At 42.0% G+C, this 128,599-nt stretch overlaps 1 long non-coding RNA gene and 1 pseudogene across 1 annotated transcript; one reads left to right on the forward strand and one right to left on the reverse strand.

Moving 5' to 3' along the window:
- Positions 1 to 20,874: 20,874 nt before the first annotated feature.
- Positions 20,875 to 115,716, reverse strand: LOC115279148. Its single transcript, XR_003903247.1, has 5 exons — positions 115,348 to 115,716; positions 112,777 to 112,897; positions 108,326 to 108,352; positions 23,945 to 24,022; positions 20,875 to 21,419 (listed from the first exon to the last, which is right to left on the reverse strand). It is a non-coding gene; the product is annotated as an uncharacterized LOC115279148 (long non-coding RNA).
- Positions 71,591 to 72,326, forward strand: LOC115279147 (annotated as a pseudogene).
- Positions 115,717 to 128,599: the final 12,883 nt, after the last annotated feature.

Consider the following 128,599-nt stretch of genomic DNA (forward strand, 5'->3'; position numbering starts at 1 on the left):
GCTGGCCGTTAGAATACTGGGATACCTCTGTGCTGGGCATTAGGATGCCTGGGTACCTCCATGCTGACTTTTAGGATGACAGGGGACCTCCATGCTCACTGTCAGGATGCCGGGGTACCTCTTGGCTGGCTGTTACAATACTGGGGTACTTCCGTGCTGGCTGTTAGAAACCTGGGGTATTTCTGTGCTGGTTGATATATGGCAACTGCCCCAAACCCCTGAGTGTTTCAGCCATGTTAAGCCCCAAAGACTCACGTATACACATAGTATGCTAAGTTGGGATGCCTGGCCCTCTAGGCCAGGTATGCCATGGAAACTCCATGGTTAACCTGGCCCATCAGCAGTGTCTCCTGAATGCTGTGCTATGGGCAGGGCCAACATCCATAACAGTTTTTAACATTTTGATTATTTCTGGTAACACCAGCATTTATCCCTGGGGATGCTAGACTTCCAAACTCAAGAGGAAACAAGACCAACAGGAGAGAGTCTAGAGGATGCCAAGGAAGAGACAGGGATGGATCTGGTAAAGCATCCTTAAAGCCAGTCTGGCCCACTGGGGGTTCTGTTTCAGTTCTCTGGGATGGGTGTCTGCAATAGGGTGAGAATAATAAGAACTAATACCTGTTAATCACTTAGCACATGGCTGGCACTGTTTGGGCACTTAACAAATGTCATTTTATCTTCTTGGGAAAGATCTTATTGTAGTATCTGATGAAGAAGGGTAATTGAAGAGAAAAATGCAGATGAAAAAAGGTACTATTATTCAGATAGAAAAAGAGACTAAATGAGTTGCCCAATATCACAGATTTAATAAGAATGGTGGCAAGATTCAAACCTGGGCTATTTCATTCCAGTGACCAGGCTATCAGCCCATTCACCATATTGTTTTCCAGGAGGAGGAATGTAAGGAAAAGAATGTCAGGCAAGTGAGTCATCTCAGAGACTTCTTTCCTGTGTCCAGCACCAAGGGTGCTTGCCCTAGACACGAGGATGGGTGCAGAGCAGTGGCCATCACAGGGAACTACACACCCAAGGAATTGGAACTTTAGCTATCTCTGACCAATCTGCCAATCTGATCCAGCATTAAGAAATACCCCTCACAACCATCTGGATGGGTTAAAATAGCCTTATATCATCAACTTTATAAAAGGCTCAGCAGAAAAAAAAAAAAAAGAGAGAGAGAGAGAGAAAGAAAGGAAGAACAGCAGAGACTGAGCTTGTCGACCAGGACAAGAAAACAGCAGGACACCACAGCCTGTGAAATGGGACAATTCAAAGGTACTTTTGGGTGTACAGAGTTAACCAGAATCATGGAATCATGTTGGGAAAACAGAACCACACTGTCACATTCACAGAGAAAATGAATACAGAGAATTAACTGAAAAGTCACAGGAAGACAAGTCAAAAAATGGGAATGATCATGCAATGAACACACGGCACCAGGTAGCTGCATTAGGGCTGACTGCAGGAGAGAAGCTGGGGTTCTCAGAAGCCAGAACCTCACAGAAGTGGGTGCAAGGAATGGGGACCAGACCCTCTGGGTGGGGGTACTACCTGGCTGCTTCTCTGTCCCTTTAGGAGCTCATGGGAATGGCCCTACAGAACTGAATTTCAGTCCTAAGAGGACAGAGGCTGCCAGGCTTCCTCTGAGGAGCACCTTGAAACTGCAAAAATGTAGAAAGAAGGGGGTGCGGGGCTATGGTCAAGACTGCACTGACAGGAATAGCAACAACAGAAAAAACAAGTCCCTACTCCCTTCTTCGCCTTCTGAAACGAACAGGCAGCTGGCAGCACAGGAGACACGGAGTTTGCCAACTATAAGCCCTAGCTAGCTTCACAAAGCAGAATATGGAACTGTGGATATGGAACCGAGAGTCGTAACTTAAAATTCAGCATATACTTAGCCACCCAAAAGTAGTCTGCCACGTGAGGCTGCCATTCTGAAAGCCAGTTTACCAGACAAAATGATAATATTGATGAGGGCTAACATTTATTGAATTCATGGTCTACATAAAGTGCTGTGCTATGCACATAACACAGAATAGTTAATCAAGCATTACTCTCCTAAGTGTAGATACTATCAAGATTCTCACTTTATGGACAAGAAAACTAAGGTCAGTAATGTTTTCAAGGTCACTCAGAATTCAAGCCTTTAATTCCTAGCCTATATACTTAACTAGAACTTAAGTCTATTGTGCACTTGGTAGGACTGGAAATTGGTGCAGTTACTATGGAAAACAGTATGGAAGTCCCTCAAAAAATTAAAAATAGAACTACGGTATCATCCAACAGTTCCACTTCTGGGAATATATGCGGAGGAAACAAAATTACTATGTCAAAGGGATACGTGTACCTTCATGTTCACAGCAGCATTATTTACAATAGCCAACATATGGAAATGACCTAAGTGTCCAATAATGAATGAACAGATAGAGAAGTTGTACGCGCGCACGCACACACACACACACACCAGATTATCATTCAACCATAAAACAGGAGGAAATCCTCCCATCTGCAAAAGCACATATGGACCCTGAGGGCATTGTACCAAGTGAAATAAGTCAGACAAAGAAAGACAAATACTGCATGATCTCACTTATAAGCCGAATCTTGGAAAAAACCTCAGACTCATAGAAAAAAGATCACACACATAGGTGGTCGCCAGAGACAGGAGAGGGGAATCGGATGAAGGTGGTCAAAGGCACAAACTGCCAGTTATAAGATAAATTAGTACTAGGAATGGAACATACAACATGGTGACCCCTGAACACTGCTTAATAGTATATGTGAGAGTTAATGAATTGAGTAAATCCTAAGAGTTTCCATCACAAAGAAACATTTTATTTCTCTTACTTTTCTGCTTAATCTACATGAGATGATGGATAATAACTAAACTCACTGTGGTAATCATTTCACAATATATGTAAGTCATATCATTATGCTGTATACCTTAGACTTACACAGTGCTGTGTGTCAATTAAATGTCAAGAAGACAGGAGGACAGAAAGCTTAGTTTAATTCACCTCTCCTAAGAAGTTTTTCCAAAGTACCATTGCTCAATAGATTTAATTTCTTCCTCTTCCATATTCCTCCATATCCCCATTCTATGTTACTGGTCCCTTGCTTGTTGAATTTAGTGGAATAAAGTCAGCACAGTCTTTGATTAAAAACCCAGGTCCTCTGGCTCTCTCTCAAGTGATGTATATGCAGACGCATTGAGTAGTATTTTTGAAGATCTTTATTTCCTAAAACTTCTTCCTTATCTCCATCTATACTCACTATATTAAGTAATCTGAACTCTATATGGTTTATGGGCAATGAACAAACATAATTAGTCTTGAAAATGTTTAAGAACCACCTGTGTCCCACACTGGGTATCAACAAAAGATGACCTTGGGTTCTCTAAACCCTTCTAATTGGGGTGCTCTCAGATAGACCTCAAGATGTGCCCAGTTATCTCAACCATAAAACAAGCAAAATATTTCAGATCAACTATATCTAAACCCCAGGAGGGAAATACTGTTTGACTTACTTTGCCATTTCTTTCTTTTACACACTGTCAATCACAGATTTTCCTGAGGTCATGACTAGGAGATTTGGGGGTAGGAGTGGCCAGCATCCGACCTGGCAATGGTGTACACAGTGGCTACCACACACGTGCTTGCTGGTGACCCAGCTCAGCCTGTGGTTTATTTCCTGTCCTCTGGACACCACAGGCACATGTCCAACATGCCAGGTGAACTGATCTCAGAACAAGCAGTAAAATTACCATGGGAAATCCAAGCTAATAGATCTCTACAATCCACGACCAATTTATTCAAGGTCACAGAGACCAATACATCATTTAGACAAGCCATTGACTTCCATGGACCTCAGTCTGACCTTCCGGAACACAACGCCACTATTATTGATTATTGTTATGGTGAAAACCTAAGATAATCTTGGAATGAAGATCAGAAACCTTGACTTCTAGGCCTGTATCCAAAACTACTCCATGACTGTGGGCAAGTCAAGTCCTATGTCTGAACTTTCCTAGGCAGAGAAATGAAATTCTCAGACCAGTTCTAATTATTTGTGTTTCTTTGATTCCAACACCATGGGTGATGTAAATACAAATGTGAATGCCTCCATTCTTAAGAACAAAGGCATCCTTCACTGCTTTTGACACTGATAATGATGGAATTGTGAAATCTCAGAGCCTAAAGGAATTCTTATTCAGACAGCGACATAATCTAGGTTCCTCAAGGAGAAGTGTTCAAACCCAAAGTCATACATGGAAGATTCCAGACTTCAAGTCAGCTCTTCGGGTACCAATCATGTGTTGTTTTCTCCACAATCACAGTTTCTTGGCACACACATCAGAGTCCAGTGATAATGCACTGTCATTCACCATTCCATTCTCATTTTTAAAAATGCTTGAAACTGTAGGGCAATAGGTGAGCAATATTCATTTATTCAACAAATATTTATTAAGGAATGAACTGAATTCTGCTTTTAATATCAACAGCCAAAATTATAGCCAGCGCTCAATCAAAATCTGTATTTGGGGCCCTGACCATCAGCTTAGCTCTCTGTCTTTGGTTGTATAATCATTTGCTTGCAAAAGTTTCAATTATAATAACCACAAGGAATGTGGGCCTTTTTGCTGCTGCCAGGTTAATGTCCTTGGTGATACTGGAATGGTAGTTAACTCATTCTATTTCCTTGAATCCTTGTCAAAATTCAACTCCAAAATTCTTTCAGAAACCTAAGCTAAGTAATGAGATCACATATTTAAAACTGATTTCCAACAGCAGAGTTAGCCTTATCCTTGGATGGAATCCCACCCCTTGTAGCAAGGATAGACCTGCTTAAGGAAGCAATTGCTCTGGGGAGGAAGAGCCCCACTTAGCAGGTGCTAGAAAAGTCTGAGGCACTACACAGAAATGCCTGTCCTAATTTACTTCCTTCTTCCCAAGTCAGTTATCTCTTATTCTTTTTCCAATTCCCAATTCAAAATCAATCATTCACAAAATGTTCTGAGTGTCTAATATGTGTCAAGCACTATTTCCAGTGAGAGGAACACTGTGGTGGGCCAAAGAGACTAGCTCCTGCTCCACGGATCTTTGTGTTCTGGTATCCCCTCTGGGAAGCCTTAGGATGCACCACCTCTCATTAAAGCCAAGTTCATTTCTCTGCCCTCAGATCTCCTGGGGCACTGTTACTCACTTTGGACAGTCTTTTTCATATTGTGTTTTCATTAAGTGTGCTGTGTCAGATTCCCCTTCAAAATGTGTATCATCTCAAGGACAGGTACTAGGATTAGTTTTTCTCTATACCCTAACATAAAATCTGTTCTGTAGTAAGAACTCCATCCTTGCCTTAAGTATCTAATTTATTATCTTGATTTCAACTCTCCCTGCTGTGATGAGACCGGCCTAAACCTCTGCCATCACCCCGTGCTTCTTCACCTGTCAAGAAGAGCACCATGAAGCAGACAACAAGCTAATAATAATTTTATCATCTTAGAAGCATCCAGTGCTTCACAGGTAATGGGGCCAATTCAAATTCATAATGTCATGCCATCTTCTTGGATCACAGAGGCAACTGTACAGAGAGAAACATATAAGACCCACTGGAGACAGGAAGCTACCCTTCCACCAAGGTCATAGCTAGGTAGGGTCATTTCTCCTCCCTCTCATTGGTTCTTAAAGTAGCTTGTTTGCTCAGAGGACAACAGCATCACATGGCCTACGCCTTCTTAGAAGGTAGAAGGTGAAAATATCACTGCTCTAGACACAGAAGCCAGCTGGGATTGGAGATGACCGCTGGCAGAGAGAAAGGTGGTGACCACTGGTGTCCAAAGTTCAGCAGAGGAGAGTGGAAAGCTTGACTAGCATGCACTACCCATTTCAGCCTCATGCTCCCACTTGGAAAAAGGAGAAGTTCAAAGATTGACGTTGAGAACACTTGGGACAGATGGGTTATCCATGAGATTTCAAAGTCAAAATTGCATCTCATAATATTGACATTATGGCTCACGAAAAACTCCTGATAGACTCTTGGTTATGTCATTAAGGTATATATTTTGTCCTTTTTTTCAGATCACTCTAGCAAGGCAGCTGAAGAGGTATTCTGGCCCCAAGGAACGGTTCATGAGTTTTGTAACGTGAAAATGACAATAAAAGACGGCAGAGATAGAGGTGCTAAATTCAAAACAACCCTGTAAGTCCAGTATTAACTGTCCCCATTTAAAATGAGGAAGAGTGAAAAGTGCAGGTGTTTGTATCTTGCCCAAGGGCACATGGCTGGTGAGAGACAAAGCCAGCAGACAGACCCAGGCCAACTAACATCAGATCTCACCCCCTTCTCCACCACATTCACCAATTTCAACAAATGTTTATTAAGCCAGGCGTTTGTGGAACTTTGAGCTGAAAAGAAAAAGAAAACCATGGCTATCCCTTCCTTCCTGAGGAGTTAATGCATCCTGGACATTAACTTACACCTCCCTAATAGATTAAACTCCCCAGGCATGGTCCTTCACAGACAAAAAAAGATTGATACGATACATCCAAAAAATAAAAAAGGCTTCAATTGGCTGTCAGAACTTTAATTAAAACACTTATAGATAAACTTCACTGCAGCAAATTGTCTGTGCCACTATTACTATAGCAAGATGGATGTTCCCTGGGAAAACAGACAGAGAACTCTCCCCCAGACTAATGTGTAATTTCATAGCCATTGATTTTTTTACTTTGAAAATTCTTCCTTGGCTCTTGGGAATTGGAACTCGTTCTGGGTGACCTGGCAGCAATGTTACTTTTTTCCCCCTTTTATGAAAGTGGAAGACTTATTTCCTAAGCCCATTCATATTTTCTCTTCATTGCTCTCAGTCAAACTGAGGTTGTACAGGATTGTTGAGGGCCACGGATGGAGTTTCTGAGGGCCAAGGTGGAGAGAAAGGGCATGAGAGCAGGGAAAAGGAAAATGTGCAGGAAAAAAAAAAACCCCGGAAAATGAATAATGAGGGAGAAAACTGGGAAAGGTGAGGTCAAATATTTTTGATAATATTGTTATAAACATCTGAAAATAGACTCATTTGAATTACAATTTCAAGTAAAATATTCTTACAAATTAATTGGAAAAGAATCATGTATCTAATTCAGTGAACACCACTACCTCAAGGTGATGGCTTGTGGGTGATTTTCTTGTTGAGAAAACCTGGTCCAGTCCAAGCCAGCATCACCTCTCAGCTGGGTTAGTATCCTATCTCATTATCTCGCCTCCATATTTCTTCCCTCACCCAGCAGCCAGAAGAGATCAGATCATGTCTCCACTTTGTGCAGACCCCTCTACCGTGGTTTCCTACCTACCTAGGACAGAAGCAAAGCCATTCAGCAATCTGCTTCTGTGACCACATCACCCGTCATCAGTCACTGGTGCCTTGCTCAAGCTGCCCCAGCCACCTGGTCACGCTGATGTCTCCTGGACATGCCATGCACACACACCACTCAGAGGTTTGGGTTTGCTACCCTGTCCCCCAGATCTTCACTAAGTTTATTCTTATTTCCTCTAGACCTCTGTTCAAATGCCCCTCCATCTGAAAGTCCTCTCCTAGTCTCCCTATCTAAAGTATCACTCACTCTTCATATCATTCTTCTGCCTTGTATTCATATCATTTTAGTAACACACACGTGTGTATAGATATATGTGTGTTGTGTGCTTGTATCTATATATACATGTTCTAGAGTTCTCTAGAGAAGCACAACTAATAGGATACATATGATAGTTGATGGATTAAATAGATAGGAGATGATTGGTAGACAGATAGATAGATAGATAGACAGACAGACAGATGATGGATGGATAGATAGACAGAAAGTGACTTTTAAGGAATTGGCTCACATGATTATGAGGGCTAACAAGTCCAAAATCCATTGAGGAGCAGCCATACGCTATACAAATCATGTAATGTTGACAATACAACCAAGAACAAACATGAAGAGAAATTAAAAAGCCACCCGCACCAACCCACCTCCCCACCCTCCCCACACACATACATACATATACATACATACACACACACACACACACACAAGCACCCCAGCCACACATAAGGTCTGGACTTCTATAGCACACCTCACTCAGGAAAAGCATCATTAAACCAGGGCTCTGAGCGTGCGCTGCTGAGCAGAAACTCCTGAGCTTGTTTTGCTACCTCTGTACCTAGAACTATAAACATTTCTTCCACTCTGCCTCCTAGCGAAGTCTTAACCTTATCATGTACTGGGTTTTTCTGAGCTACGATATTCTTGCCTGTAAATTACCATTCCTCCCTTTCAATGTTGTCCTAAGATTGAAATCAAATACTGCAGGTGCTTTACACATGGTCTTGCACATAGTAGAGGCTCTAAATTAATGGAGCCCCAATTGCACCAGGCCTCTCATGTCCCTGAGCACAGATGTGAGTGTGAGAGCAGCGAGAACTCTTCTCTCTCTCTGTTGGCTTCCTCACTTACACCACACCTCAGCTACATTCAGGATGTCACCAGTTAGGACTGAGAGACCCCACAGGTACCCCCAACTGTTCTTGAACAAGCCTGTGTCCACTGTGATCCACACCTCTGTGTCCTTTTACCCTTCGCAGATACCCTCATCTAGGCTGCTGAGCGTGGAACTAAGGAGCCCTCCCCATTGCACCCACTGCCAGTCCTGGACAGAGGGGTGACGTGCTGCTTTCAAATGCTCCTGGAACTGCTAGTGGTCAAGGCACTGGAGGAAAGCTGCACTGTACACCTGAGTTGATCACCAGGCTAAAAAACAAAAAAGGCTCTACCCCACTCTGTTCACATTTCCTACCTCTTACTAGCTGAGAGTTTCAGACAGGTTATTTCATGTCTCATTTTGCTAACTGCAAAATAAAGATGAAAACTACCCAACCCAGAGAGTAGGAATAAGTAAAAAAGGGTAAACACATGTCCTCAGCACACAGATGGTGCCCGATCTCTCTGGATAACCCTTGCCTTTCTTACCTTCTTGTCCAGGAATGAGAAATCTGCACATCGAGCAAAGACACTTCTATCTTATGGTCTCACAGGGTGCCTTAAGAGAGGAGTTCCTTCTGCTTCTTCCTGGGAGCTCCTACGGACTGAATGTGCCATCTCAAAATTCATATATTGAAGCTCTAATCCTCAGTGGGATCATAGCTGGAGGTAGAGTCCTCAGGAGAGGGATTAATGCCCTTATAAAAAGACACAAAGATCATCTGTCTCTCGGCCACATTAGGGGACAGTAAAGGCAAGAAGCAGCCATCTGTAAATCAAGAAGAATTCTTGCCAGAACCCAACCACACTAGTAGCCTGATCTCTGAGTAGCTTAATCTCCTCAGTCTATGGCACTCTGTCATGGTAGCCAGAGCTGACCAACACATACATACCACCTTTGTCCTTTAGTCCACAAAAAAGGAGGACAAGAAGAAGGAGGAGGAGGGAGGAAGGAGGGAGGAAGGGAAGGAAGGGAAGGAAGGGAAGGAAGGGAAGGAAGGGAAGGAAGGGAAGGAAGGAAGGAAGGAAGGAAGGAAGGAAGGAAGGAAGGAAGGAAGAGAAAGGGGACTCTAACATGCTAAAATGAACAAAACAAACAGCATGCTAATTGTTTTCAACCATCTGCACAATCAGCATGCCCAGAATTTCTGATTCTCAGTTCAGGATCAAGGATGTCTTTTACAAGATGAGCCTTCTTCCGACTCACTAGGACTAAAACCATCAAGCCAGAGCTAGGCTGCTTTTGAAGTAGTTATATGTTAAAGTAAAGCTGGACCCTACCACACACTCAGCCAGATGATTGAGCCCCTTGTCCAACTGTGAGTTCCACGGGTTGTTGAACAACCGTCTGTACATCGTAAACTCAGAGCTGAAACAGACTCAAAGGAGCCAGCCTAATGCACAGGGAAGGACAGACACCAGCCAGACAGACACCACTGAGACTTGGTGACATCAAAGAGCAACTGGATCATATCGATAGCACCAATAACGGTATTGTTACTGGTCAGGCGTGAGAAAATCCAAAGCAGAGTCAAGTCACATGGATAAAACATGAGCAGAAATAGAAGCTGTTGGCACAAACACTGACCTTGAAGTCCATGTCTTACCTCTTAGATAGAAGGGAGCAGACTAGAGAGAGAATTTAGGGGGTCTGGGAAAGTAATTACTTGCTTATTTGCATTCATCTCAAACTGAAATTTAGCATTTCTCTCAAGTTTAAATGTAAGCAACAAGTGACAGAACTATTAACAGTAACTACAACTGTCATCAATGGAAATCACAGGTATTTTCATATCCCATTGCAATTATTGCAAATATCATGAAATGCCATTTATATTCATTACCACTTCAAATTACGGTAGTTACTAAATTTCTGCTAGGTCTTATGATAAATTGTATTTAAATACAATTGTTATATTCTGAATTTTATAATGCATTATTGAATATGATACACATATACTATATTATTTCACATTTGTTATCATAACATATTATTTGAAACACTTAAAAGTATTATTTCAAAAGAGGTTCATAGGCTTCACCTGACTAGCAAAAAGATCCATAGGACAAAATAGTTTAGAACATCTGGAGTACAGAGGATGTTTACAGAAAGATCGCTGGGAAAAGACACATTGCTTAGGGGAAAACATGGAAAAACTGGGCAATAAAAGGCCAGACGTATGTCTGTTTGTAGGTAGCAAAAAATGAAAGGCTTCTGTGGGTTAGTATTATTAACGCTGTCCTCAAATTTCTTTTTAAATTCTTTTCATGTTTATTTATTTTTGAGAGAGAAACACTGAACTGGGGAGGGGCAGAGAGAGAGGGAGACACAGAATCTGAAGCAGGCTCCAGGCTCTAAGCAGTCAGCACAGAGCCCAATGTGGAGCTCGAACCCATGAACTGCGAGATCATGACATGAGCCAAAGTCAGACACTTGACTGACTGAGCCACCCAGGTACCCTTGTCTTCAAATTTTTAATAAGATTATGGTATAAAGATAATACAGAATGCTTTCTTGTTAAGCCCAAGCCTAGATAATACGGGCTTATTTGCTGTCCACTCAGCAATCTGCAGGTGATGCTTAGAATTTTAAATTTGCAAAAATTCTCCAGCTTCAGCCCATTTTATCTCCCAGGTGGTATCCAGGCTCCCAGTACCTCTTGTGTCTGTGACCAAACTAACTAAATTACTAGGGTCCTTTGATTCGATAAATTTCAATTAGGGTATTTGTGTTCCATAATTGCTTAATGTTTTAACTTCCTCCACAATCATTAGAATCTTAACCGAGGTCTTCAAGTGCCTTAAAGCAAGGGACAAAATCTCAAATGCTGGGGCGCCTGGGTGGCTCAGACTGTTAAGCCTCCAACTTCAGCTCAGGTCATGATCTCATGGTCTGTGAGTTCGAGCCCCGCATTGGGCTCTGTGCTGACAGCTTGGAGCCTGGAGCCTGATTCGGATTCTGTGTCTCCCTCTGTCTCTGCCCCTCCCCCACTCACTATGTCTGTCTCTCTCTCTCTCTCTCTCTCTCTCTCTCTCTCTCTCTCTCAAAAATAAACATAAAAAAAAATTTAAAATCTCAAATACTCTCATGGGCTAAGCAGATGATGTGAGTGTGTGTGGATGAAACCAACTGGCTTGGGACCCTCTGACACACTGCAGTGTACTCTGGGGTTCGCCAAAGTCCTTGCTCCGTTCTCCCCATTTTCTTCTGGACACTGAGTTTGTGTGTCGCTATACTGGAATGCTGAGCAGCATTTCTAGAACTTCCAGTCTTTCAGGAGAAACCAGAATCCTAGAATTCTATATAATATATCCTGTTTCTTAAATGCTGTGAGTCAGCCAGTTCCTGAGCTACCAACCTCTGGCTTAATACTGCATGATTGATGAGAACATTTTTTTTAACGTTTATTTATTTTTGAAAGAGTGCAAGTGGGGGAGGGGCAAGACAATCCAAAGCAGGCTCCAGGCTCCAAGCTGTCAGCACAGAGCCAGAGGCAGGGCTAGAACTCACAAACTATGAGATCATGACCTGAGCCCAAGTCAGACGCTTAACTGACTGAGGCACCCAGGTGCTCCCCGATGAGGACATTTCTAACATGAGGGCAGATTACTGTGATGGTGTCTTCCCCAGATCCCTGTTGGGCACAACATCTGAACCTCATCTGACAAAAAGTCTTTCATATGCGTGATCACATCCGCCCTTAAAGAACTGGAGCAGGGGTTAGAGGCTCCACGATACAGGTTCACCACAGAGGCTCAGAGAGGTTACCTTGTGAATCCAACATCACAGAGCTGGAGGGGAGCTGGGCTGGTCCACACGTTATGTTTTGGTTGGCCTTGCCACCCTGGCTTGCGCGGGTCCTAGAGGCCGACTCTCTCACTGGGATACATTTAAATAGCTTTAAACAGAAGCTTGGCAACATGCAATGTTGGCGACTTGTCCAATTGTTTCAACCGCCTCTAGTATTTTATGTTCTAATCAATTGGTTTCATGCTTTTTAAATGTTCATATATATCCTGGTGTGATCTGAAAGGCATCATGAAACAACTTTGATTTTTCCATTTGTTCAAAGATTTTAACAGGTTGATCACATCAGCAGTAAGCTATGGGTCCCTCTCCTCCTTCGCAGAAATATTACTGCAACTAGCTGGTCTCTCTGGAAATAGCCACTTGCTGCAGAGATAAATCTTAGGTTCGCTATGTAACCCCTGATGTGTTTCCCATTTTCCCACCAAATTCCACTGTCCAAATTTGGAGTCCCAACTTGACCACAAGCAGATACAATTTCACTTTGTGGGATTTTCCCAGCTTTTCCTTGCACTATGGCTACAAAGCCTGTAACACCAGCTGTGGCTGAGCCTGCCCTCCAAAAAAGGCAATTGTGCTCCTTGATGGAATCACGAAGCCCCATGTGGCTGCCAGCACGGCTCCTTGAACGGCCTTTTCAGGATTCTGGGGAAACTTCCAGCCCTTCCTCCCACTCTACCGCTTAACGATGTGGGCCCCTCAAACAGCTCAGAATCCATTAAAAGACCTAAGAAAGGAGGTTGGGAGGGTGGAACAATGCACACTCTTCCCCTGTTTTCTGGGACTCCATTTTTATTTTCTTTATCACTAAGACCCTACACTCTTTTCATTTATTTGTTTAAGCCATATGCCTTTATCATTTCCCAACCGTATCTCACGCATTAACGCTGGGGGTGGGAGAGGACGTGCTGCCGAAGACACGCTGCTGTTTCTGCAGACACATCAGACAACAAGGGAAGTATCCATGGGATCCTCATAACACCAGTCCACCGTCCTTCAGCCAAAGGGCTTGAGGCCAGAAGAGTTCCAGAAGTCAGAAATTCTCAGGCCTTAGAGGCATGATGGGGTGTGTGTGTGTCCCCTTACCAAATCTAACTGGTATAAAATTCAAAAATAGCCTCGTATCAGCTCATGTCAGACTTTTGCCCCCAAATTCATTTGGCACCAAACTTTAAATTTCAGAGCCTTTTGGGGTTAGGAATTGCAGGTCTAGGACCATGGGACTTGAGTGGTGGTCATTTACTGAGTGCCTACTATGTCCCACAAAACACACACGTCTGGTTCTTTTTTTTTTTTATGTCTTTATTTTATTTTGAGAGAGAAAGAGAGCGAGAGAGAGAGAGCACGAGCGAGCGAGCAGGGGCAGAGAGAGAGGGAGACACAGAATCCAAAGCAGGCTCCAGGCTCTGAGCTGTCAGCACAGAGCCCGACAAGAGGCTCGAACCCACGGACTGGGGAGATCATGACCTGAGCTGAAGTCGGCTGCTTAACTGACTGAGCCACCCATGTGCCCCTGTCTGGTTCGGTCTTAACCCCCAAACAGCCCTGCTTGGATTGTTACTGAACACCCTATCTGATAAAACGTTCACACAGACCACCTTAAATGAACCTGGTAACACTGCATCAGGAGGCTATTCTCTCTATTTTAAGTAAAGAAATCTGTGGTTCATGGAGATCAAGTGACTCTCATAAGCTTGTGCAACAAGTAAAAGGCCTGAGACCCTCATCCCACATACCAGAAGCTGTGCTGTTTCTATGATGCCCTTGCTGCCCTCTCCAAAGCCCACTCCTCAAGTTTCCGGAGAGGCCTGCACAGCATGAAGCTGGTAAGTCCTGCTCCACAAGCCTATTCCCAGTGACACACCCATCTTGATGGTCCTTGGTTTTCCCTCTGTGCCTCATTGCAAAAAGTTTTGGAATCTGACCTTTCTGGGGTTGAATTTCATTCCTGACAAACGCTTGGGCTTGAGCTTGGGAAAATCACTAACACTCTGTGAGAGTGTTTTCTCATTCTTAAAATGGAAAACAAAAAAAGTTCATAATTATTGGGAGTGACTCTGGGGATAAAATGAGTTAATTTGCCTAAGGTATCTGGAACATAGAAGGCTCGACAAAGGGTAGCATTACTATTGTAATTATTCTTGCTTTTGTTATCATCCCTATTGTGAAGTTATCACTTGAACACATCCTATGTCTTAGGTAGTATATAAAGTGAATTAGATGTGCTCATGGAGAGAATCTATTCTACTCTAAGCACCTAGCAAGCTAACAGTCTTTTATGCTGATCATATGATCCACAATAATGACTGACCCAAGATAGGTACCTGACCCATGAACCATCACCCATGAACCTATAGTCATCTATTAGTGGCTTCTGGCTTCTATGTTCTCTTGGTACAAAGCACTTGCCCAAAAGGGATAATGACGATTTATTGAACCCATCAGAAAGTCTTTTTAAAGAAAGCCTGTATGTGAAATGCCTCAAAGAAAGAGCAACTGGTCATGAGATCTAAAGCCAAAGTACAGACTAGACAGGAAGCAAAAGGTATTGGGCCACAAAGCAGGGGTCTGTAGGGGAGGAGAAGATAACTATAAGATGCTTAGGAGAAGTAACAAGTGCATCTGTAACACCGGGAGCATACACAGAGAGAAAGTATTGCCGCTGAGTTGCCAAAATGCCAGAGTAGGGACTTGAACCAGGACCCCCTGAACTCCAGAGTCCATGCTCTTATCTTCCACACTGGGAGCCACAGATCATTGTGTTTCCTGGGGCCAGTCAAGTCATAGAAATGAGGGGTAGGGGCCTGCGGAGGCCGGTGTCAAAGAGGAGAGCATGTAGCCCTTCCAAAAGGGGTAGCTGCTAATACACTTTAGACAAATGGTACAATGTGGGAACATGGGCCAGAGATGTCAGGTCTCCTGACTTTGCAAGAGAAGACATAAATCCAGATATCCTTGGGAATATTCCAGTGCTTTAGTGTTGAAAACTAATTCAAAATTTTAAGGGCCGTGCAGGCAAACACACAGACACACACAGACACACACACACACACACACACACACACACACACACTCTCTTTAGATTAGGTTTAGTCTCTAGGCCTTCAATTTGAGAACACTGCTTTATACTGCCAATTGTAAAGGAAGGAAGATTTTTAGTGCAATATCCAAACTCTCTTTTCTAAGCAATGGAGACAGGAAAGGAGAGCAAAGCACTATCATCCCAATGAGAAAGTATCCCAGAAACTGCCATTTAAAGGCAATTTCTAAAAACAGAATTCAAATGGAATCCCTCATTAAATGATCCAAAGCATTTTATAAATCCAAAGGAAAATCAGATGTATGTTTCTGGCCAAGGTACAGTAACAGGGACCAGATTTAGCCTCCCACCTGAAACCCCTAAAACACCAACATATATACAAAACAGCATTTTTGAGACGTTGAACTTATATAAGGCGATGAAGGACAGTGATCTGTAAGCGAACGCAAGTTAATGAGGCCAGCCCTGCAAGTGTCCTAAGTCACTGCCTGGAGTTTCCAGCCACGGCACAGGGAGGGGAAGACCCGGGGAGCCTGGTAGTCTCACTGAATCAAGACAATGAGGCTGAGAATGTGGGAAAACCAAAAGGGCAGGAGTTTGGCAAACAGAGGACAGGAGAAGAGAGAGCGGCATGGACCAAGAGCCCCAGTGACCTACATGCTCCCCGAATCTTCAGCTGGGTACTCACTCATCAGCACATGGGTGTGGGGAGAGGAATCATTCCCCACAGCTGACAGGGATCCAGGAACAATTCTTTTTCCCAGTAGCTAGAGTGGAAAATCTCATATTTCATGGAGTATTGGGTAAAATATTTGGAATAGCTTTGCCTCAGTAAGGGTGAAAAACAGCCCAAGAGAAAATGGTTCTGTATGTTGCGCAACTCAAAAGCAAAACCGAAAAAGATCAAATAATTTGTTACATTGTGACAAGTGTGTACACCTGTGAAAGCATCACCACAATCAAGAGCCGTGACCATCACCCCTGAAAGGTCCCGCATGCTGTTTCACAGAGCCTCTGTCCCCCACTCTGCACTCCCTGCGCCCCCTGCCCCAACCCCCAGGTAAACAGTGATGCGATTCCTCACTATAGATAGGTCTGCACTTCTCCAAACTTGGTAGATACAGACTCAACACTATGTCCCTGCTTCTGTTGCTCAGCGCAGTGATTTTGAGATGCACTTATGTTACTGCCTGTGCCAACTATTCATCCGTGTTCTGCTAGAAAGCGAAGGTCAGAGAGAGGCAAAGAGACTATGCGAGCAGCGACTCATTCAAAGGGATTGAAAATCTTATTTCCTCAAAACTGGAAATGAGAGTGGGTGGTGTTCAGAAAGCCAGGAAGCCACAAGGTTGAAGGGCACGGGACTGGAGCCACCCTCCAAGGAGCTAGGAGGGAAGAACGCGAATCAACAAGCATTTAGATATAATTCCGTGTTGCGCTGATCCAGACACACGGTCCTCTGTTACTCAGTCGGGGACCCAGTTGCAAGAAAATGTCACCTCCCATCTCTTGACTGTTACTTAATAACAACTAGAGAGATGGGATAAGGGAGAGGTTGCACAGAGATGGAGTGGAAGTATTTTAGCAGTGAGTATTAGAGGCATGAGACAGAATGACGGCATGCAAGATGCACACTGGCCATTCCTATTTTAAAGCATTCTCCAATTAGAGGCCTAAAAAAACCTCCGTTCAGTCCCTTGCCATCCTGACTCCATTATTTCCCCTATTTGGGGCAGGAACTTTGATAGTCTTCTCAATCTCTATCATTCTAGGAGACACATCTTGCTCTGCTGAGGAGTAAGCCACTTTGGTGTTCAGGTCTGTCTCTAACAGATGCTCCTTTATGCCACTTCACCTAGTCGTCCTGTTTCCTCACCTACTGCAGGACATTATGCACTGAATGTTTCTGCCCTTTCAAAATTCACTCCTTGGAGCATACCCCCCTTCATGATGGTCTTTGGAGGTGGAATCCACGGGAGGGAATTAGGTTTAGATGAAGTCATGGGGCGGGGGGGCCATAATGGAATGAGTGTCCTTATAAGAAAAGGAAGAGATGTCCAGGTGCTCTCTCCTGCTCACTCTCATCTTCCATGTGGCACTGGTTTCTTTCCTTCTCTCTCTGTCTATCTCTCTCTGTCTCTGAATCATGTGAGGGAACAGGAAGAATTCAACAGTTAGCAACCCAGAAAAGGGACTCACCAGGGACCATTTTTGCCAGCACCTTGATCATGAACTTCCCAGGCTCCTGAACTATGAAACTAAGTGTCCATTGTTGAAGCCCCCCCCCACCCTGTGTGTGGTGTTTTGTTACAGCAGTCTGACACATGGGCATGTTAACCTAGAAGATCTGAACATGGTAACAAATAAATACAACTATTATTACCCCAGCAGGTTACCCTATAGCAGACTTCCTATAAATCTGAGGACATAATAAAAATTTTTTAATTCAGGAATTCAATCAATTCACATTTCTAAATGAACAGTTATTTTCCATATTCACTTACTCTTCATATGTATGGATTCTGTTCAGTACAAAGTCATTAAGCACTTTGCAAGGAGAAGAAAAAATTGCTTTTGACCTTTGGGGAATGCAATTTAGGGTTTATTGTTTGGAAAGCCCCAGGTAAATAATGATTATATAGCAATAAATTGTGTAATTGCATTTAATCTGTGCCTGGAGGTGAGCAAGCACTACAAATCTGTACCTTCCGAACAGAAGACTGGCTCTGGGAGGCAGCAGGAAGCAGCGAGTATAAGGACAGCTTTCAGTGCAGCAAGCGTGGTCTCCAGAGTTCGAGACAGTGTGGAGACAACAGGTTTGCTCCAATTTCAATCACTGTCACGCAAGTGATGAGGAAGATCAGGACAAATTATCAGAGGTAGGGAAAACTGTCTAGGATAGACAGTCATAGGATTCTGAATGCTGCTATTTGGTTAAGAGAAGGAGAAGAGCTGGCTTCTCAAATGTGTGCCCATATCCAGCCAGTAGAATGGGTTGGGAAAAGCCACAGAGGAAGAGGAGTGAATTATTAGTGGAGGATCTATTCTGACCCAGTGGCAGGTGTGACCTTGAAGGAGGGATTGCCCTTTTCTGGGTTGGGGACAGGACTACACAGTGACTAAGATATGAGAATCAGAGTTGGCCTACCTGGCTTTTCATCCCAGGCCTGGCACATCCTCCCTCCTGGACCTTGAGTTTACCAGCTCTGAGTCTGTGTGTATTAGAGGGCCAGGCACATGACCCTCCTCATAGGGTTGTATGAAATCCAGGAAATGATACACACACAGAAGGCCCTATGTGGTCAATAATAACAATAAAACCCCATTTACATCAGAGGTCACATTTTTAACATAAATGTGCTTTTCAGAAAACGGAAACACAGTCTTTCCCCTCAACAATAATTTTTATGAAAACCTCCATGAAAATCTTTTCAAACTGACCATATGCCTCCCTGCATACTGAAACAGGGTAAGAAAAACAACATACTTGAAATAACATGAGGCTCTGACCCAGCTTTACTACTCAGTAGCTGGGGAACCCGTCAGCAAGTCACGGGATGTATGCGTGCAGCAATTTGCTGGCGTAATTTAAAAATGCACATGTCACCAGGCTGATGGACAAAATATATGTGCTAAGTGCTCACAAACTCACTCACCAAAAATGAATTTTTGTTTGGTTTTCTTGAGGTTTCAAGATCATCATCATGGGCACAGATTATTCTGCCACTAATATGATACAACTGTAAAAAGCACCAGTCACACAATGGCATCCTCTTGGGAACCAGACGTCCGTTGCAACTACACAGTGTTTTCCCTAAACTCATTGCTCAGGAAATATTTGTTAATATTTGAAATATTAGATAAATTAATCATGTGTTCTAATAATAGTGACTGTAGTGTCTTATAAAGAAAATGATGTGCTAGTAATGAAAAATGTAAGTCATGCCAAACATGCATAAAGAAATGTCTTAGTTCAGGCTACTATAAAAATAGCGCAAACTGGGTGGGTTAATCAACAGAACTTTACTTCTTACAGCTCTGGAGGCTGAAAGTCTGAGCTCAGGGTGCCAGGATGGTCAGGTTCTAAAGATGGCTCTCTTTCTGGTTCAGAGTGCTGTCTTCTCTTTGTGTCCTCACATGATAGTGACAGAGAGGGCTGACTCTCTTCCTTCTCACATAGGAACCCTAATCTCATTGCAGGGTGCTATGCATGACCTAATCACCTCACAAAGGTCCCCATCTCCAAATCCATTGACTGGCAGTTAGGATCTCAACATATGAATGCAGGAGAAGGTGGTAGAGACATACTCAGTGGAAGAAATGATTAAGGAAAAAATTACCCAACATCACATCACTTAGAAATAAGCATTACCAACACCTGATAGAAATCAACCCAGTCCTCAACCTACTATGCATTAGAAAGGGATAAAAGAAAAAAATAAAGATGACAGATGGCTCATGGATACACAGATATATTGAGAGAATGTTTAAAAAAACAACAACAACAGGTTCATAATATAAGTGCTACTGTTAGGACACAGGTCTGATTCAGGCTCCCCCTGTACTTAAACGCCACGGTGCCGGCTTCTCAGTATCACTGGCCAATGGAAGGGCGCACATTGCCCAGGGAAGGAGGGACAACTCCAGTGGCACCCAATCAGGAGAGGCCAGCTAACACCTTTGACTTTTCTAGGGGTGGGCCTAAAGATGGAGGCTATAAGGTAATCACCTATTGCTTAGTCACGCCCTACGTGAGGGTCCTGGGCCCACTCTGTGATTGGCCGATACTCTAAATGTTGTGATTGGCTCCCACTACTTCCAGTATAGATAGGGGGTAGGGAATGGATCGCTGTGCCTGTGTCGTCCTTTCCTGTAACGTCCCCTTCCTAAAAAAGCCCCTACACCGCCATGTTCGGGTTTCCTTCTCCACGTGCCAGTGGATTGGTGGAGTCTGTGAGCCCGAGCTTAAGCCTGTAATAAAGGCCTTTGCTTTTGCATACGTGACTCGGTCTCCCTGGTAGTCTCTGATTTCTTTTGGGGCGATATTGGAAACTTGGGCATAACACTATCCTGAATAAAAGTGTTATGTTTAATTTCATCTGAATCTAATTTAAAAAATGAACCTAAGGAAATATGGAAATAAACTCCTAAACTAAATATTTCTGATCTGGAAGGTTTGTTAATTCATGAGAGATTCCTCAAAAGCTAAAGAAATAAAAGATTACAAAATATACTTTAAGAAGCCCTTTGAAATCAAACATTCAACATTATGCTGTACTCTTGGTTTCACTGAGGATTAGCAGAATCACCTTGTTTCATACCCCCCACCCCACTTCCTTCCCACATTTTAGTAGCTACCCTACTATTTTTAACTCACCAGAGTTTGGAGAATTTGCATTTTATCCTAAAACCATTACATGATTTTAATTGTACATTATAGTGCATACAACAAGTATTGATTGAGCACCTACCATGTGCCAGGTGCTGTTCAAGGTGCCAAGTACATAGTGGTAAATAAGACTGAGTTCCTGCTCTCATGGAGCTCAGAGCAAGAGCCATATAATAAACAACATCGTGAATCTATCTGCATGCACACATAGAGGAAATATGTGGGTTGTGATAAATGTTACGAATAAAAAGAAAGTGGGTGAAGGAGGCGGAGAGGAGAGTGTCAGAGTGGGGCATGATATTTTACACAGTGTGGTCTAGTGATTTTAAGAACTTTGTAGAAAGCAGGAACAGTAAGTGCATAGCCAGCTTTTTATAGGAGTTTCTTGGTTCCTAGAATCTTTGGTTTGGTTCAATTTTCAAGAAGAAACTGACTCCTGATTCAATCTTTTCAAGAAGTACTCATTGGTGTTGTATTCTGGAGGCTCCCAGATGCCTGAGAAAGTCGGCCTCTTGCCTCATTACTTAGGAGGCAAACCAGCTGATGATGAACAACTGGCTCATCATTCTTTTCCTCAGAACCTGATTGACCCTACCTCACTCACCATCTTCTGGCACTGCCTGCTGCTGTGGTGACATCATCTCAGAGGACAAACAGCCCCTGGAGATAGAACAATTGGTAAAAAACTCTCACGTCATCACAGGTAAAAGGGAGTGTAGGTGGAAACAGGCAATAGCAACAGAAGGGCAAAGTGGGAGAGGTGCTACATGGCTTGGGACCAGTCTTGGGACTGGAGATGGGACAACATCTCTACGGCTTTGTCAACCTGGTGGCGTTGGACCAGGAGGATCTTGCTGGAAAACAAGACATCGGACCTCAATTCTCAGACTGTCCTTGTTCTAAAAGTCTCTTCCCCATAATGTATAGGGAATTTCTAAAATTAAAGGTTGTACAAAAGCTTCCTGGCCGTCAGGTCCTATGACCTTCAATAATTGCAGTGCTGGGCGGGTGGCCAGATCAATGGCTCCAACTCCAGAGACGATACAAGAAGAAATATGAGCAGGCCATGTTTGGGGCCAGTCTTTGGCAACAATGATTGTAACGGCAGCTCCAGGGTCCATTAAGCCAGTGAATTTTCTGCCATTTATGGTAAGAGTTAAGGAGGGCTTTACCTGAGTAATGAGTGTGGAGAATTGGGTTGACACATTAGTACTCCCAAATCCCTGAGAGCCACGGACTTGATTGCAAGAATTTAATTGAACATAAGGAAGTAAAACCAATTGTGCTATTTGGTCCCCTGGCAGAAAATGCCAATGAATACATGTGGTCATAACTACTATGAGTTCCCCAGTATAATCAGAGTCAATAATTCCAGGACTAACAACAATGCCTTTAGAATTAAGGCTACTGCGTCCTAAGATTAGCCCCATTGTTCCTTCTGGGATAGGGCCATAAATTCCTGTAGGAACCCACAAAGGAATGGGAGAGGGGACCAATCCTATGGCATGGGCTGTGGGTAAGTCCAGCCCAGCACTCCCATGAGTTACGTGAAGCAAGGAGCTAACGGTTCAAGGAGTTGTGTCTTTAGAGCTGGTTTTCATTGTTTGGGGAGACAGCCACTCCCCTTTGTCTCGTTTCCTGGGTGTGGTAAGGGATTACCCTTAATACCACTTTTTGTCTGACACTGGCTTTTCCTATGTTTTCCTTTTCTGCATTGCAGGGCAGAGCTCAGTGGGTGCTTGTTTAGGCCTAAGAGAAGAAGCCTGCGATTTTGGACAGTCTTTTCTAAAATGGCCAGTTTGTCCACAGTTATAGCGGCATCAGGAGCCTTATGATCTGCAGTTCTAATAGCTGTTAGGACACGAGCCTTATGATGTTCAGTGCCAACATTGCGACAAGCTCAAATGAAATCCATCAAGGAACCCGTGCCCTTGATGGGCAATAGTAAACATTGGCAATCTTCATTAGCATTTCATATGCTAAAATACACTTCATCTGTTGCCTGGCTTTTCCCCAATTACTTGCCTTTCAATAGCAGTTTCCAATCGTGCAATGAACTCAACATAGGGCTCTGGGGCCCCTTGCAACATTTTGACATAACTGCCGGGACTCCCCTGAAGGTGTAATTCTGTCCCAGGCTTCCAGGGCGATATCAGTTAGCATTATCCATAACTCTGGAGTCCCATTTCGGGCCTGGCCTTGTGGATCAATGAAACGACCCCGTCCAGTAATAAGATCAAATCCCCATTGGGCCCAATGTCCTCCCCGAGCATGGTCTCCTGAATCAACTGGAGAGCCACCGCAAAGTACCAAGATTGCCATTGTAAATACTCTGGGAGGGGGGCCAACCAAGTGCGGCAAAGCATCCGCCAATCATGAGGCACCAAGTTATTATCATGTTTAACATAAGCAGTTAGCCTTTGCTTAGAGTAAGGAAAGTGAGGACCATACATAGTAATAGCCTTTTCCAAAGAGGTCAAAGTTTCCCATTCCATTCCTGTATGACAGAATTCATCTATTGCAATACCACCTGGTTGCTGTACAGTGTGGCACAATGCAGGAAAAGCAAAAGTAGCACCCAGAGACTGAACCTTTGCAAACTGGTGAAGCAAACAAGAGCGCTGAGGAGGGGTTAGCACAGTCACTTTTAACTGCTCTGTTAGGGTTTCTACTTGGTGGTCCTCCAAAGAACTCTGACCATCGTCATCTATGCCCTGAACGTTCTTACTTTCAGTTTGCACTGGATCAGGAATTGGCGGTGGTAGTGCCATGGTGCTAGGGTGGCATGGCAGGGGCAAATTAGCTGACTTGCCTTTTTCCAGTACTGCATGAGACCGCTCCAAGATATCTTGGTGCTCTATAGAATTGCCTAATTCACATTCATGAAGAGAAGCCACCACAACATCAAAAGGAGATTTCCCCCTGCCGGAAAGGGGCCTAAAGCAGCTCTGATTAGGGCCCATACCAGCCAACAGTCATATGGAATGTTTTCCCCTTCCCACACCACATGTTACACACCCCCATGTTTCCTCATCTTGGGTCCCTTCATCAGGGAACCAAGGATTATGCTCATGGACCACAGAGATGCAGTCCTCCAAGCATGAACGAGCCACAGGCAGGCCAGGGAGAGCCACGTGCACCCTTACCGTGGGAATTCCCCATGCCAGGGGCTGTGTCTGACTTACCACCAACTGTTCTCGTTGCTCTGGGAGAGAGGCATTCCAGGTCCCTGTTCTGGCGCCACTTGTGGTAGGTTCTGGGTCCTGGAGAGATGACAAGCGAGATGCAATGATGCTTCCAAAGGCTGCCAGCAGCCAATGGAAACAGGGATGTTCCCAAATCCCAGGAATGTGACCACACTCCTTAATGGAAGCATGAATGGTCCCAGAGAGGCTGGGCACTGTGACCGCTGAACAGTCCCAGAAAGACAGGGCACTGTGAAAAGGGATGCTTCTCAATGAAAGCATGAACGGTCCCAGGGTGGCTGGGCACCATGGACGTCCCCAAAAGAGATGGAGATGGACCAAGAGCTGAGGGCTAATGGCAAACTTTATTAGGAACAGTATCTTATTTTATACCCTCCTTACAAGCATGGAGAGCCCAGTAAATGTTTAGTCAGCAGTAAATGTTTAACCAGAACAATAGAGACAGATACAGAGCAGGCAGAGCAAGAACAGCTTGCAACTGTGCGTGAGTGTATCTCTGGTGCTGCAGCTTCTTAACGCACTGGGCTGATGACCAGGAAGGCTCTGTCCTGCACGTCCTCCTGGGACTTCATCAAGTCCCCTGTTCCCAGGGTTCTGGGAGCAGAAGTCCGATAAAGATGTTTCAGACACAAGGACAATGCTGAGAACTGAGGCCTGAGGTCCTATTTCCCAACAGGATCTGAAGTCGGATCCCAGCTTTTAGAATCTCAGAAATGTAGGTTCCAATCCCATATCTGCCACTTGCTACCATGAGATAGTCACTTTACCTTTCTGAGACTCAGTTTACCAATCTGTACAGTGAAAATAATAATAATTACCTTGGCAAGATCTCTGTAAGGATGAGAGGCAAAGGATGTGAAGTCTCTGGGTAAGTGCCAAGTCCCTCAGTACATAATAAATAACAACAGCTACTGTGTCTATTATACACACTTGACGGCCCCACCAAGTTGTGAGGGCCAAATAATGTATATAAACACAAGAAAGGAGTGCGCTCATAACAGATGCTATCTGTATCTCTAATCTACCTCCATCTGTGCGTATATATTAGAAAAATATACATACAAGGTAACATATGCATATGAAAAGAAAGACATCAGCATACTTAGCAAGATTCCTGACAAAAGCTGCATTAAATGCTGATATACTGCCTAGAGAAGACATATATATTGCAGAGACTGTTTCTGCAAATGTCAATATAACCCATATTAAAGTTCTATCAAGGGGCTTAAATATTAATTTACTTTTATTTATGAAAAACTGCTTGCAAAGCAGTAACTCCAAAAAGGTGAGCTCCTTCCTGAAATCTAATACAGAATAGATGAATTCACATAGCTGGCAGAAGGGAAGCACCCAACTCAACTGATGAAAATAGCACTTAACCAACCTGGCGATCCATCAAAATCTGGTCCTACCACCAACACAGCCTTTGCTGTCCTATCAAAGTCATTACAGTTGTTTCATCCTGGACTATTTTGTCTTATCTTCTCTGTATTAATAAACCAAGTATCAGTTACGAAGAAGCAGGGCAGAAGGGACAGAATCTGAGAAGTTTACATCAAATTGACAAGTCCTTGGTCCCCAGTATCGATCTCCTCTATTTTCATTTCCTTTGCCTTCTAACTTTTTGGACTTTTTTGCTTTTTTTAATTGGTGAGAAGATTCTTGGCTCCTCAGAGCACACTTGAGTCTTCAATGATGTCAGAATGGCAACCTGAGGAAAAAGTACCCTCAATGGAATTAAACTGTTGGTTAAGTGGTTTATAACCACCTGGGCTTCTTGGAAACTAGTTTGGGTCACCAGTTAACATTCTAATAAAACTGTTGCATCGAAAATTCTAAGAGGACCTGGATCTTCAAGTTCAGGGTGACAGGAGCATATAACTAGAAATCTGATAGGCCAAGAGTGTTATGTCAAAAGGGTGAGGGGGAGAGAGACTGATGTCTCCCCAGAGCAGGAGATGTAGGTACACACACACTTTTGACCTGGAAGGACCACAAGGACCATCTAGACCGAGCTAAGCAACGGCCCTTGCACCTGAGAATACATACCCCAGGATCCCTTGAAGGGCTTGTTGAACACAGGCTGCTGGACCCCACCTCAGAGGTTCTGATTCAGGAGATCTAGGGAGGGGTATGAGCTGCTGCATTTCTAACAAGCTCACAAGGTAACACCCATACTGCCGGCAGGGGCACCGCCACGTGAGAACCCCTGTGCGAGGGCAACGGCCGTCAATCTTCACTACGTAGTAAAATCAGAGATTTTCAAAGTTCTGATACTCAAGTCACACTTCATGGCAGTTAAATCAGAATCCCTGTGGAGAGGACATGGCCAGTGTTCAGTCATTTTTTTAAGGTTTCCGCATGTTGCCAATTTTAACAAACCAATTTATGTTTCAGGTGGAAAACCAAGACTACTTTGTCGGTTGGCAAGACAAACTCTAGATCCCGAGTCTTGTCACCCACTGAGGGCTCTTTCTCCTTGCCTCAGAACACATCTCAGGAAATGTGGACGTACAAAGCGATGGAGTAAGGCAACAAGTTTTACCTGTATTACCACGCCTGTTAACAAGCATCGCAATCCACAAGTATTAGTTCTCAAGTGCTGCATAAAAAGTTCCAAATTTTAGTGGCTTAAAACAACAAATAGTTATTGCCTCACAGTTTTTGTGGATCAGAAATCATGACCAGGCTGCAGGATGAATTCTTCCCTGGATAATGCATGTGAAGGGAAAGAAGGGACCCAGGGAGAAAGAAGGGAGACAGCAATAAAAACAGAAAGCCAGGAACAAAGTTTATTGTCCAAATTTCCTCGAGTATAAAGGAAAAGGTCTGAAAATCGTAAGGAAATTGAGGGAGGGAGGCACATGAGTTTTACTGAAAACAAAAGAAGCTAATAGATTATCTGATAAACAAGAGGGTAACTGTGCTCCCCGTGTTAAAGAGATCAGGATAAATATGCAAATATATAATCTCATCCAGATGTCTAGACTGGCTATTGAATAAATAGAATAAATAGAAATCAAACCTTAAATCTTGAAGAAATTTATATTCCATCTAAAGATTTTATTTTTTATTTATTTCTTAATTTTTTAATGCTTATTCATTTTTGAGAGAGAGAGAATATGAATCTGAAGCAGGCTCCGGGCTCTGAGCTGCCAGCACAGAACCCAACATGGGGTTGAACTCGAGAATGGCAAGATTATGAGCTGAGCCAAAGTCAGATGCTTAACCGACTGAGCCACCCAGGTGCCCCAAACTGAAGATTCTAAATAATATTCTTAACAGAAACAAAGAGGCTATTTTCACACTAGGTCTGTATCAAATTCACCACCAGAACTCTAGTCTCCTCGTTCTCAGCACACCTTCCTTACGTAACCCCACCCACATCCCAACAAGACACACTCAACCCTACGGTACGTGACCAACATCCCAGCGCAGGGACTGTGTCCGTTTTAACAGTCTTGTGGGAGAACAAGCACTTGCAAAGGTGAAACACAAGTTGGGAGGTGAGTGTGTGCTGCGGGTGGCTTCTTCCACTCCTAGTCTGTCCACCCTGGGGAAAGGGAAGTGTGTGACTGACATAAAGAACAGCATCAGAATATGCCCAGCTCAAGTGTACTTTATTTCTTTCCTCAACAAGCACTAAGGGCCAGATATGTGCTAAGCACTGCACCAGGCACAGAGGATGCAAGTCCAGATCAGACACACTGCCGCTCTTGAGGAGCTCCCGGGCCAATGGGGAAGAAAGCTAAGTCAGGAACTACGGTACAGCATAGACAGGCACCTTACTGGGAATAGGGATCGGGGGGATTTCAATCATATTGGGGGTAACAGAAGGCTTCCTAGGAAAAGAGATTCTTGAGATGAATTTAAAAGAATAAAATATAGTTGGATAAAAGTAAAGCCTTCAACAAAAGCAACTTTATGTACAAAGGAATGAAGACTTAAAAGAGCATATGTGCTCAGGAATAGAAAAGAAATTCAGTGTGGTTAGACTGATGAATTTACGGAGGAAACGGGCAAAGACTAATAGCAAAAAACAAAAAACAACTAGTTTCGTATGACTGCTATAACAAATTACAACAAATGCAATGACTTCAAATGACAAACATTTATTCTGTGACAGTTCCAGAGGTCAGAAGTCCAAAATGAGTCCTACAGGGTGGAAATCAAGGTGAGGGGCAGAGCTGGTCCAGGGGGAAATCTGTTTCTTCTCTCTTACAGCTTCAAAGGCTTCTAGCATGCCTTGGCCACATTATTCCAACCTCTGCCTCTATCACCACACTACCTTCTCTTCTGCATTCAGATCTCCCTCTCTACTTCTCTTGTTTTTTTTTTTGTGGGTTTTTACATTAAAAAAATTTTTTTTAATCATAGAGATTGAGAGAACATGCAAGTGGGGGAGAGGGCAAAGAGAGAGAGAGAATCTTAAGCTGGCTCCTCACTCAGCACGGAGCCCAACATGGGGCTAGATCCCACAACCCTGGGATTATGATCCAAGCCAAAACCAGGGGCCAGATGCTCAACCAACAGAGTCATCCAGACACTCCCCTAGGGCAGAGGTACCTGTGTGACACTTAGGGCCCACAAGAATAAACCAGATAATTTATGTCTCAAGATCCTTAACTTCATCACATTCACAAAGTCCATTTTGCCATATAAGGTAACATCCACAGGTTCTAGGGAATAGGACACGGCCACTTAGGGGACATTATTCCACCTAGCACAAGAACACTGCAAACTAAAATGAGGTTTGCTCACCTTAAAATCCACAGAAAGCCATGGTAAGGTTTTACGCAAGACAGTGATAAAGTAGATTTGGAGACGCTCGCCCTAGCAGCTGCCTTGTGAAAGATGAATCAGAGGGGCGAGAAGAGAGAGAAGCAGCCAAGTTTCCAACATCTTGGTAAAAAGCGACAAGGACTTAAACTAAGGAGGGTTTGGGAAACAGAGAGAAGGGATTGCAGTGACAGATTTTACATCTAAATTAGGAAAACCTGAAGACTCTCAGAATCTGGAGAGTAAAAAGAAAGGAGACAGTGAGAAGACTAGCAGATTTCTGGCTGGGGTCACTGGTTAGTTTCGATGCCATTCACATCAATCTGACATGCATGAGGTCAGCAGGTTTGTGGCTAGCAACTGAAACGCTGGAGGAGGAAAGGGAGAGGCTGAGGATGAATTCTCTTATGGACCAGCTGGCTTTGAGATGCTTACAGGATATCTCCTGAAGATAACCAGGTTTCCTGTAGGGAGTTGGTGATGTCATTCTTAAGCTTCGCAAGGAGGTCCATCCAGGGACTCCATCAGAATGAAATCTGTATACGATTGAGCACCAAACCACATAATAGATGAAGATGATCATTCCAAAGGATATATAGGGGAGAACAGGAGCAGGCTGCAACGAAACCCTTGGAAACCTCAAGATGGAAAGGCAAAGGAGCACAGAGGATGCTGGGGAGAAAGGGCCAAGGGCGTGGGAAAACCAAAAAGAAAAGCGGCTTCAGAAGATGCACAGTGTGAGGAACTAGGCACTCAAAAACTGCTGACTGGTTGCATTATGGCCTGGACAACATCCTGGAAGGGATTTTTGGATATCTATCAAAATGACTAATGTATAGTGCTAAGTTAGCACATGTTTAGGCCTGTTAAAAGCAAAAAGCAGGAGAATACATGTAAGTGTGTTTGGGTGCATATGTGTGTGCTGTGTGTAAGTATGCATGTCTACCTGTGGTGCCAAAACTGCTCAAAAATCGCAACAAAACTGGCTGCCTCCAAGAATGGGAAGTAAATGACAGAGGACAAAGGTGAGAAGGAGAATTTGTATTTTCTTCCCTAGTAACGCTTTTAAATTTCTAAGTCAATTTACTACTTACTTGTAAATATATTAATTCAATTTAATTAAGAAATAACATACCTACAGGACACCTGGGTGGCTCAGTCAGTTAAGTGTCTGGCTTCAGCTCAGGTCATGACCTCATGGTCTGTGAGTTTGAGCCCCATGTCAGGCTCTGATAGTTCAGAGCCTGGAGTCTGCTTCAGATTCTGGGGCTCCCTCTCTCTCTGCCCCTCCCCCACTAGTGTGTTTTCTCTCTCTCTCTCTCTCTCTCATACACACACACACACACACACACACACACACACGAATGAACATTAAATTTTTAATTTTTTAAAAAAAAGAAAGAACACAGCTATCAATATTTCCACATGCTACAGAAATAGAAGGTAGGATAAGAACTGAAAAGAACCAATTGTTTGAAGGGGGTGATACTCAGGTCACTGGTGTCACTAGAAGATTTCAGTGATATTATAGGGACAGAAGTCAAATTATTGGTAAGTCTATAGAAGGGATGTTTTTAAAAAATCAAGACCTAGGGGTACCTAGGTGGCTTAGTCATTTAAGCAACTGACTCTTGACTTCAGCTCAGGTCATGATCTCATGGTCATGGGACCGAGCCCCAGAGAGGGTCAAGGGGCTAGATTAAGTCTCTGCTTGAGATTCTCTCTCTCTCTCTCTCTCTCTCTCTCTCTCTCTCTCTCTCTCTCTCTCTCTCTCTCTCCTTCTCCTCTACTTGTGCTCTCTAAATAAATAAACATTTAAAAAAAATGAATATCTAAATATGGACTGACTTCTCAAGAAAACCGGCTAAAAAGGAAAAGTGAGAACATAATAGTTTTTGTTTGATTGCTTGTTTTTTCTTTGATATGTTCATGTTTCTACTCTGAAAGGAAAGAGAGAACATAATAAAATACAAATGGAAAAGGGGATATAACGTTGGAGTGTAAGGTTCCTAAGGAAGCAGAACCGCATGAGATCCTGAATACATTTTAATGGGAAAACATAGATCAAAGGGAATTTCATCAAGCCCTCTGAGGTAGGAAAAGAGAAGAGAGTGCACATGTACACAAAGGTAAGGGTCTTTGGCCTTAATCTTCATCTCAGCAAAAGCAAGTGCACAGCCACCTGCTACAAGTGAGAAGGGCAGGGAAAGCTGCAGGTTTCAGCAAATAAGGAAACATTTCAAATAGCTCTGGAAGGAATGGAAGAGCATATGAAGCATGGAGAAATGTAGAAGAATTGCTGAAAGCACCAAAAGCCAACTGAGACTCTGGATTTGTAATGATTGCAAATTCCCATGGGAGCCTGATTGCTCTATCAGAACTCGGCCCTCTAGATACTGAAATGACGCACGGAGATGCATCACTGGGACAAGGTTGGGTTTTACAAAACAGACAAGGAGCACTTAAGGGCTCATATGAAAACATGAGTGAAATGCTAGGCCACAGTAACACAAATGAGCCAAGCCAGATAGCAAGGGATTGAAGCAAGAAGCAGGGTGATTACTCGAAGCAGCAGAAGAGCCAGGATGAGGAGGTCTAGATGACAGAGAGAGGACAAGGGAGAGTAAAAGAACTAAGCAGAGGGTGGGGAATGGGATTTGGAGTCCAAGATTTATAGAAAGAGCCTTTGATGAGATTGATGACCAAGGATGAGATCGAGGACCAAGGGAGAAGGTGGATAAGGGGGAAATAAGGTAAGAATCACTGGAGATGATAACAAAACACTGCTTCATGCTTCCTTGATGCTGGGCTCCATGCCTGTTACTGTTGGGTCTTTCCTAGGAGGAAGAGTGGGCCACTACCTGGAACTATTGATGGGAATTGCGAACCTTAAATGTTTGCCAAAAGTACAGGTAAAATAAAATGAAGAATATCATCTAATGGAGTTTCCAATGTCTAGTCTTTCAGTACCCGGATATCTCAGCCCCTCCAACCTGTAAACTTTAGGACAGAGAGACCATATGCCCTAGGAATGGGTCTAAGGATATGCTTTACCCTGAGCTGACCCTCTGCAAGTGTCTATATTTGGTTACTGCTGAAATGAACTGGTGTCACATCAGCACTAAATTAGGAATGTTTTTCATGTTTCTTAATGTCAAAGACCTTATAAAATAAGTGTAAACATCTACAGAAGAGGAGAGAACACCAGTAAATAATTTTCCATTAGACCACTGTGCTTGTCAAGGTCTCCCAAGGGCTGTTTATGAAAAGTGGGAGAAGTCCAATGATTTTGGCAGAAAAGAAAGGCTTCCACTTTCTTCAACCAGAACTATGAAATCTGTCAGACCTCGGGTAGTCAAGAAATGACTCATTCAACCACTCAAAAACTTTATGACCTGCTTTCTTTGTACTGTTAAAAAATTGAGTGAGTTTATGTGTGCCTGGGTGGTTCTGTCAGTTAAGCATCCAAATCTTGATTTTGGCTCATGACATAAAATCATGGTTTGTGAGATCGAGCCCTACATCAGGCTCTGCATTGACAGATAATAAACATTTAAAAAAAACAGATGGGTGATAATAGACAAGATATTTGAATTCACTGAACTCAGGAGCCCTCACCTGTCAGGTGGGTCTATAAAACCTGACTTACTGTCACAGAAAATAAAAGGATAATAAAACTGCAAAATATTATTTCCCCTCAACAAAAGTCTACACCTGTAGTCCAGAAGTCCAAGCTCTCAGATGGAGATAGACTGTGATAAGATACATATATATAATATATACATTTATATGTATATATAGTATAGATATGTAATATCTATCTAGATAACACAGTCTATTGGTGTTGTCATTTTACTACTTTGGATGAAGTGTGAAAACATTACATCCCTTTGGTTCCATATTCTATCCCTTGGATATATATATATGCATCTTATCATTTTATATATACATATATATGTATACATGTTTTATATATGAATATATAGCTGTATATGTATATATTTTTAATAAGAACATACCTGTCATATACATATATATGTATATATGTGTGTGTATGTATATGTGTGTATATATACATATACACACACACACCTGATAAGATACATAGATAGGAGTTTTGAGGGAAATTAAAAAATTCATTGAACTGAATAAAAATTAAAATACTACATATCAAAATCTGTGATATACAGCTAAAGCTGGGAGGGAAATTTATAGCACTAAATGCATGTATATGAATGAAAAGTCTCATATCAGTGATCTCAGCTCCTCCCTCAAAAACCTAGAAAATGAACCTTTCAATGTCAACCCAAAGAAAGAAGGAAGGAAATAAAAAACAAACCAATTAAACTAAAAACAACAGAGAAAAATTAATAAACAAAGAGCTTGGTTTTTGAAACACTGGCAAGCTTCTAGCAAAACTGACAAAGGCTACATGAGAAGACACAAATAACCGATGTCAGGAATAAAACGGGGGCACCACTACAGACCCTGCAGGTATCAGAACTATAAGAAAGTACTAAGAACACTCATACATACACAAATTTGAAAACTTAAATGAAATAGACCATTTCGTTAAAAAATACAAACTACAACAATGTACTCCATATGAAATACTTGAATAGCCCTGTAACTATTAAAGGAAATTAGGTTTGTAATTTAAAAATTCCATAAAAGTAATCTCTAGCCCCAGATGGTGTCACTGGAGAATTCTACCAAATATTTTAAAAGTTAATAATAATTCTACACAATCTCTTCCAGAAAAAAGAAGGGGAGGGAATACTTCTCTTTTATTTTATTAAGCCCTGATATCATAAATGGATAAAAAAAAAAAAGACAGTTCTGAAAAATTAAATTAAAGACTACTTGGATGCCTGGGTAGCTCCACTGGTTAAGTCTGACTCTTGAACTCGGCTCAAGTCTTGATCTCAGGGTCATGAGTTCATGCCCCACATTGGGCTCTATGTTGGGCTCCACATCAGGCATTGAGCCTACTTTAAAAAAAAAAAAAAAGAAAAGAAAAAGAAAGAAAAAAAACTACAGACCACTAACCTTCCTGAAGGCAAATGCAAAATTCTTAAAATATTAGCAAACGGAAATCAGCAACATACAGAAAGAATTATAATGAGGAGACATTTATTCCAGGGATACAAGACTAGTTCAATATTTAAAGCTCAATAAATATAATATATTTTACTAACATACTGAAGGAAAAAAAACACATTATCATGTCAATTCATGCAAGCAAAGTATCTGACAGAATTCAACAATCACAATTAAAAAAAAACCTACAGCTCCCACTATACTTAATAATGAAAGACTGAATCTTTTCCCTTAAAATTAGAGGGAAAATTGGGGCAAGGATGTCCACTCTTACATTCTTATTCAATATGAAGCTGGAAATTTTAGCCAGTGCAAGAGGGCAAGAAAAGGGGGAAATAGGCATACATATCAGAAAGGAAAAAAATAAAGTGATTCCTATTTGAAAGTGACATGAGGGGCCCTGGGTGACTCAGTTGATTGAGCATCCAACTTTGGCTCAGGTCAGGATCTCACGGCTCATGAGTTTAAGCCCCAGATCAGGCTCTGTGCGGAGAGCTCAGAACCTGAAGCCTGCTTCAGATTCTGTGTCTCCATCTCTCTGCCCCTCCCCCACCCACACTCTGTATTTCTCTAAAAAAATGAACACTAAAAAATATTTTTTAAATAAATGACATTATAGTCTACATAGAAAATCCCAATGAGTCCACAAAAACATTCCTACACCTATTAGGAAGGTCACATGGTACAAGATCAACAAATACATACATACACACAAACACATGCATGCACACACACACAAATCAATTATATTTCTGTATACCACCAGGGAACATGTGGACAATGAAATTAAACATATTATTTATAATTGCTCCCAAAAAATGAAATGCATATGGCAAAAGTCCCATTATGTTCAGGAACTATATGTTGATGACTACAAAATGCTGATGTGTGAAATCAAGGAGTATCTAAATAGATGGAGAGGTATGCTGTGCTCACAGACTGCAATAGAGAATATACTAATGATGTCGATTCTTCTCAAATTGATACAGAGGTTTAATACAATCTTATAAATATCTCGGAAAGACTTTTACAGATATAGATATTACCCTAAAATTTATATAGGGGCGCCTGGATGACTCAGGTCATGTTCTCACAGTTCATGGGATCAAGCTTGAGCTTGCTTGTGATTCTCTATCTCTCTCCCTCTTTGCTCCTCCCCTGCTCACACACTCCCTCTCAAAATAAATACTCTTTTTAAATGTTTATTTATTTTTGAAAAAGAGAAAAACTTACCATGAGCAGGGGAGGGGCAGACAGAGAGACAGACACAGAATCTGAAGCAGTCTCCGGGCTTCGAGCTGTCGGCACAGGGCTCCCTCCATGCAGGGCTCAAACTCACAAGCGACGAGATAGGACCTGAGCCAAAGTTGGGACACTCAACCGACTGAGCAACCCAGGTGCCCCCAAATAAATAACCTTTTAAAAATAATAATAAAATAAAATTTATATGGAAAGGTACTAGCCCAAAACTATCTAAAATGATCTTGACAAGAAGAATGAAATGGGAGAGCTTACTCTTTCTGATGTTAAAGTTTACTATATAACCACAGTAATCACAACAGTGTAGTATTGACAGAACGTCAGACACATAGGTCAACATAAAGAACAGAGAAACCTAAAACAGACCCACAAAAATATACCACAGTTGACATACAGAAGCTTGTCGTCAAGTGAGCTACAGCCCACTGAATTCTGGGCTACACCTGAGTTGACTGACTGAGTTTTGGAGGCTTCAGAAGAAGAAAGCTGAAAGATGCTGCTGGCAGAGAAGTGGAAAGTCTTAGGATGCTTCCCGATGTTCCACCAGAGCCTCAGCTAAAGTCACAGGGGGCTGAAGGACTAAATGTGAGGGCACCAACAGCATCTGCCACATAAATCTAATTCTGAAGTAGAGTGTTGGCTTTCATTATTATTTTAAGAAGATCCCTTTCCCTACTTACTTTTAGCTTTTACCAATTGTTTCAGGACTTGAGCACAAAAGGCAATGTTGCTGTAGCTCCTTTTCAATACACGTAAACCTAATCCAAGTGCAAACTACAATCCTAAACCTCAATCTCACCTTAAACCTCACACACAGTCTCCCTCACTTTCACTGTCACCTCCTCCTAACCCAAATACAAACCTTAGCTCTAACCCTAACCCCATCCCTCCCGTGGACTCTACTGCCTGCTTTATCTCTGGACTACCCTTGCTTCACTGAATGTTGCATTAGATACTGGATATGGTAAACCGTATTTTCTAGACACTCAGCTTTCTGTGATTTTTGTTCCAGTAAGCAATTAAATAGGCTGAATTCAAATTCCAAACTGTCTTCCCTTTCAGGTTACAGAAGCTGGAATTTCTGCTCAGGGCTTTCAACTTCCAGCTGCAGCCTTTTCACCAAGCTTGCTAGAGTCTCCTCCCCTCTTATACATGTAGTTCAGCAATATGCCTAGGAATGGGGAAATGTTTATGCACAGACTTTGGGGCTCACTCACTCTGGGGCTCCCTCCCTTTCCTACATTCCTGACTCTTCTGACAGCCCTGAACTCTTTCCCCTTTCCTCTGCAGTTTTTGCCACTTTCTGATACTCTCCAGTGCCATCAAACAGTTGTTTGATGTATACATATTTTTGTCCATATTCTATCATTGTTATCTGCAGGTCATTTAATCCAACCACACTACTTCATCATCACCAGAATCTGGAAGTCCCCAGAATCAATTTTAACTGATCATAGGGAACTCTCCTTGAGCCAAAGTTCCTGGGGAGAGAGCAATAATACATCATGATAGGTGTCAGAGGAGTCTAAGCTATCTACTCATACAATTGACTGCACCTTCCTGACCCCTGTAGCCCAGGATTATAGCTACCTTTTCCTCATAATGGTGGATTGCTACTGTACATATTCAGACTTCTGTCTTAGTACATAATACCCAGTTCATGATAAGCAGCTCCTATTCGGTGTGTTGGTCAAATGTTCAGTTTCTATCAGGACTCAGTATCAACTGAAGGAGTTTTCTCAAAAGGAGAAGGGTTATTAGTAAATATGAGCCCAGTGTTGTGTTACTCCAAAGCCCTTGGTGGATGTGCTCTGTGACTCTTCTTTGGAGGCCTTCCAGAGCCTCCATATACCATTCTATCTGTCACCAACATCAGGTATGACTGGACCTTACTGAGGTACCAATCACATTAAGCTACTCTGCTCCTGGGGAGGAGTGGGTAAAGGATAGAGAGAATCCAGGGGTGGTATGTTAGTGACACTCCCTATATATGGTAGGAAATCATTACAAATGGTAATAATTACCTCCCTGACCCCCAACATAAAGCCTGACATAGAGCTGGCACCCAATCCATGCTAGAACACATGAATATATAAATGAATAAATCACTATTATTGCTATATCAACTATGTATTGATCCCTTACAAACATCACATCATAAATCACACACTCAATCCTCATGCATTTTAGGCAACATAGAATTCTGGCAATAAAGACTTGTAAGAAGAAGTGTCAGCATTCACTGTTACTGGGCAATTGTAAAATACCAAAGGTGTACTTATTTATTATTCATTCAGTATATGTTATGTGTCAGGCATCATGCTAAGTGCTAAGCAGATATATATGAATAAATGAATGAATAAAATTGTTCTTGACCTCAAAAACCTGACAGTCTAGAAGACAATATGTCACTGGCCCATGTGGCCAAAAGTCAAAAGAACTAAGCTCCAAGCCCAGCCTGCCTCTCCACAGCTCTCTCCTTGACCCAAGATATCTATGAGGAAGAAATGATGGATATCTTGACTTACTGACCTTGTCAACATCCCACAATATAGTCTGGAATCCAGAAGAAAGCAGACAGGTGATAAATGCTGCATGATTAAAAAAAATGTATTTTCATAGAACTCTCAGAGCCATAAATAATGTAAATGCAAGAACAGCAAGAATCATAAGGGAACACAGCATGGAAAATATGATTTAGCCACATTATCCACAGGTTCTGAGACACTTTTCATTCTGGGACCCCTTCTGATAAATGAACAAAAGAAAAAGTTGGTTAGACAATGTCCAGTTTCAAGTTAAACGCAGATAAATCCTGGTACCCTACATATGCTGTGGTCTCTGTTTATGCTTGGAAAAGAGACAAAGGACAGAAAGAAGCAGAACAGAAAGAATGTAACGGATCATGATTCAATTGATGCAGCAGATTTTATCACTTCTTTTTCTCCCTGACTGATTTGTTTTTCCTTAGGTTGTGAGCTGGCAATTGCTCTTGGGAGACACAATGAGATCTCCGGGCCAATTCCACATCCTGGATTTGGCCTCATCTGCATCTAACGAAGTCTCTGTCTAATGAAGATCATCATGGATCAGTGGATTCACATTACTCATTCCGTCCATTCCAAAACGTGCCCACTCCCACCTCACACTTGGATGGCTTTGTTGATTTATAGTAACTGGGATATTTCAAAACAAAAGCTGACTGGCCTTTTAGTCCCATTTTAAAAATTATGAATGCCAATTACATATGGAAATGCCTAAAAAAAATAAGTAAATATATATAGAGATACTCAAAAGGAAAAAAAAAAAAGCAAACGCAAACAGTCTCACTCACACCCAGAAATAATTCAATTTCCCTATCTGTGTAAATTCTTCCATCTTGTCATTTGTATATTCTTATTCTGTTCTGATTCTTATTTTGCATGGCTGTAACATTCTATATGTACTTTTGTGCCCTTTCCTTTAACCTATTTTTACAATGGAGCATTTTCCAAATTATTTATAAGCTCTTCCTCATTTTTAAGGACTGGGTAGGTTCACATCAACCCAGTGTTCCGCTGTTTTTAGCTATTCATTAAATTCATTAATATCATTTAGGCTGTGATTTCATCTTTGTTCATAAACTATCCCTCTGTATGTGCTTATGAAAGGACATTACCTATTACCATGGTAGGTGTATATCTACTACCTGCCTATTGACTCTGCATAGTGAGTCTTGAGGGCAGGCTGTGTGTCTGTCCACCTCTGTTCCTCCAGTGCTCAGCACAGAGCCTGACTTATAGGAACTAAGCAATAAATGGCTTATGGAAAGAACAGCCAGCCGATCAATCATTCGGGTACCCATACAGTGCCCTAAAAGAACTGAGTATGATTATAAAAAGGAGTACTCATGTTAAGGACATAGAACATAACGTGTCAAACCTTACCAAGGACACAAAATTTCTCACGGGGCCTTCTCAGCAGTGAATGAGCTGACCCATAAAAACATCTTATCTCCTTCAGCAATGTGATAATGTCTATTTCTAAGTAGGTGGCCTATTACAGGAGTTGCTTTTCTGAGTACAGCTCAGTCAGATAGAGTTGAGGTTCCTATTCTTAGCTCTGACTCAAGTTCCTTTCCAGCAAAGGGGACTCGCTCCCAGCACAGGGGACTCGCTAAAATGAGCTCCCTGGGTTTACCTGCAGTTTGCTAGAGGTCTGTTATGACACCTGTCTCCCTGCCCACCCCCCCTACTTGAATGCCCCACCCTCACTGTGAGCTTTCAGAAGGCAGCTCCCTGCCCATCTCAGTTTCCCCAATATGTAGCACCGTGCCTGGAACAGAACACATGGAGTTCAAATTTGAACTCAACCTATACGATTCCAAACCCTTGGATCTTTCATTCATTCAACAAAGTATTTATGGAGTTTCTGCTACATGTGGCTGTATACTACCCGCTAGGGACGCAGGGTGAACAAGATGGAAGAAGCTATCAGGTGACATAACAGTGCCTGGGGTATTAATAAAATTTTGGCTTAAGCTAAGATATTGCATTAAGTGGCCCAAAGATAATGTTGGAGCACCAATGTAACTTAGAATCCATTTGGCTGGAAAATAATAGTGCCTGATCCTCAATCAAATTTCTAGAATAAGCAGCTTCTTTAAAAGGCTTGCCACTTTGGTGGCAGTGAGAACAAAGGTACCATCCCTTTCTCTTACCTGGAGTGTTTGGAACTGCAGCATCGACTGACCAGGAATCAACAGTTGTGACTGTGACACGCTCTGTGAGACTCTGGGAAGGTGAGGCCTGGCCTACTCATTAATTGGAGGCAGTGCCCTCAGGTTTGCAGTGTCATCCTTCAGTCTGAGGCCCCATGCAAATCAGACACATTTGAATAAATGGCTTGAATTCCCTTTGACACAGAGAATCCCCTAGAAACATGGAAAAGGGTCAATCTACGTGACCCAGGAAGGGAAAATTCTCTGAGTGAAAGGCAATACTCGTGATCAGGCTGGGTTTAATCAGTCATGTGGGAAGAAACAGAAATGATTAAAGCCAGGCGGGCTCCCTGGGCACCAGTTCCTCCTGGGGCTACCCCTCCCTCCCTCCCCATCTTCACAGTCCGCCACGTTTTGTGCTTATCCTGCGTTCTCAGTGTCCTTTATAGCTAAGAGCCAATAACATCAGGGGGCTCTGAAAGTCTGTTCCATCCCAAGCTTTAGTCCACGCGTGTCATATTACTTGAGTAAAAACTGATTAAAATGCCAATGTCTTCGTTTTCTAAGGCCACAACAACACACCAGAAACTGGGAGGCTTAAACAGAAATTCACTGTGTCACAAGTGAGGCTAAAAGTCCGATATCAAGGTATCAGAAGGAGCATCGGTTCCTTCTGAGGGTCGACGAGGGAGAATCTCTTTCCTTCTTCTCTCCCAGTTTTGGGGGTGCCTGAGGCATCCCTTCGCCTGTGGACAGCATTAGCCCTGTGTCTTCACATCCTCTTCCCTTTATGCGTGTCTGTCTTCCTTTTTATAAGGACATCAATCATACTGGATTAGAGTCTACCCTAATGATATCATTTTAACTTGGTCACCCCTGAAAAAACCCTATTTCAAATGAGGTCACATTCTGAGGTGCCAACGGTTAGGGCTTCGCCTATCTTTCTGAAGAGACACAATTCAAACCTCCACGGCCAGCTTTGTGGCACTGTTACAAGAATCAAATGTTCTCGAGTGTCTAAAATAGCATGTGCCTAAAAGGTGCTCAAAGAAAGCTACTCCCTTCCTGTGCTTTTTAGTTTCAGCTCTAATTTTCAGCCTTACCACAAAACTTTTTTTTCCTCTCGCTATCAATAAGCTTTCCCCCATAATATACTGTTTGTTCAGCACTTTGTTCAACCTAGCCTTTGCAAGAATACCAGGGTCTGACATCCCTGGGAACTTACCAGATGCTCAATAACCAGAGTTTGGGGAAAGTGTTTCACTTTTTATTTAAGTACACTCTGACTTACTCATATTTTTTAAGAATATGATTGTCAATGGAATGAGAGTATCAAAATAGAATTTTAAATAAGAATGAATTTGAGATATATTGAATATTGAATCTATGGATTTTGAGATGTAGAACACTCTGGTGGTTATGTGTACATGTTAAAAGGTAGACACAGTCCTCTCATGATTTTGAGAGCATGAAATAATTTATATAGGATGTTTGCACTTTACAGACCCTCAGTAGGTAGGACTTATGTTCACTATGGCTGTTGCTAAATCCCAGCGCCCTGCCCTCCACAAGCTCTCTGTCAAATGGTCCGGCCTGCAGCACAGTGGGAAAGGTCTGAGGCTGAGAGCAAAGGCACCCTGGGAACACGGAGGAAGGAGAGACCCCTCTGTCTGGGATCACTTCCAGGGGCCGCATGAAGACACCGTCCACCCAACAAGAGGAGGAAGGGAGCCTCAGCAGCATTCCTAACTGCGCGTACCAGGTTGGAGAGACTGGGACAGGCCTGCACATCCAGAGACTGCTGGCCAGCTCACCTCTGCTAGAGCATAAAGTCCCTATTCCCCAAGTGTGGAAGATGGGCGGGAGAGCTAGGCAGGGCTGGTCGTGGAAAGCCTGTTGTCAGGTATTAGAAGACGAGACTTGGTCCAAAGAATCAAAAGTAGGGAGTAGCTTCATTCACTATTCGCTCAAACATTCATTCATGTGACATGTATCCTTACTTGTACTAAGGGTTGTACTCGCTTCTGGGTGATAAAGGATGAAAAATCCACAGCCCCTATTCCGGACAGGTTAAGAACTGCACTTCTGGGGAGCACCTGGGTGGCTCAGTCGCTTAAGCAGCCGGCTTCAGCTCAGGTCACGGTCTCACGGTTCGTGGGTTTAAGCCCCGTGTCGGGCTCTGTGGTGACAGCTAGCTCAGAGCCTGGCGTTTGCTTCGGATTCTCCCTCTCTCTCTCTGACCCTCCCCTGCTCATGCTGTCTCTGTCTCTCAAAATAGATAAATTAAGCACTGGGTGTTATATGGAAACCAATTTGACAATAAACTATTACTAAAAAATAAAAAACATAAAAAAAGAACTGCACTTCTGGGATAGACTCCTCACTAATTTAAGTGAAATATTCCTAACGCTCTGAGCTGCAGGTTTTTCCTTCAGAAAGCAGCGTGTTAGACAACTGCTTAAGTTCCTTCATGGGAGAATTCCAAAAATTCTGGAGAATATATGCAAAGCCTGCTTTACACTGGAGGTCTGATTATATAGGGCTTAAAAGTAAAGGCGGCAAAGTCAGAGAGACTTTTGTTCAAAGTCAAACTTCCCCACTAATCATTTACTGGTAATTATCTTTCATCAAATTACTTAACTTTTCTAAACTTCAGTATCCTCATCTATAAAGCAAGACCATCAATACCTACCTTGAGGGGATGGTGTGTCAGTATTCAATATGAAAATAATGTGAACTGCCTAGAGCAAAGCCTAGCATATTTAAGCACTCAATACATAAATGGCATTAAATACCAAAATCACCTTCAGAGAGTATTAATTTGTTTTCCTCAGAGGGTACCTTTGGCATATCTGGCTATACATAAATGAATAGCTTGTAATTATTTATAAATGTCTAATTACTCAACAAACACACTGCAAATATCCCACAGTTGGGAGTTGGGTTTGCTCAATGTACGCTTAAATTAATATTTTAATATAATTTAATGTAAATGGTAATCTAATAAATATTAATCCAAGCCAAACATTAACTAATATGCAGCTTGACTTGCCAGGAAGAAGGGAGGACTTGTGATTGCTTAGTAGACATGAAATATTTATGTATCAGGTGCTACCTGGAGAATTCAAGCATTCTGGGCTTCTGGGCTGTCCTTTCAACTACAGATGTGCCAATAACACTGTATCCTGAAAGGGACTAGGGAGGAGACAGGTAGAATATTCTATCTAGCACCACTGCCACCGGGTCTCAGATTCCCCTTCAGCCCATGTGAGACCTGACTTCAGATCACATCTAAACAGCTCCTTCATATCTGTTCCAGTCTCTAGGATATCTGGTTGCATAAAACAAAATAGCCAGGCCTTGTTAATAATCTTAACATACCAAGGAAAAAACAAAGATTCTTGTACCTACTGTTAATAAAGTTACTTTACAAGATGATTCCACGCATATCTACTTCTAGAACAGGTTTGCCTACAGCAAAAACTCATTAGCCGATATTTATACCTTTAGGCAAGGCACTACACCAAAAATATGAAAGAGAAACCATCGAATCATCTAGTCAAACTGGTGCCATGTGCCAGCGATGTGCAAGGCGGTGGAAATACAGAGCAGGGCAAGTCTCTGCTGATACTGCAGCCTTAACTCATGAGTGAAAAGGATACACTTGAAAAACTATGAAGTTCATTCCATGGTAGAAGTACTGTGAACATGCCGGGTATGAAAATCTAGTCCAGGGATGGCTGTGGGACCACCAGAGCACCCCCTGGCCGGGGCCCCATTTTGGCATGAGATCCTTCAATGGCTGGCCTCTTCTAGTTAGAGGAACACTGGGCTCATGTTGCCTCACCACTAGGCTTTTTATTTAGCTGAATAAAGTGAGAGTTGAATTGCAAGAAAGAGAAAAGGGATTTGTTTGCATGTTGTAAAGGGAAGGAAAGAGTAGTTGCTGGGAAAGACCTTGGAAGAGAGGAGAGAGAATTCTCAGATATTTTGACAAGGTTTTGCTGCAGGCAGTGATGAAACTCAAAGATTCTGCAGTACAATTTCCCTTATTTAATGATGTTTCTTTTTGTAGCCATTAGTGCTGCTGAGGTACGGTCCTTTCCCTTTGTTAGGCACACCGAGGACTGAACTTCATCCTGACCTCCTTGTGCTTGGCTAAGACTTTATATGTTCATTTCCTAGAGGGGCTATTAACAAAATATCACATACTGAGTGCTAAAAACAGCAGAAATGTATTGTTTCAGAGTTCTGAAAACCAGAAGTCCAAAAAAAAAAAAAAATCAAGCTGTCAGCAGGCCCACGCTAAGGAAACCTAGAGGGGAGAATCCTCTCTTGCTGGGGAAGTGTGAATGACACCGGAATGTCTTTGGAATGCAAGGAATCCTTGGCACTGCCTGGCTTGCAGCTGCAGCACCCTGCTCCTACCACCACATGGCATCCTACCCTCCTGTGTCCGGGCCTGTTTTCTCCTCTTGTTATAAGAACACCATTCATACTGGATTAGGACCCACCTTAAGTGAGTATGACCTCACCCTACTTGATTACATCTACAAAGACCCTATTTCCCAATAAGATCATATTCACAGGCTTTGGGGATTAGGACTTCCGTACATCTTTTGGGGGGGAGGCAGCTCAACCCTTAGTGGCTCACAAGCATGGTTTCTGCCAATACATGTGAGCAGAAGTAACATTTGTCTTTTCTGGGCTATAGCACTTAATCACTGGGTGCAAGACCTGATACAGTACTCTTGCTCTCACGGTTTCCTTCCACTATGCTAGGGGATGTCAACTTCATTAGCCCAGGTTCTGGAGTGAGAACAAGCAAGAAGCTGGCCCCTAACAGACATGTCATGTAAGAAATACATATTTTTACTGTCTCAGCTACTGCAGTCTGGAGGTTGCTTGTTACTATGGCATAATTTTGTCTGCCCTGACTGATACACTTCTAAGCGTAGGAGACTCAGCTGCAGGAGGAAGTGAAGTGAGACAAAACCTGCCCAAAGGAGCTCAGAGACATCCAGGCTAAACTAATTAAAAGACACTAAAATCTGAACCAGGGAAATCTAAGCAGCAAAGTCCCTGGAGAAATTTCAAGTTAGAAACCCGAGCAGAACGCATAAAAAAGTCTGTTCAGAATGAGATTTTGTTTCTGCTTTGTTTTATTGTTAATGAAAAGAGCATTATTTTATTGGGTTTATACAGTGAACTGGGCTCTTCTAAATCTCCAAACAGCCCCACAAGGTGCATTCTTACAGGCCTAACTGTCCTCACCTTGTACCTGATAGCCTCTGTATCCTACGAATTTATCAGGAGCTGGTCATGTAAGTCAAGTGAAGAAGGCAAGGAAAGACCTGTGAACAGCACAAGAAGGAACACACTAGAGTACGGAAAAGGGAGAGCAGCCCCAGCAAAGACAGCGCTGGTGAGTCTGGGACATTGTCCAGAAGGAACCGGATTTGTGCAGAAGCTTTCCTATAAAAAAGGGTTTCACAAATGAAAGCTAGAGAAGTTTCAAAGGCATTCAGGGAGGAAGTGATGGCAGGGGCAAAAACAAGGTGGTGAGAAAATGCAGGGACTACTATTCCACGATCAGAGAATACCTGGATGCAGTTAGCTATTGTTATAAAGCTCTTATCAGACACTGGGGCAAGTTCGATTGACAGTGGAGAGACGACTTAGGTTTTGTGACAGTTAAGACACAGATGGCTAGACATGTGGGAGACAGACCAGGATAGGTAGCAGAGTCAGAGCTCATCATGAACACATGAAGGAATTCTGAGAGAGGAGTGACATCAGAAAGCCCGTGAAGTCTAAGAACTGACCAGTATGGTGTACGCTCGGACTACACTGTGGTAGGCACTGTGGGAGGCTGCCTCTAAGATGGCCTTCGGTGACCCCCACCTGCTGAAATGTGTGTCTTTGTGCTCCCCCTGGAGGGGCACTGGATTTAAGAACTCACTTCCAAAAAACAGAATGCAGCAAAGGTGATGTCACTTCTGAGATTAGGTTACAAAAAACAACTGTGACTTCCAATCTGTCTGTCTCTCTTACTCTTCCCTTCTCCCTCTATCTCACTCTCTCAAGGAGGCATCTATGCACCCTTGACATTGTTCTTGGTCTCACTCACTCCTGGATCCCACAGCCCAGGGGGGAACCACCTGCTATGTCATGAGGCCACCCTGTGAAGAAGCCCACATGACAAGAGCCGGAGGGCCGCTCACAACCACATGAGTTAGCTTACAGTGAATTCCCTACTGCCATAGTCAAGCCTTCATAGGAGATTGCAGCCCAGTCAACAGCAAGGCTGCAACCACCAGAGATCTTAAACCAGAGGCCCCAGCTAACCTGAACCCAGATTCCTCACTGACAGAAAGGGTGACACAGTTAATGTTTGTTGTTTTAAGCTGCTAAATCTGGGCGGCAATTTGTCATGCAGCCATATGTAAGTAGTATACCTGCTATTCCATATTAGCCAGGGACCCTTGGTCAAATTACTTAACCCTTCTAGGCCTCAGGTTAATCATCTGTAAGATGGCCTTAGTGATAATATCTAACTCATAAGGTTATTGTGAGTCATAAGTGAGATAATAATTTAAACTACTAAAACAACATAATAACATAGTGAGTTATCAATAAATATCAGGTATTGTTTTTATTAGAATTCTTTTGGCAGATATTAGCATGTCATAGATAAAGTCACAACTGAGCGCAGAGCCTGCTCAGGCATTGAAGCTGCACATGAAAAAAGAAATCTAACCCAGAACACCGCATGTGATACAGAAAACTGGCTGATTAACAGAACTGGGGCCCAGAGATGGAGGCTTGAGCAAAGTTATCAAGACTTGTGAGACATCATCTCTGCAACTTCCCAGGTTTCTGTGTATCATCTCGCAGCTTATACCTTAGGCTGACCCACAACATTAGGGCCAAACAGCCACAGTGATATTAGGCCTCATGCACTTATAACAAATCCAAGGGAAGAGAGAGTTTTTCTTCACCCATCAGTGAATCCAGGATTTCATATGGGGTGGACCAACTTGAGTTATATGACCATGTGTGGACCTATTAATTTGACCATAGGAAAGTCCATCACTTCCTGAGTTCCACACCCTTCCTTCACCTAATCACAATGTGGAGATGTCAAGGATATAAATAACATTAGCACAGAAGGGATCATTGTTGGAGGCGTAAATACAGCCACTCTCTTTACACTAACGCAGTTACTGCTAAAGGAGGAACGACAAAACAGGGTACCAGGGAGGCAAGGCCAATGTAGACGACAGGAGGCCATTGCTGGAGTGCAGATGAGAGCTCAGAAGACTAACACTCAGGCAGTCAGCAGCAATGGGGGCAAAAGAATCAATATGGGTAAGAGTGAGAATTGCAAGGTTTATAGAAAAACCACAGGATCCTGTACTTGATGGATGGGGTGGATGATGAAGAAGGGGGAATTAAAGAGTTTCAAGACTAGGCCAACAAGAAGGAATGACACTTACAGAACTAACGCTCAGAAGGACACAGAGACTAGTAACAGATTGTCTATTGAAAATCCAAGCGCCAGACTCTAGGTTATCACTTCCCATCCCCCTGCTACCCTGGTTTCTAAAAATTATTAAATCTTGACAAGCTTTTCCCAATCTCAGGATTTTATGATTCATGTCCCCTCTGTCTTACATGTTTTTTTCATGGTTCTTTGAAAAGCTGATTCTTTCCCTGACCATTCTATCTAAAGAAAAATATTCCCCAATTCATCCATAACAACACCCTACTTGTGAGGAAACAATATCAGAAAAGAGAGATCTTTATCTGCTCCCCATGTTAATTGAGGGAGAATATTTTTATGTCTTTTCCTTACATGTAGGACACTCCTATAAAATAACAGGGGTACAAAACTATTTTTGAATTAATGAACTAAATGGGGATCAACAGTCAACAAGATAAACCCCGGCCAGCCTTTATGGACTTACATTATAGACAGAGGCAAAATGAACCATAAGGACCAGAGGACGGCAATTTCAAAGCCAGCTCCATAGTGAATTCAGTACCATTCAAAAATACTTCCATGTAGCAAATTCCCACCAACCCTTCCCATATGAAATAAATAAAAAGGCAAGTGTAAAAATAGATCTTATAGTACCTGAAACCACAATCCTGAACAATCTAGAGCCTCCTATACTTTCACTTCCTTTGACAGCACTTTCTCTTCAACTTCTGTTTTGTTTCCTTCTGAATTTTGATGCTATTTCGATACCAAGTACTGTCTCCATTTGACAGAGAAGGACAATCCAAGCCATAGAGGGGAAATAGGACTTTACCAAAGATGTGTAATAGCAAAGTTCTCATGCTCAATTCTGGATGGAGAATAGATTCCTATGCATACTGGCAGCAAATATCTTTTATTGTATCTAGGGTTCAGATTTATCTAAGGCAGGATTTAAAAATAGTGGTCTGTAGACAGCTTCCATACGATAATGACATACATACAGCAAAAAGTGAGGACAAGTCTAGGTGGGAATCAAGGAAGGGACCTGCACGGTCTCACAAAAAAGCCATCTTCTGAAACAAGACTGAAGCACCCACATGTGACAAAAATGGAAACAGATGCTCAGAGAGGTTAAATTATCACACACTTTTATGCAGGTAGTAAGTGCTAAAATCAGATTCCTAATACTAGTCTTACTGACTGTGAAGTCCATGTTTTGCCTGTTAAACTTTGCAGTAGGGGAAACGCATACATGATCATTCACGTGTCCATTCATAAGCTATCTGAAACTGACATGACAAATTCTACCAACCTCAGGTGGAATTATGGGGGCTCGACCCCTCACCAGACAGGTCAGTAGGAAGTCACTTCCCTTGGGACTCTCTTCCATGAAATTCCACCAAAACACAAGGCATACATTCTCCAAAAGGGTAGTTCTTTCAAAATTAGTTCTAGAAATGTGCTATATACAGTGTAGTGCCCTGTATTTCGCGCTGAAAAATTTGTTAAGAAAGTAGATCTAACGTTGAGTGTTCTTACCACAAAGAAAAAGGGACACAGGAAACTTCTGGAGGTAATGGGTAGGATGATGGTTACATGGGCGCATTCGCATATTTCTAAACTCCTCAAATTTTACACTTTAAAACATGTGCAGTGCATACTGTTAAATATAAATTACATCAGCGTTGTCAAGGCACCAATTCCAACTTGCTACTACTGGCAAGACCTCTTACCATTCTAAGTTGTTAGAATGGAATACTGGTCTCCACGGCAATACTTCCTCACTAGCCGAGCTCCTTACTCAGAGCACTATGATCCTTCAAAGGAAAATGATCTCATTCCTTCAGGGGCAACTTAGCCAAAGGGATTCCAGGCTGAGACCAGCGTTCAGTTTCATCACCATGTTCAGGAGCTCCCAGGGCACCGCACTGTGTAGAGGTGGCTGAATCTGGAAGAGATTCTGACATCACTCACAGAGTGAGCCATCCAGCCCATCTCCAAAGTGATTTAGATCCAGCCCATCAGCCGACCTCTTCCCATCCTTAAGAAGATTTTTATTGGGCAAATATCATTGACTTTCCCTGCAACTAGATACTCAGCAGATCTGCCGGCTCCATTCCAGTAAATCTCTCCTAACTAGGATCTCAGGGAGAAGGGACAGTATGCGGTCCCCTCACTTTTAAAAAGCCATGGGATCCTCACACAATTTTATTCCCCCTCCTCCTCCACAAAGATCAACTCTGCATACCAGTGATCCACACAGAGGCACTCTTAATAAAGTCATGCGTTTCTGCTACACATTATCTCAACACAGTGGCTGTCCTTCTCTCACTATATATTTGCATAATTAAGTGGCCCACTCAAATGGGCCCTCACAAGAGAGTCAGGCTCCTTCGATTAAGGTTTTAAAATAAACAGACACACACCTTTGACTTTGGTACAGATCAATAAACATTTAAATAATATTTATGCAGCATTTGTTCAATATCAGACTTCAAATACCATGTCCTGGTCTCTGCCTTTCAGAGCTCAGAGCTCAGTAAGTGGGTAAATAACTGTAGACCCTCATTATCAGAAAACACAGGAAAAGCTACAAAAGAATACCACACAAACCACCACAGGCACACCAAAAAGAAAGAAATTATTTTTATATGGGGAAGGTGGGGTGGAGGCAATAGACGGGAGAAGAAGCAACACTTCAACCAAAAGTTGAAGATACTTGATCATGCAGGGAAAATATGACAAATATTTGCAAAGGCAGGCCAAGTTCATGCTGTTATAATGGTCTCTTGGATATATCAACGTAGCTAGCCTCAACCCTCAGTTATTTGGTAAAACATCAACCTAGGTGTTGCTGTGGAAGTATTTCGTAGATGTGACTGAAGTCCTTAAGCAGCTAACTTTAAGTAAGGCAAATCTTCCTAGATAATGTGGCTGGGCCTGATTTAACTGGCTGAATGAAAAACAGTGATGAGTCTACCCTGGGAGGAGGAAAAACACCACTTACGGACAGAAGCTTCAGTTTGTGTCTGTAAGTGCTAGTCTGCCCTTCCTGGTGGCCTGCCCTGTGGATTTTGGACTAACCTAGCCAGCGCCTGCAATCACATAAGCCAATTCACTGCATCACAGCTCTTAATATTTATTTCCCACTAGTTCTGGCTGAACTTCAACCAATTCAAATTCTGGTACCTGGAAGTGGAGTGTTTCTGGAACAAATACTTAAAACAAATATGAGAATGGCTTAGGAATTGGGCAGTGGGCAGAAACTGGAACAACTTGGGGGAGCATCACAGAAAAAGCCTGCACTGCCTTGAGCAGAGTGTTACTAGAAATGTGGATGCTGAGCCCTACTACTGAGGACTCAAAAGGAAATGAAGAGTGTGGTAGAAAAACATAAGTTGCTAAAGCACGCAGGGAGCTACCGAGTATACAAGTAAATAAGGCTTTGCAAAGCAGGGCAGAGGTTTTGACAATACCAAATGTCTTAGTTTGGGCTGCCGTTTTTAAAATACCATAGACTGGGGCAGGGGGCAGGGGGCAGAAATTTATTCTTCATAATTCTGAAGACTACAAGTCCAAAGTGCCAGCCCATTTAGTTTGTGATGACGGCCCTCTTCCTGATTTGCAGGCACATGCCTTTTAGCTATATCCTCACACTGTGAAAAATGAGATCATCTCCCTTTTGCCTCTTATAAGGGCACTAATCCCATTCATTAGGGCCCTACTTTCGTGACCTAATTATCTCGCAAAGCCCCCATCTCCAAATACCATCACATTTGGGGATCAGACTTCAACACATGAATTCTGAAGGAATGCAAACATTCAGTCCATAACACCACCAAGATACTGAGGGGTCCAAAACTGGCGCTCCGTACCTACTTTGAAGGAGACCTCTGATGAATATCCTGGCTCTCAGCCTGTAATTCCCAAGGGGCTATACCGAGAAGTAGGGGCTATCAGATGCAGCCATACGAATGTGGCAACCAAGAATGAAATGAGACCCGCTCATGAATGAATGATGATGATTCACGGCTACCCTGGGTGCCTATTAGAGAACAGGATGAAGCATTCCCAGAGGGAGAAATCATCTTCAAGAGCCTCTACAACTTTTCACAGACAATGCCAGGCCTCCAACATAAAAATAACAAACACACCAATATAAGATGAATATAAGAAAAAAAATACAGAAATAGACCCATCGATGACCATCTTCTAATGCTGTGTAACAAACCATCACATACCCCGAGAGCCCAAACAACACTCATTTATTATCTCACAGTTTCTAAAGGTCTAGTCCATGAACAGCATTGCTGGGTTCTCTGCTCAGGGGCTCACAAGGTCAAAGTCAGTGAGGCCGCATCCTTATCTGGTGCTAAGGATCCTCTTCCGAGCTCAGTCAAATTGCTGGAAGAATTGAAGGCCCTGTTATCCTGGCTGCTCAGCCCTTAGAAGCCACCCTCAGGTCCTTGCCATATGACCATCTCACAAATTGGAAGCTTATGTCTTCAAAGCCAGCAAAAGAGTCTCTCTTCAGTCTGCTATGAAAAAGTCTTATCACAGAAATGACTATCTCACCACGCTTGTTACATAGCATAACCAAATTTATAGGTGCCATCCACCCTCAAGAGGGAGGGGATTATACATGCAGTGTACATGGGTAGGGGAGGAGTGGAACTTAGGGCCTACCCTACAATTCTGCTTGCCACATGAAGCAAATATTGTTTTTCACTATAATTAATATGGAATAAAAATGGATAACAGATAATTTCATCAAAGAAATTAAACCAATAAAAAATTCAAATAAAGGGGGTGCCTGGGTGGCTCAGTCAGTTAAGTATCCGACTTTGGCTCAGGTCATAATCTCGCAGTCCATAAGTTTGAGCCTCTGTGCTAACAGCTCAGAGCCTGGAGCCCGCTTCAGATTCTGTGTCTCCCTCTCTCTCTGCCCCTCTCCCACTTGTGCTTTGTCTCTCTGCCACAAAAATAAACATTAAAAAAAAAATTTTAATACTTATAAAAATTCAAATAGAAATTTTAAAACTGAAAAATAAAATAACAACTTACAAACTCAGTAAGTAGGCTTAGGAGCAAATGAGGTGTAGCAGAAGAAAGGATTAATCAAATGGAAGATACATCAACAGAAAATACACTGGTTGAAGGAGCATAAAAAATATGGAATATACAGACAGAGTAAGATAAGATAGATCTACAGATCAACCAATAGGCTATACTGGCACATGCTGAGAATTCAGGAAATGAGGAGAGGGTACAGGAGAAAAAGGCTTGCTATGCACACCCCTATCCCCAACTCCAACTGATCTAACTTAAGGTTCTGGAAAAAAAAAAAATGTACTAATTGATTGAAGACTGAGAAATCCTCAGAAAATATTTTATTTAGAATATGGAAGCTTCAGTGACATATTTTTATGGATTTTTTAAATGAATAAATAAAAACTAAAGGCTTGAAAAAATCAATAGGCCATATATCTACATACATTTTATGTATTTCTATGTAAGTGATATATATGAACAAGGTATTAAGTTCTAATATCATGTAATTCAAGTCCCATAAGATGAAACACACAGAAAAATTACTTAAATAGAAAAAAATTGGTGACAATTTTTCAAAACAAACAAAGATTAAGCAACCCAAGGAGGATAAATACAAAGGATTTCACACTTAAGAATATCATAGTCAAACGTTCATGCTCTCTCTCAAAATAAACTTTAAAAAAGAAAAATTAAACATAAAATGAGTGGATTAAGTAGAAAATGAGATTTAAAAGCACAAATACATCAGTAATTGCATTTAGTGCTAATGGACTAAATTCTTTAATTGAAATATCCACTCTGTCTAACAAGGAAAAAAACCTATATGTTTATGTGTGATGTACCTAAAAATATAGGGACACAGAAATACTAAAACACGAAGGATTTAAAAAGATGAACCATGCAAAGACTTACCAAAAGAACTCCTGTGTAGCTATACTACCACCACCCTATATAGAGTCTAAGCAAGCAAAGGAGCGCTATTAGGGGTAAAGAAACACACTTTATAATACAAAGTCAATTTGCCAGATGTGTAATAATTCTAAATTTACACGCACCTAACAACATAACTATATAAACTTCACAGGAAAAGAACAAACAACATAATCCTAACGGAAGATGAATGTGCCACATAACACCCCTCCACGCTGAGGCCAGTCTCTTCCCCCGGTCTCTCTACACAGAGAGAGCTACAGGGACTCATGCTCCCCGGCTATCCGCACTGGTGTTTAAAAGCCCTTTCTGGGCTTTTAAATGCCGTGACTGCTTCTCCTTGAAAGCATATCCTTATCCTATATAATCTCCAAGGTCCAGTTCAAATATCACCTCCTCCATGAAGCCTTTCCAGAGTCCCCTAAATAAAAATATTTAATTCCTCCCAAACTCAGATATATGTGCAAGGCCCTCAGCATTCTCTACCTTAAATTCTAATTATTTTTGCACATGTCCTAATGTGTTTTATTAAGGTAGGGCTTTCACAGGCTTCAACTTTGCATGGACCAGGCCTGACAGAACATGTCCAAACCTTATAACAGAGCTCAATCGGTATCTGCTAAATAAATGAATGCTTTTCCCTCTCACCTTTCTCCTAAAAGTGTCAGCCACCTCCAAAATATGGGGAAGACAGAAAATTTTAAATCTGGTTTTGGAGACAATGAAGCCCATTTCAGACAAGAGCTCCTCAGGCCAGAAGCATTTAGAACTTCTGCAGGTGACCATAGCCTTCAAAGGGGCCTCCCTGGACCCTGTCACAGAATTCCATACACACAAACCCTGCCTTGCCAAGCTCATCTTCTCTGGCCAAAGCACACATCACTGCCTGGAGCTGATGACTCTTACTGTCTTACTGTACATCCAAATATTTAATTAAATTAAATTAGGGACTGGGTTTCTATTTCCCGCACCCTTGATTTTCCACCTTTTCTCGGCAAGGCCAGGTGAAAGTGACAGAGACATGGGAAGGACATGATTTAGCAACCCTGCACTTCCAAAAGAGCTGCTTGCCTTTGAGTAGATGCGCTAATGTCTCAAAGTCTCTGCTTCGTTTGTTTAAGGGGGAAATAATAACACTACTTATTGTAGAAGGTCGTTGTAAGAATCAGAAGAGAAAATCCAGGTGAGGTCACCCAGCAACACCTGTAAAGAAAGTTTGGCCCCTTCCCCACCTCTGAGGAGCCTTTTCCCTTGTTCAGAAAACACGCTGGAGGGTGAGGGGAGATCACAGAGCCACACCCATCTTCTCCTTGGAAAAGATGAGAGATTCACCCTGGCTGGCTGGCATTTCCAGAAGCCTGGCGGCCATTGTGAGGATTGTGCACTGGATGAGACTGTATTTCCAATAAACCACTCCACACCAGGGCATCGCCCAGCCAGAGGGGCTGCCTCCGGTCCAAAACTGAGCGGCGTTCGCCATCTAGAGGACAGCCGTGGCCAGGCAGGCACCAAAGCTCACTGCAGCGCCTACAAGAGCTGGAGCTTGGTTCCTCCACTGACGAACAAGTACTGAAGCTCTGCTGTGAACCACAGGCTGCAGCACAGGGCACGAGACAGCCCCTGCCCTCAGAGAGCCCACAATCTAGTGGGGACTTCACATTCTCTAAGGATCTCAGCGTCAAAGAGAGACCTGGTTCCTGGCAGGAGGAAGGGTCCTTCCTCTGAGAGTACAGAATGGATTGATTTGCTCCCTGATACGTCACACAGCCAGTAAGCAGAGGGGCTGAGCTGAGTTCCACACTGATGATTTGGATTCCAAATTCTGGGCCCTGAACCGCAACTGCGCTGGGCATCAGAAGGCCCCGTCTCTCATTTTACAGCCAAGGACACCGGGCTATACAGCTGCAAAGTAGCAGAGCTGAACTGTGAAGCCACTCGTGCAATGTCTGTGCTCCTTCTAGGACACCAAGAGATTGACCTATGCCTAAAGCAGCCAGACACTAGGGCGGTGTAGACGGAAGGCTGTGTATGGAGTTTTCCAGACTGAGTGTCCTTCAAGGGCAGGTATGCAGAAGCTAGTTGTTTTTACATCTTGTTGAGGCCCTCGCTTCCAACGATGGAATAAATGAGGAACCTTGGCCTCTGGCCTAGATTCACATATCTCTTCTCACCCTATAAATCTGGTCCATTTGGAGAAAACCTCCTTGACTTTCAAGGGCGTTCCTTCAGTTGCCGGGAATGTCTCTACATTTGGAATTGTGCTTACTCCAGGAATCCCTTCGCTTATGAAAGGTGGCAATGAGGCTCCATACAAGTCAGGACATTTAAACTGGAAAGGAAATCTCTTTTCCAGAAGCTAGAATGTGCTCCAGGATACTAAATATTTCACCAACATTATATCCTTTTCAGACCCATATTATAGCTCTATATTGCATCTGCAGCCAGTTTGGGTCCATCCACAGAGCCATTAAATAAACATGCGTTCTGCACCTACTATGAGCCAAGTACCAGGCTAAGCAGAGCACCGAGGGTTCAGTGATGAACACGGCAGCCACTGAAATTGCCCTCATAGAACCTGCGTGTCATTATCCAGATAATTGGGTCATGTCTATGATGAATGCATAAAAAGGAAAACGGTGGCTTCTCTGAGTAAATGCCAAGAGCACCCTGACTACAGAATGAAATCAGATTTGTGATCACCTCTTCTGCTCACTCCCTATACACCCAACAGCTCTCTAGGCACACCTTTCTCAGGGCTCCGCTCAACTTCTTGGCTGTCATTATTTTTCGTTTGTGTTTTGGTTTTTGTTACAGTTTATACTTGTCTATGTCTCCCACAAGACTCTTGGTGGTCAGCAGAAATTTCTACCAAACAGTAGCTGCTGGCCGACATTTTTGAATGAATAAAGAATCAAAATGAATCAGTCAGTCAATTTTCATACTACTGGTGAAACCACACCCCTAAAGTTTTTAATCTGAAATGCATCAGACTAGAGACAGAGTTACCAACGATCGTCAAAAAGTTTAGAGTTACGCATTTTTCTATCCAAGTAGATCACTGCAGGCTGCTCACTATTTATTACCCAAACAATCTGTCAGATTGAGCATTTATATAATGAGGTGTAAGACGCTTGAGGATTCTCAGAGAGGATCATGCCTAATACTAGCAGGAACAGTCAGAGTGATGAAAATAGGAATACCGAGGCTCATCTTTGCTGAAGCCAGATTAACCTGAAATCCCACTATAATGGAGAGAGATGTCGAAAGACTGTGTCACAAATGAACAGACACCTGCCAGAATACACCCAGTTTCTGTAAACGTAAATATAAAATATTGAGAAGTAGTTTTCAATAATCCCTAACCTGGTATTCAATGAAGCCACAGTATCTCCCAGTGGCATCCTACCCTTCCAACCCTTTACTCACTCTTTAAGACTTGGGTCAGATCACACACTGACCTGACAGCGCTCTCCGATCTTTAGAAACTCAGCCTCTGAGTGTATTATATACACCTCTAGTCATAAGTTTTTAATAAGAAAAGCCAGTTAGTGCAAGAGAAGCTACAACTTCATAAGCATTGATCCATGTACCCAAAACTGAGCTAGGTATTCTCTCACAGAATGATCTCATAAGCATAAAAATATGACACGGTAAGCATTATTGACTCCATTTTATACCAAAGAAAAATTATGTTGAGGGAGGCTAGGTCACTTGCCTGGGAATGCCCCGATAATGAAAAATAGAACTGGGATCTTAACCCAGGTCCCGTCCTGCAAAAGCCCACTTTCCTGCCCTTGTATCAATGTTTCTCAGAATGCTGTGTATGAACTATACATATCATTTGTTTTATCTTTATTTTATTTTTCTGTTTTATCTCCCATTAATGGCAAGTAACACTGGTTTTCAAATTACGGTAAGTATGTAAAGTTTCCTATTTAGATTATTTTTTGGATGAGAGATTTAAAGAAATCTGTTATGTGACAAGTACAGCTGGTCCGAGGACAGACACAGCACCATAAGCATGACACACAAATGACTAACATCCAGGGAACTCTGCTTATTCTCTACATGATTTCCTGCTTCCCCCGTTTGTCGTTACTCCTTGGCCTCTTTAACTCTGGACTAGAGTCTCTCAAATCTGAGTGCACAGTGGAATCGCCTAATATTAATGCCTAAGTCCCTTTCTAACCCAATAAAGTAAGAGTCTCTGGGAGTGAAGCCTAAATATTTTTTTTCAAAGCATCCCAGACACTTCTAGTGGCAATCAGGGTTAAAAAGCCTAGGTCACACCCAGGGCACAACACACTGTCTGAGATGCAGCAGGAGATCAACAACGATTATTCAGGGAAGGAATTAAGTTGTCCTGACTCCACCAAGGCTAGAGCCCTGAAATGCACTGCCAGGGCCACATTTCAGATCATATTTTCTAGAATGTTCACTGAGCACACAATGTGATGCTGGGGGGAAAAAAGGCCCTCTGTATGAACAATCAATCTGTTCTGGAGTGAGACTCTGTTGTGACATTAGAAAATTCCCATGCCCATTGGGGTGTTGACTTTGGGTTTCTTTTTACTGAAGGATATGAGGCAATGTAACCCCACTACAAGCAGAAGGCAGCCATGGTATGAAGGAACACGATGTCGGTGTGAAATCTGGTCCCAGAAGAATCTCTCCCTCCTCGTGTACCTTGCGCCCTTGTACCCCCTCAGTGCTTCTACCCACCATCATGGGAGGCGCTGATAACTCATGCCCAGCTCTCACCTAAGGATCAATCTGGTGGAGTGAAAAGGGGTGGATTTTAAAAACAGACCAACCCCAAATTAAATCACCTATCCATCACCTACTCTCCAAGAGCACTTGCTTCTTCATATTAAAATGAAAATGGTAATATTTATCTTGTAGAACGAGAGTCACTATATGGAAACCTCCCCAAGAGTGCCTAGCAGATATTTAGTACTCTAGAAAGATGGAAATATAACTTTTCCATGGCTGGAAGAAGGAAGGAATGAGGAGCTACAGGAAAGCCATACAAGATTATTATGACTACCAGAAGTATATGCTCCCCCCTGTATATGCAAACACAGCATTTCCCCAGCCCTGATGAGAAAAATTAGTTTTGTGCCTTTCCAAAATAAAGTCTGAATGAACAAGAAGATTCTTCATGGCTTAGACATGCATGTCCCTTAAATAAGTCAACATATAGCTTTAGATAACAAATGACCTTTTTCAATAATTCTATCATTATTTTAACATTAGTTGGAAAAGTTATAAATGCTGAAAATTAAAGCAATGTGGTTTTGTTTGTGTTTGAAAAACAAAGGCTGAGAAAGAACTATTTTATAGGGTGAAATCTTGGCTTTAAAATATGCCCTGGAGGACTAACTAAAAATGGCTCCAAGGACGCATCTTATACTAAGTACTCAAAGTATGCCTAACAGGGAAGCAGCCTTTCTAATTCCTTCAAATAGCCAGAGTTAAACCTCAGGACTATTTTCTCATTATCCACACAAAAAGGAAATTCTCTCTTGTATTTACTGAGCAAATACTTATTGAGCTCTTGCTGGATGCGATGTACCATTTCCATCAACAATGTTTTATACTCACCATATGGAAGTTACTATCCCAAGACTCTCCTTCTCTAATCCTCTTAGTTTAACCACGTGGCAATCTATTTATATCAATATACAACATCATTGTCACCACGACCACCACAAGCACTTACTATGCAAAGCCGGCTAAGTGCTTTGAGGGCACTATTTCAAAGCCTCATGCTCTCATCAACCATAATAATTACATACTCTTGATACCCAGTTTCTAGAGGAAGAAGCCAAAGCTTAGAAAGAAGGGCCCTGATCAAGTTCACATAGCAAGTAAGTGACAGAGGTAGCGCAAGAAATCCTGTCTAGTTTTGCCCGAAACCGAAGCCTGCACCTAGTCCAGGTGAACTCAGGGACCACAGCAGTCAATGCTGGGATTAAGCCAATCATGGCACACATAGTGGCAGGCCAGTGGCCAACCAATCAAGGATTTACTGACTGATTTTACTTGGACATTTGTCTCATGAATTTGGCCTTTTTAGCATAGACAGATCTTTCCAAAAAGGACCTCCCTTTCCCCATCTCAAATACCTCAATTTATAGGGACTGTCAATGGAAGGATACTTAAAGATCATCCAATCTGAGGTCTCATCTCAGCATGAGGTCCAGACAGGGATCTGCTTAAGGTCACATGGGAAGTCATTAATACAGCTGAGCCCTGGACTCTGAGCTCCTGATTCCCATTTCAGTACTTTTTCTAAGATATTTCATTCTACACCAACAATGCTGTTTCCATCCTACACCTGATGCATAGAGTCAGCTTAGCTGGTCTAGTTATAATAAATAATGTAAAATGAAATATTAAAAATTTACATGATTGGCCCTGGATGAACTCACATAGGAAAAAAGAGAGAAAAAGACATTTCTAGGAAACATCTAGAACAAAGGCAGAATCATGAAAGAAGTACAGCTTAATGTGTTCAAAAAAGGGAATCCATCTGGTATACATAGCAAGGGAAGTAAAAAGATAGAATAAATTATTCCCCCCCAAACTTCTTGTAGGGCTTTGGAAATACAATGGTGACTATGATATATATGGTCCAATCTTGAGGAAATTTATAACCTAGTTGCTCAAACAAGAAAACAGGGAATTCGAATACTACATGATAAATGCCATGAAAGGAGTAAGGCCAAGTACTGCAGAGCCACAGAGGAGGAGCTCATAATCCACACTTAGTAAGGTTTATTGGAAGAAGTAGAAGCTAAGCAGAGTTCTGAAGATGAATAAGCTAGTGGAAGACAGCTCAATAGAACCATTCAAGACAGAAGAATCAAATTAAAGGCGTAGCAATTTAAGAGAACAAGGCTCGTCTTGAGTACGGTCCAGAGTTCAATATGGTAAATCCCAAAGAATGAAGAGGTGACTGTAAAAAGTAATGCTGAGTGAAAGACATAGACCAGGTGGTGCTGGATGTTATAGATTGTGCTGATTACTTGAGGCATTATTCTCAAGGAGAAACGGCCACTGAGCATGGTTAAGCAACTGAACAGCATGAGAAAACACACGCTTTGCACAGAGCAACAGGACTGCTGACTGGAGGGCAGAATGGAAAAGGACTAGACAATAAGCAGGGAAGCCAGTCAGCTAGCTGTGGCAATGTTCTAAGAAGTAAATGACAAGGGCATGACCTAGGAGTTTGGGAGAAGTGGACAGAGTCAAGCAAGAAGAATGAAGTGCCATCAGCACGTCTTGGGAATTGTTAGATATTGAGAGGGAAAAGTCAGGAATAATTCTCAGCTTTCCCAGTAGGGCCATCGGTGGCATAATGCGGTGCTCACCAAGATAGTACCTTCTCAGTATACAGTATATGCTCCTGGGAGCGTAAGGGCCTGAAGTTTATAAGAGGTGTCTTTGTTGCACTGCTTGAATGATCTCTAAAGGAAAATGATGTCTTTGACAATTTCACTGCACATGATATCTGAGCCTAACTGAAAGACTCAATTGAATAGCTAAAAATAGGTACTTACACCAGTAATTTTAGGAGGTGGGGGTAAGAATAGATCTGGCCAAGTTTGTATTTTGTCACATTATTTCACCTCCAACCCAAATACAAATCAAGACAGATTCAAATGCTGTTTGATCTTAATCGAGAATGGGAAGAGCACAGAAAGTGGAAAAGCAAAGTATTAGCAGTATTTCAGCAGGAAATCATTAGATACTTGGACACCTTACACAAAACACAATCCTGATGAGTGAATCATGAATTAATAAATCCTGAGAGCAAGGACTTCCCCTGCCACAATGTCAAATCAGTTTAAACTTCATGCAGAACGTGTCTGGCTACAAGAGCTCTGGCTTTTGCCAAACCTCACAGAATGCGTTGGAGCCATTTAACAGACCTCTGCATTCCTATAGGTCTTCCTACCCTAAGCTCTGTCCTCTCTAATGTTGTGTTTCTCTAGGGATGATAGGTCTTGGGGCCTTGGGTTCAATTCAATGTATGCCAGGACTTGGAGACATTTTAAACAAATTAGAATCTACGTGTTGTTTTCAATTAAAGGCTACATAAGGCAAAGGAATACCAGCTCAGCCACCAAAAATTTGGGTCTGGGGCAGCTTCTTCAGCCTCCTTCACAAGCCGAGTATGTTGTGGTGAGCCTGGCTCCTGTCAAAAGCAATGCGAGAGACAGCAAGGGACACTGGGAAAATTGGGCTTGGCACCAACCTGAGCCACTAAATATTTAAATGGATGGCGTGTGACATGTGGTTTGAACATCCTGGTCTGGGAAGCAATGAGAATTCTGGGTAGGGTTTGGGTAATTGTAAGAAATGATTGAAAAGATCAATCTCAAGGCAAAAATGAATAATGGGAGAAATACTGATGATCTGATAGAAGGTAGGAATGAGTAAAGAATACACAAGTTCTTTGTAGACTTTGATGTGAAGAGAAGATCGGGTGAAGACAGTGCAACAAAAACTCTAATACTGGTGAAAAGTCATAAATTTCCCAAAAATATTTATTTTGAAGGTCCTTACTGAGTAAAGACCACAGGGCTGGGGAGGCCTAGTATCTCTGACTTGGGTCTTAGGTCTGCTATTTACATATATGACCTTAGATGTTATACAAAGGCTGGCATGCAGTTCCTGGCACACTGCAGATAACCAGTAAACAGTTGATGAATCAAGAGAGTAAGAGTCTCCTGTGGGCCACACAGTGCGTTGGTGGTACAAGCACTCCCTTGTGAGTTGCAAAGACCCTGTGTAGTAGGTGCCACTACTGTCCCTATCTTATAAATTTAAAACCTGAGGCTAAGAGAGTTTGTATAACTTGCACAGGGTCATACAGCTAGTGAGTAGGGAAGCTAGCACTCATACCCAATCTGTCTCATACTGAAAACAGATGTCAAATCTCTGCCTTAGAATAAATTATTCCTACATGGGATATGGATAGGCAAAATAATCCTAGGGGGAAATCATTCTAATGGAATGGAGGAAAATCAAGATGATACTGGTGGGAGAAAGGGAAGTCTTCCATGTTGAAAAGAGACAGAAAAGGGGAGTCTGGGCCAGGCTGTGAGGTGGGACCTGCTCAGGAAGCAGTGAGTACTTCTTGAACTAAACAAAGGATGACATACAGGCATCAGCAAGCTGGGTCAGAAAGCCCCAGCTACCAGCTACTGTTGTGTTTCATATCTGCCTATCAAGAGAGAACAGAGATAACCATATGAAGGTCCACTGAAACTACTTGATGAACATGCTGTCTTCTGGGATATGTAGCTATAACATGGAAGAAAGTTGGCCAAGAACATTTTAGTAACATGGGGGATCAGCAAACTATGACCAGGTGGCCACATCTGGCTTACTACCTCTTTTTATAAATGAAGTTTTATCAAAACACAAGTATGTTCACTCATTTACATATTGTCTATGGCTGCTTTCATACAACAAAGCAAGAGTTAAGTAGAAGTGATAGAGACTCCACGGCCTGAAAAGCCTGAACTACTACCCAACCCCTTACAGAAGAGCTATGCTAACCCCAGTGGTAAGGTTATACGACATGACAAACATGACTGAGCAAGTGTCTGATAATATGGTAAAGCTGGTAGATAATTAAGTTCTACCTGATTCACCCAATATCGGGACCACCAGCCTCTACCCAACTGGGCTGGTTCACACAAAGTGGCCAGTTGTGAGGACCCTCTAAGGTGGCTTTATGATGAAGAGAAAGGAAGTCATTACTGTTTAGCAGGACTGAACAAGGAGCTCTCATGCCTGTTCTCACACTAAATCCTCCCCACAACTCAAGAAACATAGTGTTCCTATTTTACAGAAGTTTCACAGCAAGGAAGCCATAGAGGCAGAATGTCTAGATCCTATCATAATACAAGTCCAATCAAGCTCAGGGTAAAAATATTAAAAATTTTCCAGGCCCAGATGATACTCTCCTCTCTTCTTCTAGTTGAAGGCCAGGACCCTGCAAGGAAAGGAGCATTTGGAAGTGTGGACCTGTTGTCAAAATGACAGGTTTTGATGTGTCAGCATGTCCATTGGAAGGGGAGGTCACCATCTCACCAGCACCAGGGACAACAGCTTCATGGGCAACAAGGAAGACTGATGAAGATTTCCAATCAAATTTCCAAAGGAAGAGAGGAAAATGACGTAATACAACTGAAACCTGGGTATCATTGAGGGACACAGGAAAAAGAAACAAAAGGAAGGAGGAGAGGCAGTCAGCAGCATTGCCCACAGGAAACAAGAAGGGCAATACTACAAACAATCCTAAAGACTCCAAATGTCCCTATACCAACCAAAATACTGGATGGAAGTGTACAACTGGATTAAACCCAACTGTCTGTGTCAGGGGTGCTACTACGTGAGTGGCGGGCAAAGAGAAAAAACGTGATACAGACGTTTCCATAGGTAAGAGCTGTGACTCAGAGCCACACTTGCATTTGTATCCATCTACTATTCCTAGCTGGGTAATTTGGACAAGTGACTTAACTTCTCTGAGCCTCAGTTGCTCAAATGTAAAAAAAAGGGGGAGGATGTCTCTTTGAGCCACTGTGATGATTAATTTTTTAAAGTCCAAAGTTCTCAGTACGTAATAAAATGCTCAATAAATGTTAGATATATTATACCATTGAGAACATTACCAAGTATGACGGAAACAGGTCGAACAACTCCTGGGAAGAGGCGGATGTTTTAGTTTTGTCTCGAGGGAGTGAAGAAGTATGTGAAGTGAGCGCTCCCCTGGATGGGTAGGGTATAAAAATGGTGGAAGGGGCTAAAGGTCAGTGGAGGAGGGTTGGCTGGTGTCTTTTCCCCCAGTACTGCCCATGCCACTCATTCTCCCTTCTATCCTAAGCACAACCCCAATTCTGCAGCTGGCTCTGCTTCAACCCTGTTAATGACTCGATCTGGATTCAGGATAACATCCAAATTCCTTAGCACAGGGCATACAACTAATGTGCTCACTCAATGTGTATTTATTTAGCATCTACTGTATGCCAAGAACTGTTCTTGTGAGACATAATACATGGGCCTTGACTACGAGAAATTCAGATCAGTGGGAAAAAAGATGCATGTCAATACGCTCAGCACAATGTAATCAGAGCTATGACGAGTGTGTGCCCACAACACTACTCGGGGAAAGGACTCACCTCTTTTAGCTTGGCGATGTCAGGGAAAGCAGTCAAGATAGGACTGAGAGGACTTTTGGCAACTAAGTAGGAAACCAGGAAAAAATCTTGAAGGCAGGGAACAGCATGTAGAAAAGCATGGAGGCAAAACAAACTGGCATTTTGATGGTATCCTTAAGAATGCAACATTGCTGGAGCACCTAGGTGGCTCCGCTAGTTAAGGGTCCGACTCTTGATTTCAGCTCAGGTCATGATCTCAGGATTCATGAGTTCAGCCCCAGATCCAGCTCTGTGCTGACAGTGCAGAGCCTGCTTGGTATTCTTTCTCTCCCTCCCTCACCTGCTTGTGCTGTCTCTGTCTCTCTCAAAATAAATAAATTCTAGGGGGTTAAAGTGCGACATTGTTGGAGTTTAGAGAGCATCAAGTGTGGAGCTGCAGGAGATGAGGGTAATAAGTAGGCAGATGGCATCAGTGACTGTGGATGTCGTGCTAAGGAGCCCGCACTTGACCCCGTGAGTAACAAGGGAAGCTTGGTCAGTGCTGCACAAGACAGACTGCACAGGAGCCAAAAGCGAGGCTAGGAAGCCACTGAGGGGCTCCTGTAATAACCTAGGCTCTGCGAGACGAATGAATGAACACACCAATAGATGAATGATCATAGAGATGAGTGGCCCCAGTAACTTCTGCTTGTGTTTCCACTCACATGAGAAAGGGAAGTGGCTTTCATTCCTTTTCAACTGCTGTGCCCTCCTCCGCCCCCACACTCATGAATGGTTTCTCTTTTGCACGCATGTGTCTCTCTTCCTCAAATACTGGGATCTCAGAGAGCTGCAGCCTGCACCTCTTGCATTGTGCTGGTTATGTTTAAACGAGTCACTCCTGTGAGCCAAGTACCCAAACCAATTCAATCAGGATCCCCAGGAGTCCCAGGCAGAGAATAGAAATAAACAGTGAAGGTACAGTCTGAACCAAAATAGGCATCAATTAGAGCTGCTCTTAGATTGTTCTGACTGCAGAAGAGGAAAATTAAGGATACTGAGAGCAGGCAAAGACCTGAAAGGCGGGCACAAAATGGCCAGCCTCTTTAGAGACGAACACTGCTCCAGATAGGTTACAGGAACTCAAAGGCCAATGCTAGTCTCTTCTGACTCCCTGATTACAGTGTGGATACACCAATTATGGGCATGCCACGTGGACAGTAGATACAAAGAGGAATAAGACACAATCCAAACCCTCGAGAAGCCCGCAACTCAGAGAAGTGAGGTGGAAAATTGCCTGAACACCGTGCATCGTAGTAACTGCTAAGACATGATAAATATCTTACCTGCTTCAGTCCTACCAGCAGGGACAGAAAGCCTTGACATAGGAAGGAATAGGTGAGCAGGGTCCCGAAGGGTAAAGCTTTCTAAAACTTGAGGAAACGGTTTACACAAAGACATAGATGTGAGAGAGGGAGGAAGGCTCACAAAACATGAAAAAGAAGTTGGTCAAATCTGAACATTTGAAGCTGAAAGCTCGTTCCAGGTCCCTTTGTCCTCCCCTCTTACACTCAGGGCAAAGGCCTCTGAAGGCAGCTTTCTAACCTTGACATCAGAAAAGCTAGGGGACAAACACTGTCTTCAGGCAGAAGAGAACTACGAGTGGGGTCATAGTTAATCAGCATAGCAGAAAACCTATGATCCAGGCATTGTTAAAAAATGAAAGCAATTTGACATGGTCCATCTAAGGACACTTCCTAAAATACATGTCTGAGGTTATGAACCTGGACCATGGCACATAAACTCCAGGGAAAGCTGAATTCCTCTCCCAAGCCCGCCAGTTACTTAGCCACGTGACCATAGGAAGGCAAGAAACTCCCTGAGCCTCAGTTTCCCAATCCCTAACAGGGGACGAGTATGTGTGTGAGGTCTCCCACTCTACAAAGTCACTGCAGGACGGCGCTAGGACTATGTGAGGTGAGCCGGCACAGAGCCGACGCCCAGCAGACAATGAGCAGATGTCAGCTCTGTACATCCCATCCCAACCCCGAGTCCCGGACTGAGTTCAACGCACACATCTCACACACAATACGGTCCTGGTTAAAACGCCTATCCACGTCACTTAGCCCACTAAGTCTACCAAAAGATGGCAAGAAAAGGACAATAACAACATTTACTATGAGCCAAATACTTTGCTCCTGTTTCCTCATTTAATTTTCACAACAACCCAGTGGGGTAGCTGCAGACTATGCATCCCCAGCACAGTTGAGAAATTCTGAGGCTCAGAGAGCTGAGGTGAGAACCCAGGACAGTTAACTGGCAGAGCCAAGGACGGATTCCAGATCTAACCCAGGGTGGTGTCCACTCAGACGCTTTCAAGACAGCCACTCCGGACACAACCTGGAGGTAACCTGAGCCGCCTTTACTCCGGAAACCGAACCTGGATGGAGTATGACAGTTTTCACACACCCCAGAGCGGACTCACTGCTGACCCTGCCCGGCGACACCTGCTGGTGTATCCTGGGCATCGGATGAAGGCAGTAGTTCTGGAACTCTATGATTACCGATAAATTACAAGAGTAATTCTCATAATACAGGAACAGAATTTATGAGAAAATTCTCAGCACAATAATTGGTAGGCTTTCTTAATTCTTTAATAAAAAAAGGATAATGAATTCAATGAGTGGGGTTTGGGACGATTAAAAGTGAACAAAATGTCCTCTGTTTCTGAGTATCGGCCTTTTTTTTTTTTTTTTTTTTGCCACTTTGGGGAGGTTTTGTGCCTTTTTTTAAACTTCCAGATTTCATACTTTCTGTTCAGTTTTTGCAACTTCCCAAGAGCATGGTTTAAAAAAAAAATGGAAAAAAATAGAACCTCAGCCCTTCTGTATCACTTTCAAGAAGGTACCTCTTGCAGAAAAACATTTAGGACAGAAAAAACCCTCACAAGCTTGCTTCGGCTCTCCCCTTCCCTTCACGATCGTTGTTTTCTTTTCTTTTCTTTTTTTTTTTCTGGTAAGCAAGTAGTCAGTTTTCGGATGATCGGTGTTGCATATCTTTGGGAAAAATTCATGCCAGGCTAGTCAAATCATAACGGCTGCGATCATCAGCTTGCAATGGTTTCCAAGTTACTCCCCAGCAAAGAAACCACACAGACACAAGCACACAGGTCTTCTCTAATTTTGACATTGGAAATATCTATTTGAAAGTTTTCAGATTTAAAAAAAACACGAATAATCACCAAATAGCACCGTATCATCCAAAATCTAAAATAGAATCCAGACCACGCAGCATGCACTGCTCATTACCTTCCTCCTCTCCACCTCTCAGCACACACAGAAATAAACTCCGAGTGTCAGCATAGCACACTGTTCACAGTGGTCTATCTACTGAAACATCTGGCAGCTTTGGTCACTGGATGTAAACCTCCCAAGCAGGACTAGAGTATAACCATTTAACTGAAAAGGAGGAGGAGGAGGAAGAGGAGGAGGAGGAGGAGGAGGAGGAGGAGACGACCACGACGATGACAACGGTGGCTGCAGTGGCCCTCTCCCTTCTTTGTCACTGACTCGTTGAGAAACTTTATAAATCCACCAGACTATCTCTTTAGTTTTCATTTCAAACCCTGCCTACCATCCATTATGACATCTTGTCTTGTCTTCTAGAGCAAAGGAGGCTAAATATAATCTTTTCTGGAAAATGCAAAGTGACCATCCCATTCAATTCAACAAACATTTCTGAGGACTGATTGAGCACCAGGCACTAGGTTACAGATGCAAAGACATCACCCTTTATTGCACGGTTTTGTGGCCCAAGATGGTACTTCCTAAACAGTGTGCTGAGGCAACTGTGCCAAGAGTTTGATCCCCTTGGTACTTAGGGAGGCTGGACAGGGCTGACCTGGTCAGAGCCCAGGATGGTCAGCCCTGCAGCGAGCAGTCTTCTCTATTTATGCCAGTGTGCTGAATAGCTGGCATCTTTCCTGTGAGTGCCGTCCTGTGGAAAAGGTTACGGCAGGACTTGACGAAGACTGTTGTTCCCAGTGGTTATTCGCCCCAAGCCTAATGCTTCTGAAATCACATATCTACTTTTTATAGTTTTCTTTTTCTGTTTCCTTCCAGTTAATGACTACATCTTGTGGTCTTAAATGTTCTTCCCTTCTTGGTTCTGTTTCTACTCTTCTTTTAGCCAAAAAAACAAAGCAAAACAAAACAACCCCCCCACCCAAAAAAAAGCAATTATGCCAAAAATAACTTTACATTCAATAAATACTTCCTAAGTACCTACAACGTGTTGAGGGACTTTGGGCTCCTACAGAGGAAAAGCAGTGCAGGCACACTGCACCCTTCAATGGGGTCACAACCTAAAATTTTAAACAAAATTAGGGTCATTGGGCCACAGATGAAAAACTAGCCCCAACCCTAGGGCTAATTGTTTGAGACTGCCGCAAAATGCCTCATGGGTTTTAGAACAAAGCCCGATGGGGTTGTTTCAAAATCTGAGCTGAGGGGGGTAAGCTTCATTTCTGCACACATCAGTAGGCCACAGGAGTAGAAAGCACGTAAACTCTGAAACAGAACTGAATATTCAGTCTTGGCTTCATCTATTCCTGGCTGAAGATTTGCTATTTCAAGTTGTTTAACCTCTCTGTCTTGGGTTTCTGTCTTAGAAAATGTGAAAATAACACCCATATTTAAGGTCATTATAAAATGCAGAGCTGATATATACAGCTTGGTCCGAAATCCAAGTTAGTATTTGATAGATGGCAGTTTCTCTTTTTAAGTTCTACACCCTATATTTGGAAATTGACCTGGTAACAAGAAAAGAACATTTTTCAAGAACATAGATTTAAATACAAATTACAGAAATGCTTGGAGGTTATGAAGGATAGGGTCAAGTGCATTTCCACCAAGAACAATTCCTTATTTCTGAAATGCTCTCAAAACTGCACTATGTTGCTTACTGCCTTAGTATAGTGAACACACATGCATTGTCTTTTGCTACACAAACTTTATTATTTTTTTAGTTTATTTATTTACTTTGAGAGAGAGAGCATGCAAGCTGGGAGAGGGGCAGAGAAAGGATGAGAGAATCCCAGCCAGGCTCCACATTGCCAGCAGGAAGCCCAATAAGGGGCTCGAACTCACTAACTGTGAGGTTGTGACCTGAGACTAAATCTACACTTGGATGCTTAACTTACTAAGCCACCAGGCACCCCCGTTACACAAGGTTTAAAATCATTGTTTTGCATGTTTTGTGTACAAGAGGTCTTCAAAGTTTGCTAAGGGAGTAAAGAAATGTTTGAACATGTTTTTTTTTTTAATGTTTATTTATTTTTGATAGAGAGAGAAAGAGAATGAATGGGGGAGAGGCAAAGAGAAAATCTAGGGCCGTCAGCACAGAGATTGATGCAGGGCTCACGAACCATGAAATCATGACCTGAGCCAAAGTCAGATGCTTATTAACCCACTGAGCTACCCAGGTGCCCCTTGAACACAGTTTTTGACAGAGGTAGGAGAGCTTATGCTAAGCCAGCCTTGACCAGCTTCCCTTCTGATCACTTTCTGGAGATAACCCTGTTGGCTTATGAATGGCCTCTGGCTCCCAAAAGTGGAACCAACCACATGGTAGTTTGATATGGGGAAAGAAAAAAAAAACACATGCTTCCGATCCCGGCTGTGACATGAGACAATGTCTCATGGAACTCTGATTTTTTTTTCCATCTATAAGGATAATAATAAAGTTACTATGAGAAGTCAGTGAGGAAGGGTCTTCAACATACACGTAACTGATTAATTCAGTTGGTATCCGTTTCCTGACCCATCCTTTTTATTTGTGATCATCCTAGGCCAATAATTTCACCTCTCTGGACCTAAGTGTCCCCACCAATAGAGTAGGGATAATACCATCTGCCTATCTAGAGGATTTGGTAAAGAGGTAACAAGACAGTTTTGGGGAAGTATGTAGCGTAGGGTCTGTAACATGGTATATACTTAAATATCGCTACTTTCCTTTCACCCTACAGAATTATTTTCATGAATTCTGCCTCACTAGAAATTCTAACCACTGAGTAGTGTGTGTGTGTGTGTGTGAGAGAGAGAGAGAGAGAGAGAGAGAGAGAGAGAATTTCATTTGCCAAAAAGCCACTATATATTTACAAACCCTAAGATAAGCCCCTTGTAATCCAAGTGCCCCCCGGAACTACTTCCCATGCCACAAAGTTTGGAGCCCACATGGCCACGCTCCTTTTGAGGGGCTGGATATCGAGGCCGGAGCGCAGAATCTGCAGAATGCTAAGCTCTCAGAGTCACCCAGTGGGAAAGAGACGAAGTGACCCTGAGTCATGCGGGAGATGTGCCCATTCTGAACAGCAGAAACAGCAGCATCAGATAATGCCCAAAGGCTTGCTGTACAATGGAGTTCATTATCATTCATGTGAATGAAGTGGGAAAGGTACTGTCATCTCTTCCTGCGGTTTACTGAGTTTTCATTGACAAAAACATAAGAACACTTTTGTTTGCTAACACACTGCCCTTTGCCAGCCAGCAAGGGCCCAGCCGTGTGAAGTTGCACTTCATGTTTCAAGGGGGCAAATCTCCCCCAGTGAGAGAAAAGGTTACTTCCCCCATCATGCTCTGCTGACCACTACCCCTGCCAGATCCTGTCATGTGCTAGAGAGAGAAGACAAAGCAAAAACAGGGCAGCTAGCAGAGAAACCACTTCTCACTCCTGCCCAGCTTCTAAATCCAGAATGTGAAACCAGGGTCCAGTGGTGCTATCTGGCTCCGTGGTCAAGCCCCTCCCCCTGGGTATGATTATGGACAGAGTTGGTGTGGGTGTCTTACACACGTGGGTTATAAAGCAGCACAGTGGAGGTGCAGTGTTGTCTCAGGGACATAATCTCAAGGCCTATTCTGCAAGCACTCTTTCTTCAGACAACAAAAGAAACAATAAAATTATACTTTTCCTTGCAATCCCATTCTGAGCTTACCCTCTGACCACCCCCATTGAATTTGAACCCCCATTTTAAACAATCTCCTCCACAAAAGCAAATTGAGGTCCACCAAGGTCAGTGATCTGCCTGAAGTCACCCAGCCAATAAGGGCTGGAGCCAGAATTACAAGCAAGAAGAGGAAAAAAAGTACCCAGAAACAGATTTAAAGATGGCTGTGGCACGGTGGAGCATGAAGGGCCTGGTTGCCCTAAGAAGCAGAGGAGCCTCTGGTCTAGGTCTGGCCACAGCAGAGCGACTAACAGGACAAGGGGCCACTGCTGTGCTTCTGGACCTGCCCAACATTGATGGGTAAGCCCAAGCCAAGAAGTTAGGGAAGAGCTGCACCTTTGCCCCAGCTGATGTGACCTCGGAGAAGGACATGCAAGCAGTTCTAATTCTGGCAAAAGAAAAGTGTGGCCATGTGGATGTGGCAGTCAAATGTGCAGGCACTGCACCTTGGAGGGCTCCCAGCATGTTCTCAGTGTGAATCTCATGGGAGCCTTCAATGTGATGCGTCTGGGGGCCGGTGAGATGGGCCAGGATGAACCAGACCAGGGAGGCCAACATGGCATCATCATCAACGCTGCTGGCATGGCTGCCTTTGACGGCCAGGTTGAGCAAGCTGCATCCTCTTCTTCCACGGGGGGCACAGGGGGCATGATACTGCCCATAGCTCAGCATCCGGCTCCCATGGGCATCCGTCTGGTAACTGCTCCAGGCCTACCTGGCACCCTGCTGCCAATCAGCCTCCCAGAAAAAGTGTGCAACTTGGCCAGCCAGTGCCCCTCCCCAGCTGGCAGGGTGGCCCCGCCCAGTATGCTCATCTGGTATAAGCCATCATCGAGAACCCATTCATTGGTAAAAAGGTCAACTGGCTGAATGAGGCCATCAGCATGCAGCCTTAAGGGAGCAGACAGAGAAAACACACTCCTCCACCCCTCCTTCCCCTAGTGTACTGTTCTGCAGCTTGGGAGGAAGTGCAGTAGCCATTTTGTAACTCTTCCCAGCAGTCACACACTGTGCCTAATAAAGTCTCTATTTCTCACCAATAAAAGAAAAACCCACTGTTGAACAGAAATGCATAAAGAGTATTCAGCACAGAGGCTGGCTCAGAGTAGGCATCCAAAAATTATTTCCCTTCCGCCTACAGAAAAGGTAAACATTCTGGGTAACTGGTGGTTCTCCCACTCTGCGGGACCCTTCTATCTGCAGGAATCATTCGTTATCCCCATAGAAGAGTATGGCAACCACCACAATAATACTTGCCACTCTTTATTTAATGGCCACTGTCTGAACAGATATCATTCGCAAAGCTTTAAATACAATCCCCACTGACCAAAGAAAAAGGGAACTATCACAAAAAGGAACATCTCTCCAGAAAACACAATGAATGAATTCTCCCAGGCCACAGCCAAATCCCATGTGTTAAGTAAGCGTCAGATGACCACATAATCAATCACCCAAAGCAGGAAGGACTTCAGAAAGAAAGGATATGCTGTGGATAATCACTCAGCGATAATGTACAGACACCAGGGCTGACTGTCCCGGACAAACTAGAACATAATCACCCTAGTTTAGCAACTCAAGTTCCAAGTCCCAAGAAGCCAATTCACTAGTTTTCAGGAAGTGAGTATGGGTGAAGAGAAAGATGGATCTGTTTGGTGGGATTCTTTGTGATTTTAGGCCTTTGAAGACAGGCTTAGAGCACACCACACGTGCTTGAGGGGATAATGGACTTGAAAACTCCAAGGCTACAGGGATACCTTTCCCTTGGCTCATTTCCACTGTGGCCACTAAGTCTCTTCCACTTTGGAATCTCTGAACAGGCCATCTCCCATTCCAAAAGTGCTCTCTGCACCACTCACAAAACTTTTCATCTGGTTAATTTCTATTACCACTCAAGCATTCAGTTTGAAACCATACTGTTTTTCAGAGAATGGTACACAAATCTGCACAAAATCTAAACAGAATCTGTCAATGTATCCGTTACTATTTCATAGCCCTTACAAAACTACCTGTTTATAGGTTTCTCTGAATGACTTTTTAAATTTTATCTTCCTATAGAATATGTCTCATGAAAGAAGCAAAGCAGAGACCATATATCTCTTTTGCTCATTGCTGTAGCCCTTGGGCCATGGTGCAGTATCTGTTAGACAGAACTGTTAACTGAACAAATTAATCCACTGATAAAGAAAGAAGGTGAGTTCAACAAACATCCATGTTCCATTTATTCCTCACAGCAACTTTGGGAAATACATATAATGTCCAAATTACAGATGGGAAAACTGAGACTCTTCAAATTATTCAGCCTCTGCAAGGTGATCCGGCGACCAGATTATCTGAGTCAGCTCTCCAGACACTCGTTTTTACCCATGCGACAATTCCTAGGATACTGAATTAGTAATAAAAATGTAGCTTGTGACGGAGCTAACCATAGCAATGAATGGTGCCCATCTTTCTGAATATTTTGTCCCAGATGAAGAATCCATTCTGTCCCCACCACATGAAACCCATGTCCCTGGAGCCTGTGGAATGTCTCTGCCTACTCTCTTCTGGGTTCCTCCCTCCTGGATGGGATTACATGAACCTTGCTAATTTCTGAGGACTTCATTCCTTTTCCCTGGGGTACATGCAGACTCTGTCCTTCTATTATCATGCTAGCAGAAAAGACAAATTAATTAAGTTGCCCAAGATCATGCAACTAAGCAGCAAAGCTGGTTTAAGCTCAGGTCTGCCTGACTCCCAGGCTCTTTACCCCATGTTAGAATAGTAAAGTCACAGCTTTTCATAATTATATTCCAGTCCTGAGTACAAGGTCTGATCATTTTCAATTACACTTCAGTGATTCCCAAGTTACCTCAATGCTGAAGTCTTCCCTGTACCTAAAAAGCCTTCCTTCTACAGACAAAGATCATCTAGAAAAATGTCTCTTGGAATTGTTTCCCACATAATGTTCATTAATAGAAATTTGGACCCCAGGGACCTCTTGGTGAAGGTATCAGTCCCTTTGCCGTTGGTTGCTCTCATTCATTATAAGGTGAGGGTAGTGTCCACCCAAACAGGAGGCCTTTCTCTGACCCCTTGTCATGTAACCCCACTGACATAAACAGCAATCTTTAAGAATAGACCTTTATTTCATTGAAAGCCCAGGAAAAGAATGCCTATTTCCTGCTTCCTATCATACAGGCCTCTGGGCACTTTGACTGAATTTCCTCTTGCTTTCTTTGAACAAGCTTACTTTCCACTGGTTAGTTTCTTCCCAGATGTGCTCCTTGATGGGAGGTGGGCGTAGAAGGCTGCCACCTGCCCCTGGGGCTACCAGGCCGGAAGAGCCTTCCCGGTGGGTCTCTCTCAGAGGAAGGAAGGGCAGATGTGTGACCTGAAATGAACTGGGTTTGGGGCAAAAGCCTCAGGTGTCTCTGGCACCTGCTGCTTGCACGCAGTACCTATTAGCTGCTGTCGACCAATGAACAGATGCTACAGGAAAACTCTGTAAGTCACTAAATGTTAATAGATCAGTAACCTTAGAAGATGTCTTGTAAGTTATTTATGTTTGCTGGTTCAAGGTGGCCAAGACCCTGAGATACTATAAAAGTTTAAAATATTACATGAGCTAAATATAAACATATATATATATACACACACACCCACACACATGTATATGTATATATACATATATATATGTATATGTTTCCAAAAGCTAAATACGTTATTTCTTCCTGATGCATTTTTTCATTTTGAAAATATTTCTCCAATGGTTATGTTACTTTCATGATTATATTGGTTTAAAACTAATCAAAATAGTATTATTTTTTTTACTCATAAGACTTGATAAGCTAATTAAAATGTCAAGTTTAATAATTTGAGGAGGTCAATGAGAATGGAACACTGGCAGAAGAAGATACATAAATCCTTTCCCTAACACAAATCAAATGATGACACTTCACATCACTTTACACAACTGTGCAAAACCATGATAGTTTCTCATGACACTTAAAATAAAATTCTAAATCCTCATCATAGCCTAAAAGGCCCAATGTAATCTGACCCCACCAGCATCTTTGATCACACCTTCTGCCATTCACCCCCTTACTCACTGCAATTGGATTCTTGACTATGACAGCCTGTCCCTGTCTACGGACATTCACACAAGCTGTTCCTGTGGCCTGGAACACTGTGCCCTCCTGCCTGCACGTGACATCTCCTTGAATGGATACACAAGTCTCAGCTCAAAGAACACATCTCCAGCAAGACCTTTCCTGATTAACCACTCCAAACAGGCAGCTTCTCAAAAGCCCACAATCACCCTCTGGAACAATGCCTATCTCAATTTCTTGGTGATATTTACTACCGTCTGAAATTACACTGCTCACTTATTTGTTCCAAACTGCTATACATTTTAATATAAGAGATGATCACAACTCTCATATACATATGAAACGAAGATGTACCAGAGATCCTCTTTAACTCAAAGACTCATGAGGTAACCAGCGAAATGTTACAACCAGTTCAACAGAGAAGATCACGTGCCACACATGGATACTCATCTAAGGAATGCTGAAATCAATTTATAAATTGATGTCCAACTGCAAAACTGCTCCACATTGATAGGTGATAATCGAATGCATTCCACCAGACACGGTTTGCATTTTTACGGAGGGGAATTCACTGCATTACTAACAGTTTTCTACAACTTCTCTCTCTACAAAGTTGTAAAATGGCCTTTTGACAAAGAGACATAGAGACTCCTCTCGCACCCCGACAGTATCGAATGGTGTCCAGAGACTCCAGATTCACTGACATGATATTCAGCAACCTCTTTTGCCCCTTTCAAAGTCATCTACAGTTTTTCCCTATATTATCTATTATTACCTGAAATTATTTTGTTCCTTTATTTGTTCCTTTTTCTAACCTCCCTGCCCTGGAATATAAGTTTTATGAGAACAGAAACTGCCTGCCTTGCTCATCCAATTTTCCCCAAAGCCCAGAGCTACAGCTGATTTATATTATGTGTTCAGAAATATTTGTTTAATAAATAGGCATCCATTACTACTTGAAAAACAAGCGTCATACTCACAATTTTGAAAAATGCAACTCAAAATAATTTAGTCACTTCTTCCCTTTCATATTTGTAAGGGACAGTAAAAGGCTCCATCAAGTTCCACTGAGTCTATGAAAAGAAGGCATCATGGACTGTCAGCGGCCAGCACCAGCACTGATCCTTCTAAGACATGAACTAGAATCTCCTTACTAGGCAATTCAGAGTTAGAGTTTGCCAAAGGGGAGAATTCATGGGAAATGTGGAAGGCCGAAGTGAAGCAGAAGCCAGGGACCCTCGTGGCCAGAGGCGGTGACATTTTAGACCTGCCCATAGTTATTGCTCTGCAACCATGGTGACCAGTGGTACAGACCCTCCAACATCTTCATGGGCTCTGACTTCTCTACCCACCCTGGGATAACGTGCTCAGTGATGGATTTTCCCAACTTCCGGCACAGGCTTCCAGACCTTCAACTTCTACACCCTTCCCACACTCGTGTAGGCCTAATTCCTATTTAAACTCTATTCCCTAACAAACGTGTAGGGAGTGGTTTTGTTTTCTTGACCAAACCCAGAATAATACAGGAGGGATTTCATACAGAGCTTTCCTCTTTGATTCCACAAGTATGTATGCCCTTCTTAGTTAGTGGTCTTGAAGAACAATTCAGTAATAGGCAAAAAAGTTTACAATTTTTCACCCAATTATTCCACTCCTAAGAATTAATCTATTCTGAGGAAGTAATCATTAAAACAGATAACAATCTAGGTTTATGTAAAAGGCTGTCAGTGAGAGCAAAATAATACCTTTTTCCTAAATAGGTGAAGACCAAAAGTCCAACAACAGGGAAGTAGTTTAAAACTTAAGGTGTATTCATAAAATAAAAGATTTTGTACCTTATATGAGTATAGGTTTTCTTTAAATCGCTTTGTGATACAGTAAAATTACCATAACTGAAGTGAAAATATATCAAATAATGTATGAAGTATCTCGGTTTGCTAAAATAAAAATGAAATGAATACCATGCTCTGGGGCACATCATCTTGTGACTTGGGGCAGATCGGTTAACTTTTTGAATGCCAGTTTCCATAACTGTCAAGTGGAGATTGTAACACTTGCCACAGCCTTCCTAAAGAGTCGATGGTACAAGTGTTTTTATCGGAAGCACCAGACCAACGTAAGGGGCCTTGCGTGCCCGCACCTCACACCTAGCAGGAAGGGTACAGCACCATGGTTAGCACCAAGCCCTTGGGAGCCAGCTGCCAAGGTTCAAATCCTGGCTTTGCCACTTACCAACTGTGTCATATTAAGAAAGTCACTTTGGGTGCACCTTGGTGGCTCGTTGGTTAAGCATCCAACTCTTGGGTTTTGCTCAGGTCATGATCTCACAGCTCGCAGGCTCAAGCCTGCCGACAGCACAGAGCCTACTAGGGATTCTGTCTCCCTCTGTCTCTGCCCCTCCCCTGTTCACTTGCTCACTCTCTCTGAAAAATAAACAAACATGTAAAAATTTTTAAAAAAGAAAAGAAAGTCACTTTGTCTCTGCACCTAAGTATTTCCACCTGAAAAATAGACTTAAAACTAGTATTATTTCATATTGTTATTATGAAAACTAAATTAGATAACTTAGGCCAAGTTTAGGACAGCACTTAGGACATGGTAAAAGTTAAACAGACGGTATACCTTCCTCTAGGACTAACTTATCCAGCATCATCTGATTAATACTGATATACAGAAATGAGCATATAAAGTGCAATATTAACACTTGCATACTCTATCACATCAAAGATTCACAACACTGAAGTAGGCATTGTCACCCCAGTCGTACAATCAAGGCATCTGGAGTTCACTGAAGCTGTGACTTGTCCAAGGGCTCACAGCTGGAAAATAAGAGTAAGAGCATCACCCCATATCAGGCTAACTCCATCCTCCTAGGACTCTTTCCATGGGGCCATAAATCGTAGCAACTTTTTATTTCTGGTAACATTCATTGAAGTATTCTTAACCTCCCATATTGTGGGATCCTCTTTTCCCTTAGACATCAAGAATTAATTCTTGGGGCACCTGGGTGGCTCAGCTGGTTAAGCGACCGATCCTTGATTTCAGCTCAGGTCATGATCTCACACTTTGTGAGTTTGAGTCCCAAGTCAGGCTCTACACTGCCAGTACAGGGCCTGCTTAGGATTCTCTCTCTCCCTCTCTCTCTCACTTTCCCTTGCTCATGCTCTCTCTGAAAATAAATAAATAAACTTTAAAAAAAGAGAATCAGTTCTTAAGCATTATCACTGTCCCACAGAACCTAGTATGGTGCCTGGCAAGTAGTAGGCTCTGATACATCAATGTCAAATGAATGAAGAAATGTATGCATGCCAAGTCAATGGGAGAAAGACAATAATTTTCTCCAACCTATTAAGGCATTTTTTAGATAGCAAGAATAAATGCTGAGATAACTAGCCATGAAAATAGTAACTATTCAGCTCCCAGCAAACTACTGTAATCTCCCTGGCTAGTCCCCCATCAACTTCAGTCAATAGTGTAATCCTATGGCACATTAAGCTCAGAATTTGATCCAAAAGAAACACAATCAGTAGGCACATAGGCAATTGTTCTGATTAAATACAGCCTGCTGGAATTAAAACACCATAGGCTGTTTGCAAAACTCCATGGCTTTAATTAGATGAACCCCATTTTAATAGCAAAGATACAACAATGTATTCTTCTGGCCCGGTGGAGTGACTAATGTAATTAGTCTATGATACAGTGTAGCTGATCTGCATCCAGTTGTGGAAATTATAAGATGATCAATTAAAGCTGCCCAACCTAATTCCTCAAAGTCTCATTGGGTGGACTGAGGTGGCACTTCTGGGTCAGCCTTCAGGGAGCAATTGATCTCGCCAACATTCCCACTGGAAGGGAATTAACATTTGTTACCAGCTGATTATGCAATGGGCTCTGAGCTTTGGTATTTGCACAGACCATCTCTGTCAATCCTCCCAGTGACCATGATTTTACAATGTGCAAACTGAGGCTCAGACGGGTTATGTAACTTGTTCTGACATGTATCTGATATGTGGCAGAGCTTGGATTCAAACCTGGAGCCGCCTGGTTTCAATGATGTTGGTGTTAGTTTGGCCAGGTATGAGGTAGGCCTGCCTGAGTTCAAATCCTGAGTCCTGTACATAATAAGAGAGCGCCTTGGCAAGCTTCCTAAGTTTCTCCACCCTCAGGAGTCTCATCTGTCAGGTGGATGTCGTAGCAGCACTGTCTCATAACACAGGCATGGGAAGTAAATCAGACTGCATGAGGAGCAAAGAGTTGTTATTAGCTGTTGACTATAATTTCATGGAGTGTTGCTAGCAAACACCTCTGAGGGGGTCACAGAAATAAGCAAGTAGAGTCCAGAGAGTTCCACATGTTGAGATGAGGTCACAGATAGTAAGTGCCAGAGCTAGACTCAACTTAGCACAGGACCCCTTAAACACTCAATCAAGTGCCACAGATTTGTATTATACCTCTACTGATCCTCAGAACAAACCAGCAAGATGGGGAGCACAGAAGCCCTACATAAGGAGACTGAGCTCAGAGCAATGAGGCAACCAGACCGTGGCACTCATATGTTGGAACAAATAGGCAAGCTTAACCTCCTTCCATCCCACAATGTCTGCGACACTGTTGCTGTGAAGGCTGAGTGCATGATTAAGATGATCAAGGTCCAAATGCCAACCCTACAGCTCGTTAACTGTGAGATCCAGCTCTCCCACCTACAAGACAGAGATGGCAGGGGTCCCCAGCACATATCATTGTTGTGTAAAATAAGTGATGGTTGGGGAAATACTTAGGACTGCACTTGGTACTATTATCTCTGCATGGGAATACAGCAGTTCTTACCTTCTGTAATGCTTGTGAATACAAAATGAGTTGATCCATGTAATATGCTTAGCATGGTGTCAATATATGATGGAAACACTAGGTAAATGTTGCTTGTCTTCATCATATAGTAGCAGCGATGATGGGCGTGGTGATAATAAGCCATCAAAGTACACAGCTCCCATAGAGATAATCCTACCTAGATTGCTACCAGAACTTCACACCATAACCCGAATGGTATTTTTGTTGGTCTTGGCTTCTTTCCTGAAAAACTTACTTGTTCACTCCCGGAGAGAACAAAGTGATAATTCTACCCATTAGTGCCAATAACGGGGAGAGACCATCTTGCTAAGGAGACAGAAAGACAAATTTCACCCACTTAGTATTCACCTCCTTGAACTGCTGTAAGGATGAAATTGGACAAGGCATAGAAAGACCATGGTTGTTGGTACCAGAACTTCCTGGTACTTCACAAAACTAGGGTTTTAGAATATCACAGCAGGGGGTCCTAAGGTCTTCCAGCTCTAACATGCTTCAAATGGAAGAAGGTTTGCCTGCATATTTGTATATATGCTGTCTTAGGACAGCGTTAAAGACAATTCTTGGACGGCAGAGCCCCCTGATGCTCCCATACCAATTTAAGACATTACAAGTCCAAAATCTTAACCCAAGAAATTGGTGCTCAAATGACCTCCAAATAACTCCAAAATGATTTAATTATTTCTAACTCTATCCAGCTGTGTTCTAGGCACCATAGAGAAAAGCAAAAGATTCAGAAAATGTGGTGCCTCCTGGTGCTGCTTCAAGCACTAACCCCTGCATATCTCTTCGGAAGGAACACATACCTCTCATCCTGCTCCTCTCTGTTCCAACCACATTGACCTTCTTTTTGTTACCTGCAACGACCACTCTCCTGACCTCAGAATCCACAAACTTTATTTCCTCTTTCTGAATGGTTCTCTTGCCCCGTCCACCTGCCCACTCAGGACTTCTCCATCTTATCATTAGCCATCTTTCAGGTCTCCCACAAATGACACAGAAAAGTCTTACCCCAAACCCATGGCGAGGACACGCCCTCCTGTTAGATGCCTCTATCTCAGTCTTCATTTCTTCTCAGAGGCCTTATCAAAATCACGATTAAACCACTGATCAGTCACTGGGTGTAGTGTCTATCGCAGCAACTTGACTAGACTGTAAGCTCCTTGAGGGCAAACTCAGCCTGTATCTCCAGCCTCTAATAAGGCACTGCAACACTCATTAAAAGTGTGTTCATGTATTTCAATAATCACAACAGAGTGTGAGGTATTTTGGTGATTGAGTTTACTTTTGTTTCTATTTTCTTTTTCAGAAAAGCAATAGTGGCAGATTAAATTCCTTAGAACGACCTACTACTAAAAAGCATTGATCAATACTACCCAAAGCAATCTACATATTCAATGCAATCCCTATCAAAATAACACCAGCATTCTTCACAGAACTTGAACAAACAACCCTAAAATTTGTGTGGAACAGAACAGACTCCAAATAGCCAAAGCAATTTTGTAAAAGAAAATCAAAGCTGGAGGCATCACAATTCTGGACTTCCAGGTGTATTACAAACCTGTAGTCATCAAGACAGTATGATATTGGCACAAAAAAGGACACACAGATCAATGGAACAGAATAGAGAACCCAGAACTGGACCCACAAATATGGCCAACTAATCTTTGACAAAGCAGGAAAGAATATCCAATGGAAAAAAGACAGTCTTGTAAGCAAGTGGTGCTGGGAAAACTGAACAGTCATACAGATGAATGAATCTGGACCACTTTCTTACATCATACACAAAAATCAACTCAAAATGGATGAAAGACCTAAACGTAAGACAGGAAGCACAAACCCTAGAGGAGAAAACGTAACAACCTCTTTGACCTCAGCCTCAGCAACTTCTGACTCAACATGTCTCTGGAGGCATGGAAAACGAAAGCAAAAATAAACTATTGGGACCTCAGCAAGATAAAAGGATTCTGAACAGCAAAGGAAACAATCAACAAAACCATAAGGTAACTAATGGAAAGGGAAAAGATATTTGCAAATGACATACCGGCAAAAGGTTAGTATCCAAAACCCATAAAGAACTTAACCAAACTCAACACCCCCCAAAAAAATAAATAATCCAGTAAAGAAATGGGCAAAAGACACTTTTCCAAAGAAGACATCCAGATGGCTAACAGACACATAAAAAGATACTCAACATCACTCATCATCAGGGAAATACAAATCAAAACCACAATGAGACACCACCTCATACCTGTCAGGATGGCTAAAATTAACAACTCAGGCAACGACAGACGTTGACAAGGATGCAGAGAAAGAGGAACCCTTTTGCACTGCTAGTGGGAACGCAAACTAATGCAGCCACTCTGGAAAGCAGTATGGAGGTTCCTCAAAAAATTAAAAATAGAACTACCAAAGCAATTGCACTAATAGTTATTTATCCAAAGCATACAGGAGTACTGATTCGAAGGGGCATATGCACCCCAATGTTTATAACAGCACTATCAACAATAACCAAAGTATGGGAAGACTCCAAATGTCCGTCAACTCATGAATAGATGAAGAAAATGTGGTGTATGTATGTGTATATTCTGTATGTTATTATGTATTATACATCGAATTCACACAATAGTATAAGCAAAAGAAAAGAAAATGTCATTAAGAAAATCATAAGGAAGAGAAAATACATTTGCAGTATGGTGCTGTATTTATTTTTTTTTAAATCCACGTATATGTGGACCCCACGCACTTCAAACCCACGTTGCTCATGGGTCCACTGTATTATGTGGTCACACACACACACACACACAAATGAGGACAATCTCTACATAGTAATATGGAGAGTTCACCAGGGTAGATTACTGTGTGAAAATTGGAAACTACATAACAGTTGTAATATGCTACCTTTTGTCTAAGAAAAAATTAAGAATCTCTATGTTTCATACATTTGCAAAAATAACAACAAATAGAGGAACTGTAAATGAGAAATCAATAAAAGCAATCACCTTACAGGAAATGCATTAGGGGATGTGTGGAAGGGAAAGAGACAGAAGAAAATCTGCTCGTATATACCTTTCCAGGCCGTTATGCCCTTTGAATAATGTCAGTTCATTACCTATTAAAAGTAAAGCTAATTCTTCAAAGCACTCCTAAAACTGAAAATAAACCGAGACAAATAAATATAACCATATATCAATTTAGTAACATAACCACACAGAAAAACGATTATTTTCCCCCCAAGATGCTCTGACCACAGCACTTTGACTGAACATCTACAGTGGGATATGCTCCATGGACAAAAAAAACTACAAAGAAACATAAACCAAACCTATTTTACGTTATTAGTAAAACTCATGTTATTATTTTGAAATGATTTTCTTGTACTGCACAATAAAGCCAATGAGGAATTGTATTAATGATGGTCTAGGAAAACACAAGATTCAATTATGGAATAAAAGATTAACTGTAGAGGTAATGCCAAAATTAAGGCAATAATGGCTAAATGAATGAATGGTTTTACTGACTGTAGACTATCTACCTTAGTCCATTGAAATGGCCCCGCCACAATATCGCCTGTCACTGTAATCACCCCCCCCATGCTCAGATTAGGCTCTATAAAATCGGGATTTCTTGGAGAACCGGCTGCTTTCAGGACTGGACCAGGGAAGATATGAGGTGAGCCTGGAACACGCTGTCATGTTCAGAGGCGAAGGAGTAACTGGGTATCTCCAAAGGACACAAGCACTAGTAGTGGAAAGGAGCTCACACTGCCCCAAATTGTGAAGCACCAAAAGAACAGTGATTATAATGGATTGAAATACACTGGACCTACCAGAGCCATGAGTCCATAATGATTCTCCAAATAGAGAAAGCTAGGAATACAAATCCTTTTGTCACGATTTGAGGTGGTCATTAAAGCAATACCTTCTTCTGGAAATTGTTTAAAAGGATTAATTAGGTATTCATTCAGCCTTGTCAGTAAAAACTGTGTATCAGGGCAAACGGATCCACTTGTGACAGAAGGATCTGTTTCAAGCAGTAACTGCAAAAGGAATCTTAGCATTATCAAGTCAACCCTTCCCCACTCCTAATAGATTCTCAGGCATGGGAGCCACTATGTTAGCCCAGAAAGGTAGGTAATTAAGTTCAGTCGAAGGAAGATCAGAAAAAGCCTCGAGGGAGTCCGTGTGGGCTGAGGCTTGAATGTGAGCCAAGAATAAGAACTCAGGAGAAGGACCAGTCAGAGGGAGGGATATGCTGGAAGCCTGGAAAAGCTTTTGGACCTGCACTGATACTGGACGGGACTGTTACCCATTAAAGAGATCAGAGTCGGCACACAAAAAAATGAAAATTGCAGAGAGTCAAAATTATCCTTAGGAAATCCCTTTGGAAGGAGCTTTGCTGTGGCCCAGTACGTGGCCTCTCAGGAAAGCCCAGCACTGCCAGTTTCCCCACAGAGCTGGGACCACATCACAATCTGAGAAATGTGAGGTAGTTAGCAACTGAGGGTGACAGCACGCTCTGAGAGGCACGTGGGACCTGAAGCCAAGTGAGGGAAAAGCAAGAGTCCTGTCTCCCAGATTTGGCTTTCTGGCACGTTCGGCACATTCCCATATGGCATGTTCGGCAGACTGGCTCCCCATTACTGACACTGTTTACACTGTTCCTTGTTATCCCCACCTCCTCTCATTGTAAGCAAGACACCCACATCCTCAGCCTCTGCCACTGAGTGTTCATGGTGCAAAAGTACAAAAGGTGAGGGGCCAGAGGCGAGACTAGAGATGCGGGCAGAAGTCACCTTTGGAAGGGGGTAGGTTGCTAAACCAAGCAGTTTAGATTTCTGGGGAAGAGGAAAGCTACTAGAGAGCTTCAAGAGGAGTGAAATGGCCTGAGATGTGAGCTTTGAAAGATGACTCCGGCTTCCTCGTGAAGAAGGGCATGGAAGCCATGTGGGGATTTGGGTGGGGCTAAGAATATAGACAAATAAAAAGGCTGTGGCCACTGTTGTGTGTAAATCTGACTTCTTCTTCAGGTCTTCTTTAATAGAGGCCAAGCATCACATGCACCGGACCTGAGTGTAAAGTTTTAGATCTGAAGGGAAAAGCAAATGCCAGCTTTAGAAGCCCAGTGCACAAAGGACAGGTTATTTAGGGATCTAGAGATTCTTCAGCCACAGAAAGCGAGTGGGTGAGAAGCAGCTGCTTCCCATTGAACTCCCCTGGGCAAATGAAGGGAACCAAAGGTGTCTCTTCCCAATAACTGACCATAGTAGTAGAGATTATAAATGAGGCCAGGAAGTGGTCCCCTTACTTCAACCCACCTAGACTGCATTCAGAATAGCTGAAAACAAACCTCAAAATTCTAAAAGAGTCTATTCAGCACATATCTACACAGTAAGCAAACTTCACTGAGCATCTACCATGTCAGGGACCACACTCTGGGTCAGATTTATAAAAATTAGAAATTAACCCCCTGGGAAGTAAAGGCCTGATCAATGAAACACACAAGTGAACAAGAAATTCAAAACAGGATGACAGGTGCTCTGACGGGGGCAAGCACAGCCAAGACAACTTTATTGACCCTGGGAAGCCACACGTGATGAATGGAAAGTGGTTTCCTACTTACTCTAGTCAAAATACCATTAGGCTGAAGTATGAAAAAGAAAAGAATTCTGGTGGATTTCATTTCCAGCTTCCCTCTGCATCAACCAAATATGTTTTTAGTTTCCAACCTAATTGTTAGAAAGACTCTTAAAGTGAACAAGACCACCATGATGGTTAGCAGCTACAGTGAAGTGAATGAAACTGAAGATCTCAGTGATACAGTAGTCCCCTCCTACCTGCGGGGAATACATTCCAAGACCTCCAGCAGCTGCCTGAAACCGTGGACAGTGCCCAATCCTATCTAGACTACATTTTTTTCTATGCACACACACATGTGATACAGTTCAACTTACAAATCAGGCACAATAAGAGATTAATACCAATAACTAATAATAAAATGGAAAAATTATAACAATATACTGTAAGTTATATGAATGTGGTCTCTCTTTCAAACTATCGCACTGAACTGTACTCACACTTCTTCTTGTGATGATATGGGATAATAAAATGCCTCCGTGATGAGATGGAATGAGGTCAATATCCTAGGTATTGTCACCCAGCATTAGGCTACTACTTATTTTTTGACGATATGTCAGAAGGATGATGATGGCTGACCCGAAGGTGGCTGACCCTGGGTAACTGAAACCGCAGCCGGGGGGTGGGGAGGCGAGGGGGTGAGTGGAGGGACTACTGTACAGATCACATAACTAAAAAAAATTTTTTTTAGGATTTGAGAGCTATAGGAGGGAACGTCTACTTTACTCCTCTGCTCCTAAATACAAAAACAAACTGATGACTGACAGATACCTAGGTGATAAAGATGTTGCTAGATACAACAGTCAATAAATTCCCCTTCTATGTCTCTCGTATCATCTTTGTCACATGGTTATTTGCTTTTTTCAAAACTCTTAATCAAAGGAAAATAAATCTCAGTTAATTTGAAAATTCTGATGAGTCTGGATCTAGTAGCACACAGTGTTGTACAAAAATGCACTTTACATCCAAATGCCCATCAATTCATGAATGTGTTTACAAAATGCAGTATTATCCATATATGTGGCTGAATAATACTTGGAAATTAAAAGTAGCAGACTGTGATATACACTATAACACAGATGAACCTCAAAAATACTAAGCTAGGTTTAAGAAGCCAAATGCAAAAAACTATATATATATCAGTTACATGAAATATCTAGAATGACTAACACGTTTCATCTACAAGAAATGTCTATAAAAGGCAGTCTGTATAGACAGAAATCTGATCATGGATGCTTACGGGTGGGAGTGAAGCAGGAATTAACTATAAACAGGCACAAGAGAACTTCTTTTGGAATGATGGAAATGTTCCAAAATGGATTGTGGTGATGGTTGCCTAACTTAATAAATTTACTAAAATAAATTAAATTTAACACATATAATGGGTAAATTTTACGTTGTGTAAACTGTAGTCTAACAAAGCTATTAAAACACTTGTACACACACACACACACCCCACACGTATTTTTAACCCCAGCTAAACAGGAAGTACTTGAAGATGATGCCATGGAACTACCTACCTCATACCGAACATCTCCTCAAGAGATGTTGTACAAAATGTACAATTTGTGCTTCTATCTCTGTTCTGGAAACCCACCTTCAGACAGGTAATGAGATTAGCAAGGGCCGCAAAGCACAGCCAAGCCAAGTCAGCAATGGAGGCCAACTGGACTCGCCTCTAAATCCTGTATACAATTTGTTCCATTATGCCCCCCACCACAAACAGAAACAAGCAGCCGCCCCAGATTCACATGGTGTCTTCCCCCTGCATCAACTTCCTTCGCTTTTCCCGGCTATTACCCGGCTCTGCTCCCCTGATCTCCTGGCCAGTGCCGTGGGATATGTGCTAAGTCAACACTGGGCATGTCACTCCTGTGCTCAGAAATGGTGCTCTGATGCTGAAACGTTGGCTTGAGCCCTTTGCAGCCCAGCTCCAGCACCAATGATGCTCCCTGCGCTGCTCACTGCTCCCCGCCCCAGCCCTGCACTGCTTTGCTCTGAATTTCTCACCATGCTTGGAAGATGATGGCCATCTTCACCATCTTCTCATCTCTCTGCCCTTTGCCCATGCAGCTCCTCTCACCTGAAATGCTTGACCTCTCCTTGCCCCTGCCAGGCATTAGCAAACTCCTGCTCTTCTTTTAAAATCATGAACAGGGGCACCTGGCTCAGGTCATAATCTCACAATTCATGAGTTCTAGGCCCACACTGGGCTCTGTGCTGATAGCACCGAGCCTGCTTCAGATCCTCTGCCTCCCTCTCTGCCCCTCCCCCACGTACTCGTGCTCACTCTCACTCTCTCATTCTCTTTCTCAAAAATAAACATTTAAAAAAAATTTAAATACACTTACCCATTATCAGTCTAGTGTGTTTGTTATATTTTCTTTATAACTAAAGCATGCATCATTGAAGAGGTTACTTGGATTCAAGTCTCCATTCCATCACTTAGTAGCTCTGTGACTTTGGACAGACTATGTAAACTCTTGATACACCAATTTTCCCCACAGTAAAATAAAACCAATGAAAGAATATACCTCATGGGTATTTGTAAAATTAAATATACTCATAATCATTAAGGAAAAAACATATCTTCTGCTCCACTCTAAGTGCTTAACAAATATTAGCTCATAATATTAACTTTTATTATTATAGTAAGGGTTCAACAAATGTGAATTGAATAAATGGAAGAGAGAAGGAGGGAAGGAGGGAAAGAAAAGGCAGAGGCCCCTTCATAGCACAGAAAACAGCACAAGTTTTGCACGCAACAAACTTGACTCTTTGCCCTGCTGCTTCTACAGTGGGTAATTTGAACAAGTTATTTGGTCTCCATGTGTTTCAAGGTGAATAAGTATTCTATTGGATAACACACGTAAAGCACTTAGCATGCAAGACCAAGCACATAGTAGGTAACGGGAACGTAGTTTTGTGAAAAAGAAAATTCCTCTGCTCAACTCCTCAGGCAAGGGCCACCTGCATGTACACTGGGAGATGCTGCCTGAAAGCCAGGACTGGGGGATGGCTGAGAGAGGGGGATGTGAGACACTATGACCTAGTCTCACCCCACCTCCAACCTGTCCCAAAGCTCATGGGTGTTACAGAGAAGCTTCCTCCAAGATGGTCACCTTCAATGAATCTTAATTTGTTTTTCACCTATTTCCTCATAAGAATAACATTAAGAGCACAGAGAAAATAGTTCAGTGAAAAAAACTAACCAAAAAGCAATGAAGAAATTCTCAACAAAATAGTAGCAAACCATATAGACACATAGAAGAAAAATTAATCACCCAGACCAAGTGGGATTTGTCAAAGGAAAACAAGGCTGTGCTAGTAGCTCCTTGTACAGAAACTGAAACAGCCAAACAATATTGAAAAATAAGAACAAAGTTGCAGGACTTACACTTCCCAGCTTGAAAATGTATTATAAAGCTACACTAATCAAGACGGTGAGGTACTGGCATAAGGACAGACATAACAATCAATGGAATTCAAAGCCCCAAAATAAACCTTACATTTATGGTCAACTGTTTTCAACAAAGTTGCCAAGAAAATTAAATAGGAAAGAAAATCTTTTCAACAAATGTTGCTGAAATAATGGACTATTCCAACTGCAAAAAAGATGAATTTGGACACCTACCTCACACCATACACAGTCACTTAAAATTTATCAAAGACCAAAATGGAAGAGTTAAAACTATAAAGCTCCCAGAAGAAAACACAAGAGAAAAATCTTCATGACTGTGGGTTAGGCAATCATTTCTCAGATAAAACACAAAAGCACAAGCAATAAAAGAGAAAATTGAAAAATCAGACTTAACACAGAAATCTTTTGTGATCCAAAAGACACCATCAATAAAGTGAGAAGACTTCTATAGAAGGGGAGCAAATATTTGCAAATCATATATCTGATGAGGCACACTTACCCCTGGAGTCTGTAAAGAACTCTTACAACTCAATAATAAATAGACAACCCAATTTAAAAATGGACAAAGGATCTCAATAGACATTTCTCCAAAGAAGGTACACAAATGACCAATAAGCACATGAAAGGAAGCTCAACAACATTATTCACTAAGAAATGCAAAACACAACAGTAAGATAGTACTTCACACCAGTAGGATGGCTAGAAACTAAAAGTCAGATAATAACAAGAGTTGACAAGGACAGGAAAGATGAGAACCTTCATACACTGCTGGCGACTCATAAAATATTACAGCCACATCAATACACAGTTTAACAGTTACTGAGGAACTTAATATAAACTTACCATATGACCCAGCAATTCCAACCCTAGGTGTCTGCCCAAGAGGAATGAAAGCAAGTGTCTACAAAAACGTTTTTAAAAGAAGGAAAAATGAATGTTCATAGCAGCATTACTTGTAATGACCAAAAAGTGAAAAATACACTCCAAATGTCACTGCACACTTTTTATATGGATTTGTTAATACAGCTAATTTGAATGACAGTTTCTCTTGCATTTTACATTTGTCTCTGAACTTTCAAAACAGTCAACATTTTGTACTCTGAAAACAAGACTTTAATTTTATCAACTTTGCTATTTTTGCAGCCTTATGCCCCAGTCCCTCCCCTCCCCAAGCCCTGCCACTGCTATAGTCCCTAAGCAAAACTCATCTACCCTTGCTAGGAAACAGAGCAAACCATCCTAGCTCTGGTTTGAAATATTTGCTTCACAGTTTTCAGGGAATTAGGCCAGCTGAGCTTTTCGGCAACATTATTTTCACTGAACAGGTTTACAGGGAATTGATGTTTTGGTGAACTGCTTTTTGGAAAATGGATTTTCAGCAAATTGACTGAGAGCCAGTGAACAACTCAGTTCTTCTCCAGTACATTCTACCTCCTCCTAGCGACCTTCCTTGTTCACAGAAATGAGTCTACATGCTTTCACTGTTTGGACCCCTCAAGAGCTTCCAGGCCTTGAGACAGACCTAAAGCTTGTCAGTTCAGATTTATTTCTGGAAGTGTGGATCTTAGCAAGGGTGAAAGATGCAAAGCAGGTAGCATTCACTACTTGTCCCCTCCTGTTTTTATCTTCATTGGCCATGAAATCCTGTCTTCAAAAGTATAAGGAGGACTAATTGATAAGATAAGCTCTTGCTGAGGTGGGGGCCATTAAGCCCACCACCACCACATCCCCACCCCCACGACCTCTCCGATGGGAACACCTATTCCTCTCGGAGCCTGAGTTCCTTGGAAGGTGACTTGGCATTCTACATATCACAGTTTAAAAATCACTACTTTCCAGCCGCAGCAACGTTTTTCTAGATATGTCTTCTGGGGCAAGGGTAATAAAAGAAAAAATAAACTATTGGGACTACATCAAAATAAAAAGCTTCTGCACAGCAAGGAGACAACAAAATTAAAAGGCAATCTACAGAACGGAAGAAGATATCTGCAAATGACATATCTATCCATTAAAGGGTTAGTATCCAAAATATATAAAGAACTTATACAACTCAACACCCAAAAAACAAATAATCTAATTAAAAACAGGCAGCAGACATGAACAGATATGTCTCTAAAGAAGACACACAGATGACCAGCAGACACATGAAAAGATGTTGGTTGTAACTTACTATCAGAGAAATGCAAATCGAAACTACAGAGATATCACCTCACACCTGTCAGAATGGCTAAAATCAAAAACACAAGAAATAACAACTGTTAGTGAGAATGTAGAGAAAAAGGAATTTTCTTGGACCATTGATAGGAATGTACACTGGTGCAGCCACTCTGGAAAACAGTATGAAGTTCCTCAAAACTTAAAAATAAAACTATCCTATGATCCAGGAATCACACAACTGGATATTCACCCAAAGAATACAGAAACGCTAATTCAAAGGGACATGTGCACCACTATGTTTCCTGCAACATTATTTATATTAGCCAAGACATGGAAGTGGCCCAAATGTCCATTGAGAGATGAATGGATAAACAAGATGTGGTCTGTATAAGCAAACTGGATATTATTCAGTCATTTAAAAAATGAAATTTTGCCATTTGCAATGACATGGATGGCGCTAGAGAGTATAACGCTAAGTGAAATGAGTCAGGGAAAGACAAATACCATCTGATTTCCTCATATGTGGAATTTAAGAAACAAATGAGCAAAGGAAAAAACAAGAGAGATAGAGACAAACCAAGAAACAGACTCTTAATTATACAAAGCAAAGAGATGGTTACCAGAGGCGAGACGGGTGCGGGGATGGGGGAAATAAGTGATGGGGATTAAGGAGGACACGTGCGGCAAGAGCAGGGGGCGATCCATCGAATTGTTGAATCACTGTATGCAGACCTGAAACTCACGTTAACACTGCATGCTAAGTATGCTGGAATTTGAAATTTTAAAAAAATTTTGTAATGACAGCACGGAGCCTGCTTGGGATTCTCTCCCTCTCTCTCTGTATCTCTCTCTCCCTCTCTCAAAAATAAAAAAATTTAAAAATACCAAAAAAAATTTTAAGTCACTAATGTCATCCATTCACATCTTTTTATGGATGAGAAAACTGAAACTCAGAATCCCAGTGACTGTAGTCAAAATCAAAGGGAAGAATACAAAAATAATGAAGATTAACTCCTCCCAAAAGGTGAACAACTGCAGCTATTTCTCACTATTTGGTATAGAAATCCAAATGACTTCCCAAACTGACAATGGAAACAACATGGATATCTACTCCATCAGGTCAAATTCCAGCTCTATGTCCTCCTATCTCTGTAAATTTGGGCTGTCTCTTAAACTGAGTCTCAGTTTTTTCATCTATAATGAATGGATAAAAATGTCTAAGTTAGCAGATTTCTGTGGCAATTAAATGAGCTAATACATATGAGTGCTTAGACACCTGAATGATAGGAGGTACACCAAATATTATTCTCTTTCCTTCCTCCTTGCCTCCTACCTTTGTTTCTACTGTACACAGAACCTGAGGATTTGCATGTTGTGCCTATCTTTCAAATACAATCCTCCCCAAAAGTTCACCAGCACTCAAAATAATCTGTGACCACAAGTCCAAATAAAGTTTACATTGATCAGTCATTTAAAACCCACAAAGTAAATAAATGCGACAGAGAGCAGCAAATAAAGCCGAAAATAGTTAAAACCCATATAAATTTGCATCAGAAATATCGCTTCCCTTTGACACCTCTCAAACATCTATCATCTCATTTTGGCGCTTTACAGTCTTTTCTCCAAAACTCTACTGGAAGCTGTGCATAGAGGAGATAGAAACCAATAGCTTTTCTGGAAGCTCCCAGGCTTCACAGCTCTCCATCACGCAAGCTCTCAGGGGAAATAACACCCAGTCCCACCTGCAGAGCGCCTTATGCATTTCCCAAGTTAGAGTATCCCTAGAAAGCTTAATGTACCAGTGGAAAGAAGACTTCCACATGAAATTCTCAGGGCTTACCTGGAATTCCTGTTAGAGCTTCAGCTGGAGGGAAAAGAGAGAAGTAGGAAGAGAAATGTACAGATTAGAACTACAGGGAAATGTGAGAGAAAAGGGCAGGCTCTAATATCTAGTCTGCCCTCTATTTCTGACAGGTGAGAGGCAAGCTGTCCCACATGGGCAAGAGAATGACCTTCATCGTGGTCATCTGCCTAGCTGCCTTATCTTGAAAGCCTTTTTTGTAACAGGTACCAGGCTAGCACCTTTATATATATATATACAGTGTTACATTTGAAATTTAGACCCCACCCCCATCTACGACTTCTTAATTCTTACATTTTAAGGACGGAGAAAATTTTAAACTTTGACCAAAAAATGACAATTTCATCTCCAAAATATGATATGAAAGATCTCTACAGGCTCACTGATTCCCCTTCAGGATCCCTGAAGTGCCCCTATTTAAAAGTCATCAAAGTTCACTGCTACTTTTAATTATTTCTTTTTTTACTGTTTATTTTTGAGCGGGGGAGCAGAGGAGAGGGAGACAAAAGATCTGAACCAGACTCTGCACAGAACCAAATGTGGGGCTTGAACTCTGGAACTTTGAGACCATGACCTAAGCCAAAGTTGGAGGCTTAACCAACTGAGCCATACAGGCCACCCCCGCCCCACTCACCCCTGCTTTTAGACTAATAAAGCAAACTCCTTACATCAGCCAAAATGTCCAATGTGATTTCATTCCTGCTTACCTGTCCTCTTATTTTCTGCCAATTCCTACTGTAATATCATATACTCAACACAAAAACATAATTATGTGATATCATCTGTCCCTGTTCCCCTTCCTCCTCACTCTTGTCCATTCCTTCTCTCTCCCTCGCTTGTTCTCCCTTTCACTCTATCAGAAACTCTACCCCAAGTCTCCCTCTCCCTTCCTTCTACTTAGATAACTCATCCTCAGATTTTCAGACCCTTCCTTGGAAAGTCTTCCCAACCATCCCAGGACTACAATGGATGACTCCCTGATAAGACTGCCTCCTCGTCATGGACCCTTGAATCACTGCATCACAGATTCTGATCAGAGACTATCACGGTGGGAAACCTTATTTCAACCTTGTCAGGGTATGGACTGGGAAACGGAGCCCATCAGAAAACACTACTGAAAACTCAGACGTAGGACATGAGTTCTGCCCCCTTTCTCAATGACTTGGTGAAAACAAGCCCACTAGGTGATTATAATAACCTGCCACCAGTCACCCAGGTCCTCAATGCGGTTCTGTCGTGATGAACTTTGGGGCCTGACTTTTCTGTCCCTGTCTGTCTATCTCTGCTGGTCTCTCACCTCTCCTCCAGCACACCACCCCATTTATTGCACAGGAATGTTGCTGATGAAATATTTTCACCAAGTCATGTATAATTGGTTTAATGTCTCATCTCCCAAGAGCATTTGCATTTTAATAGGGGATAATATTTTATTAGCATTAATGTTAATTATTAAGTAAAATGGCATTCATTTTTATAGCACTTTAGAGTTTACAAGACACATTTACATAGAGTATCAAATCTATAGGCACAGAGGTGAAAAGAGGAATGTGCTTTCATTAAAAGAAAAAAAACTACCTTGAATTACAATGTCTTCCTGTGTGATGACTCTTCTCTGCACTTGGGGAGAATGGGGATCTAAACTGAGATATTTCATGCAAATAACAAGCAATGCTAAACTACACTGTAAGAAAGACTGTGAAGTATTCCTGCATTTTAATAAAAAATTTAGTTTGTTGTAAACTATGCTCATTGCAAAGAATTTAAGGAGTGAATTGTTTCCTCAAAAGGTACCTCCTGATTAAGAGTATGTTCTTAATGGAATGATGTTCTGAAAAAACATCAATCATCACTAAACATATGTCCAGCTTCCAATTTTGTTCTTCTCTTTGTCCTCTCTTACATTTGGAAATCCACTAGAGAAGAAAACATGGTAGGCTTTTCTGGTTGGACCTAGTTCTCTGGATTTAGTCACTGAAGGTTTTTGAATAGGAGGGATGTGACGAGACAGGATTTTGCAAAACTTAATCAAACGGCTGTTGCCAGACTGCAATGAGTCAAGAGACTAGAAATGGAAATATTGGCCAGAACTCTAAATAAGATATAATTAGGGTCCAATCCAGGACGGCAGCAGGGGAGAGTGAAAGCAAGAGAAGGCGTGGAGATGACACAAATGTATCTGCAGTATGACTGAAGTACCGTCTTCCTGCCCTGATGCCATATTCCTAAACTCATTACCATTGACAAGCAACTTAAAAAGAATGAAAAGCCACATTCAACATGGTGATGTAATCGGAGCCTCTATTTTTTTTCATGTAAAATGACTAGCATTTGTTTAATTATTAGTAAGAAGAAGAAACAGGACTTATAATTATTAAAAGAAAATTCTTAGTAAATATGACTAAGAATAAGAAAACTGACAATAGAAACAAATACACAAGGGACCCACTTACTGGATTTTAAACTATGTTGATGTTTTCAAGAACAAAGATGATGGGATATAGAACATTATCAGATAAATGGAATCTTTAACAAGGAATCGAATGGAAATTCTTGAAGTAAAAAATAATATAACTGAAATTAGAAATGCAATAAATAGACACAACAGATTGCATATAGCTATAAAAGGGTGAGTAATCTAAAAGAGGAATCAGTAGAAATGATCCAGATTGAAGCACAGAGAGAACAAAAAAAGTCAAAAATACAGAAAAAAAAGAGTATGAGAAACAAATAGAAATAGTGAAGAAGTAATACATAAATGTAATTGAAATTTCACAAAAGGAAGAAAAAATATGCTCACAAGTATGTAACCTTCAAACGCATGTGGGACATTTACCAAACTAGCCATACAGTCATATATAAAGCAAGCTTCCAAGTGTCCACACAATTCACAGGACTGACATTATTTGAAATGGGTTTTATGATGGCACCAGATATAAAATTAAAATCTTTTTTCTTTTTATGTTTTTTTAATTTATTTTTGAGAGACACCACAAGCAGGGGAGGCTCAGAGAGAGAGGAGGAGATACAGAATCTGAAGCAGGCTCCAGGCTCTGTGCTAGCTGTCAGCACGGAGCCCGATGCAGGGCTCGAACCCACAAACTGCGAGATCATGACCTGAGCCAAAGCCGGATGCTTAACTGACTGAGCCACCCAGGCACCCCATAAACTAAAAATATCTAATAAAGTGCCAAATAGGCAACTAGAAAATTCACAAACATTTGAAAATTTAGAAGTAAACTGCTAAACAATACATTCAATAATAAATCAGAATATTAGAAAATATGTTAAATGAATATTTAATACTTGACATTTAAAACATGTGACATTCATGTATATGAAAAACTTACAGCTAACATCAATATTAATGGGGAAAAACCAAACGAGGCTTTTCCCCTAAGGTTGGGAACAAGACAAGGATGTCTACTCTCACCATTTTTATTCAACATAATGCGGAAGTGCTAGTCACAGCAGTCACCAAACAAAAAGAAATAAAAGGCATCCAAACTGGAAAGGAAAAAGTAAAACTTTTACTACTGCAGATGACATGATACTATGCAGAAAACCTAGTAGACTCCACCAAAAAGTTGCTAGAACTGATAAATTCAGTAGAGTCAGAGGATACAAGATCAAAGTACAGAAATCTGTTACGTTTCTATACACCAATAATGAAGCAACAGAAAAAGAAATTAAGGAAACAATCCCATTTACAATTGCACTAAAAATAATGAGTAAGATACATAGGAACAAATCTAACCAAGGAGGTAAAAGACCTGTACTCTGACAACTGTAAAACATTGATGCAAGAATGAAGACAACACAAAGATCTGAAAAGATACCCCATGCTCATGGGTTGGAAAAACAAATACTGTTAAAATGTCTAGACTACCCACAGCAATCTACAAATTTAATCAGTCCTGCCAAAATGTCAACTGTATTTTTCACAGACCTAGAACAAACAATCCTAAAATTTGTATGAAACCACAAAAGAACCAAATAGCCAAAAGTTTGAAAAAAAATCAAGATTGAAGGTGTATCATAATTCTGGACTTAAAGTTGTAGTTAATCAAACAATATGGTACTAGCACAAATCAGAGACACAGATCAACAGAACAGAATAGAAAGTCCAGAAATAAATCCACAATTATATGGTCAGTTAATCTTTAATAAACCAAGAAAGAATATCCAATGAGAAAAAGACAGTCTCTACAACAAATGGTGTTAGGAAAACTGGACCACTTTCTTTTACCATTCACAAAAATAAATTCTAAACAAATTAAAGACCTAAATATGATATTGGAAACCACAAAAATCCTAGAATAGAACACAGGCAATAATTGCAATGTCTCTAACATAGACTGTAGCAATATTTTTCTAGATATGTCTCCTGAGGCAAGATTAATAAAACCAAAAGTAAGCTATTGGGACTATATTAGATTTAAAGCTACTGCACAGTGAGGGAAACAATTAACAAAATTAAAAGGCAATCTACAGATTGGGAGAAGATATTTGCAAATCACATTATCACATAAAAAGTTAGTACCCATTACATATAAAGAACTTATATAACTCAACACCCAAAACACAAATAATTCAATTTGAAAATGGGCATTAACATGTGAACAGACATTTCTCCAAAGAAGACATACAGATGGCCAATAGACACATGAAAAGATGCTCAACAATACTTCCATCAGGGAAATGCAAAACAAAACTACAATGAGATAACACCTCACATCTGTCAGAATGGCTTAAACTGGAAACACAAGAAACAAAAGGTATTGGTGAGGCTGTGAGGAAAAAGGAATCTTCATGTACTGTTGGCAGGCATGAAAACTGATACAGCCACTCTGGAAAACGGTACGGAGTTTCCTCAAAAAGTTAAAAATAGAACTACCCTACAAATTCAGCAATTGCACTACTGGGTATTTATCCAAAGAATATAAAATCACTAATTTAAAGGGGTATGTGCACTCCTATGTTTCCTGCAACATTATTTACAATAGCCAAATTATGGAAGCAGCCCAAGTGCCCATTGAGAGATGAATGGACAAAGATGTGGTCTATATAAACAATAAAATATTATTCAGCCATAAAAAAATGAAATCTCACATTTGCGATGACATGGATGGAGCTACAGAGTATAATGCTCAGAAAAATAAGTCAGCCAGAGAAACAGAAATACCATGATTTCACTCACATGTGGAATTCAACAAACAAAATAAGTAAGCAAAGAGGAGATGGAGAGAAACACAAATCAAGAAACAGACTCTTAATCATATAGAACAGACGGTCACCCGAGGGGAGGTGGCTGGGAGAACGGGTTAAAGAGGTGATGGGGACTAAGGCGTGCACATGTTGTGATTAGTGCTGGGTGACGTACGGAACTGCTGAATCACTCTATAGTGCACCTGGAACTAACAGAACACATTGTGTTAACTATACTGGAATTTAAATTAAAAATCTTAAAAAAAAAAACTTGTGGCATGTAACTAAAACATATATTAGAAAAAAAGAGAAGCTGAAACATCCATTCACCTCAAGAAGTTTAAATCTTAAAAAGAATAAATTAAATCCAAATAAAGCAGGAGGAAGAAAATAATTAAGATAACAGTAGAAAATAATGAAATAAATATAAACTTGGAATACAGAAATCAATGAACTCAAAAGCTGATTCTTAGAAAAGACTAAAAAGTTGAAGAATCTATAGCAAGTGAGAGAAAGAGAGACAAAGCAAATAACCAGTATAAGGAAAGAAAATATAGACAGTACTTTGTGTCTAACGATATTACAATTTTTAAGTAATCTCCACACCCAAAGAAGGACTCAAACCCACAACCCTGAGATCAAGAGTTGCATACTCTAACAACTGAGCCAGCCAGGAACCCCATCTTTTTTTTAAAAAACAGTACTGGGGAGCCTGGGTGGCTCAACCAGTTGGTTAAGCATCTGACATCGGCTCAGGTCATGATCTCATGGTTTGTGAGTTTGAGCCTCGCTTCAGGTTCTCTGCTGTCAGTGCAGAGCCTGCTTCGGATGCTCTGTCCCCTATCTCTGCCTCCTCCCCTGCTCACACTCTCCCGCTCTCTCTCAAAAATAAAAACATTTTTATAAATTTTTATTAAAAGAATAGAAATGGGTTTGGCACCTGGGTGGCTCAGTTGGTTCAGTGCCTGACTTTGGCTCAGGTCACGATCTCACAGTTTGTGGGTTTGAGCACCATGTCGGGCTCTGTGCTGACAGCTCAGAGCTTGGAGCCTGCTTCAGATTCTGTCTCTTTCTATCTCTGCCACACCCCCACTTGTGCTGGGTCTCTCTCTCTGTCTCTCAAAAATAAATAAACGTTTTAAAAAATCAAAAAATAAATTAAACACCCAAATATCACATATATTTCAAATACTGTAACATGGAGGATAAGACTCTTGTTAAAAAAAAGTCTAAGATGTACATGAACTGCAACTCATAATAAAAATATTAGGAATTTAACAGCAATACACAGATAATTCCTGAGGTTTTTTCCTGAATTACATGCCAGGGACATACAGATTTGACTCTACAGATTAAACTCCAGATCTAGCAGAAAATTTCACAAGATGAGTACACACTAACATCACCACACCATCTCTTCTGCTCACTAACTGGTGAATTCTCAATTACACACCGCTCAGCTCCCGTGCACGTTAGCCACCTAGCAAGCACATGACAGCGTTTGCTGTTGTCTGCACCTAAGCCACAACGAGAGCACAAACTTTCTATCCATCTGAATTCCTCCACAGCCTCCCCCCAGTGGGCAGCCCTAAACACAGCTGTTCAGTATCCTAAGCAGATGTGGAGCACAGGAACCCCAGTGGGGCAGGATTCCAAGTGTCTGTCTGCCTTCAGATGCTCAGCCCCAAACTGTCTACTTGCAACAGAACCTAGTCTGGAAACAGTTCTCTCTTCTGGTGGGCGTTGCAGAGAATAGAGGAAGAGAGCTTGGAAAGGAAAGAGAGTTCAGGGATGGGAAACCAAAAAATGTGGTGTTCGTTTTCAGGAAGCTGCTAGGCTGGATCTTTTAGAGCAGCCCATATTTTTCAAGATGCATTTTCTTTGAGGTACCCCACTCCGGATACGCTAGTGCCCTCCTCTCCGCCCAGCCCTTGCATCACCACCAGCCAGGGGAAGGGGCCGTGGCATAGAAGTGGTCACAGTCCTCTTGGATAAGCTTTGCCGTAATCTTCATAAACCTCAATGCTCAAGGTGCAGAGGGAGATTGGAGGAAACTGTTTTTCCGTTGGTTTCTTCTCTGACTTCTGTGGCTAATCATTCCTACAACAGGAAGTTGGAGAAATTTAGTTGGGAGACACTCCTCCAACCAGTCAGGTTTCCTCACCCTCCTAGGGTACAACTGATTAGGAAAAGCTTTGGGGTTACATAACCTTCCTCCTCCAGGGTGGTTTCTCATCAAAAGGTGAATGAGTTGCCCACCCCTGAGAAGGAGGGCGGGAAGGTCCTGGCTGTGTTCCAGTGTTGCTGCTGGCTGCACTGCAACACCCCAGTGGACCAGTAGGGCAGGAAGACTGAATGCATTCATTCATTCAAGAAGTATTTATTGAGTGCCTACCATTCTAGATTCTTGGGACATATCAGGAAACAAAAGGAAGACTCCTATTCAAGTGGAGTCTTATAAATAAATTGTATAGTGTGTGTGAAGCTGATAAGTGAAACCAATAAAGGCAGAGCAAGGACAAAGCAATGGGGAAAGGGAGGCGGTGCTATAATTTTAAACAAGGTACAGGGCACAGGCCTTGAAGAAATGACATCTGAGCAAAACTGTGAATAAGATAAGGGTGTCAGTTCTGCGACTACTGGAGGAAAAGCAAGGCTCTAAGGTAGTGTGTACAGTGTGTACAGAAGAGAACAAAATGGTGGGAGGAGCAGAAGGGGCAAGGGGGAGAAGAACGAGAGGTAATGTGGCAGAGATAGAGGACCAGAGCAGGTGGGGCTTTGCCGTAACTGTAAGGCTCTGGACTTTCATAATAAATAAAACGGTAGCCACTGCTGCTCTGACCAGAGATGTGGAAGAATCAGACCATCCACCACTGTGCTCACTCTGGAGCGAGAATAAACAGTACTGTCAGTACTGGAGATTTCAAAAGCTTCTGAGTGAAGTGAGATTGACCTAAGGACCCATCCCATCCTCACTGGCATGGTTGAGGGAAAGTGGAGGGCGGGGACGCCAATAGCCTACAAGCTAATGACATGGTTCAAGTCATTGAACTGACCCATTAAGATCTGTGAAAACAATTTTGAGTTTATTTTCCTGTAAAAGGAGTGGCCTTACTCTAAGTCATTCTTCTCTCCCTTCCTCAAACTTCTTGTGACCAAAGAGACACATTCCAAGGACCACTAACTGAGCACAATCTATACCCTCAGAACACAGCAAAGATAAATGGTTACTCTGGACCCTGATAAAATCAAAAGGTGTTCCAACTCTCTGCAATGGCCACCTATAATGCTTTACAGAATACAGCTTTTTTTTAAAGAAATAATGACATAGTGGGCACACTGTTATTTCAGTGAAATAGTAGATTGGGGGAATTCTTTTAAGCCTATCAGGTCATTTTGTACAGGGTCACCAGCCTCTTTGATAGAAGAAAGTATTGCTTGTTGCTCTGAAGACATGAAACCAGGGGGGAGAAAAGACACTTGGGAATAATGACACTCTCACCTCAAAGTTCTAACAACAACAACAAGGTGAAGTTAGAGGTAGTGCAGGCAATCAGCCTAATGAGAATCAGTGACTACTGAATTATGGATCACGAAAGTCATTTAGACATGAGACATTGGTCAGTCTTAATATTACCCTGTGGCCTACTGGTTCAAATCCAACTAGCATATGCTTTGTTTGAACTACTATGACTTTTTTTTCCCCTAATTTCTTACATAGTTGCAAGATACAGCACACACACAAAATTCTGTATTTCTTGCTTCTCTTTAAAAACATGAATATTTTGGGACATCTGGGGGGCTCAGTTGGTTAAGCAGCCAACTTCGGCTCAGGTCATGATCTTGCAGTTCGTGAGTTCGAGAACCGTGTTGGGCTCTGTGCTGACAGCTCAGAGCCTGAAGCCTGTTTCAGAGTCTGTGTCTCTTTCTCTCTCTGCCCTTCCCCTACTTACGCTCTGCCTCTCTGTCTCCCAAACATAAATAAACATATAAAAAATGAATATTTTAATAAATTTATTTTTGAGAGAGAGAGAGTGTGCAGATGAGCAGGAAAGGGGCACAGAAAAAGGAAACAGAGGATCCGAAGCAGACTCTGAGTTGACAACAGTGAGCCTGATGCAAGGCTAGAACTCACGAACCATGACATCATGACCTGAGTCAAAGTCAGATGCTCAACTGACTGAGCCACCCAGGTGCCCCAAACATGAATAATTTTAAGTGGTCAATGGTACTGTAAAAGCATTGTATGGTGACAGATGTTAACTACACTTGTGGTGAGCATATCAATAAGGTATAGACTGTCAAATCACTATGTTGCACACTTAAAACTAATGTAACACTGTGTCGAATACAGTTTTTTAAAAGATTTTCCTTAAGATCAATAAAAACAAAATACATACACACACACATACATACATACACGAATACCTGGCAACCCTGAGTCTGTATTCCCACATAGCTGGACCTTAACTGTGGCTCTCTGCTGAATCAAGCTGATGGTCCCCAGTTCACCCCAAACCCTTCTACTTACTGTTACTTACTTTTGACTCATTTCACTCAGTAAAGCTCCAAGGTTGTCAAGCCCTCATCTGATCTAATTCCTTTTGTATAAAATATAGAAAGACTGAGGTCTACAAGGAGGGAGATAGCAGAGTCCTCAGTCATAAACAAATGCATGTGCTAAAAATAAAAATCTCATAGGAATTAGGTTTACATGGGCCATTCCTTCCTCCTAAAGCAATCTGGTGGCCCAGCCTTCATAGTCCTCTGGGGGTCAGGTTCTTGGTTATATTCCAGAATTATTTTTAATTTGGACTGGATTCTGTCTCAGTACCCTACACTGAGCTGCATTTGTGGTGAAGGGCTTGAGTGAACAAATAGGATTAGGGGACCCAAGTGGAAACCTCTTGTCCTGCCTGGTTAGTAGCACTTAGATATTGGGATGGAGTAAAGGTGATGAGTCTGCCTGCTGCTCTCTCTCTGGGACTGTGGCCTGGTCTGACCTGCAGCCAATGGTGAACTTTCTTAGGGAAAACCCATCTTTGGGACCTGGAAACATGGCTCTCTGTGCTCTTTCCATTTGGTTCATGCCCCCATCCCCCTTCTGTGCTTGCAAAGGCCCAGGTTGTTCCATTTCTTGCCCATTTTCATAATCTTCAGCAAAGATCTAGAATTCGGTACACGGTACTTTCTGCCTTTCTTGGGGCGTGGGAGACTCTGGCATTAGGCTTTGCTACAACAGGGGAGGAAAAGAGCTCCATGAATCACAAGCAGGTAGAGGAGGGATTTGAGCAAATAGAATGCTTCCCTATTCATTCCTTCATTTATTCACCCAGTTATGTAACAAGTCAGTACTACTGGGCTGGGTGTCTAGAAGATCTAAACATGACTAACATACCGGCCCTACCCTCGGGAAGCTCACCAAATCAAATCCTGACCTGAGAGTGTAACACACGTATGACCGAAGGACCCCTCTGAAGCCTCAGTTTCCTCATTTGTAATAAATAGACCCTGTTAACTTCTACACTGGCCAACTGCAAAGAACAAGTGAGACCAGTGATGCTAACTTTCTTTACAAACTACAAAGCCCAACATCAGCACCTGATTACCATCTTGTATTACTTGTGCTCAAGGATGTGAACCATTGGGGAGCAGCAGTCTTTTGAGCAAATAAATACAGAAGTGAAATATCTTCCTTCCAGCAGAAAGCTAACAAATGTAGAAAGAATAGTAGAAATATAAAACCACCATGTGGTTATCATTGTGATAATAATCAGGCAAGGTTCATCAGCAAGCAATAAAACTAGTAGCTTAAGGTGTGAAGAGTAACAGAATGTTTACATAATAAAGTATCGTCTCAAAAGACTTTTACTAAAGAAGAAAAAAAAAAAACCAGTAACTTTAAAGTACAGAAACCTGGCAGACATCACCTTAATCTAAGTCAACATGAACCATAGTAAGAGAAACTGGCATCCCAGGCCTCCTGATATAATGCAGAGAAAAGGACATATCACTTCTATGACATTCCAGCTGAAAATGAATACCCTGAATCTCACTGGAGGAGACATTAAAGAGCATTCTACAAAATACCTGACCTATATTCTTCCTAAACTGTCACTGTCATAAAAGAGAGTGACTAAGGAACTGTTCCACCTTAAAGGAGGCTGGAGAAACAAACTCAAAGCAGAACCAGTATTTTCTTTTGCTATTTAGCAGATCATTGAGATAATTAGTGAATCTGAGTAAGGTCCTTAGACTAGGCGATAGTTCTGTATTAATGTTAACTTTCTAGTTTTGGTGATTTTACTATGGTTACATGAAAGAATGACTGAGGAAATATACACAGAATATTGAGGGGTAGAGGGCATCATGTCTGTAACATACTCTCAAATAATTCAGAAAAGTAATTATTATATAATTATGTGTATTATAAATATTTATATATAAACACATATATGTCTGTGTGTACACACACACGCACACACAAACACACACAAAGGGGGGAGGGAGGAAGGTGGCGATTAATCGAAGTTGGCAAATTATTAACACTGGGAATCCCTTGTACTCTTCCACAGAAAGGTCTGGCTGCATTTTCTGGAAACCGCAGATGCCAACTATGTCTTGCCCATTTTTCATCCCTATCTTCAGGGCTTCTGATATTCATGACAAGACGGGAGATGATGCTAAATGGGCCCACTTCCTCGGTGATGGTTTTCCCATAACTACCCATCCACACGACAGAGCAGCACCGTTAGGACTAGCTGTCACTGCAGAGCCAGCTGGGGTCTTAAAATTTTATCTCCTGGAACCCATAGTCCAACTCCATCTCTTCCATTCCTGATGGAAGGCAGAAGGAGATCTCTTCTGCAATGCATCATACCAGCACCCAGAGATCACGCAGAAATCAGGTGACAATTTGGTCTCTGGTGCTATTTGCATCATCTGATGGCTGCTGTGCTGGACTCTTCATATACCACTTGGGCCCTGTGGTCAGCTCCTATCCATCCTGGAAAAACCACGTGTAACATCAGTCCAGGCCTGGATCCTCTGCGTTTTGGAGAGTCCTGAAATGGCCAGCCCCAAAGAATGGGTACATTGTAACCCACCACCCCCACAGTGGCTCAAGGATTAAACAGGACTCCTTCCACCAGGTTAAGACAATCCAGAGAAAGTGCAAGAGTGCCCCCTTCTGCCCAGAGCTGGAATTTTCCTCCTTGGCCCTTCACACATTTCCATCTCAAGAGGACATAAAATCAAGCCTTCCAGATAAAAACGTGATTCCAGAATACACATTTTTAAACACTATGCTACAGCTGCTCTTCACACCTTCACTTATCTACAAGAATATTTCACCTTTATTCTTTCATTTCATCCCTGCAATGACCGGAAGAGCCAGGCAAAGCAGTGACATCCCCTAACAAATGTTTGAAACAGATAGTGGTGGTGATGGTCGCAGAAGAGGGCAGTTGTGGGGAGAAGCACTGGGCGTTATATGGAAACCAATTTGACAATAAACTATTATAAAAAAAAAAAAGAAAGAAAGAAAGAAAGAAACAGATAGTGGTGACTACTCCAGTATTAGGAAGACTTTCCTCCATGTCTCCATCTTCAAACCTCAGCAACCGTAAAGAATGCCTTCTAAATTCTCTGCACCCCCGACAACACAGGAGAGATTCTATACATCATCCTCCATGAAGCAGGCGAGGGAAAAGTGGTCAACCACCATGTAGAAACTATCCAAATGACTTACATCATTTTAAGTCAAAAATACAAATTGAACTTTCATGTGGGGATGTGACCAAGAGCTATCTTCTTAGCTTTCTGGTGAAGCTACTGCTCTCTCTCCCTTCCCTCAATGACAACTGCCAGAATGAAAATGGCTGTCACATCTGAAGAGAAAATTGACTAGCCATGGGCCACACAGAGCATGGGTCCAGAACATATACATACTGACAGGCCCAGACATACAGATAAAGGTCTAGAAGAATGTGCACCAAAATGTCAGTAACAGTTACTTCTAAGAACATTCAGGGCGTGGGAAAGACAGCCCAAAGGGGACTTCAGGCTTATCTGTGATGTTTCACATTACCATATAAGAATGTATTTATGTATTGGAAATGCAAGTGAGCATTAATTTTTTCTTAAAATTCAAAACATTTCTATATGAACATCTCAAATGTCAACTGCGGCATTGAGACAGCTTTTGTTTTTCCCAGACTAACCACAGCAACTATAAACTGTAAATCCAAAGGGGCCCTTCACAGTTCAATCAGTTGGTAGGATTTTAGGAAGACAGACCCAAATATCAGTCAGTGTTAGAACAGAAAAGGACAATGAAGTCCCTTTCAGTCCAAAGATAGAATTAAGAGTGCTAAGTGTATATTAGTACACTGTGCAGTGTTAAGGCCTGGTTCAAACTGGGTGGGACTTGTCTACCTTTCACTGCCACCCAATGTGCTCCTCACACACAAATCCCCCAGTCCCAATTATGGGAATGAATCAGTTCCCATTTGAGGCATATTCTCATGTCCTCTGGCCAAGGATTCTAACGTGGGGGGAGAGGATAGGGTGAGACTCTACTGTAGAAGCACATTAATAAATGTGTGGTTCCTCCCTGAGAGACATTTCAGTTGGAGGAAAAGAGAAAAGATTCCATGGATGACAAGGGCAAGCTAACTGGGTCCTCAGTGAGTGTTGCTTTCTCCATCTTCCGGGTAGACACAGATCCAGGCAGATGCAGTGATCCATGTGTCTGGGATTACCTACACAACTGAGTAGGGTTAGAAACGTTGTTCTTTTATTAGAAAGTCAAGAAGTTATGGTTTTGTGAGGGGAACTGCAGAGATAAACAGAAAAACTTGAAGGACCAAACTAGGGCATGCTAGGAGCTGGTGCTCTGTGGTAGGGAGAAGGCGGCTGTCTACAGACCCTTCCCTCAAATCCGGACACTGTTTGGTATCAGACTGCACTTACCAGTCATGGAAGGAGGTTTGCATAGACTCAGTGTTGTACAATGGCTGTGTTCATCTGGAAAAACAAAGCTACTTTTTTTTTTTTGAGGTAGTGGTTGCGTTCTTGAAAGCTTAAAATAAACATTCCCAAGAAGGTCTCTTCATAGCTGCTAATGGTCACAGAATAAAGAAATGTTTTCCTGAATTGCTCTGAGAGAGTAATTAACTATTTGGGCTGAAAAATGAGAAGAAATTTTAAAAAATACCCTCAGCTCTGCTACTCACTAGTTGTGTGATCTTGAACAACGCAGTAAAACTGTGATCTGCAGTTGTCCTCTGTAAAATGGGTATAATGATAACATGTAATTGGTCATGAGGTTGTCATACAAGACCATAAAATAGTGTTCATGAGCCCTGGTTGACAGATGAGTGCCTTGAGTCTGAAAGGGTTAAAGAGATCCCCAAGGAAACACAGGGAGTGGCAGAGTCCAGATTCAAATCTAGGTATACATGGCCGCAGTGTCTCAGGTCCTTCCACACTCCCTACGCCTACTGTTGCATGGGGTTTAATATTGGTTATTTAAATGCCATCCATCACTACTGGCCCCACCTAGAATAAAGTCTACCGACTAAGAGGTGCTCATTACACACATTTGTTGAATGAACCAATCCATAAATCAACAAATGAGGTAACTGTTGGTTCACTTGCAAATAATATTAAAGTTACTTACATAACACATGGAATAGGACTGCTTCACCTATAACAAATACAAGAGAGAGACGATAATATGAGAGTAAGATTAAGACGAAAGCAATCATCAATATGTTAGCAAACCCCTCGAGACAAGAAGGATGCCAGGCACCTGTCTTTGGAAACCCTGGAAGGTCCCTGGGTATTATCCCCTCTCCACACCTCATCTGAGAGCTCGTACTCTGAATTACAGAGAGAATTGTCTAGCTCTTTTCTCCATCAGCCTTTGGTGCTCAGAAAAAGGTCAGGTTTGAAACTGGATCTATTCCCTGCATTTCCATAGTTCTGGCTTAAAGTGAAACATGGGAGAGCTTTGTGATCAAATAACCAAGGTGATCAGATAACCTTTCATTATACAATAAAGGCCACCAGAGCCTGCCTCCACCTTCCACGCTACAGGAAGGGGATCCATGGAATGCTGAACTGCTCGGGCCGGCTCAGAAATGCAGCTCTGGCCTCCAAGACAACATCCGACCACCTTTTCCATTTGCATTTTACATTTTCGAGATCTTCATTCTCCTAGATCCTCTTGGCTATAGTTTTCAGACTCAACTAGAAAGTTTATTTAGTGAACTCACTGGTAGTTAGGAGCCACAGTTCTGGTTCTTACTCTACCACTTCCCAGCTGTATTTGGGCAAGTTCTTCAACCCCTGTGAGCCTGGACTTCCTCATGTGTAAAATGGGGGTGATACCCAGAGGCTTTAATGAATAGCACCTGGAAGGGGCAGAATGCTCATCGACTGGAAGGGTTCATGGAGTTGAAATATAGTGAAAAGTGTTAGTTTTGATTGTATAAAAGTGAGAGTGGGTTTCACAGAAAACAGGTGGGCTCGAAATTATTCCTTCCATTCAAGACCCAAGTTTTACACCTCATCTCCTTGGGAAGCTTCCAGTGAGTCCCTTTAGGCCTAGAGGGACAGGCCTCCCCTTGCTCTCCAGCACTTTCAGCAATTTATCTACCATCTGTAGTCCCCCAACCAGAGTGTGGGCCACAGGGTCTCATGAATGCTTGTGACGACTCATCAGCACAGATCATTCAATGAAAAATGCTTATGGAAGTCGCTGACTTGAAACTGTAGTAAGCAACACGAGATGGCCAGTTAGTCACTAACCATGGCGCTAAATTGTATTGCAAGGGAAGATTCTTATGATGCCTCCTGAAAATGATGACCTTGAGACTCAGACAGAGGAGGGGATTCTCCTTAGATAGCTGGGGTCTTCTGCCCCAAGACTAGTGATGTCTTAAATCTGAATTCTGAATAAACAACAAATAATTCTTTAGCATAAGTATGTTGCATGTAGTATGCAGGACATATAAAGAGTAAAAAAAAAAAAAAAACTATTTGTTATTTACCTGAAATTCAAATCTGGGTGGCCTATATTTTTCCCCCTGAATTTAGCAGTTCTACCCCCAAAGTCCAACATGGACCTACCTCATCAGCCTGCAGTCGCCTAGCTGATGGGGGCCAGGTGGCACTTTTTACGAAAGCAGGAGGGACAGGAATGGAAAAACAGTCTGGCACTGAGTGGGGAGCTCTGGGGTCCCCAAGTCACAGGAGTCTCACTCCAGGCACCTGGGGACGAGGCATTCTGAAAGGTATAATGAATAGCAGCACAGGACAGAGGGGGGAAAATGAGACTTTTAGTTAAACCCAGAATCCCACAGAGACACTGCCACGGCCCTTCTTGAGACTCTGTAGAGTTGCAGTAATAATATAACGACCTCCTATGGTCATTTGCAATGATTATGTGAGATAATGTGTTGAGTGCTAAGGCCTGGCACTTAGCAAACTCCCCAAAGTAGCCTCAGTGACCATTCTTACTTTTGAGTGAATGAGAAGGAGCACGTTGCATACTGCAATGAGACCTGTATATGTATTATCATCTCCCACAAACCTCATAACAGTTATCTACGGTGCCTACTATTATGAACTGCAATTGACGAGGGTTCAGAGAAGTTGACATCTGGCCAAGGCCACACAGATACTAAGTGGTGGTGATAAGATGTGAAGCTAGGTGGGCTTATGTCTCAGTCTGCTTAAAGTCTCTCTTTCTCCACCAAACTAAACTGCTTGTATCTTTTTGGGGTCTTCCCTTTTTGATACTCTGTTCAGTGCTGGCACCCACTAGGAGACATCAAGCCATTTCTGTCCGAATGGCTTTAAGCCATTCCTTTCTGGAAGCGCCTTTCTGATCCCTGCCTGAGGGAGGGGACATGGGAGCAGGAAGATTGTCCCAGGCTGTCTCTCAGGAAGTAAGTGCAGGACGGTCCAACCTGAAATGGGACATCCATGCAGGGTGGTTTTTCTCTGCCAGAGCCCCCTAAGTGACCAGCCCTGGGAGCGAGGCTTACTTCTGACTGTGACCTTCCACACAGGCCCTCAGGGCCCACTCTGCTCCATCTCTCTTGGAGCCAGGGGTGGGCTGTGGAAACATATGAGGGTGGACAAGTCTCACTGGAGCCCCCCCCTCCAATGGCCACCCCCCCCAGCCCCAATTCAGTTGAAGATTGCAGGAAGTGGTTTGTCCGTTTAGAAGTCATCTCAACTCTGGGGCCCTTCTGAGAAATGAGTTTGCAGTTCTCTAAAGATAGATTGCGCAAAACAGGAGGGGGCAGCCCCCAAGGACCCTCCAACAGCAATTCTCCTGAGGGCTTCCAGAGAGCTCTTCAAGTGCCTCACACCCCCCACCCGCCCGTCTAGCAGCTGCTGGCCCAGGATGGACCAAATCAACGCTCCACGCTGTGCTGTGTACTCTTGTGCAAGGTTCAGGTTTCGTATCCCCAGTGAACAAATTTCACTTGGAGGAGGGGAGGGGAGCTGAGGACAGTGGGGGCGGGGTTTTCAGCTGTTGGTGTCATTTATTTTCCATGGGATCTTAACTGTAATTTCAAACTGCATCTGGGTTTTCTGAAACTATGGGATTTGACGTGAGGTTCACGGAGAGTTTAGGCCTCTCTCCAGACTTTAGCTTTCGTGTCTAGGTGAACAGGTGGCAGGATCTAAGAACGAAAGTGATGGCAAGAAGTGGGTACCACAGCCCCCTGACAGAGGTGCAAGTCAATAAGCAAATAAGCAATTGGCTTGGGCCATTGGTAGACGGTAAGGACACAGAGGTGATTCCACTCAAAAACTGAGAATTTCCTAGCAATCGACCCAACAGGGCTGGCCTATGGTGGAACAAATCTACACCATATTTTTTACTTTAGACAATGAGTTTTTAAGCAACTGATTTTGGAAAGAAAGTAACTCACCCAAGAAGGACTAACAACAGGTTTGAGGCTTATACATGCCATCGGCCATATCCCTGATTATGACTCTGATCAGAATTACTCCTTCACTTAAGCAGCTCTCAATCTTATTCCAGTTTGTTTCTTGATCTTTTCTCCTAAGTGTTAGGACAACAGAAGTGACCAAGGCACAATGAACTTAGAGTCTAGTGAGAGATTTAAAAAAATGTAGACAAAAAAAAAGAGCCTGTGATTCCATATACTAGGATGAGTATTGCAAAGCGTAGGTTGGCAGAAAAGGAAGAGAGCATCTCTCTGGAGGGACAGGGAAGCTGAGCCTGGAGAATATGAGGAAAGACTTCCTGGAGGAGATGGCAGCTAAGCTAGGTCTTAAAAGGTGAATTCACCAGGCAGACAAAGTAGGCACGGCCAGTTCTGGCATGAACAGATGGCACGTGCAAAGGCATGCAGACAGAAAGCTGCCTGGAAGTGATGAGAGTTTGTAAGAGAGGAAAGGCTATGGGGTACAATGGGCTCAAGAGTCCCCAGTGCATCTGACGAGGGGAGACAGGGAACAAGCATCTGTTCTGAGCTCCACCCAGGCAGAGAGGGCTTTGAGCCACCCTGGAACCTATGAAAGCAGGTGCAGTGGGGCTTGGAATCCCAGGGTCAGAACCCTCAAACTAGACAAGACCTAAACCATCATCACTCCCCCCAAACCCCACCACTGGTGCCCAGCTCACCGTGACACACGTGCATTCGCAAGATCTCTGCTGTGCCTATCCCCAGGCCTGACCCCGATTTCCATTTGGAGCCTAGCAACAATCTGCGAAGTCACCACTCTTAACCTGGGTGCTGTCCACATCCCTAGGATAGGCTTCTCCTGTTCTCACACTCCCACTAGCTCTATCAGAGTCTCTGCCCCCCCCTCCAGGACTCTCTGTTCACTCTCTCACATTCCCACTGTTTCCCCAGCACCTTATTTCCCACTAACCTCAACCTTTCCACTGAATGCTCAGTCTTCCTCCTCACCTCACCTCACCTCACCTCAAAGCTGACCCAGAAGTTCTACAGGGCTCTGCCTCCCTGCCTCCCTGCCTCCCTGCCTCCCCGCTCAGAATCAGGAGTCCCAGGTACCACGGTCTTCCCACCAGCCCATTACTGCAATCTGGCAAAGCCCCAAAACTTGAGTTCAACTCACACTTGCCTTCTCTGCTCCTCTCCGGGGCAGCTGACCTCAGCCAGAGAAAATTGCCAGGCTGGGAAGCAACGCGACACCTCCACCACGCCCCTTCACAGGTGTCCTTGTCCACACCTGAGACCTGGGAGAATCAAGGTCACTAGTCAATTATTTTTCTTCCACTAGTTCAGCTGCCCTGCCATTGACTTCCAACACCTTTCCTTCCAGCTTCCCTATCCAGCCCCCGCCCTCCTAGCACAGCCCTAACTTCCTAATGCAACAAAGGTGAGGACATTAGATAAGCACGACTAAATTCCTGCCCAGCCTTCCCCTAAGTTAACTATTCCTGCATCTTCTCTCCCCCAGTATCAGATGTATTCATTTCCTTTTGCTGTGACAAATTACCGAATTTATTTATTCTCTTACAAGAAAATTTTTAAAAATCTTACTCTCTTACAATTCTAGAGGCCAGAAGTCCAAAATGAGTATCACAGGGGTAAAATCAACAAGTCAACAGAACGATTTCCTTCTGGAAGATCCAGGGGAGAATCGACTGCTTTCCTCTTCTGGCTTCTGGTGGCTGCCAGCATTCATTGGCTTATGACCGCAACACCCAATCACTGCTAATGTGGTCACACTGCCTTCTTTTCTATAATCAAATCTCTCTCTGCCTGCTTCTTAAAAAGGATACTTGTGCTTACACACAAGGCCCACCCAGAATACCCAGGATGACCTCTTATTTTAACATCCCCTAACTGAATCACATCTGCGGGGCACCTGGGTGGCTCAGTCAGTTAAGCTCTTGACTTCAGTTCAGCTCACGATCTCATGGTTTGTAGGTTCAAGCCCCATATTAGGTTTGGCACTGGTGGTGCAGAGTCTAATTCAATTCTCTCTCTCTCTCTCTCTCTCTCTCTCTCTCTCACTCTCTCTCTCCCCGTCTCTGCCCTGTCCCTGTTCATGTGTGCACTCACTTGCGCGCTCTCTCTCTCTCTCTCGCCCTCTCTCTCTCTCTCAAAATAAATAAACTTAAAAAAGAAAGACAAAAATAAATAACAATCAAATCTGCAAAGTCCCTTTTGCCACAGAAGGTAACGTTGGCAGGTTCTGGGAACTAGGACTGGACATCTTTCGGGGGTCATTATTCAGCCTCACACAGGAAATGAGCGTGGCCCCTCATCCTCATGGCCACCCCTCCACCTGCACCCATCAAGGCTGTCCTCTTCTTTCAGGGCCTCTACCTCTGGTTTTCTAGGTCTCCCATGTCCTGTGGGCTCTCCCAGAAGCCTGTCAACAGAATCAAGTGGCTTCCATATAAAAATATAAACACTCCAGATGTAACATTTCCCTCCAACCTCTACTCTATTTCTACTCTACTTTTCTTCCAGAAAGCTCTGGGAAGAGTATTCTTCATGTGCCATCTCTTCAGGCTGTGACAATCTCCCTTGCCTCCTATCACTCCACTGGGAGTGCTCCTCCCAAGGTGTCCGTGAGCACACCCTTCCCCAAACAATGAACATGGTGCAGTCCAGTCCTTACCGGACTCTCTGCCCACTAGTCAGCTCACTTGAAACTCTCTTTGCCTTGCTTTCATCCTCCTCCTATCTTGCTAGTCATTCTTTTTTATTCTTATTCATGGGCTCCTTCTCCTCTTGTCACTTGCAAGTCCTGTAATTAAGTCCCTGGGACACTTTCCTTCCCTGGGCTGGTACTCAGCTCGGGGACTATAACCTATTCTCATCATGTTAGCGACCATGTCTGTGCTGACGCACATGCCAGCAAGAACATCCGGCCTGTGTTCTGTATTCAACGTCCATCTGACACCTCCAGCCTGATAGACCACAGGCTTGTCAAGGTTACTAAACTTGGCCATCCTCCTGTGTTTCAGTCTCAGCCAAAGTCACCACCACCCACCCAAAACATCACCTACTTTCTTTCAGTCACAAAATCTTAATGATTTCACCTCTCGGTTTGTTCTTCTAATCTACTGACCTAGTTTAGGGCATGCTACCAAAGGCCCATCCCTGGTCTTACACCGCCGCTGCCAGCGGAGGCCCCATCCTCCACGCAGCCTCCAGGGGCCTCTGTGTGATTCCCTCCACTGAAAACGCTTCAGAGCCGGTTCAAGGTGGCAAGTAAGAGAATCCTGGGCTCCCTCCTCCCACGGAGACACGAATCTGCCTGCGGGACCATCTCCCCTGCAAACAACCTAAAAACGGAGCAATTCCCATACATCCAGCAAAGGAGGGAACAGACACATAAGCTGTGCGAGAGGCAGGGCTACAGCCTCGCTATGAACCCCACGCTGGGCGCAGCAACTCCCACTCAGGAAGGAATTCAAACACTGCAGCTTCGCCCTAAGGAGTGAAGGCTTTGGATCCCACATCGAGCACCTCCACTCTTAAGACCTGCACCTGCGACACGAGGCCGCAGTACATCTAGCTTTGAAAACCACCGGGGTTCCACGAGAGGAGCCCCGTAAAACGGCAGCGATCTGGGAAAGAGCTTCTGAAGGACAGACTCACCCCCCTCGGGGCTCAGTGCGGAGGCGCCAGCAGGGAGGCTCCGAGATGGGAAGGGAGAGAGACTCACTTGCTGGTCTTCGGTCTCCGCTGGAGGGGCAGGCATCCCATTTCGCCCATACGAGGCCTGCAGGCTGGTGGCCCGTTTTCCTGCTCGCCCAGGCTCCTGAGCGCCAGTCCCTCGGGGAAGGGAGCTTTCTCCCCCGTCACTCCCCGCCACACCTCGGGTTTGGGCAGCTGCGGCCTCAGGAGGCCCAGGAACTATCACTACTGAACTCTAGCAGTTCTTCGTTTACTCTAGATACAAGTTCCTAACCACACTGTTAAACTGAAAAATAAAACTGCCGGTTATAAACATGGTTTATGTGGGAACAGCAGAGAATCAGGACTCGGAACACGGAGCTTCAGGTGAACCAAGTCTGCTGATTGAAGAAGAGAAACACTCCATCATAGAGGAAAAGAGGGAGGTGGGAGGGACGGTTATAAATAAGAAGCCTATTGGAAGAAACTGCGAGCTCGAAGTATGTTGGCTTCTCATTGGCTGAGCGGTGACTGTCTCTCATTGGCCAGGCTGTTGTCAAGGGAAGTGGAAAGTCCTCCTGCTGGGATAGTAAAGTAGTTTCAGGGAGCAAAGTCCAGCTCTTCCTATTGGGTGTTGCAATTGATGAGGAGTGGTAGGGCACGAGAGCTCCCCAGCTGGCCTCCACTCTGAAGATTTCCTTTTATTAATTTTCACAAAATGTATGATTTAAATATTTTGCCTTTTGGGGTGCCTGGATGGCTCAGTCAGTAGAGCATACAACCTCTCTCAGGGTCCAGCCCCACTGCGGGGTCTGTGCTGACAGCTCTGAGCCCAGAGCCTGCTTGGATTCTGTGTCTCTCTCTTTTCATATACTTGGTCATCCGTGAAGATTCTTCAGAGAAATGTCTATTCAAGTCCTTTGCTTACTTTTTTAAACAGAGTTGTTTATCTTGGTTTTTGAGTGGTGGGTTGTTTTTTTGATCACTAAACTTAATGTCTTTGTTAAAAGTCTATTAAAAATAACAATTTCTTTTTGCATCAGTTTCAATAGTTTCTGTATTTTTACGAATATCCATTCCATGCAAGTTGTCTAATTTTTTTTTAGTATGCAATAATTTTTACTTCAATAAAGTCAGAAGTAATATCCCCTCTTTGATTTAGGATTCTAGTAATTTAACCCTTCAACTCTTCTTGTTCAATCTAACTAAAGATTTGTCATTTGTGTTAATATTTCCAAAACACTGCTTTTGGTTTCACTGATAATCTCTGTGTTTTCTATTCTCTATTTGATTTCTACTCTAATCTTTATTATTTCCATCCTTCTGCATGCTTTAGTTTCTTTTTTTCCACAGTCTCTTAACATGGAGGGTTAGATTTAAATCTTTCATCTTTTTAATATAGGCATTTTACAGTTATAAATCTCCATCTAAGCACTGCGTTAGCTGGATCCCATGAGTTTGATATGTTGTGTTCTTGTTTTAGTTCACTCAAAGTACTGTATAACTTCCCTTTTGATTTCTTCTTTAACTCTTGTTTTTATTTTTTTTAATTTTTTTTAATTTTTTATTTATTTTTTATACAGAGAGAGATAGAGCATGAGAGGGGAAGGAGCAGAGAGAGAAGGAGACACAGAACCGGAAGCAGGCTCCAGGCTCTGAGCTAGCTGTCAGCACAGAGCCTGATGAGGGGCTCGAACCCACGAACGTGAGATCTGACCTGAACCGAAGTCAGAGGCTTAACGGACTGAGCTACCCAGACGCCCCTAACTCTTGTTTTTAGAAGTCTGTTGTTATTTCCATATATTTGTGAGTTTCTCAAATTTCCTTCTTTTATTAATTTCTAATTTCATTCCATTGTGGTTGAAAAACATAGTTTGTATTATTTCTGTCTCTTTAAATTTATTGAGAATTTCTTTATGGCTAGAATATGTCTCCTGTATATTCTGCTATTATATTCAGTGTTCTATAGATGTCTGTTAAGTCTACTTCTTTACAGTAGTGTTTATTTCTTATATTTCCTTGTTGATTTTCTGCCTTCTTGTTTTACCCATTATAAAGTGAGGTATTAAATTCCCCAATTATTATTTTTGAATTATTTATTTTCTCAATTCTGTCAATTATGCTTCATATGTTTTGATGTTCTCTTTTAGATATATATATTTTTAGAATTGCTATCTTTCCATTGAATCAATCCAGTTTTCATTATAAAATACCTCTCTACATGTCCACTAACATTTTTCTTTTTAAAGTCTATTTGGTCTGATAGACACTCGACCTTTCTTGCTATCACTGTGTATGAAATACATATTTTCCATCCTTTACTTTCAATCTATTTGTATCATTGAATCTAAAGCATGTCTCTTGTAGACAGCATATTAGTTGGAGTCTTTTTTATCTAGTCTGACACCCCTGCCTTCTGATTGGATTGTTTAATTTATTCATATTTTATATTAGTAATATAATTGAAATTCCCTGTGACATTTTATTGTTTCCTATGTATCTCATGTCCTTTTTATTTTTCTATTCCTCCTTACTGGTTCCTTTTCCATTATGTGAATATTTTCTAATGTACATTGCCATTACTTTAACGATTTTTTTCACTGTTTTGGAAATATAAAACTTAGTGGTTTTTCTAGAGATTGCTGTATACATCTTAATTTATCAAAAACAAAAGCTTCAGTTTACTTGTTTGCATTATAAACAAAGAAATCCCTGGAATATGGATCTAATACATTGTTTTTGTGGCAGAATGTAAAATCAGTATATAAATTGAAAATACTATAAAAAGTATAATGAAGACGTCCCTTAGGAATGCTGACTTCAGCAAACCTGAGTCAACCTCCCCCAACACTTCCAACATATAAATATATTTGAATACAGTCTTCCTTATGATATCCCCCAAATTCTCTTCCTCTTGCCCTCATCAACCTCCCATCCCTCTTCTACACCTGTCATCAATTATGTTCTCTGTCAATTACCAAGAAAAAAATCCACTGAAGCCAAATATCTGGTGATTTGAGAAACCACACTGAAGGCTTGGGGCGTCAGAGCAGAGAAATATCATTTCCCACCTCATGGGATTCTGCCATCTTGTCAAGTCAATATCTCATCATGCTCTCTTCCAAAGCCTATATTACCAAAACATGGCCCTCTCTGCCTTGCACAGACCCCTGGAAAGTACACCCATCACCCTAGTCTTGCTGCTTCCCTCCTGGATTATTGGGATTTAATATTTTCTCCACTATATCACATCGATGATACCACATTTCCACAACTGACAAAAAGGAAAAGGAAGACCATAAGATGTCCTAAGAGTACAGATGTAAAGGCACAAATCCCAATGGAACTTCAAAGCATGTTGGCAAAGAAAAGGAACCACATGTACAAACACACACACAGGATCAAATGTGTCTTTTACTCTTTTGCAGTAATGTGGCTGTGAGGAATGGTGTAACATACCTAAAAGTGCCACGAGGCTGTAGAAGGTCATCTGTGGCACCCGTGCTTCACATGTAATCAGATCATCTATATTTAGGTATCATTTAATCACAAACCATTACATTCATGTGAGTCATTCACTACACAATTGTGGGTCTATGTGTTATACTCTTGTGTTATAATAAATCTTCAACAAACTTTTAACCAATGTTTTATAAAGCAACCTCATTCAAGAGTGCTGAAAGATTTGTACAACACGCAGTTTGTGTTTTCACAATGTTTTGTGCTTAACATGATTTGCCTAATTTGCTGAAATAAAAACACGGAAATATTCTTAATACTGCTGCTGATGTCACTATACATTTGGCAACATCATTCCTAATCACTACTGGTGATAACCTGAATCATCACCAGCACCTTACACCTTATTAGGAGCCTTTCATATCACACTTAATCTTCACAGACCCCAAGCACTCTGCCAGGAAAGCTTATATACATGATTTCAGTTCATCTCTCCTAACCTCTCAACAGTCCAACCTTCACAAGACTGGCATTATGGTTTATATTTTATAAACTAGAGAAATAGAGGCTGATGGCAGGCAAGAAGCTTGTCCAAAGTCATGCAGATCAAGTTTGAACCAAGTCCACCTGACACAGAGAAGATGTTCTTGCCACTACATCAAAGAAAAAAATAAAACTAAAAATTTTCTAAATGTGATTAGCATTTAGATAAACATCATCCTGTGGAAACCCAGAACATACTCAACTGTACTTTCACCCACCCCTAGTTTTGCAAGGGGACAATCAGTCTATTTTAACTTGACCACAGAAATAGAAAAATCAACATTTCCTAATATCTGTGTTAGGGACTAATGATAAGTGATTATGTAACTAATAATACATAGATTTCATGTCCCATGTCTCAACTTATAGTTTGACTAAAATAAAAGATGAGTCAGAAACATTTTGAAAAATATACATTAATGAGTTCTAATGTTCCCATGAAGAATCAAAAATGTCTGCTAAGAACCTAGTTTGGGGGTACCTGGGTGGCTCAGTCGAGTAAGCCATCCGACTTCAGGTCATAATCTCATGGTTTGTGGGTTTGAGCCCCGCATCAGGTTCTGTGCTGACAGCTCAGAGCCTGGAGCCTGCTTCAGATTCTGTGTCTTCCTCTCTCTCTGCCCCTTCCCCACTTGTGCTCTGTCTCTCTTTCTCTCTCAAAAACAAATATACATTTAAAAAACTTTTTTAAAAAAGGAACCTAGTTTGGGACCAAATAAGTGCTTCGTGCTTTCCTGCTACATTCCATGTATTTCCTTTTTCAGGAGTATCAGCAGAAGTTCAAAAAAAAAAGAAAGAAAGAAAGAAAAAAAGTCATTTGTCTTGAAAAAAACCAATAAAGGAAAGTCTCCAGAAATCAAAATCCCCAACATGGTACATGACTCTACAGTTTACAAAGTCCTGTCAGGCCTCATCTCATCTGTCACCCCCCAACTCTCTATGAGGAGAAATGTACAGGAATTAATGATCTCTGATATATTCATTCAGTCAACATTAATTGCCAGCCTGTTGTGTGCCAGGTTCTTTGTTAAAGAACTAATCACACAAAACTCCTACCCACAGGGAGCTCACAGTCTAGTCTCTGCAGGGATATTTCACAAGTCAATATACAAATGAGAGCCTGCACATTGTGAAACAGCTAGTGAGAAGTGAAACCAAGACTCAAATCCCCAGCCTTCTGTCTTTAAGATTTCTGATTGTGCCTCCAGGGTCCTTTAACTTAGAGCCTCTATTTCCTCATCTGTGAAATGGAAGATAATGGTATCTACCATATCTGGTTATGGTGAGAATTAAAAGAGAGGATTCATATGAACACTCAGCACAGAGTAACTGCTCAAGAAATGTTTGCTCCCTCCTTCTGCTCCTACCCCCTTCTTTGCTTTCAAGATTCATCTTTGGTGCGAAGGCCTGCGAAGCCTATGCCTCGCCTATCAGAGAACCTTCTCTCCGAACTGCACTCAGTCTTGCTGTCTAGGTCACTCCTATAAGAATTTTAAAATAAGTTGTTTTTCATGTTTACTTATTTTTTCTGATTATAATAGTAATATACACTCATTACAGAAAAATATGTAATAATTAATAAGGCAAAAAAAGGAAGGAATGAAGACCAAAAAAAGCGATTGCCTTAAACTCTGAGATAACCACACTGGACATATGTAGTCTATGCATTTACTTCCAGATCCTTCTCAAGCATATTTTCATTAAAATTTTTATAACCATTTTATAATATGCTTTCCCACTGGATACTATGACATAAATAATTTTGCATTAAAACAAATACACTGTGCATTATTTATTTCATCCCATGCGTAGCTGGGGCTATTGCACTGCATGGACGCATTTTCTTAGTCTTGTACATTTGCACATTTACATTATTTACAACCAGTGTTGCCATGAATAGCCATCCTTATCACTTTGTTTTGCATATCCTGAATATTTCCTCAGTACCCACTCAACTCTCTTAACACAAAGCCTTGTTCTGATCATGACGTCCATGAAATTGAGGTCCATCTCTGTCATATACTGCACACATTCTTCCTCAAAGCCTAGGATGATTCCTTGAGAATAGAAACTTCTCATTAAGTTTAACCTGATGAGACTGTCTATCCCACTTTCTTTGAAGTTTGTGGGTCAAGAGCTGAGCTATTCCATATGATAGCCACCAGCCATGTGTGTGACTATTTAATTTTTTTCATTAAAATTAAATAAAATTAAAAATTTAGTCACTCAGTCACACTTGTGACATTTCAAAAACAAAATGGCCACATATAGTTGGTGCTGCCATATTGGGCAGTTGCAGATACAGCACATTTCCATTAACATAGAAAATTCTACTGGGTAGCCCTCTAGAGGAATAAGGGCTATGAATTTACTTAAAAAAAAAAAAAAAGATTAAAGCAGTCACTCTTGCTCCCTCATCCAATTCTCTTCAAGACAGGACTCAAGTGACTCTAACACACAGACCCAAACCTCTGTCATCTCTGTTTATAGCTGTTGGTGGGACTCCCCCACCCTCAGGATAAACCCCAGGGTCTTCCTCACACTCGCTCACCGGCTGAATCCTGCTCTCTCTCCTCCTCCTCCACTCACATTTTCCTGCACCATCTCACACTTCCATGCTGAGGCAAATCATGACCACTGCATTGGAAGACCCTTCCTTTCTTTCTATGGTTGGCTAAATTCCATCTGTCCTTCAAGACTTGGTTTAAGCTCAGGCTTCCTCTGCTAAGTATTCCTGGACACCTCAAGGCTCTGCCAGGTTTCCTTTCACAGTGCTCCACAGCGCCCAGTGCATATTTACAGGTGCACCTGGGTGGCTCTGTCCATTGAGCATCTGACATCAGCTCAGGTCATGATCTCACGGATTCATGAGTTTGAGCCCACATTAGGTGCACTGCTGTCAGTGCACAGCCCGCTGCGGATCCTCTGTCCTCTCTCTCTGCCACTTCCCCATCGCACGTGCTGTCTCTCAAAATAAATAAGTAAATAAAAATAAAACAAGACATATTACATTAAACAACAGAAGCTTAAGCCAGAGGCCCCTTACCAGGCTTCAGGCAGAAGCTCTAGCACTGTGTTCACAGGGTCACACATTGTTGTAAAATTGGCAAAAATAAGATATTTTGACTAGAACCAGTTAGGAAACTCTTCCCATTATACCTTTTTTTATGTCAATAAAATTACTGAGGCTGCTAGCATTTCAGAACACCTTTGGGAAAGGTAAATTGGGAATGGATCCTTTAATCTGTGAAATGGAGAGATACTTTCTATCACTAAATAAGTCAGAAATGAAAGAGTCTTTATGTCAATATATATAAAGTTGCCTCTTTGTCATCTTTATGTATCAAATAATGAAGAGAAAGACCAGATAAAAAATAAATATGGAATAAAAGCAATATAGAAAATTAATAAAATCAATAGAAATTATCCTGACCTCAAGAAGCAAATTACCAAGAAAAAAAAAATTAGACCATACCAAAAGTGGTAATTCACTAAGAGAAGCAATTTTAAATAGAGTAATGAATAGGTTCTCAGATAATATGATAGTCCAAATAATGAAAGGGAGTGAATCTTATGAACCCGTAGTAAAAATATTTAAGTTTCTTGTTAATTTAACTGACATTGACAAAGACAACAAAAAAGTCACAGTACATAACTAGACAAAATATGGAAGACAAATCTGTTCATAATGCTGTTAAGGAAAACAGAATAATAGCTCCCCTCCTCCAAAAGATACCTAATTTCCTGGAACCTATAAATATGTTACCTTGTACGGCAAAACGGTCTTTGCAGATGTGATTAAGGGCACAGACCTTGAGATGACGAGATTATCCTGAATTATCTGGGTGGCCCAAATACTCACAAGGGTTTTTTAAACTGAAAGAAGGAGACAAATAAGTGAGTCAGAGGGAAACTTGACTATAGAACATTTTGGGCTTTAAAGATACTGATAGCAGGTTAGACCTCACAGCTAAGGAATGAGAGTGTCCTCTAGAAGCTGGAGAAGGCAAGGAAATGGATTCTCACCTAGACCCTCCAGAAATGCACACAGCCCTGCTGATGCCATTATTTACTGCAGTAATAACTTCCTACTTAAAGAAAGGCAAGATAATAAATCTGTGTGGCTTTAGGTCACTAAGTTTATGGTAATTTGTTATAGCAGCACTAGAAAATAAAAATGTACACAGGCTTGAAGATTAGCCAGTGTATAAGAACCGTCCTGATATCTGATTGCTCATGTACAAAGAAAACTTGATGAGAATTCTCCAAAATTTGGTAAGAAGCCCAGAACTTCATAAGACATTATTTATTAACAGTGGACTATGGAGTTGTAACTTTTCTAAACTACCAGTAGCTTTACAAATCTTTAGTGCAACCATGTTAGAAGACTGAATTATCTTTTCACTCTCTTTACAAGAAATATCACAAAACCACTGCCATATGGAAGAAATAAAAAAGAGTAACCAAAAATTAGGAAAAATATTAAAGACAAATTAGACATTTAATTAATAAAATGTAACTTTGTCTTCCTTCTCAGATATTTGTGAAATGTCTCTATATCACAGTTTGGGTTTTCCAGATGCAAATCCTAAGGTAGGGTAAGTACGCAAGTAGTTCAATTGGGAGAGGAAGCCACCAAGGACCAGTACCTGCTTTATAGGCCTGTGATCACACAGGGCTTGTGTTCTGAAGGGTCTTGTGTTCTGAAGGGTCTTGTGTTCGGTCTAACTGCCATTGCCATCTTGAAACATGTAACAATTTTTCAATAAGGGGCCCTGCAATTTCAATTTGTCCTGAGCCTCACAAGTTACGTAGGTGGGCATGACCAGGAGGCGGCCACAGGGGACTGGGGGACTGGGAAAGAAGGGAAGCAAGCCAATGGATGGGTTGCAGCCCTGCATAAGTGAGGTTCAATCCTTCAAGGCAACTCTGAGAGTTTGTGTGGAAGGCATCTTGGGAGTTCCCCACCCAACCAAGTGTTTATCCTCCAACAACGTATTTGTCCTCCACCATCTAAGGACACCTGGCCCCTGAAGGCACTAATTCCGCCATGCTTTGTCCCCACTACCCCAGTCATAGGTCTTGGGAGAAGAGTTGTCAAGTGCTTGCATTAGGAACCTGAGGCATTTCTGGAATAGCAAGTGTGGAGGAAATATGGCCAGCTTCCTGACATTATGCACTACAACTGAACAATTATAACTTGTTGTAATATTTCTTCTCATGCCAGATGAATATTTGGTTTCCTAAGTAATTCTGTTTTTCATTTTTAGCAAATGCACCAAATGTATTTAAGCTTTAGGCCCCTCAAAACTGAATCCACTCCTACATGGCATCATATGCTCTCCTTGATGATAGCAATCACTGGCCCAGTTATAGTTATTTCCTTTGCCATCTAACTTAATGGACCAGAATGATTCCTCTAGAGGTCCTTAACTCCAAAGAGATCATGTTTGCAGCATCATCCCCCCCACCTTTAATAATTCAATATAAAACAATAGTAAGCAAAATCAATATCTCCAAAGCTTCTGGTAGGACCTCAGGGTGTGGATTTGAAGGTTGCACACTGCACAATTTTAGGGGCCACCATTTATATCACAGCCTCCTAAAAGCACCTCCTAGAGTTGTGCTGTGGAGCCCTGTGACAGCTAATATGCCCACTGGAGTCTGGTTTTTTTTTTTTTTTTTTTTGGTCTGACATGAAATCTTCAACCATTTCATATCCACATATGCCTATCTCTCCCTGCTCTGAGCTCCCATAGCTTTTTCCTTTGATATAAGAGTGCTTACTGTACTACAAGATTTAATCAGTGACTTTCCAAACTAGACTGAGATTCTGGGAGCTATTGGAGTATCGACTCTTCATCTTAAACCACTGATGCTGTGTTGTCTTCTCTAATTGTCCATGTTATCCTATTCATCACTGCATGATGCCTGGGCCATAGTGAGACTTCAGTAAATATTACTTGACCACATATGTGAATGGGTAAATGAATGGCTGGATAAGTGAATCCTCATATGCTGCATGTCTCTACCATTTTACCCAAGTTATTCTCTGTACCTTAGATGTATGTTCCATGGATGTAGGGAAACTTCTGGTTCTCAATTAACAGAACCTTATTCAGTGCCTGCCACATTAGAAGATGCTTATGAAATGCTTGTTGAGGGGTGCCTAGGTGGCTCAATCAGTTAAGCATCCAACTTCGGCTCAGGTCATGATCTCGTGATTTGTGAGTTTGAGCCCCATGTCAGGGTCTGTGCTGACAGCTCAGAGCCTGGAGCCTGCTTCGGATTCTGTGTCTCCTTCTCTCTTGCCCTTCCTACACTTGTGCTCTGTTTCTCTCTGTCTCTAAAAAATAAATATATGTAAAAAACAATTTAAAAAAAAAGAAAAGCTTTCTGAAAGAGAAGGAAATAACAACCAATACCACAGAGATACAAAGAATTAGAACATGATGAAAATTTTTATCTTAATAAATTGAACAACCTTGAAGAAATGGATAAATTCCTAGAAATACATTACCTACCAAAACTGAAGCAGAAAAATACAAAACAACAGAAAATTTGAACATACCAATTACCAGCAATGAAATTGAATCAATAATCAAAAAACTCCCAACAAACAAAAGTCCAGAACCAGATGGCTTCACAGGTGAATTCTACGAAACATTAAAAGACTTAACACCTATTCCTCTCAAACTATTCCAAACAAGAGAAGACAGAAAGCTTCCAAACTCATTCTGCAAGGCCAGCATTATCCTGATACCAAAACCACATAAAGACACTACAAAAAAGAGAGAGAGAGAGAGAGAGAGAACCACAGGCCAATATTCCTGATGAACACAGATGCAAAAATCCTCAACAAAATAATAGCAAACCAAATCTAACAATAAATTTTAAAAATTTATTCACCACAATCAAGTGAGACTTATTCCTGGGATGAAAAGGTGGTTCAATATTCATAAACCAATTTCACATATCACTTGAATAGGAGAAAGGTAAAAACCATATGATCACATCAATAGATGTAGAAAAAGCATTTGATAAAGTACAAGAACCATTCATAATAAAAGCCCTCAACAAAGTAGGATTAAAGGGAACACACCTCAACCTAATAAACGCCTTATAAGAAAAACCCACAATGAACATCATACTTGATGACAAAAATCCATGAGCTTTTCCCCTAAGGTTGGGAACAAGACAAAAATATCCACTCTCACCACTTCTATTCAACATAATATTGGAAGTCTTAACCACAACAATCAGACAACAAAAAAGAAATAAAAGGCATCCAAATCTGTAAGGAAGAAGTAAAACTTTAACTATTTGCAGATGACATGATATACTATATAGAAAACCCTAAAGGCCACCAAAAAACTGATAGATGAGTTCAGTAAGGTCACAAGATTCAAAACCAAAATACAGAGTGGCACCTGGGTGGCTCAGTTGGTTAAGAGTCAGACTTCAGCTCAGGTCATGATCTCACGGTTTGTGGGTTTGAGCCCTGCATCAGGCTCAGCTCAGAGCGTGCATGAAGCCTGCTTCAAATTCTGTGTCTCCCCCTCTCTCTGCCCCTCTCCCACTCATGCTCTGTTTCTGTCTCAATAATAAATAAACATAAAAAAATTTTTTAAAAACCAAAATACAGAAATCTGTTGCATTTCTATACACTAATAATGAAGTAGCAAATGAGAAATTCAAAAGCGACCTCACTTAAAATTGCACCAAAAATATGTAGGAATGAATTTAACAAAGGAGGTAAAAGACCTGTACTCTGCAAGCTATAAAATTTGATGAAAGAAACTGAAAACAACACAAGCAACTGGCAAGACATTCCATGGTAAGAAAAATAAATAGTTAAAATATTCATATAATCAGGGCACCTGGGTGATTCAGTTTGTTAAGTGTCCGACTTTGGCTCAGGTCATGCGTGATCTTGCAGCTCATGGCTCTCAGCCCCATGTCAGGCTCTTGTGCTGACAGCTCAGAGCCTGGAGCCTGCTTTGGATTCTATGTCTCCCTCTCTCTGCCCCTCCCCAACTCACACTTTGTCTCTCTTTCTCAAAATATATAAGCATTTAAAAATTTTTAATAAAAATAAAAAAAATTCATATTATCTAAAGCAACCTACAAATTTACTGCAATCCCTATCAAAATACCAACGGCATTTTCACAGAACTAGAACAAATAATCTTAAATTTTTCTGGAACCACATAAGATGCCAAATAGCCAAAGCAATCTTGAAAAAGAACAAAACTGGAGGTATCACAATCCAGATATCAAGATAATACTACAAAGCCATAGTAATTAAAACAGTATAGTACTAGCACAAAAATAGACACATAAATCAATAGAACAGAATAGATAGCCCAGAAATAAGCCCACAACTCTATGTGGTCAATTAATTTTTGACAAAGGAGACAGGAATATGCAATGGGAAAGACAGTCTCTTCAACAAATAATGTTGGGAAAACTGGAAAGCTATATGCAAAAGAATGAAACTGGACCACTTTTGTACACCATACACAAAAATAAACTCAAAATGGATGAAGGACCTAAATATGAGACCTGAAAAATAAAAATTCTAGAAGAGAGCACAGGCAGTAATCTCTCTGACATTGGGCATAGCAACATTTTTCTAGATATGTCTCCTGAGGCAAGGGAAACAAAAGCAAATACTGGGACTACATCAAAATAAAAAGCTTCTGCACACCACCGCCGCCGCCACCGCCACCACCACCACCGCCACCACCACTACCACCACCACCACCAACAACAACAAAAGGCATCCTACCAAGTAGTAGAAGATATCTGCAAATGATACATCTAATAAAAGGTTAGTATCCAAAATATATAAAGAAATTACACAACTCAACACTAAAAGACAAATAATTCAATAAAAATGGGCAGAAGAAATGAATAGACATGTCTCCAAAGAAAACATCCAGATGGCTAACAGACACAAGAAAAGATGCTCCACATCACTAATCATCAGGGAAATGCAAATCAAAATTACAATAAGATATCACTTCACACCTATTAGAATGGCTAAATTCAAAAAAACAAGGATCAACAAATGGTGACAAGGATGTGGAGAAAAAAGAAGACTTGTGCACTGCTGACCGGAATGCAAACGGGGGCAGCCGCTGTGGCAAACAGTGCGGAGGTTCCTCAAAAATTAAAAATAGACTTATCAGATGATCCTGTAATTCTACAACTGGGTATTTACCCAAAAAATACAAAAACGCTAATTCAAAAATATATATGTTCCCCTATATTTCTTGCAGCATTATTTACAATAG

The sequence above is a fragment of the Suricata suricatta genome, chromosome 15 (assembly GCF_006229205.1).
Source record: "Suricata suricatta isolate VVHF042 chromosome 15, meerkat_22Aug2017_6uvM2_HiC, whole genome shotgun sequence".
NCBI classification, from domain to species: domain Eukaryota; kingdom Metazoa; phylum Chordata; class Mammalia; order Carnivora; family Herpestidae; genus Suricata; species Suricata suricatta.